The sequence below is a fragment of the Scyliorhinus torazame genome, chromosome 8, assembly GCF_047496885.1.
Source record: "Scyliorhinus torazame isolate Kashiwa2021f chromosome 8, sScyTor2.1, whole genome shotgun sequence".
NCBI classification, from domain to species: domain Eukaryota; kingdom Metazoa; phylum Chordata; class Chondrichthyes; order Carcharhiniformes; family Scyliorhinidae; genus Scyliorhinus; species Scyliorhinus torazame.
In genome coordinates this window covers 71,285,917-71,407,812 of record NC_092714.1, presented here as the reverse complement: position 1 = coordinate 71,407,812, position 121,896 = coordinate 71,285,917, and the positions used below count along the sequence as shown (strand labels likewise).

Genomic DNA, 121,896 nt, shown 5'->3' with positions numbered 1-121,896 from the left:
CGCTTTCCGGATCACGCCCAAATATAGCAAGCATATCATGAATCCTCATTTGCATGAATTTTCATCTAATTAACGAGATTAAAGTAGAAGAAATCACGCAGACGTCGTTTAGTTCTCCTTTTCAAAAACGTGAAGCTGGTGCAATGGCTGCTGAGGGGAACTCAGAAGGTGAGTAGCTATTTCCATTTTCCGTCTCGCAGTTCAAGGGCACTGGAGCTGCTGCTTTCCCCGTGGTGGGAGGAACCCCCTCAAGGGGGGGGGGGCTGGAGAATTCCAGGTCAGGGGTCGCCCCTGGGACGGAGTGGAGGGGGGGGGGGGCGGGGGGGAAGAGGTGAGGAGCTTTTTGTCTGCGAGAGCACTCACATTCTCCCCGTGTTTGTGTGGGTTTCGCCCCCACAACCCAAAGATGTGCAGGGTAGATGGAGTGGCCACACTAAATTGCCCCTTAATTGGAAAAAATGAATTGAGTACTCTAAATTTATTTTTTTTAAAGTTGTGAGAGCACTTCCAAGATGCAGGTTCTTTTTGCTGCTGCTCCTGCTGGGGGCTGCAATGCCTAGAGGCTGCTGTAGCTGAGAGTTTGCTTGCTGCTAGCTGCTGCCTCTTCCCCTTGGACTTACTTGCTGCTTTCAGGATGAAGGGAAGGAAGAGAGAAAGTAGTTGCCTTTTGGTCTCTTTTTCCTGGAGTGCGAAGAGACTGGGATTTGGGCGGGCCTACTACCAGGCTGAGGATGCAGGATGACTTGCTCGAGCAGTCAGGATGTTTTTAAAGGTCTGTTTTGCATGGTGGCACAGTGGTTAGCATTGCTGTCTCACGGCACCAAAGTCCCAGGTTCGATCCCGGCTCTGGGTCACTGTCCGTGTGGGGTTTGCACATTCTCCCCGTGTTTGCGTGGGTTCCACTCCCACAACCCTAAGATGTGCAGGGTAGGTGGATTGGCTACGCTAAATTGCCCTTAATTAGAAAAATGAATTGGGTACTCTGAATTTATAAAATAAAACATCTCAGGTGATTCAAAATGTTGTTTTTTGACGTAGCTACTAAAGGCACCATAAAGAATGCCTTTAGGTGAGAATGTTTTAATATCACAAACAATTTTATATCACATTAGTTGACATTGTATATAGGAATCACAGCTTTATTGTAACAAAAATACGTGCATTATTCCTGAATATCAAACATTTGTCGGATCCTTGGAGAACATTTGCATGCTCACATGGTATACACTTTGCTTTTATAGTCATGAAATGTATCCACAATACTAATTTATAATTTTATTTAGACACAGCAGCAGTGCTATAACAGGGATATATAATTAACCTTGACCAAACATCATTAATTCCCTCTCTAAAAGAAACTTTCTAAATGAACACTCAAATTCCATGGTTGTTATATTCTTTTTGTACAGCTTTCAGTAACACTACAAAGGTGTACAATTAAATTATAGTGGGAATCATTCCTTGTAATAATGCGCCTTCTGCTGTTAAAAGTTTATTTACTTAGAATCGGACTGCATCATGGTACAATGGAATCAATTATAATCCACAATACATAAATTTGAAGAATCCTACAACATGCAAGAACGTAGAGTAATTGGCAAATAGATCTGAAAACAGGTATTGCGAGGAAAAATACTGTTGCTAGGAACTTCCTCAGGGCTTTTCCACTCCACTGGTATAACGTTGGCAGAAATAATGCTTCATTCAAAATTACACCAGAGCTGCAGAAGCCTCAAGGAACTATACACAGCTGGAGAAGTTAGTAACACACTGGTATGTATGTTCATGGATTGGATTCCACAAAGTAAAGTCATGATTTTAGGCCGGTTATTAAGGGAAGAACCAAGCAGATGTTAGGCAATTTCTAAATGAAAGCATCAAATCAACAGGGTACTCCCAATCAGAGCATTCTTTGTCATCCAGCAGCTCCTTACACTGGCATTGCTGAGAACAAGGAGCAAGGCATCTGTCCCTTTTCAGCTAAACAGGGTAAAAATAATGCAAAAAGTTTGAAACGTTAAGAGTGGGGGGGTGCATCATACACTTCACTGTGAAAAGAACTGCAGGTACAACAAACTGCTACTTATTGACAATAAAACAGTGCATCAGAGTTTAAAAGATTTAGTTCAGATGAGTATGTTAATGTATTGCTTACACATACAGAATTACACCATCACTTGCACAAACAAAAATACTTTGTTTATTTTTTGATAACTGTCAATGACTTCTTGTGGAAAGTGCAAATGCAACTTTAACACTGGTCTACTTTCATCTTTTAAAATAAAACTTAAAAGTTTAAAAGGATCTTTTCATTGACATAGAAAAAAAACATTAACAACTTACAGACTGTGCAGATAATTTATTCCAACCTAATCATGTGTTGTGGAATGCTCAGCAGATTTGGAAATATTAGTGCTGCTGTACAAGCATGTTAATTAAATACGGCATTGTTGAGATCTCCTTCAATGTGCTCATGCTACTGAAAGTCCGCTCTGCAAACCATTGGGAGGGTTCTGTTTATTTGAATTCTGCAATGAGGCATTCGAAACATGAAGAGAAATAACATGACCAGAGGTTCCTAGAACCTGTAACCATAATTGTCAAACTGAAATGATTTGGATTCACTAAGGGTGCACAATAGTGTCTGCATTCGTTTTACTCTTCTAGCCTCCATCAGAAACTTCCTGCATCGCTCCTTGGCAGCCAACTGCTCTGCCCGTTTCTCAGCTTTCTTTCTTTTCAGCCACCTGCAAAGATTTATAAGTGAGAAAGAAAATCTACTGAATTAAAGTCTTACTGAGTTAAGCAGAAAAAAAGTACATATGCTCCTATCTTTTCTATTAATGCATCAATTATTTTTGATATTTAAAAATAGGACTGGATTCTCCTGTCCCCCAGTCGTGTGTTTCTTGGCAGTTCGCCGTTTGCTGGCAACATTTAAAAATGCCATGAATTGATACTGGTCATTCAAATGCAAATCAAACACCTACAACTGTAGCTATAAGTTGGTGTCCCATTTCTTTACAAGCTTATGTACAATTAGCAGTTTGAGCCACCAATCCAGATTTGTGCAAAGTAGAATTAAAAATAGTATGAAAATTAATTAAACTTTCCTTACTGCTTAAAAGCTTTTTCAGAATCTTCTCTTGTGTACACTTTTGAGTTGTAATCTTGTTCTCTTTTCCTCATGGCTTCCATTTGCTGCTCTTTAATTTGCTGTTCCCGTTTCTTCTTCAGCCAGAGATTGAAGGCTTCGTTTGGATCCCGATATTCCTAAGAAAACAAAAGTAGGCCGTTTTCACAAAGCTACAATTATCCCAGCATATATTTTTAAAAACTCAATTTTAGTGTGCTAATTCAAGTAAAATAATTACACACTATTATGTAGTTCTAAGTGGTGTGTTTCTTCCCATTCTGAGCTTTAATTCTTCACTAGGGAACTCTCACTAAACCTTTTTTCCCTGGCCTCAGCTGCGCTAAGGCAACAAAGAATTGCATGAAACTAACTATGGCTGACAGCACCTTGATGTTCCATCCCATATGATGCTGTGCCTCACTTCAATCTGATTTTTAAAAATCATTCGAGGGATGTGTACATTGCTGGCTAGGCCAGCATTTATTGCCCATTCCTAATTACCCCTGAGAATGTAATGGTTAGCTGCATTCTTGAATTGCTGCAGTCCATGTGGTGCAGCACACCCACAATTAGGGAGGGAGTGCCAGGATTTTAACCCAGTGATAGTGAAGGCCTTATATTTCCAAGTCAGAATGATGAGTGGCTTGGAGGAGAACTTCCAAGTGATGGTGTTCCCATTTGTCTGCTGCCATTGTCTTTCGAGATGGTAGCGTTGTGGATTTGGAAGATGCTGGACGTTTGAGTAGCCTTGGTGAGTTCCTGAAATGCCAAGGCGGGGGCAACGGGCTGCGAAGCCGGGGTGACACCCCCATGGGATTGGGACGGTATCCAGGCACGGATCACCATTAGCGCGGCTGAAATAGAGCCATCTTATTGCACACTCCACTGACCAACCACTTTGGCCCCTGGTTCTACAGACTGACACCAGCTGTATGGGTGCTTCCACACCACCCTCCGCCATCCCCCCCCACCCCCACCCAGGGAAACTCACCAACAGGACATTAGGTGGCCCAACCAAGGGCAGCGGCCACTATAGCGGCACCAGGCGGGGGCCACGGAGTTTAACGATGGGAAGGGCAGTGCCTCCCAATGGTACCCATGGCAGCAGGGACAGGCGCCAGGGCCAGAGGCCTCTGCGGTGCTGGGCACCGATGGAGCCGGGGATGCGGGGGGGACAAGTGGGGGCAGAGCCCGCAGTACCAACCAAGGCTTCAGTGTAGCCCATTGGACCTAGCTGGGCACGGGGTACACACCATGCTATCATTTCAGCCTTTCACCACCTGCAGACAATGCATATTGGAATTCAACCAGCAATGGTGGCCTTCCTGCTCGTCATCGCAGCCTTATGGGATGCCCTGCGGCAGCACAAGCTGGCGCTGTTTGAGAATGAGGAAGCTGCAGCAGCGGATCCTCCCCAGAGGAACAGGAAGCAGCCACCCAAGTTGGAGAGCTGGCCCCCAACAGGCCGAGAAGGAGGATAATGTGCCAAGATGGCGCCGCATGAGGCCTCGCATGTACCGGCAGCGCCTGTCATTTGAGGGCCTGCCGGACCGGGCATGCTATCGAAGATTGTGGCTCAGCAGGGAGAGAGTGCAACATATCTGCCAGGTAATGGCGCACCCAAGTGTCTCTGGGATGGTGAATAGGGCAGTGTCAGTGTGGAAGATGGATGCAACACCCTGCCTCTCAGATGGGTAAGATGGATGCCATCCACCAATGGTGAACAGGGACACCCAGACATACCTCACTATGACAACAAGCGGCCTGTCATCTGTGGGCTCCTCTCACAGCACCCCGGACGAGGGCGGCAGTTCCTCCGCCTCTTTACGAATCACTGCGCCATCCTGAGAGTCTGCAACGACTGGGGAGTGCCCAGCCATATCACTGAGCACACCCTTTCAGGCAGAGCCTGCTCAGGCCCCACCAGCCAGAGGATGACCGCCAAGGTCATCGGGGCCAATAAGACAGCAGAGTCAGCAACTCGCCTCTTATGCCCCTGTCAGCGAGGGATAAGACGTAACACCCTGGAAACTTAGGTGTGAGGCACAGTTGCGGTATCTATGTAGAGGACGCGCAGGGACGCGCTCTAGATGAAATTTCCTTGAAGTTGCCAGGACACTTAGGCTCGCAGGCAGCAGAGCTGGCAGCGATTGCATATATTGTAGACCATCCAGACTTGTTCCCGACCCCAGCAGACATCTATTCGGACAGCTTGTATGTCTGTAATAGTTTGACAGAATTCCTACCACTCTGGGAAACAAGAGGATTTGTTTCCGCGGATGGTAAGCCCCTACCCTCAACCCCATTACTCCGCCATATCTTAGAGACAGCGAAGGATAGGAAATATGGAATAATTAAGGTTTGCAGTCATCACCGTTCTTCCCCCCCTGGTAATGTTAAAACAGACGCCTTAGCGAAGGCAGGCTCCAGGCATGGTTATTTTTGGAACCCCCCCGAAAGCACCCCAGTACACGCAGTTCAGGTCTCACAGACCAATATTCAGGATTTAGCGAAGGCCCAGAAAGAGGACGAGTAACTAAGGGAAGTTTTAAAGGGAACCTTCCCAGCCCCGTACAACAAGTTTAAACACTCAATAACCACACATGACGGTGTGATTTTAAAGGATGGCATTTATATAGTTCCCAGCCAGGACAGGAACCAGATCATTTGTCAGTTCCATGACAATCATGGACACCAAGGAATTGAACCCACCCTAGCCCACCTCAGACCGCTCTGCTGGTGGCCTGATTTAAAAATCGATGTCACACACTACATTGAGAATTGCTTAATCTGTGCCCAGAACAATCCGGACAGATATGCTAAAAAGGCTCAACTTAGCCATACCTGCCCCGTTAATGGACCCTGGACAAATCTCCAGATAGATTATATAGGACTCCTACCCCCGTGCAGAAATGGTTACAAGTATGTGTTGGTTGTCATAGACAACATCACAAAATGGGTGGAAGCATTTCCATCACAAACTAATACGGCCAAGACAACGGCTAAAATATTAACACACCATATCTTTACAAGATGGGGACTCCCACGCAGTAGAGAGTCCGATCAAGGCTCCCATTTCACCGGACGTGTAATGAAAAACGTCCTCACGATTTTCGGCATTAGACAAATGTTCCATATTGCATACCACCCCCAGTCAAGTGGTATTGTAGAACAAATGAATAATCGGGTTCCAAGCCACCCTCAGGAAAATGGTACAGCAGAATAATAGTACCTGGGATTCAGTACTCCCATTTGCTTTAATGTTTTTAAGAAACACGGTATCCACATCCACAGGATACACCCCCCACACCCTCATGACCGGACGCCCCATGAAAGGCACTGAGTATTTATTAGGACTGGATTTGGCCAGCCCCGCAGTCACAGCCCTCACGCATGAAAATAAGGTTCAACAACTGATACAGAACATAAAGGCAGCCCAACTTGCAGCAGCAGTGAAACTTGGAACCAGGAAGAAACAGAGCAAGGTTTGTTTCGACAAAACAGTACACGCCACTGAGTTTACAGTGGGGCAACAAATTATGCTTTCCCTTTACAACCCCAGTTCATTCCTCTCCCCAGAATTTTCAGAACCGTACTCCATTTCGGACAAAGTCAGCCCCTCAGTATACAAAATAACCTATCCAAATGGTAAGTCTGCGTGGTTTCATATAAACCAGCTCAAGGCTTTCGGCTCGCAGAATAACCACACACATCACATCCTGCTCGCAGCAGCAGACGATCACGCCCCGCCCACAGATGACGTATTCCTCCCCTCCCCCAACCACTCCAGCCTGCCCTCAGATACTACTTCAACTTCGCCCCCAGAGGCACGACCCCGCCTCTCCCTTCCCTCAACCAGCAGCGACAATGATAGCGATCACAATGACGACAGCCACAGCACACCACGTTACGACTACACCCCTGCACCAGGCCCCACTCCCAGCGAATCCGAGCATGATTCTACTAAACCATTCGAGATCACTTATATCACAGCTCCTGACCCAGACCCACCGCCTGACGATTACGGATTGAAGCATAGTAGCTCCAACCTCGACACACGATTCTGGCACCGAGGCAATTCGTTCAGGCTCATCCGGAATGATGAGATGGACCCCAATTCGCCTCAAGCAGCTTTAGCACGGTTACTACAGACAAGAGTTTGGCAGCCGGTGACAGGATGATGACATAGAGTTTGACTCCCACCACACGAATCCCTTTGCGACCCTGTTCGCTATTGAGCAGTGAGGTGTCCAGATGATGGAGAAAAAAGGAACCGATGAAGAGATACGGTGTCCTTTCTGATGGAACCTGCACCATGTTTGTTGAATGTTTGTTTGTTAGTGTTAACGTTAAGTGTTGTTCGTAAACCCGAAAGTTTTCACGGCCCCACGTCACCACTCCTTTAACGCCCCCTGGCTGTTAATGGAACAAGTTTGTCCCCAGACAATAGTTCAGAAGAACTAGTTTGTCACCAGAAACCAGTTTAAAGGTACAAGTTTGTCGCTAGACAATAGTTCAGAGGAACTAGTTTGTCGACAGAACACGACTCATAGATGCTCTCCTAATTCGAGAGGAAGCCCCCCACGACGACCACATTCTTACCTGTTCTTGCCGGTTGCTCAGGCAGTCGAGAAACGGCATTGGTCCCCGCCCTGCCTGAGGACCCCCCTCTGGTCAACTACGCTCAGGTAGAGCACAAATGGCATTGTTCACTGTCCTACCCGGGGATCCTACCCATTTCTTACCCGCCATGGCCCCTACGCACCTCATTTTGGCTCGTTACGTTCGAAATTCTTTTGCTTGGTTTTGGCAACCCTTAGGTTGCTTCCCTATGCTATTTACATCCTCAAACACTGGGATGGTAAATCACACAGGCTGCGAGACGGCTCGCAGCATGGCAGTATTTTTCTTAGATGTCTTGTCCCAAATATTTGGTTCACAAAAAAAAAAAATGAGGGAGTCACAGATGGTGACCACTTACAAAGGGAAATTGGCAATAGAGGACAGACAGACAGACACACGCGATCTTAAGCAAGATAATAACAGAAATTATGCTCGTGTTCACAGAACTCCAGGAACCCCGGAGGAAGACAAAGAAGAAGTCCGACAAAGATGAAGACAGCCTTCGTGTTCACAAGGATCTTAGCGGGATCCCTTCAGTTGCGCGCGGACACTACCCCCCTGACCTCTACCACACAAACCGTAAATGATTCCCACCCCTGCAATACACGGAACCCCGAGATAACTAGCCCAGCGACAGCTAGCAATACCCCGACCTGGTGTGATAAGTTTATCACCTGGTACTCACTCTCATATGTAGTCGAAGCACTCTTAGTGCTGGCGATACTTTGCAGTGTCGTGCAAACATTTAGAGTTAGGAAATGGCGAAAGAGAGCATATCGCTCTCGCACTTCGATATACAGTTTTAGGTCCCCCATTTTCGGATTTCACCAGACCCGCGAACCCATTGGGACGGATTAAAGAACATCCATTTGTTTAATGTATTCTGTGGAATAAAACAACGTAAACCTCTGTGTCTGACTGCCAGGCCAGAGAAATGTGTGTGCTGCTATTTTGTACAGTTTAAGATGTATAGATTATTTTTGGATTGTTTGTATTTTTGGATTGTTTGAATGAGGATAGTTTATTGAGAATAGTTAGAGGTTCCAGTTTTTTTGTTTTTCTGTAATGCATATATTAATATCATAGCGCCCCGTAGAGTTTTATGATAATGAATATATTTAAAATGGTTTAGGTAAAATTGTGTTGCATAGGATAGGACAGTGTAGAGCCTAAGTATGGGTGCCCCGGTTGGTCAGAGGATGAAGACAACATAGTAGTTGTCTTCATCAACGCTTCGCATTGAGGATCACAAGGAGGGAGTGTAGCCATCTGGGATGGCCACGTCCCGATTACAAAATGGACACTTGCAAAGAATGCAGGGTAAATTGGACAATGCTAAGAAACAAGCAGGTGCAAGCTCTGTCTATTGATTAGAACCGTAAACTCTCAGACAGGACAGAAACTACCGAGCAATCTACATACTAATGAGCCTTCTCCGGGGACAAAAGGGAAACATTTAGATACACAATGTTAAGGCAGACTCCCCGGCACCAGAAGAGGCTAAGACAAAGCAGACTAACAGTCACCAGGACACGCCCAGCGATCAGGGAACCACCCCTCTATTGGAGGAAGATCGATACGACTGATTGGGAAAGACCCAATTAGTTGAGGCCAAGTTCAAGACCCGCCCAAAAGCACGCAAAGCCCTTTTTAGTATAAAAGATATTCCCCAAGGGAGAATCTTCCTTCTTTGGCGTTGGCTCTCAGTGGAGAGAGAGACCTGCCTAGCAGCTACAGCAGACCAAGTAAGTTCCAAGTCAACGCACGCTACGAGATAGACGCTCCTAGTTGCTATCCTGCAAACAGCTCAACCCTGCAGCCTCAGAACCGAGCAACGGCCATTGTTCCTCTGACTGAGTGGGCACCCGTAGCTAAGTATAGGCTTTAGTAATAGTGGTAGTTTAGTTTGTAGAGTTTATGCATGAGTAGATTTGACTGTGTAAATAAATGAGCATTGCTTTTGAACTTACTAACTGGTGTATCGAGTCATTGATCAGTATTCGGTTCTGAACCTAGTGGCGGTGTCGAAAGATACCTGGTGACTCTTGAGCAAACGTGATTAAACAGAGCCAAATTAAGAACCAACCAAACGTTTAGCAATACCAGGCACTGTGGGAAGCAAATCTCAGAGGGAAGTTACAAGACGGAAATGACCGGAAAAGTTGGAATCATTTGCACAACCTTCAAAGGGATGCAGTACACGCATTCATTTAAAAAAAAAATTGTTTTTTTTTTGTTTTGTTTTTTAAAAAAAGAGTACCCAATTAATGTTTTCCAATTAAGGGGCAATTTTAACGTGGCCGATCCACCTATTCTGCACATCTTTGTGTTGTGGGGGTGAAACCCACCCAAACATGGGGAGAATTGGCAAACTCCACACGTAGTGACCCAGGGCCGGGAGCGAATCTGGGCCCTCGGCGCTGTGATGCAGTAGTGCTATCCACTGTGTCGCCGTGCAGCCCCAGTAGACGCATTCATAATACTCAGGGCAACATGGTGGCGCAGTGGTTAACTGCTGCCTCACGGCGCTGTGGTCCCAGGTTCGATCCTGGCTTTGGATCCCTGTCCATGTCGAGTTTGCACATTCTCCCCCTGTTTGCGTGGGTTTCGCCCCCACAACCCAAAGATGTGCAGGTTAGGTGGATTAGCCAGGCTAAATTGCCCTTAATTGGAAAAAATGAATTGTGTACTCTAAATTTTAAAAAAATAAATTCATAACTCTAGTCTATGCCCACACCAAAGTCTCAATAACTCCCATCAACTCAGCCTGCCCTGCCTTTACTCCTGCCACCTTATACGCTTGTAAAAACAGATCGGCTGCTTCCTTGTGCGCCAACCTAAAAATCTCACTCTTTCATCTCCTGGCTCTGCTCTCAGCCTAACTCTTTCTCACGCTCTTTTATCTCCCTGCCCCCACCCTCAGCCTCACTTTTTCTTTTACTCTTTTATATTCCCGGCTCCGCTCTCAGTCTCTCTGTCTCCTCCCAGCTCAAGACTTTGCATTCATATAAATGTAATTAGGATTAAAGGGTCTTTGTTTAGCCAACTATATTAAAAGCTTGAATAGCTACAACATTTTAAGATAACTCCTATAAAGTTGATTGCTACAACACGCTTATTTACCAACCTTTAATTAATATTCCAAAAGGTTTTGTGGCAGTGGTAGCATCCCTACCTCTCGGCCAGGAGCTCGGGTCTGACTCTGGGACTTAATGGCCACGGGTTAATATCCTTCCAATATGCCTGTGGCAGGCGGTAAGAACGGGAGAGTCTCCTCATCAGCCAAAACCTGCACAAATCAAGAAGGTACCTTGCCAAGTATAACCATGGACTAACAAATGGAAGTCCATGATCACCACCGCACTCTTAGGGCAGGTACCCCAAGGGAAAGAGAGAATTTATAGACCAGAATGATTTGAGTGACTTGATTTAATTTGATCACGGTATCTTAAATTATACAGTACATCTTTTCCTCTCACAGATGTTTGATACTGCATGGCAAGTCATGCTATGAAATTACCTCAACTATTTAGTTTTTGTCATAAGCATTCAGATATGTTGATCACTTTTACTATACTGGTTACACAGTAATCGTCAAATTAAACTAAATAAAAATGTAAATATTGCTACAGTCCCAGAGGACCACGGGTTTCTTTCCGTCTTGAGATCTGATTGGTCGTGATTTAACGTCAGACGAGGGGAAAGGTTTCTATGTGTCATTTCAGGCGGGTCTGGCTGGGAGTTTCTCCCTGGCTCTTTCGGCGAGTTCCCCATCCCCATTTAACCACACTTCGTCAATTTTGTGAGCCCTGGTGATTTTCTCTCTGGACTAGCCCACACTTCGAATTATTTTCATCACTTGGGAGCTGAACTTGCTGGCCATACCGGCTCCTCAGAAATCAGGATACCATTTCGAAAGGGTACCCGGATCTCTAAGTGAGCTTGAGGGTTCCCACACACGGGCAATGTCACCTCCCACACACAAGGGCATTAATCCCCCCCCGAAGTGAGGACACCCCACTATGGGATCGCTGAGGACCCCCCCTTTTCAGGCCATCCTTTGCCCCCATTTAGGGCCACCCTCTGTTCAGGACCCCTACCCTTCACCCCACCCCAACCGTCTCGGGCCCCTTCATACACACCCTTCACCTCACCCCTCATACACACTCATCCTTACCTTCATAGGCATGGCCCCAACCCTTAGCAGTGCCACCCTCGTACCTGGGAACCATGCTACTGGCATCCTGGCAGTGCCACCTGGACACCTTTGCATTGCCAGGGCTGCAGTGCCAAGATGCCAGCCTGGCAGTGCCAAGGTGCCTGAGTGCCAGTGGGAGAGCCTGGGTGCCACCCTGTCCTGTCCCTGACAACATAGGGGTCTCCAATGACCTGGGAGATCCCCCAGGTGCTCTGATGTCTGGTCCACGTTTGTGTGGACCAGTACAAATCAGTGCCCACGTGACCTCTCACAAGGGAGCCTGTTAGGTCCCAGGCGGCCATTATATAGATCTTCTACCTCATTAGTGAGATGGAGATTGCCCTTAATTGGCAGCACGGTGGCACAGTGGTTAGCACTGCTGCCTCGTGGCGCCGAGGTCCCAGGTTCCATCCCGGCTCTGAGTCACTGTCCATGTGGAGTTTGCACATTCTCCCCGTGTTTGCGTGGGTTTCGCCCCCACAACCCAAAATTTGTGCAAGGTAGGTGGATTGGCCACGCTAAATTGCCCCTTAATTGGAAAAAATGAATTGGGTTCTCTAAATTTATTTATTTTTAATTGGCCTCAATTAGCTTCGCGCCGCATCAATGGGAGCGGGCAGTTAAATCGCAAACTGCTCGGAGCCCGGCGCAGTTCCTCTCTTGCGATCTAACCGGCCTGCACAGATCCTGTGGGGCGTAACGCAGACATTAAATCCCGCCCCTAGTATACACCAAATGACAACTCTGATCTTAGAAGTTTGGGCAGATGATTAAATTAATAGTTCCAATCTTGGGGAAATTACTTTGTTACATTTCCTACAACAGGCAGTTTTACTTTTAGATTTTACATATTTATATATTTTACCTTTAGCGTAGTAAAGTGGCCCAAGGTACTTCACAGGAGAAACATTTGACACTGAGCCACATGTGGAGATATTAGGACAGGTGAGCAAAGGCTTGGTCAATGAGATAGGTTTTAAAGAGTACTTAAAAGAGAGAATTAGCGAACCAGAATGTATGGCTGGGTTTTCATCCTCGAGATGTTTTCTTAGCTACCTGGATATTTTACTGAATACTGCTACTATTAATGAAATTATCTTGGCCAATCTCACTTATCTGGAGCTAAGTAAGAGTCAGATATTATATGCACTTTATGTTCTTCCAACTCTAGCCTCTTGAGTAGCCCCAATTTCCTTTCTACCTCCATTCTCAGCTATGTCTTCAATGTCTAGACTCCAGGCTCTAGAATTTCCTCTCTAACTCTCTGGCTTGCTAACTCTTTCTCATTTTTTAAGACATTCCTGAAGATCACCTTGGCCTTCTGCTCTCTTCTAACAAAGCTGAATGGAATCTTAACAAACAGCACCTCATCGTCCATTAAATTTCTGGGGTGGCGCAGTGGTTAGCACTGCTGCCTCACATGCCGAGGACCCAGGTTTGATCCTGGCCCCAGGTCACTACCCATGTGGAATTTGCATTCTTCCCATCTCAACGTAGGTCTCACCCCCACAACCCAAAGATGTGCCTGGTAGGTGAATTGACCACGGTAAATTGCCCCTTAATTGGGAAAAAAATAATAAGGTACTCTATAAATTTATTTAAAAAAAGAAAACAAAAACATTTCTCATCTGAAAAAAAGCAGAATTTTAATCCATTTCTGCTGTAGTAGAAAACAAAGAATGAGGCTTCTGTTCACTTTGCTTCTTGTTTGAAGCACTGTAAATTCGTATTGGTGACATACATTGGTGTGACAGCATTGATAACATTGTCTATTTTTTGTGTCATAGTGGGGACAGAAATATTTCCACATTTCCAAAGAGATTGGCCCATTTCACTCTCAGCAGGGTCTTTGACTATCTCTCTTAATGGAGAATGAGTGCCTTTATCCAAATTACAGATATCTTGGCTACGCGGTTTACTATGTTGCGAGTTTATTTTACTCTGTCTTTTCTGTGGCTCTGTTCCAATTATGGCAATCAGTGAGTTTGCCCTTCTTTTTATGTCATCTATGTCCGAATGCTTAGAGTCGCCAGGTATCGAATGATACCACCACAAGTGTTAACCGGCTAGCGATCAAAGAGCCAAACACCAGTTAGTTAGTTCAAGGTCAAGAGTACTTTATTTACACACAATTAGTCATGCAACATAAACACTACTAATTAACTCACCTATCAACTAAGAGAACCTGTACTTAACTTCGGGCACCCTGCTTCGGTCAGAAAACAGTGGCCGCTGTTTAATTCTGGATCTCTCGGGTTCGAAGGAGTAACTGCTGCTCAGCTGGGCTCATCCGTCTGGTAGCGGCCGTTGAACTTGGACCCGCTTCTGGTGTTGCTGCAATTGGCGATGGCCGTGACTGGGGTACCAAGGCCAAGAGAGAGCGAACATATGGCAAACTCTTCTTATACTCGGGGGGTTTTCGCGCTCTTTTGGGCGGTCCTTCGATTTGGGCCTTACTCCGTTCGATTCCTTAGCCAATAAGTGGGCGGGGATCTGGATGGCTGGGCGTGTCCCAAGCGGTCACCGACACCGTTGTTTGTGTTTCCCTTGAACAGGGAGTGGCGCCGAAATTTCTGGGACTGTCCCTGTTGCTTGAGTACCAGTCCTTTGTTTTGGTGAAGATGGGCCATCAAATGTTAATCGGCCCCATTAAAATGCTAATTGGACGGAGTTTCGATACCATCTGGATTTTTTTGTTGACAAATATGCATTTCAGGCTCTGAGCCTGCCTGAGTCTTGGCTTGTCCATTTTTCCCACCAGGCTTTGCGAGTTTCTCTGTACCTAGTTGGAAGTGGCCATCCCAGATGGCTACACTCCGTCCTCTTGATCCTCAACGCGAAGCGTGAAGGATCACAATACTGGGTCTTCTTTGTTCTCTGAAATGCCGGGCACCCTTAACCAAGGACAGGTTCTACTCTACTCTGTCCTATGGGTCCAAAAACATTCACCTAATTTTCCCTAAACAACACATGTCTAGGGGGCCATTTAACATTCAGTAAAAAGGGGAACCTCTAACTGTCTCTAACTAGACTACACTCATGCTGCTATTTAACAATCAAAGAACTTGTCTTACAATACAAAAAAAATCCGATAGCAGCATCACATTTCTTCCCAACACTAACATTCACATATAGAGAAGTCACTTTATTAACGAAAACAACAACTGCGGAATTTATTAAGGAGAATGGTTCAGAAAGAGTGTGGGGTTTGCTGGAGTCCGAGGAAAGGGGCTCTAAATGTGTATACTGGAGGGCGGGAGGCTCTTCTTCTCCATTATCGCAATCTAATTGTCTGAATGACACCGTACAATATGGCTATCACTAGTAAGTCTTCCACTGTGTAGGACAGTGAATACCACTTGACGAGATTCTCACACCATGTGGGGGTATCGGTGGCTGAGTGTGTGTGTGTGTGGTGTAGTGTCCGGGCTGGGGGTGTTGTGTTGGGTAGTCGTGTTCGGGGCCTGTGTGGTCAGGGGGGGGGGGGGGTAGAGGTGGGTAACGCACGCAAATGGACTGTTCCAGCGACTATCATGATGCCGAACATCAGGCTCATCTTCATCTTATTCGGGCTTTCCATCACCGTCGAGAATCTTCACATCTTCCTGGGGGAACAAGCATAGTATCTGTTATAATCGTGTTGTTTAACATCTCGTATGTCCGTCTGTTTCTCCTTAACGTCAATTTCCCATTATAATCGTCACCATATGTGACTCCCTCATTTTTTTGTTTTTAACAACCATTTGTGGAGACAAGACACCCGGAAAAGAAATTCTGTGTCACAGTGAGAGCAGTCTCGGAGCCTGTAGTCGATGGGCTGAATGGGCGGACAATTTCACCGCCCACTGCAGACTTGTTTTTCCAACCAAGTGTTTCTGACATGTAAATAGTATGTGGGGGATAGCAACCGAAGGGTTGCCGGAAAGGGCAAAAGTTGTGGCAAAAAGCATTCTTTAAACCACAGGACTAGAAAAGAACAACAAAAGAGTTTTGAAAACAAGTATCCGAATGGGGTGGTGCATATGATCAGGGCAAGAATGGGTGGGATCCCCGGGTACGGCGGTGATCAGTGCCGTTGCTCCACTACTCGAGCTTGGCTGACCAAATGTATAGGGGGTCCTCAGGCAGGGCGGGGATAAGTGCCGTTACTCCACTGACTGAGTGACCTTCCAAGAGCGGCAAGAATTTATAACTACACGGGCTCTAGACAAACTTGTTTCACTAACTGCCATGTGGTGTTGGAAGAGTAATTATGAGTGCTTCAAGAAATTTGGTGAGAGACCAAAATAATAAACTATCAAAAATTTTAGTGAGATCGACAGAAATAGTCGCACAAATAACAAACATTCAACATTTAAAAAATAACAAATTAAAGAAAGAAAAGCGGGCAGGCTCCATCAGAGTACAGGACACCGTAAATCTCAATCAGTTCCTGACTCTCATCATCTGGACACCTCAAGATTCCATTTGAAAAAGATTTGCAAAGGGGTTACCATGGTGGGAGTCAGACTCGGAGTTGTCACCATCTCTCGGGAGCCATACACGTTCATGGAGTTTGCGTGCTAACGCGGCGTGTGTCGATGTGGGGTTATTTTCATCATTCCTCGTCAGGTGACAGGAATTGTCACGGTGCCAGTGCTTCATGTGCGGTAGGGAGGTTGCAAGGGGGCCGTCGCTATTGTCGGGTGACAGGTCAGATTCCGGTGTGGGCAAATAAATCATTTCAAAGAGGCTGAGTGTATCGTGGTCGGGGTCTCTGGGCCTGTAGTGCCTGGGGCCTGGTTTGTGGGATCTTCGTTCGGGTCTCTCAGGGGCTTCAGTAGTGCTGTCGCTAGCAGCCGAATCAAGCGTCAGGGTGAAATTTGATTCTGGGGGCGTGGTCAAGGTTGTGTCTGTGGACGTGCTGCTGGGGAGGGGAAATTGGGTTGTCAATGGGCGAGTCCTCATTGTCTGCTACCGCCAGAGGTGGTGCGAATGGCTGCACTGCGTTCCATAAATCTTAAGCTGGTTTACATGGAACCATCCTGATTTTCCGTTTGGATACGTGATTTTATAAACTGAGGGGCTTACTTTGTCCGAGATTGAATAGGGTCCTGCAAATTTAGGGGAGAGGAATGAGCTAGGGTTGTAGAAGGTGATCATTACCTGCTGTCCGACTGTATACTCCGTCAGGTGTACTGTTCTATCAAAGCAGGCCTTACTCTGCTTTCATTTAGCGCCTAGTCGAACAGCTGCAGCGAGCTGTGCTGCTTTAATATTCTCTACCATGTGCTGGACTGCTTTCTCATGGGTCAGGGCGGTGACTGCGGGGCTGGGCAAATCAAGTCCGAATAAGTATTCGGTACCCTTCATGGATTGTCCGGTCATGAGGGTATGGGGGGTATATCCTGTTGAGCTCGACACTGTGTTCCTAATAAACATCAGTGCGAATGGGAGCACTGTGTCCCATGTTGTGTTGTGCTGCTGCACCATTTTCCTAAGTGTGGCCTTTAGCGTCCGATTCATGCGCTCCACAATGCCGCTGGACTGCGGGAGATAGGCAACGTGGAACTTTTGTTTAATCCCAAAAATCGTCATCACATTTTTCATGACCCTTCCCGTAAAGTGGGAACCTTGGTCCGACTCAATACTATAGGGGAGTCCCCATCTCGTAAAAATTTGCTCTGTTAAGATCTTCGCCGTGGACTTGGCTGTGTTTGTTCTCGAGGGAAACGCTTCGAACCATTCCGTAAATGTGTCTATCACCACTAACACATACTTGTATCTATTTCTGCAGGTGGGGGGGGGGGGGGGGGGAAAGAGGACCAATATAATCCAATGGAAGGTTTGTCCACAGGCCATTTGCAGGGCGGGTGTGGCATAGCTGGACTTTTTTCGCATACCTATCGGGGTTGTTTTGAGCACAAATTAAATAGTTTTCGACGTAATGGGACACGTCGGTTTTCAAATCAGGCCACCAGCAAAGGGGTCTGAGGTGGGCAGGGGTGGATTCAATTCCTTGGTGTCCATGTCAGTCATGGAACTTAGAAATGATCTCATTCCTGTCCTCGGTGGGGACTACATAAATTCCATCTTTTAAAATGATTCCATCATGGACCGTCAAAGAATTCCTAAACGTTTCATAGGGAGCTGGGAAGTTCCCTTTTAAAATGTCTTTTAATGCTCCGTCTTCTTTCTGTGCCTAGGGTAGGTCTTGGATGTTGGTCTGTGAGACCAGAACTGTGTGTACTGGGGCACTCTCGGGGGGGTTGCCAAAAGTGGCCATGTCGTGAGCCTGCCTTCGCTAGGGCGGCAGCTTTCACATTACCGGGTGGGGAGGAACGATGGTGACTTACTTTGACGATGCCATATTTCCTGCCTTTAGCTGTCTGAAGGACATGTTTGAGCAGTGGGGCTGATGGTAGAGGTTTTCCGTCGGCGGAAATAAATCCTCTCGATTCCCACAGGGGTAGGAATTCCGTTAGGCTGTTGCAGACGTACAAATTGTCCGAATATATGTCTGCAGGGGTCGGGAATGAATTGGGGTGCTGGACAATGTAAGCAATGGCCGCTAACTCGGCTGCCTGCGAACCTAAGTGTCCAGGCAACTTTAAAGCTATCTCTTCTAAAGCACGTCCCTGTGCGTCTTCTACATAAATACCACAGCCTGTTATCCTTTTTCCCTCAAGCACTGTGGAGGAGCCATCTACATAAATTCTCAGTGCTTTGTCCGAGGGCTGGGGTCTGATACCTGTCTTTCTTGGTACCGACTTGGGAACAAAGGGGCCTGTGCTGTGCGTTGGGGCTATGATCTCGCACTCATTTGGGGTTCCTGCATGATGCAAATTATCGGCCAGAAACCTGTGCGTTTTTGTCCTTTTTACAGTGATATCGCGTCCCTGTAGGAGTAGGGTCCATCGCGCTGCTCGAATTTGGCTTACTGTGATGTTTTTTAGTCTGCCGTCCAATAAAAGCTGTGTCGGGGTGTGTTCCGTCAAAATGGTTACTGGGTTGAGTCGGTTATGTACGAGAAGTACTGTACCGCCCAGAAAACTGCTAACAGGTGCCTTTCGCAGGCTGAAAATCCTTGTTCCACCGGATCTAAGACTCGTGAGGCATAGGCTACGGGTCCTAGACGATCGTGCCTTTCCTGCAGGAGTACGGCCGAAAGGGTTCGGTCTGTGGTCTCTATGGCGTATGGGGAGTGGGGATCTGGGGCTTGCAAAGCGGGGGCTGTGCTCCGGGCGCGTTTCAATGCATCCACGGTATCAGTGTGCTGTGGAAGCCATTTCCATGGGCCTGTTTCTTTAGTACCTCGGAAAGTGGGGCTGCTTTTGTGGCGAATCCGTCTATATGGTTCCGACAATATCCAACCAGTCCTAAAAATGACTGGAGTGCTCTAACGTTTTGGGGCAAGAGCAAATTTACAATGGAATCAATGCATTTGAGTTCTATTCCACGCTTCCCATGCGTGATGACCGTACCTAAATATGTGACTTTTCCCTGAAGGATTTGGGCTTTCTTGGGGTTAATTTTGCATCCAATCATTGTAAGGAGTTCTAGTAATTCAGAAAGAAGCGAGATGTGCTCTTCCTTGGTGTCAGTCTGCAGGAGCGAATCGTCCACGTACTGAACAAGGCATTCAGGGCGGGAAAATTTAGATAATCTGTTTGCCAATTGTCTATGAAAAATGGAGGGGGAGTTGTGGAAGGCACGTCCACGTGTACTGCTGTCCCTGGAAGGTAAATGCAAATTTATACTGGCATGCTTTTCCAGTGGTATGGACCAAAAGCCATTACTGATATCTAATACCGAAAATATTTTTGACTGGAGTCCCTGTCTCAACATGGTCTCGGGACTTGTGGCAACGGTGGGGGCTGCTAGGGGAGTTACTTTATTCAATTCTCTGTAGTCGATGGTCAGTCGCCATGATCCATCGGGTTTTCTTACTGGCCAAATCAGGGCATAATTTGTCGATGCAACGGGTCGAATCACGCCTTGATTCAATAAACTTTGAATTACCTTGGCTATCTCTCCCTCAGCTTGCTGGGGCTTAGGATCGGGACCTGTAATGTTTACTACACCTGGGATTTTGCCGCAGTCGTGCTTGTGCTGGGCAAATGCTGTTTTATGTCTTTTCAAGATCTCTCTAACCACTTTGTCTGTGATAATGGTTTGTGGTTCAAACCAGTACTCTCCTCCTGAGCTGATTCTATGGGCATAATCTACTGTGAGCGTGGCGGGGCTCGCGCTGCTCTAGCCATTTTCCATATGCATCGGTTGACTGGGTCGAATGAAAGGTTGTGTGCGCTCATGAAATCGATGCCTAGGATGTGTTCTGCTGCCTGGGGCAAGTCTACTAAAACAACAGAATGTTTTGTCCTAATATTACCAAGCTGTACGTCCACAGGGGCTGTGATGTGTCCCTGCTGGAGGTGACCTGGAAAGCCACTGAGGGTAATGGTATCCGTAGTGGGCCATATCTCCTTCTGGTACGTGGTGGAGGAGTTTAACGTGGTTCGGGACCCTCCTGTGTCGCAAAGGAACTCTACGGGGTGTCCCCGGACTGTGCCTGCAACAACCGATCTTCCGGACTTATCCCAAATGGTATCGCAGACCCAAGTTGGGAAGCCCAAACACCGTCAATCGGTGCCACTCATGGCCGAATTATCTGGTTGGGCGTTAACGCTGTGAATGTGTTGGGTATTGTTTCTGGGGGGGGGGGGGTTTGGGTGCTGATTCTTTTGCTGCTTCGGGGGGGCATTGCATTCTCGGGCATAATGTCCTTCTTGTCCGCAATTATAGCATTCCTGTGTCTTGGGGTGCTGCGCTGTACCTCTGCCTTCATTTACCCATGCGGGGTCTAGGTGTGCCCTTACTGGATTCATTGTGGCGTCTACTCTCTCATGCTCTGTCTTTTTCTGTACAGGCTATTCCCAAGCTCTGGACAATCGTTTCAGAACCCGCACTTCATTGTGTGTTGGGTCTGAGGGGTCGTAACTGGCACATGCCTTCTGTCCTGCCTCTGTGGCACTGGATATCAACGTACGGGTCCATTTGGCCATATTGTCTGCTGATAAATGGGCGCGGGCTAACTCACCAAATACAGCAGTAAAATGGATCCAAAGGCGTCCAGCAAACGCTGTTGGATGCTCACCCTTTTTCTGCCTGCACCGGTTGAGTCCGTCTACCGGTTCTCCTCTGTTATATCCTATGGCGTCTAAAATGGCCGTTTTCAGTTCTTGGAGGCTACCTCCCTCCTACATTTTGTGGGTCGGGAAGGGCTGAACTAACTGAGGGGTCTAAGCACATAACTATGAACTTAACCTGTTCCTGCTCGTCTAAACCATACATGAGGGTTTGTTGTTTCACTAACTCAAAAAAGTGATGTGGGTCCGACGTGGGGTGGAAAGTATCTATCTTCTCGCGGGAATCTCGTAACTGGGTGATAGATAATGGGGTGGTGTACACAAAATCGGGTTGGCCTTCCATGGTAACCCTGCGCTGTGTGGTAATGGGGTTCATTGGGTTGGGTGCTGCCTGTGCAGTCGATGGTGCAGGTATTTTTCTTTTCGGGGCCTGGGGGGCTCTATTTTGATTCTCGGTCTCGCTTACATGCCGTTGGGCCGTTTCACTGAGTTCCTGCCAATCGGGGCCGTCTTCCTGGTCTAGCTGTGGGCCAAAGGTGGCTCTAAACCCATTTTGAACTGATAGCAGGGATTGCAACCTTGCAATCTGTTGCCTGCATTTGGCATGGTCCACCGAACTCTGTCTCTGTTCCGTGGTGGAACTGTGGAGTGCTCGGAGGGCTGCTTTTAGATCATCGCACTGTTTCTTTAACTGCTGTACCTGATTCTCTGTCTCTTCTCTTACCATTACAGCACGTTGTGTGTCCTGGTAGGCCTTATTGTATTGGATTTGGAAGCTGCTAAGGTGGGTGAGACAGGATTGAAATGCCCTCTTGACATCATCCATTTCCTTGTCCTTCGCTGCTAACTGCTCCCGGAGCTGTACATTTAATCTCTCGCTTTCACTTAAATCTCCCTCTCTACTTTTCTCCTTCTCCTCTAGCTGCTTGCGGAGCGTCCTCACGACCTCCTCTGTACCTCGCAATCATGCCAGACAGGACACAATTGCCATCGGCTTACGAACCTTAGTCAAACTCTTTTTATGGATCTCGGTCAGGCTGTCCCACCAGGTCTGTCCTATGCTGCCAGGAACTGTCTCTTCATTTGCGCAAAACTCACACCGGGCCATCCTTACCCCTTTAGTTATCTCCTAATCTCTTCTTCCCATACGGGACACTGTTCTGATCTATTGGTCGCTGCGACCTCTGGCTCTTATGGATGCATAAGGCGTTCCATTGCCTTCATGGCCATCCCTACAAATACTTCTGACTTCCGGAAATTTGGAACAAGGGGGAATAAAGTGGTGGTGCAAACACGGGTATGGCTCAAGCTATTTCCCGGTTTACGCAACTCCCGAAAGTTTCACGCAACAAAATCTATCGAGTTTACCTTGTATCCCTTTGTTAGTACGCATGCAAATCACACACTTCCGAATTCTGGAGGTTTGATCGATACTGGTTTCGCTTGTGGTTTCTTTTACTTTGCCAATTTGGATTCTAATTCAAATGCTTTTGTGGGTTCTCTCGGAGTGACACGGTCACTTCTGGGTCGAGTCCTGTCAGATGTCACCAATAACATTGCGAGTTTCTTTTACTCTGTCTTTTCTGTGGCTCTGTTCCAATTATGGCAATCAGTGAGTTTGCCCTTCTTTTTATGTCATCGATGTCCGAATGCTTAGAGTCACCAGGTATCGAATGATACCACCACAAGTTTCAACTGGATATCGATCGAAGAGCCAAACACCAGTTAGTTAGTTCAAGGTCAAGGGTACTTAATTTACACACAATTAGTCATGCAACATAAACACTACTAGTTAACTACACCTATCAATTAAGACAACCTGTACTTAACTTCGGGCACCCGGCTTAGGTCAGAAAACAGTGGCCGCTGTTCAGTTCTGGATCTCTCGGGTTCAAAGGAGTAACTGCTGCTCAGCTGGGCTCATCCGTCTGGTAGCGGGCGTTGAACTTGGACTCACTTCTGGTGTTGCTGCAATTGGTGATCGCCGTAACCGGGGTACCAAGGCCAAGAGAGAGCGAACATATGGCAAACTCTTCTTCTTATACTCGGGGAGGGGGGGGTCCTTTGATTTGGGCCTTACTAATTGGGTGACCTCTGATCACTCCGTTCGATTCCTTAGCCAATAGGTGGGCGGGGATCTGGATGGCTGGGCGTGACCCAAGCGGTCACCGACCCCATTGTTTGCATTTCCCGTGAACAGGGAGTGGCGCCGAAATGTCTGGGACTGCACCGATTGCTCGAGTACCAGTCCTTTGTTTTGTTGAAGATGGGACATCAAATGTTAATCGGACCCATTAAAATGCTAATTGGACGGAGTTTCGATACCGTCTGGACTTTTTGCTGACAAATATGCATTTCAGGCTCTGAGCCTGCCTGAGTCTTGGCTTGTCCATTTTACCCGCCAGGCTTTGCGAGTTTCTCTGTACCTAGTTGGAAGTGGCCATCCCAGATGGCTACAACTATATCACAAAATATATCCACTGTATATTACTGCTGTTTCGTAAAACCATTGTGGCCATGTATTAGAATGGGCTGTTACTGTGATTTTGTTTAATTACATTGCAATGTTTTATACTGGAGTACAGCTACTTTGCAAATTATTAAGGATATGAAATCAAAAGGTAGACAATTTTTTAAAAGAAATAAAAATGGAGGTAAACAATATGGATACCATCCCCTTCACAAGTAAATATTAAGGTTCTTGCAGTTACAATTGTAATCAGGGTCAGATTTTCCTGCAGTTTAACTTGGACTTGGGTTTCAGAATAAGTAAATCATTTCTTTTTTTTACTAAGACATACACACACATCAAACACAACCAAAACCAAAAAGAGAACAAACAGGAAATCTCAAAACAAATAAATAACCCTCACACTCCACCCTCCCTGCTGTTGCCTTTCACCCACTCTGCTCTTTCCCCCTCCCCCGCCCGACTTAACTATCGTGGAAGAAATCGATAAATGATTTCCATCTCTGGGCAATGCCTCTCAAGGCGAACTTGATTTTTTTTACACCCCCGTGTTCGGCGGCCCAGAGTCCCTCCATCCCAACAAGATCCGTCTCCAGGCTACCAAAGAGGCAAAGGCCAAAATTACGGCCTCTATCCACTCCTGCACTCCCGGTTCTTCCGACACTCCAAAAATTGCCACTTCTGGATTTGGGATCACCTTCACCCACAGCTGGAGGGATTCTCAGCCATCATGTCAGTGAAACCCCACCAGAATCCCTCCAGCTTCGGACAGACCAAAAACATGTGGACATGGTTCGCTCCCCCCCCCCCCCCCCCCCACCCCCCACCCCCCTTCCCCAACCGCCCACCGCTATCCTCCCCCACCCCCCCCCTCAAAAACCTGTTCTTTCTGGTCACCATCATATGCGCCCTGTGAACTACTTTAAATTGAATGAGGCTGAGCCTAGCACATGAAGAGGATGCACTCACTCTTCTCAGAGCCTCCTCCCATAACCCAGCCTCCAACACCCTCCCCAGCTCGTCCTCCTAATTTTGCTCAACTTCTCCTAACGGGGCGCCCTCCCAGTCCCTTAATTTGTTGTAAATCTCTGACACCCTGCCCTCACCAATCTCTGCTTTCGACACCACTTTGTCCTGCAACCCTGGGGGCGGCAGGTCAGGAAAGGACGGCACCGGTTTCCTCACATAGTCCTGAACCTGTAAGTACCGGAACCCATTACTGCTGGGCAGCTCATATTCCTCTACCAACCCCTCTAATCTCGAAAAGCTTCCCCCCATAAACAGACTCCAAACCTCTCAATCCCCACCCACCACGGAACCCTGCGTCCAGCCCCCCAGGAACAAACCTGTGATTCCTACAAATTGGAGCACAAACGAGGCCTCCTCCAGTCTCAGGTGCTGCCGCCATTGTCCCCACTCCCTCAGGGCCACCACCACTATCGGACTTGTGGAGTACCTGGCCAGCAAGAACAGCAGAGCGCGCCGTCAACAGTGCTCCCAAGCTAGTGCCCTTACACGAGGCTGCCTCCATCCGTTCCCATACCGACTCCACCACCCCCCCCCAACCCACTTCCTTACCATGGCTATATTTGCTGCCCAGTAATAGATTACGTTTGGCAAGGCCAGCCTGTTTCCCCCTCCCCCCCGCCATGCCCCCACTCCAACAGCACCTTCTTCACCCGAGGGGTTTTCCCACCCACACAAACCCTGAGATCAATGTATTGATCGTCCTAAAGAAAGCCTTTGAAATAAAAATCGGAAGGTTCTGGAACACAAATAAAAGCCTTGGGGGTACGGTCATCTTCACAGACTGCACCCGCCCCGCCAATGACAACGGGAGCATGTCCCACCTGTTAAAATCCCCCTTCATTTGCTCCACCAACCAGGCCAAATTCAATTTATGTAATTGCTCCCATCCCCACGCCACCTGGATGCCCTGTTATGAGCCAGGGTTTAGAAACTCCAAAGTATATTATGAAGTTCACCTGACCTACAATCTTTATGTTGAATTTGGCTAGGATGAGCACAAGAGCCTTCCCTTCAGGTGTGCTTCATCAGTCTTCCCAGACAGTAATCAAAACAAGCTTTATTCTAATAACTTAGTTGACATTTATATAGTACGAAGTCTTACAACACCAGGTTAAAGTCCAACAGGTTTGTTTCGATGTCACTAGCTTTCGGAGCGCTGCTCCTTCCTCAGGTGAATGAAGAGGTATGTTCCAGAAACACACATATAGACAAATTCAAAGATGCCAAACAATGCTTGGAATGCGACCATTAGCAGGTGATTAAATCTTTACAGATCCAGAGATGGGGTAACCCCAGGTTAAAGAGGTGTGAATTACATCAAGCCAGGACAGTTGGTAGGATTTCACAGGCCAGATGGTGGGGGATGAATGTAATGCGACATGAATCCCAGGTCCCGGTTGAGGCCGCACTCATGTGTGCGGAACTTGGCTATACGTTTCTGCTCGGCGATTCTGCGTTGTTGCGCGTCCTGAAGGCCGCCTTGGAGAACGCTTACCCGGAGATCAGAGGCTGAATGCCCTTGACTGCTGAAGTGTTCTCCGACTGGAAGGGAACATTCCTGCCTGGTGATTGTTGCAGACCAACAACGCAGAATCGCCGAGCAGAAACTTATAGCCAAGTTCCGCACACATGAGTGCGGCCTCAACCGGGACCTGGGATTCATGTCACATTACATTCATCCCCCACCATCTGGCCTGCAAAATCCTACCAACTGTCCTGGCTTGATGTAATTCACACCTCTTTAACCTGGGGTTACCCCATCTCTGGATCTGTAAAGATTTAATCACCTGCTAATGGTCGCATTCCAAGCATTGTTTGGCATCTTTGAATTTGTCTATATATGTGTTTCTGGAACAGACCTCTTCATTCACCTGAGGAAGGAGCAGCGCTCCGAAAGCCAGTGACATCGAAACAAACCTGTTGGACTTTAACCTGGTGTTGTAAGACTTCGTACTGTGCTCACCCCAGTCCAACGCCGGCATCTCCACATCATGACATTTATATAAGCACACTGCAAGAAGTTTTATCAATTACAAACTTAAAGACACCACACAGCTACAGTAATTTATGAACACTTGATGAATTCCCCCTTAACAGTCTCCTCTTCGCCATGTCTGCGCCCAGTTCCTGGTACATCCGAAGCTCGCTCCCCTCCCAGTGCATCTCCGCATCTTCCTCGCCCATCTCAGTATCTTCTCCTTGTCCAGGAACCGGTGAAGACGCATCACTATCGCCCTCGGTGGCTCATTCACCTGCAGCTTCCTTATCAGTGCCCTATGACTTCCAGGGGCCTGTCAAAGGTCCCCTCCCCCAACAACTTCTCCAACATCTTGGCCACATATGTGCCAGCGTCCATTCCCTCGATGCCTTCAGGCATCCCCATGATTCTTAGGTTCTGCCTCCGGGTTTGGTTCTTCAAGTCCTCCACCTTCTCCTTTAACCGCTGCAGAGTCTCCCGCATCATGCCTATCTCGGCTGCCATCGAAGCTCCTCTTGCTCCCTCACCGCCTCCTCCACTTTCCGAATAGCCTGGCCCTGGCACTCCAGCCTCTGCTCCATACGATAAATTCCCACTTTTTAAAAAATATATATTTTATTGAACATTTTGTCCCATACAACAATTTTTCCCCTCTTACACAGCAAACGTAACAATACAGAAATTTTTAACAATACATAAGTAACAAAACCCCATTATCGTTTGACTTAAACTAAACTAAGACCCCCCTCCCCCCTCCCCCCTGGGTTGCTGCTGCTGGTCATCTGTCTTCCCTCTAACGTTCCCCTAGGTAGTCGAGAAATGGCTGCCACCGTCTGGTGAACCCTTGAGCCGATCCTCTCAGGGCAAACTTTATCTGCTCCAGTTTAATGAACCCCGCCATATCATTTACCCAGGCCTCCAGTCCGGGGGGTTTCGCCTCCTTCCGCATGAGTAGGATCCTGCGCCGGGCTACTAGGGACGCAAAGGTCACAACGTCGGCCTCTTTCGCCTCCTGCACTCCCGGCTCATCCGCAACTCCAAATAGAGCTAACCCCCAGCCTGGTTTGATCCGGGCCTTCACCACCTTCGAAATCACTCCCGTCACTCCCGTCCAATACCCTTCCAGTGCCGGGCACGCCCAAAACACATGTGCGTGGTTTGCCGGGCTCCCGCCACACCTCCCACATTTGTCCTCCACTCCAAAGAACCTGCTCAATCTTGCTCCCGTTATGTGTGCTCTATGTAGCACCTTAAATTGAATCAGGCTAAGCCTGGCGCATGAGGAAGAGGAATTTACCCTGCTTAGGGCATCAGCCCACATACCCTCCTCTATCTCCTCCCCTAGTTCTTCTTCCCACTTTCCTTTTAGTTCGCCCACCGACTCCTCCCCCTCTTCCCTCATCTCTCGGTAAATCTCTGACACCTTGCCCTCTCCGACCCACACCCCTGAAAGCACTCTGTCCTGTATCCCCTGTGTCGGGAGCAACGGAAATTCCCTCACCTGTTGTCTAGTAAACGCCCTCACCTGCATATATCTCAAGAAATTTCCCCGGGGCAACTTATACTTTTCCTCCAATGCTCCCAAGCTCGCAAAAGTCCCATCTATAAATAAATCTCCCACCCTCCTAATTCCCAACTGGTACCAGCTCTGAAATCCTCCATCCATTCTTCCTGGGGCGAACCTATGGTTGTTCCTGATTGGGGACCCCACCAGGGCTCCCCGCACCCCTCTCTGTCGCCTCCACTGTCCCCAGATATTCAATGTTGCCGCCACCACCGGGTTCGTGGTAAACTTTTTAGGTGAGAACGGTAGCGGCGCCGTCACCAGCGCCTCTAAACTCGTCCCTTTACAGGACTTTCTCTCCAGTCTTTTCCACGCCGCTCCCTCACCCTCCATCATCCATTTACGTATCATTGCCACACTGGCGGCCCAATAGTAATTCGCCCAGGTTCGGTAGTGCCAATCCTCCTCTGTCCCTACTACGCTGAAGGAACCCCCTCCTTACTCTCGGAACTTTCCCTGCCCACACGAAGCTCGTGATGCTCCTGTCTATTTTATTAAAAAAGGTCTTGGTGATTAGTATAGGGAGACATTGAAATACAAATAAGAACCTCGGGAGGACCATCATCTTAATTGCTTGCACCCTGCCCGCCAGCGACAGAGGCTGCATGTCCCACCTCTTGAAGTCCTCCTCCATTTGTTCTACCAGCCGTGTCAGATTAAGTCTGTGCAAGATTCCCCAACTCCTAGCAATCTGAATGCCCAGGTATCGGAAGTTTCTTTCCACTTTCCTTAGAGGCAAGCCTTCTATCTCTCTACTCTGGTCCCCTGGATGTATCACAAATAATTCACTCTTCCCCATGTTTAGCCTATACCCCGAGAAATCCCCGAACCCCCTCAAAATTCGCATAACCTCTATCATCCCCCCCGCTGGGTCCGACACGTATAACAATAGGTCATCTGCGTATAACGAGACTCGGTGTTCTTCTCCCCCTCTAATCACCCCTCTCTATTTCCTGGAGTCTCTCAACGCCCAATTGCCAACGCGAACAACAATGGAGACAGCGGGCATCCCTGTCTTGTTCCCCTATATAGTCGGAAATACTCCGATCTATGTCGACCTGTAACTACGCTTGCCGTTGGAGCCCCATACAGAAGTCTAACCCAGCTAATAAACCCGTTCCCGAACCCAAACCTCCTTAACACCCTATCAAATGTCTTCTCTGCGTCCATTGCCGCCACTATCTCTGCCTCCCCCTCCACTGGGGGCACCATTATCACCCCTAATAGTCGTCGCACGTTAACATTCAGTTGTCTCCCTTTTACGAACCCTGTCTGGTCTTCGTGCACCACAGTCCTCTATCCTCGATGCCAGTACCGTTGCCAACAATTTGGCATCCACGTTCAATAGTGAAATAGGTCTATAGGACCCGCACTGCAACGGATCTTTATCCCTCTTCAAAATTAACGATATCGTCGCCTCCGACATCGTCGGGGGTAGAGTCCCCCCTTCCCTGGCCTCATTGAACGTCCTCACCATCAACGGGGCCAACAAGTCCACATATTTTCTGTAATATTCCACTGGGAACCCGTCTGGTCCCGGGGCCTTCCCTGCTTGCATGCTTCCCAGTCCCTTAATAACCTCGTCCACCCCAATCGGCGCCCCCAGGCCTACCACCTCCTGCTCCTCCACTTTCGGGAACCTCAATTGGTCCAGGAACTGCCGCATCCCCTCCTCTCCCTCTGGGGGTTGAGACCTATACAGTTCCTCATAGAAGGTCTTGAACACCTCATTTATCTTTCCTGCCTTTCGCACCGTGTCTCCCCTTTCGTCTCTAATTCCTCCCATCTCCCTCGCTGCTGCCCTCTTTCGCAATTGATGAGCCAACAGGCGACTAGCCTTTTCCCCATATTCATACCTCCTCCCCTGTGCCTTCCTCCACAGTACCTCCGCCTTTCTGGTGGTCAGAAGGTCAAACACCGTCTGGAGTCTTCTCCTCTCCCTGTACAATTCCTCCTCCGGGGTCTCTGCAAATTCCCTATCCACCCTTAAAATCTCCCCCAGTAATCTTTCCCTTCCCTTGGCCTCTGTTTTCCTTTTGTGGGCCCCAATGGAGATCAGCTCTCCTCTGACCACCGCTTTTAGTGCTTCCCATACCACTCCCACAGGGACCTCGCCGTCGTCATTGACCTCCAGGTATCTCTCAATACACCCCCGCACTCTTGCACACACTCCCTCATCCGCCATCAGTCCCACATCTAATCGCCAGAGTGTTCTCTGCTCCCTTTCCTCTCCTAATTCCAGGTCCACCCAATATGGGGCATGATCCGAAACCGCTATGGCTGAGTACTCAGCTTCTTCCACCCTAGAGATCAACGACCTTCCCAAAACAAAAAAATCTATCCGGGAGTACACTTTATGGACATGGGAGAAGGAGAACTCCCTCGCCCTAGGTCTAAGAAATCGCCATGGATCCACTCCCCCCATTTGGTCCATAAACCCCTTAAGTACCTTGGCCGCTGCCGGCCTTCTTCCGGTCCTTGAGCTGGATCTATCTAGCCCCGGGTCCAGCACCGTATTAAAGTCCCCTCCTAAAATCAAGTTTCCTACCTCCAGGTCCGGTATACGCCCCAGCATCCGTCTCATAAATCCCGCATCGTCCCAGTTTGGGGCATACACATTAACCAACACGACCTCCATTCCCTCCAGCCTGCCACTCACCATTACATATCTACCTCCGCTATCTGCTACGATGTTCTTTGCTTCAAATGCTACCCGTTTCCCCACCAAAATGGCCACCCCTCTATTCTTTGCGTCCAGTCCTGAGTGGAACACCTGTCCCACCCATCCTTTCCTTAACCTAACTTGGTCCGCCACCTTTAGGTGCGTCTCTTGGAGCATAACCACGTCTGCCCTTAGTCCTTTCAAATGCGCGAGCACTCGGGCCCTTTTTATCGGTCCGTTCAGGCCTCTCACGTTCCACGTGATCAGCCTCACTAGGGGGCTACCTGCCCCCCTCCCGTGTCGACTAGCCATTACCTTCTCTAGGCCAGTCCCATATCCCGCCTCCGCGCTCCCGCTCGCTCCCCCAGCGTCACACACCATCCCCGCCCACCCACTCTTTAGCCATTTCCTTTTGGATTTCCGCAGCAGCAACCCAGTTGTGTCCCCCCCCCCCCCCCCCCCCCCCCCCCGGCTAGGTCTCTTTCTAGCATGATTGCTCCCCCATATTACTTCCGTAAGTCAGCTGACTTCAACTGACCCCGGCTACTCCTGCTCACTCCTTGACCCCCCGTGTGGGGAACTCCCATCCGCCTTGCGCCTGTCTTCCCGCCTTATTCTTTCTGGCGCGGGAACATCCCTTTACCTGACCCGCCTCTTATGGCGCAGCACCCTTTCCCCTCCCCCTCCCCTTCCCCATTCTCCAACTTTGTCCCGTCTTTCCCCCCTCACCGGCGCCCACATTTCCCCAATGTCTCCCCCCTTCCCAATTTACTTCTCATTTAACTTCAACCATAACATTAACAATAACATTTCCTGCAGCATCAGTCCCTCAGTTCCGATCCAATTTCTCTTCTTTGATAAAGGTCCATGCTTCCTCCGCCGTCTCGAAATAATGGTGTCTCTCCTGATACGTGACCCATAGACTTGCCGGCTGCAGCATCCCGAACTTCACCTTCCTTTTATGCAACACCTCTTTGGCTCGGTTAAAGCTCGCCCTCCTTCTCGCCACCTCCGCACTCCAATCCTGGTGCACCCGTACCACTGCATTCTCCCATCTGCTACTCCGCACCTTTTTAGCCCATCTCAGGACCTCTTCTCTATCCTTAAGGCGGTAAAAATCGCACGATTATCGCCCTGGGTGGTTCTCCCGCTTTTGGTCTTCTCGCCGGAATCCGATTTGCCCACTCCACCTGCCAAATGCGCAACCATCACACCATGGCTCCCACCGGAAGTCCCAAGTAAAACATTTCGAAGTACAAGTTATACCCCAATGGAGAACCCGGGATCAGGACCATAACGATTTCCCACGATCTCCCTGGAATATGAACTGACCCTTTAAGGGGACGGGACTTCCCCTTAACAGCGAGAGCCCCACTCACATAAAAAACCCAGCCAGGGTGCAGATTAGGGAATTGTTTATTTTTAAATTTAGAGTAGCCAATTCTTTTTTTTTTCCAATTAAGGGACAATTTAGCATGGCCAATCCACCTACCCTTCACATCTTTTTGGGGGTGAGACCTATGCAGACAAGGGGAGAATGTGGAAACTCCACATGGACAGTGACCCGGGCCGGGATCGAACCTGGGTGCTGTGAAGGAGTTTGGATTTGTATCGTAATAAACCTTGTTAGTTGATTTCTACCTATCGTCAATGTGTCCTGCTTACCGCAGATTCAACATTGGCGATGAGGATTCAGTGGAGCTGCCATTGCCACTGGTTACCACATGCCCGGTCCACCTCGTTTAGGCCTCGGGAGGCCCCTCTACAGACCACCGAAATGCCAAACATAGGGAAGCTGGAGCTGTTTAACGCAGGTACAGATGATTGGGGACAATACGTCGAACGTATGAAACATTTTAAAAAGATGAATGTGATTAGCGGCAATGAGAGACAAACTGGTATTGCTAGTGGATTGCAGAGAGCTTACCTACAGTATGATAAAAAGCTTGATTCACCCGGACCCCAGATACCCGGCTGTTCGCTGCTCTGGTGGCCTTAGTGGGGGAGCATTTCTAGCCGAAAATGTCGCTCATTGTTCGGCACTTTCGGTTCCACACGACTACTCAGGCCCAAGACAAGTCGGTGACTGACTTGCTGGCCCGCCTCTGAAAACTGGCAGAGGCATGCGAATTCGGAGCAACATTAAATGAGATGCTCCTGTGCCGCTTAGTGTGTGGACTCCGTGACGCAACCATGCAGAACAAATTACTAGGTGAGGCCCACTTGGACTTAAACGCATGGTGGAGATAGCCATCTCCAAAGAAAGCGCTGAACAAGCAGTCCAGGAACTACAGGGAATGGTGGTGGTCAGTTTGGGATGCAAAGGCGAGCGCCAATCACACTCTACTGGAACTGAAGAAGCTGGCCCCAGCAGTGGGACACCTACAGGAGAAACAGGGGATGCCTTAACAGAGGCTGTGAGCGCTGCCGGGAGTTCTCTCCTGGCCTTGAGGAACAGGAATACAATTGCCAACCAGCAGGGACTGCAATAGGCCACAGGGACCAGGGTAACAGGAGGCCCTGCGAGGATCTACCCGCCCACCGACTCACCAGGCACCACCGCCCCCCCCACATGACAAGCCTTACTATGCGGAAGACGACAACAGCACCTACCAGCAGTTGCACTGCTGCGCCAAGAGTGCTGCTCATCCAGATCTCTCTGCAAATTAATGGACGCTCCATGCATGGAGCTCGACGCTAGGGCAGCAGTGTCTATAGTCAGTCGCCATACTTTTGACCGCATTCAATTTGGCCTTCAATCATTGACCCTGTTGGACATCAACACGCGTTTGGCCACCTATATGGGGGAACCGCTGGCAATAGCGGGCACTTCAACTGTTCTAGTAGAGCATGATCAGCAATGCGCAAGTCTTCCTCTGGTGGCGATCCACGGGATCAGTCTGAGCTTGCTGGAGCATGACTTGTAACAGCATCTACTATTGGACTGACAACGGGTGTGCTGCCTGCACCCACATGGCCCGTTAAGGGATTTTGGCCAGAGTTCCGTCGGTATTCCAGGGTGGCTTGGGCAATATCAAAGGGTCAGTGGCCCAACTAAGCAGGGACCTGACAGCTCAACCGTGCTACCTCCGTGCCTGACCTGTTCCGTATGCCCCATGAGCTAAGGTAGACTCAGAACTGGACTGGATTGAGAGTTTGGGCATCATACGCCCGCTGCAGTTTTCCGACTGGGTGGCATCGGTCATCCCAGTCATGAAACCCGACGGATCAGTAAGTTTACACGGGGACTATAAGATGACGGTCAACCGTGTGTCTTGGTGATTCTGCACGTTTATGAAACTCAACATTAGTCAAGCTTACCTCCAGTTGGTCCTGGCCTGCAAGTCCAGGCGCTTCATAACCGTGAACACGCACTGGGGCTATATGAATACACCTGCCTGTCCTTTGGGGTTTCCTCCACATGCGCAATATTCCAGCACGTAATGGAGAATGTCCTGCGAGGTCTACCTCGCGTGGTGGTCTATCTGGACGACATCCTAATCACGGGCTCATCCGACCAGGAGCATTTGCGAAACCTGGCCAAGATGCTGAAGCGTCTTGAGGAGGCCGGCGTCCACCTCTGGTGGGAGAAGTGCGACTTCAATGCCGCCGACGTAATGTACCTTTTTTACCCAGTGGAAGAAAAGTACAGGCAATTCGGCAAGCCCCCATGCCGGGAGGCCCAACGGAACGCCGATCATTCCTCGGCCTAGTCAATTACTATGGCAAGTTCCTTCCGAACCTGGCCACCCCATAAGCCCCCCTCCACCGTCTTTTGACCCATGACCACTCCTTTTGACCTGCGACGCTTCTCCGTACGGTGTCGGGGCCGTGCTGGCCCACACCATGGACGATGGATCTGAATGTCCCATCGCTCCACGAACATTGGCAGACATGGAGAAATGATACATGCAGACTGAGAAGGAGGGTTGTCCATCGTGCTTGGAGTCAAGAAATTTCATCAGTATGTCTATGGGCATTGCTTCACCAATCTCAAGGACAACAAGCCCCTCCTCTGACTCTTCAAGGAGAATTGGACGATTCCCTCCATTGCTTCCGCCCACATCCAACAATGGGCATTACTGCTGGCGGCATATGATTATGTTCTGGAACACTGCTCCGGGACAAAGATTCCCCATGTTGACGCATTAAGCCGTCTGCCCATGCCAACCAAGCCAGCAACACCAATGGCGGCCGGCGAGTCATTGCCGCCCTCCATTTCATGGACTCATTACTTGTCACGGTGTCCTGTATTTGGTGGTGGATCCAGATTGATCCTCAGCTATCACGTGTCCACCACATGGTACAGTATGGGGCTCAGCACCGAGCTTTACCGCAGAACCTGAAGACTTACAGCACGAAGATGCAGGAGCTGGGAATAAAGGACGGAGTAGTCCTTTGGGGCACCTGCATGGTGGTCCCCGAATGTGGGCAGGCTGCTCCTGTTGGACCTCCACACTGCACACCCATGAAAACGTTCGCTCGAAGCTACGTTTGGTGGCCCGGCATCGATGCGGACATTGACTGCATCCAGTGTCAGGTGCACCAGAGGTTGCCCCCTGCAGCCCCACTCCACCCATGGGAATGGCCAGGTTGTCCATGGTCTTGGCTCCATATCGACTTTGTGGGACCCTTTCAGGGCAATATGTCCCTCCTCCTTGATGCCCACTCCAAGTGGATGGAGGCCCTCAGGACACAGGCAGCGACGGCCCAGGCTACCATAGAGAAACTCCGGCACATTTTTAGCATGTACGGCATACCGGATGTGCTGGTGTGAGAAGATGGTATGGCTTTCACAAGTGCAGAATTTGCGGCGTTTGTATCCGCCATCAGGATCCGTCACTTAAGGACCGCCCCATACCACCCGGCTTCCAATGGGTTGGCCGATCAGGCAGAACAAACTTTCAAGCTTGGAATGAAGAAGCAGACGTCAGGTTCCTGGGAGACAGGTTCTTATTCTGCTATCGGATGACCTCGCATGCCACGACAGGCATTGCGCCGGCCGCAATGTTGATGGGTTGTCGCCTCTGCACCTGATTAAGTCTCGTCTTTCCGGATATTGATCAGAAAGTCCGCCGCACTCAGGACCAAACCGAGATGGTCGCAGGCCACTGCAAGCTGTTGCGTGAGTACGCCCCTGGAGACATGGTACACGTCTGGAATTTCGGCGATGGAACTACTTAGATCCCGGTGGTCATGTTGGCGAAAACGGGACCCGTTTCCGACAGCATATGGGCACAACGCCGTGAGTCTAATCGCCACGTGGACCATCTCCAAAGCTGCGTAGCGGATACTCTGGTCTTACCGGCCGTTGATTCAGACATCCCAGTGCTATAGTCTTCGCCCCTGCCCCTGCTGACGCTGCCACCCACCCATTGCTCTGCCAGCTGTCGAGAATCCAGGGGTCGATTATGAGGATGCCGAGATACCAGACGAGGAACCGCCTAGCTCCAACTCTGAAACCGAGATGGACGTTTCACCACCGTCAGAGGCACCCGTGCCGGCTCTCGTGGCTGCACTCTCAACGGCACCACTGCCCAGACACTCATCAGTCCGATATTCACCTCCTGACGCCGCACGGTCTGCACCTGAACACCGTCCACAGGTGAAATGGTCAAAAGGCCTGGTGCACTTACCCATGGATATGGACTGTGCTCCTGACTTTAGTGGGGAGGGGGGCTGGAGAGAAAGGAGAGTTATAACCCCAATGGAGGTCCCAGGATCTGAACCATACGATTTCCCATGACCTCCCCCAGAAGATGAACTGCCCCTTTAAGGGTGTGTGGCTTCCGCTTAACAGGAAGAGCTCCAACTCGCTTAAAAACTTGGGTGCAGGTCGGGGAAGGAGACCTTGGGGCAGTGGAGGAGTTTGTATTTGTGTCGTAATAAACCTGGTTTGTTTATTTCTACCTAGCGTCTATGCGTCCTGCTTACCACAGATTCAACAGTACAGTACCTTACTATTCTTTCTTTCTAGCTCCTTTGCACATTGAATTCTCCTTTCTTCTTGGTGCTGCTGTTTCTTCTTCTGAAGCCAGACCCCAAAAGCTATCTTGTTCTCCTCTTTCTTCCGCATCTCTTCTTCAGTTTTTTTTGCCCCTACCTACACAACAAATCATATTTTTTTTTTTTTAAAGAATATTTATTAAAGGTTTTCAATTTTACATTTTACCACAAGATGGAAAAAATCCCCCAAATCTAGTACAGTACAGTGTAATCATTATTCCACATGTACAGAAAAGACCAGCAAATACTCATACAAATGGTTCAAATGTCATTGTAGTCAGTGTCTCTTTATGTATGGATAATGAAAGGATACCAGAAAGATGAGGGAATCTCAGGATAACAGGATAAAGCCATGAGCACATAGCACCTTGTGACCCTCCTCCACAAGACAAGGACAACAAAAACAGAGCTACACAATATACAGGATCCCTTATGGGGTGAAATACAACCAAAACAGGACCTAACACCGTATCTCAAGACCTCCAAGCAATGAAAGGCCACTCAAGAAAAAGGGGAACATCAGGATACTGCTATCGGCACAAAACATAGCTTGGTAGTGCAGACTTTTGCATGCAGGAGTCAGTAAGCTAAGGATTCTTACACCATGCCAAGATTCACAATACAACTCCACTCCAGACAAATCAGGGGCACCAATCAGACCCCACCATCACCGGAGGATGTACATCATTTTCTACGAAGGAAACCCCACCGATAATGAGAATAATAATAGTCAAGACACCCATGGTGCCTCTGATTTGTCTGGAGTGGAGTAAGGTATGTTGTATTGTGAATCTTGGCTTGGTGTAAGAATCTTTGGCTTACTGACTCCTGCATGCAAAAGTGTGCACTACCGAGCCATGTCTTGTGCCGATGGCGGTATCCTGCTGTTCCCCTTTTTCTCGAGTGTCCTTTCAACAGGCTCTCTTGGGGAGCGATAAGCGAAAGTCTCCAGAATTAAATATAACAAATCAGAGCCTGTATCAGCAGCTCACCTACCCGGATAGAGAAAGGAAACCCCAAAAGAGATGCGCACCAGGATCAACCAATAGATGCCAGACATGGTCCAGCAATGTACATTCACAAAAAGGATAGAGCATAACCTCATAAGAAGCAGGATACTGCACTCTTCTTTCTTCCCTTCCCCCCCACACCAATGCGGAGACCAAGCCTCAAGAGGAGGACAGTCTGGGAGTGCCCATATAAGACCACTTGGAAGGGGTTGACCTACTCCATCTGGCCTAACCAACCAAAGGAAGACTCTTGACAATGCTGAGCTAAAGCACTCAGGCCCAGCAGCTAACAGGATAATAATTCCCATGTGAACTAAATCTCAAGAAGAGTAGCCCAGAGGCATGGGGGCAGTTTGTTGGCCTTTTCCAGAACATGTTCGAGGCCAGCAACAATGAGCAAGATGGGGAAATAGGAAAGATAGAAAGAAAAGGGAGAGGAAAAAGAAAAATAAAGGCGGGGGGGAAACCATAGGAACGTGCAATGTGCACCCCCCCCCCTCCAAATGCAGGGGAAACACAGCCAAAGTTGACGGGGAAGAAAAGAAAGGGTGGGCGAGGGACGGGAGAGAAACAGGGGCAACACCCCCCCCCCCCGCAAAAAAAAACGACTAGGGGGACATAAAGGGGGGGGCGGGGAGGCAGGGGGAGGTGGGAGGGACCACACGCCGAGCCAAAGGGCGGCAGAATGTAAATAGGGTAAATTAAGGGAAGGACAAGACAAACCTGTCTGTATAATACAGTAAATAAACACGGCCAACAATGTACATAACTGTTGATAAATTTTGAAAATGCCAATAAAAACATTTTTTTAAAAAAGAGTAGCCCAGAAGCCCCCAGAAGGAGACATCTCGGGGAAGGGTGATCCATTCCATACCGGACCCAGAAAACACAGTTACCTACTCGACCAAACTAAACTAGACCTATATATTGAACAAAGTGAACTACTCCCATCTCTAGGCACTGCAGAGGCATCACTTAAGCCCTGTTACCAATGAGATTCCATCCATTTCCGCTCCTCAAAGAAACCTTAACAACAGAAATGTACGGCCACTGTACATTCCATGACCCAAGTTACCATTGTCACTCCCTGCACAGCCAAGTGAATGTAGAAGACCAACCCAAGAAAGGCCAGATATTCAAGGAACAACCGACCATGCCCAAGCATGCACCAGTACACATTTCCTCCCACTCCAACAACAGCAGACTCCAATGACAGAAAAAAAGTTCCAGAATACATGATCTATCTGTACCTTCATAGGAGACAAACAAGGATCCCTTTATCTCAAAATAATTAAAGTACAAAAGAAAAACATGGCACCTAAAGTTCGAACAAGGGTTTTCCTCACATACAATGAGGACGTTTAAGACTATATCAGCCGCCTCTATACCAAACGACCTACCACCTTGCTGTGGCACTACTCATCTTATTGTTATGGGCCAGGGTTGAGAGAACCCCAAAGTGTATCATGGAGTTCACCTTATCCACAACTTTTAATAGATTGTGGTATGGGGAGCACACGGCCCACTCTACAGGTGTGGTACAGCAGAAATGGAAAAGTATTTGTAAAGCAAAACAATGTTTATTCTATGAACTCAAGTTAACCTTTTTAAAACAAACAGTGAACATCTTAGCAACCATTAATTCAAATACAACCCTCAAAGAATACAACACTAAGTAATCCTTTAAGCTTTCTTTTTAAAATCCATAAGATTTAAAACACCTTTTCCCAGAAGCATATCAGGTTAAAGTCACTACTGTTATTAGTTTTAAATCACCAGGATCAATTTACAGTCTTTAGATTACAGAGAGAGATTCATACACCTTCTGGCTGTGACTGCAGCTATCCAGCTCTGAAAACGAAACTAAAACACACCCTGCAGCAAACAGCCTAAAATGAAAGTAAAAGGCTGACAGACAACCCAGCACCACCCACGCTCTAACATCACTGATAAACACCCATTTCTTAAAGGTACTGTCACATGACACCTCCCCCCAAGGAAAAAAAACCCCATCAACTGCAAGATGGTTTAATTTTTCACCTTTTCACTATCCTTTAAGAAATGCATACAGTGAATATGCTTTTTCGTTTAAAAAAAACCACACGCAAACAGATATAATAACATAGTTCATTTTTTTTTTGTTCTTCTTCCTCCAACTGAAATCCGTCTCGATTGACAGTCTCTTTGAACAAGAAGGTCTCTGCACGATCCGTCCATTTCTGTACGCCTCGGCATTTTTCTTTAAAGTCAGATACTTTAGTTCAATCTGAACACAGAGTCCCTTGCAATTCTCCAACACAGGAGCATTGGTTATCACAGCTTTCAGGCAGTCAAATGCCTGTTGAAACTCCGCTGTCCAATGAAATTTCCGACGTTTCTTCTGCAAGTCCATCAGTGGAGCAATCATGCTACAAAACCTTTGCACAAATGTTCGATCAAATCCACTCATGCCAAGAAATTGCATTATTTCCCTTTGTCTTGAGGGTATCGGAAACTCCTCAATAACTGTTGGTTTCACATCCCCAGTGACCATTCGACCCTGTCCGATTGTATGGCCAAGGAAAGTGACTTGGGCTTTTCCAAATTCACTTTTGGCTAGGTTTATCACCAAACCCGTCTCCTGAAGTTGATCGATTAACTCCATCAGATGTTTTAAATGTTCTTTCCATGTCTGGCTAAAAATTACCAGATCGTCAATGTATACCGCACAATTGGGTAATCCTGAAACAACTTTGTTAGTAAACCGTTGAAATGTGGCTGGGGCGTTTTTCATGCCAAATGGCATAATTTTGAATTGGTATATACCATCTAGAGTCACAAAAGCTGAAATCTCCTTTGCTCTTTCAGATAAAGGTACCTGCCAGTAACTTTTAAGTAAATCCAGTTTGAAATGAAAGCTGACTGTCCCACTTTCTCAATGCAATCCTCCAAACGTGGGACAGGATAAGAGTCCGTTCTTCTAACTGCATTAACCGTTCTATAGTCCACACACAACCGTTGGGTACCATCTGATTTTGGTACCATCACTATGGGTGAGCTCCATTGGCTGCAACCCACTTCAATTATGCCATTTTTAAGCATACTCTTAATCTCTTTGTTAACCTGTGCCAATTTTAAATGGTTAAGTCTATATGGATGTTGTTTGATTGGAACAGCATTTCCCACATCTACATCATGTATAGCCATTTTAGTACTTCCCTATTTATCTCTACAAACTTGCCCATGTGAAATCAATAACTCTTTCAGGTCAGTCTGTTTTTCCTCTGGAAGGTAACTCAACAATTTATCCCAATTTTTAAGAACATCCTCGTTTTCCAATTTAATTTGAGGTGTGTCAAATTCACAGTCATCTGGATTTGGTTTGTCACTTTGAGTTAGAATCATTAAAACCTCCTCCTTTTTCTCTCCTTCCCTTTCAAAGTACCTTTTAAGCATATTCACATGACACACTCGGTGAGTCTTCCTTCTATCTGGTGTTTTTACCACGTAATTCACCTCACTTAATTTCCTGTCAATCTGACAAGGTCCACAAAATCTAGCTTTTAAAGGTTCACTTCCACTGGTAACAACACGGAAACCTTATCTCCACTGGTAAAACTATGAACTGCGGATTTCTTGTCCGCGACCCGTTTCATCACATTTTGTGCAACTTTTAAATGGTGGCTACCAATTCATCTGCTCTATTTAATCGTTCCCTAAAATTTGACACATTATCCAATAATGTAATTTCCAATTTCTCACCCACCAATTTTTCCTTAATCAATTTAAGTGGGCCTCTTACCTCATGACCAATAATTAGTTCAAAAGGACTAAATTTGGTAGACTCATTAGGTGCATCCCTAATTGCAAACAATACGAATGGAATTCCTTTATCCGAATCCCCTGGATAATCGTGACAATAAGCCCTCAACATTGTCTTTAGTGTCTGATGCCACCTTTCTAACGCTCCCTGCGATTCTGGATGGTACGCAGTTGATTTAAATTGTTTTATTCCTAAGCTATCCATAACTTCTTTGAATAACCTTGAGGTAAAATTTGATCCTTGATCCGATTGTATTTCTGTGGGTAGTCCATATCTAGTAAAGAATTTAAGTAACTCCTCCACAATCTTTTTAGCTGTAAGATTACGTACTGGAATGGCCTCTGGAAACCTAGTAGACACATCCATTATAGTCAAAAGATATTGATTCCCACTTTTCGTTTTAGGAAACGGTCTTATGCAATCAATTAGGACCCTTGTAAAAGGCTCCTCAAATGCTGGAATGGGTATTAAGGGCACCAGTTTTATCACTGCTTGAGGTTTCCCTATCACTTGACATGTGTGACATGATTGACAAAATTTAACTACATCTTTATGTAGTCCAGGCCAATAAAAATGTTTTTGGATTTTAGCTTGAGTTTTCCTTATTCCCAAATGACCTCCCACTGGTACCTCATGTGCAACTCGCAACACCTCCTTTCTATACCCTACCGTCAATACTACTAGATGAACTTCTGGCCACTTTTCATCTGCCTGCATATGTAAAGGTCTCCATTTTCTCATCAAGACATCACTTTTACGGTAATAACACTCTGGTATACACTCAGATTCCTCTTCCGTGTATGCTTTCTGATACATCCGTTTTATTTCTACATCTTTCTGTTATAACTCCGCCAATTTTCCTGAACTAAAAATATCCGCCTCATCCTCCACGTGTTCTTGTTCTTTTTCAACCATCTGATCAAAAATCGTTTCTGATAATTGCACTTCAACTCATCTTCACTCTTTGATTTCTCCTCTTGTCTTAACCTGTGACTTTGCGACCTTGTTACTACACAATCTGGAAAAATCCCAGGATATTTGTCCTTCAACACTTCAGTTGTCTGATTTTCCACTGGCTTATCAACCACAGTAGGCATCACTCCCACTTGTGACCCAGCTATATCATTACCCAAGATAAACTGTATTCCTGGACAAGATAGTTTCTCTATTACTCCTACTACCACTTCACCACTCTTCACTGGACTTTCCAACCTTACCTTATAAAATGGAACACTACTCCTCTCACCCGGAATTCCACATATTACCTCCTTTTCTGGCAACATTCTTCCCAAACTACATACCTCCTCATCTCTTACCATTAAAGATTGACTAGCTCCCATACCGCTTAAATTTGTGACTTCTTTACCTGCTCCTCCTGATACACATGAGTAAACTTTACCCACATAAGTAAATTCTTTAAAGAGATCTGGCACCTTCTTATCAATCACCTCTTGATCAGGCTGTACAATCTTTTGTACCTCCTTCGCTTCACTTGGGCTTTCCTTTACCACTTTCACAAACCCCACTGTCCTATCCTGTTTTACCACATCAGCCTTCCCAGTGCTTTTCTTCAACAACCAACACTGTGACTTTACATGGCCTAGTTTATTACAGTGAAAACATTTGAAACTTTTCATGCCTCTTCCACCCTCCTGGATTTCTTTTTTAATCTGAGGTACACTCTCCTTATTATCTCCCATCAGATCACCTTTACTTTTACCACTTGAGTATTTCTCATGTCCCCAGTTTCTATCCCTCACCGGCTGAAACTGATGTCGGAAACCAAGCTTTGATTTATGAACCAATTCATAATTATCTGCCATTTCTGCTGCTAATCTCGCCGTTTTAACCCTCTGCTCTTCCACATGAGTTCTCACTACATCAGGAATTGAATTTTTTAACTCCTCCAAAATTGGTCTATTTTAAAAGCCCTTATCAAAGTTACTCTGTTTGATCCTTTCAAACTCCATGCCCCAAATTCTTTCCTTAAATTTCTAAACCTTTGTCTGTAGGCTTCAGGCACTAGTTCATATGCACCGAAGATGGATTTTTTCACCTCCTCATATGTCCCAGATAGCTCTTCTGGTAGTGATGCAAACACTTCACTAGCCCTACCTATCAGCTTTGTTTGAATCAGTACTACCCACATGTCCTGTGGCCATTTCATTTGTTTAGCTACCTTCTCAAATGAAATGAAAAAGGCTTCCACTTCCTTCTCATCAAACCTTAGCAATGCTTGGACATATTTAAATAGATCCCCACCAAGCCTGCGACTGTGACGCTCTTTCTGACTATCCTCGTCACTATCATCCAACTGTACGTTTCCCTTTATGTCTGTCAATTTTAACTGACTGTCATGTTTCATGGCCATTTTCTGAAGTTCAAACTCTCTCTCTTTATCTTTTTCCCTGATCTGTATCTCCCTTTTTCTTTCTTTTTGTTCTGCTAGGGCTATTCTTTCTTCTCTCTCCTTTTCTTTTTCCTCTCTCTCTCTTTTGTATTCAAGCTGCTTTAATTCTTTCTCATGTTCCATTTGTTTAAGTTGTAACTGAATTTTTGCCATTTCCAATGAGTCAAACTGTATCTCAGGCAACTTTAAATGCTTAGCCACCGCCACAATTACTTCAGCTTTTTGCATTTTGTCAGGTAATGTTAACTGCAATGTTTTTGCCAAATCCAACGGTCTCTGTCCGTAAGGTACTGCGTGTGACCGTCTCCACCCCCAAAAACTTCAGAGCCTCTGAAAAAGCCATTGTCCATAACACACTCCCTACTTAAACTAAAATACCACACCTGAAAAGCACCCACAATGTGCTCACCCCTCACTGTCTTTAGGTTCACTAAGCCAATCCAATAGATAGACTTTTATCCCGGACGAGCCCCCAATTTGTTAGGTGCCAGGGTTCAGAGAACCCCAAAGTGTATCATGGAGTTCACCTGACCCACCATTTTTAATAGATTGTGGTATGGGGAGCACACGGCCCACTCTACAGGTGTGGTACTGCAGAAATGGAAAAGTATTTTTTAAAGCAAAACAATGTTTATTCTGTGAACGCAAGTTAACCTTTTTAAAAACAAACAGTGAACATCTTAGCAACCATTAATTCAAATACAACCTCCAAAGAATACAACACTAAGTAATCCTTTAAGCTTTCCTTTTGACATCCATACTTAAAACATCTTTTACCAGAAGCACATCAGGTTAAAGTCACTACTGTTATTAGTTTTAAATCACCAGGACCGATTTACAGTCTTTAGATTACAGAGAGTGACTCTAATAGATCTTCTGGATGTGACTGCAGGTATCCAGCTCTGAAAACGAAACTAAAACACACCCTGCAGCAAACAGTCTAAAACAAAAATAAAAAGCTGACAGACAGCCCAGCTCCACCCACTCTCTGACATCACTGCAGTAATAAACACCCATTTCCTAAAGGTACTCTCACTACAGATACTTATATACACACCCATTTCTTAAAGGTACTCTCACATGACATTATAAATAAAGTGAAGGGTACAAAAAGGTACTCCCTCAGCATCAACGCAAGGATTAAAGTTCATTTTTTAAAAATCAGTTAAATACCACACAACCATCACTTTTTTGCAGAATAACAGGCGACAAATGCCTCCATGCTCCCATATCATACATACACCCTTGTCAGGAGAAAAGGAAATAACTCAGGATAACCGGCAACAAACACCTCGTACTCCCATATCATACACCCTTGTCAGGAGGAAAGAAAATAACACAAAATCAGGAGTATAATCATAAGGGTTCAGGATTAATGACAAACTTCAGGATAATATAACCATCCAAGGAGCTTGAAATGGCCATGCCATTACAGGAACATAAGATTAACATCCAGGATCCATACAGAGTTTCAACAAAGCCTTTGCATCTCCACCATGTTATTGTCATTTAGCCCCAGTAAACAGAAACCTAGACTCCGGAGACTGGAGAAGACCCTTCATTCCGGCCGCATCCAACCCTTCTTGATGAACACAGAGGGCAAGACAATGCAAGACCAGTGGTTGGAATCCTTGACCGACCCCTGGCCTCGAAGACCGGATACAATCTACTCCACGAATTCAAAAAACCCAGTCCTCAATTTGAGATTGTGAAAGCATGGCAGTCAATTCTCAAATTTGGCTGGGAATTCATCCCTCAGGAGATCAGGAGCATGGATACGCCTTCTCCGGCCCCATCTCCCAGAATCAACCAAAATGTTCAAATTCCATGCTGTAGGATTTCCAAGAAGTGAAGGTGAGCCCCCACTGAGGAAGCTGCCCTATGGACTGACAGGATTCTCAGCTCCACTTCATCCATTCTGTTTAGGATATCTCGCAGTTCACCAATAATCTGTGCCTGTGAGCCGAGATAGTCATCCACAACTTCACTCACAATGGTATCATCTCAACACCAATGTTATCACTGAAGCACAGGCCTAAACCACCACTGCGAACTAGGCCCCACCCCAGTTATCTTGAGCACCTCAATCAAACAAGGATTTTCTTGACTTACTTCGGTTTCCCCTTCGCCATGATCTTCCAGGCACACAAGGTTATGCACAAATGGGTTGTGCATCAGGATTAAAAAAAGATTAAAAAGATGAGTAGCTCCAGAGCTCGCGAAAAAGCAGCCATTCCTGCATTTACATCACGTGACCCCAACAATTCATACTTAGCTAAGATATAGGACATTTTGTTGTTTCATAGTACAGAACTTGAGTATTACTGAATCATAGAATCCATACAATGCAGAAGGAGCCATTTGGCCCATCAAATCTTGACTGACTAAGCACTCTATTCATGTCCACTCCCCCGTCCACCCTGCCCTATTTACGTAACATAACCTGCGCATCCCTTGACACTAAGTGCCAATTTAGCTTTGCCAATCCATCTAACCTGCACAACTTTGGACTATGGGAAGAAACTGGGGCACCTGGAACAAACCCACATAGACACAGGGAGAGCGTACAAAATCCACACAGGCTCAAAGCTGGAATTGAACCCGGGTTCCTGATACTGAGGCAGCAATGGGTTTTTTGTAGAAGCTTTTTAAACTTGCATTCATCAGGACATTCACAAGAATATAATGTAACGGAAATCAACAAAGGTAATTGAGCTAATGTTTTTAATAAATGAAATGCTTCAACAAAAAATTGCTATTTTTTCAGTAATATAGGATATTCATTCATTGTCAACTCCCGCAGAACTGCCTTATCAAATCCACCCTCGTGTTTATACAACTAATTTTTCCTCTCTCAGATACAGTAGTTTCTGTAGCATAACATTATTTTTAGAGATTATTGAATATTCAGTCACCTCACTACACACTTTAAAATTATAGTATTTTCAGAATTTATTAAAAATATTAACTCAGTGACCTTTGTTTAAACTAACAACTTAATGAAAGGTCACAGCACACAGTAAAGGCCAATATAAAAAACATTAAGAGATATAAATTAAAAGAGAGTGTTGAAAGAAAAACTTTGGATTGAAAAGCCTAGATTGTGGAACAAAAGGAACTCTGAGGGAGGTAAGGAGTTCCAAGGTCGTTTCCATGGTTTTGAAGTCCATGGAAAGAATATGTTTGAATGTTGAGTCTTGAAATACCATTAAACTGTAGATACGAGACACAGATGGATTTGCATTTCATTCTGCTGAGCAGCAAAGGCACATTTGAATCTTCATGTACAAAGATATTTCTTGTTATACCCTATCTAGAAAGCACTGGCTACTGAAATGAGTAATCCATATTTGGAGTGCCTTTCTGAAAGGGAGGCAAAATTCCTTAAATTATTCAAGAAACAGTGGACAATGTAGGCTTATTTGAATATATGATCCAAGATTGGTTGAATGGGCTTTTTCATGCTTACCCATTTTGTGGTTCAATGGGCTTCTTCACGCTTACCTATTTTGTGATTTTAAATGGGAGTATCTAAATTGGTGTTAAATGTGATTTTCAAATAATCCAGTGCAGTGTTTTTCAAACTTTTTTTCCGGGGATCCATTTTTACCAACTGGCCAACTTTCGTGGCCCACGCCGGCCGACCTTCGTGGCCCACGCCGGCCGACGTGCGCGACCCACCATTTTCTCTTACCTGGTTTGTTGCTGACAAAAATGAAGGAAATGGTTTTGGATCCCTTCGGCCCCCCCGAACTTGTAAATGAAAAGGTTGCAACTCTATAAAACAAAATTCGGCCGCACTGCGCATGCGTGCCCGATCATCGGTGCGCATGCGCATAGTTTTACACATGCGCACCGATGATCAGGCACGCATGCGCAGTTCGGCTGAATTGTTTTTATATGTTTGTGGCCATTTTGAAGGCCGCTTGCAGCCGGCATATTTTAAAGCCGGCTGCTGCGGCTGTTGCGCGATCGGAACGCCGCGACGGACGAATCTGCGACCCACCGCGGGTCGCGCCTCCGGGTTTGACAATGCCTGATCTAGTGTAAACCTTTTTGAATGTTCAATTTTAGTATTAACAGTGTAGTGCAACTTGCTTCAATATGTCGATATATATTGCATTTCATTGTAGTTGATGAGTTTTGCTTTATCCCCAAATAAAAATCTAACTTGCCTTTGTGGATTACAAGAGTAAAATGCACAATCCTTATTATTTATACGTATAATCTGTCTGCCTAACTCCTTCATATTGGTACTAATTTTCAAGATATACTTTCCTATTTTTTCAGGTGGTTGTTACAGCATGTAATACTTTGTCACAGAGATGAGACAGACCTTTTTCTTGCACAGAAAAATATTTGCAGCAGAGAAAGATACAAGGCAAGATGCTCAAAACAAGTAGTGAGATAGTTTTGGATTTATCTTGCACAAATAAGGTAGACCGATTAGCCAATGTCCTTCTATGCTGTGTAGCCATCTGGGATGGCCACGTCCCGATTACAAAATGGACACTTGCAAAGAATGCAGGGAAAATTGGACAATACCGAAAAAGCAAGCAGGTGCAAGGTCTGTCTGTTGATTAGAGCTGTAGCTCTCCGACAGGACCGGTACTGCAGAACCATCTACATACTAATGAGCCATCCCCGGGAACAAAAGGCAACATTTAGGTAAACAATGCTAAGACAGACATCCCGGCGCCAGAGGAGACTAAAACAAAGCAGACCAACGGCCACCTAGGACACGCCCAGCAACCAGGGAACCCACCCCTCTATTGGAGGAAAATCGATAAGGACAATTAGGAAATGGCCCAATTAATTGGGGCCAAGTTCAAGGCCCGCCCAAAAGCGCGCGAAGCCCTTTTGGGATATAAAAAGGACTCCCCAAAAGAGAATCGCTCTCTTGGCCTTGGCTCTCAGCGAGGAGAGACCCACCAAAGCTGCTCCAGACCAAGTAAGTTCCAAGTCAACGCACGCTACGAGATAGATGTTCCTAGTTGCTATCCTGTAAACAGCTCAACCCAGCAGCCTCAGAACCGAGCAACGGCCATTGTTCCTCTGACTGAGTGGGCACCCGAAGCCAAGCATATGCTTTTAGTAATAGTGATAGTTTAGGTTGTAGAGTTTTATGCATGAGTAGATTTGACTGTGTGTAAATAAATGAGCATTGCTTTTGAACTTACTAACTGGTGTATCGAGTCTTTGATCAGTATTCGGTTTTGAACCTTGTGGCGGTATCGAAAGATATCTGGCGACTCCTGAGCAAACGTAATTAAACAGAGCCAAATTGAGAGACAACAGCAAGTTAGCAACATTTACTGGCGACATCTGCCGGGACTCGACTTAGAAGTGGCCTAACCACTCCGAGAGAACCCAAATTTGAATTGAGAGTCCAATTGGAAACAGAAAACCACAAGTGTAAGAACAGTACTGATCAAGCCTCCGAGATTCGGAAGTGTGTTAATGCATGCGCACTAACAGGGATATAAGGTAAACCTGAGAGATTTTGTTGCGTAAAACTGTCGGGAGTTTTGTAGGCCGGAAAGTAGTGTAAGCCGTACCCGTGTTTACATCACCACTTTATCACCCCCTGCTCCAAATTCAGTAGAGAACTTAGATAGAGAAAATGGCAATGAAGGCAATGGAACGCCTTATGAACCCCCAGGAATTCGAGGTCGCAGCGACCAGTAGAGTAGGATAGTGTCCCGTTTGGGAAGATGAGATCAGGAAATATCTCAAAGGGAATGGATGGCCCCTTTGGAGTGAATTCTGCACCAATGACGAAACAGGTCCCGGGAGTATAGGACATACTTGGTGGGAGAACCTGTCAAGAGATACACAAGAAGAGCTTAGGGAAAGCTCGCAAGCCAATGGCAATCGTGTCCTGTTTGGCACAATTGCGAGGCACATAGGAGGTCGTTAGGACGCTCCTTAGAGATAGAGGAGAGAGACAGAAGTAGTGAGGTAGACGTGAGCAAAGTAGAGAAAGCAAGTAGAGATTTGAGAGGGCAGTTAGCAGCAAGGGACAGAGAGGTGGATGATGCCAAGGGGGCACACCAGTCTTGTCTCGCGCATTTGAGTAGCTTCCAAACGCAATACGATAAGGCCTACCAGGACATGCAACGTGCGGTCTTGGTAAGACAAGAGACCGAGCAACAAGTTGAGAAATTGCAGAAACAGTGCAATGATTTGAAAGCAGCCCTACGAGCACTCCACACTTCCATGACGGAACAAAGGCAGAGCTCCGTAGATCACGCAAAGTGCCAGAAGCAAATTGCAGAATTGCAATCTCTGCTTTCCGTTCAAAATGGGTTTCAAAGCACATTTGGACCGCAGTTAGATCAGGAAAACGGCCCCGATTGGCAGGAATTGAACGAGACTGCCCATAGATACGTACATGGGACATGTACGCAGGAAAACCCCCAGAAAAGGAGAGCGCCCCAACCCCCAACCGAACAGGCAGAACACACCCCCATGAATCCTGTAACCACACACCGCAGGGCCACAGCAGAAGGAGACGCAGATTTCCTTTATACAACCCCGTTAACTGTGACCCAATTACGGGATGCAGACATGAACGGAACCGAATGACGTTGTTCGGGCTCCCCAACTTGGGTCTGCGACACCCTTTGGGACACGTCCGGTAGACCGGTAGCAGCAGGCAAAGTCTGGGGGCACCCCGTAGAATTCCTTTGGGACATAGGAGGGTCCCGCACCACACTCAATTCCTCCACGATGTTTCAGCGAGACACGTGGCCCACAACAGACACCATCACACTCAGCGGCTTTACAGGCCATTTACAACAGGGAACACCACAGCCCCTGTAGCAATACAAATAGGGAACATCACAACTAAGCACCCCGTAGTTTTGTTTGATCTGCCCCAGACAGCAGAACATATTCTTGGGATCGATTTCATGAGCTCCCATAACCTTTCTTTTGACCTGTGAACAAGTGTGTATGGAAAATGGCAAAGGCAGCACGAGCCTCCGCCATGCTCACAGTAGGAGAGGATGTAAACAGGATTAGCTCAGTAGGAGACTTCTGGTTTGACCCTCGTGCCATTAGTGCAGACAAACAGGTTAGGGCAGTCCTGCAGGAACATAAAGCAGCATTTGCACAGCACAAGCACAACTGTGGCAAATTGGCTGGCTTTGTGAACATTACAGGTCCCGACCCTAAACCCCAGAAGCAGTACGGATTTCCCCAGGAAGCAGAGGGAGAAATCTCCAAAGTAATAGAGAGTTTGTTGGATCAAGGCGTACTCATATCAGTAGCCTCCACAAACAACACACCGATTTGGCCCGTAAGGAAACCGGATGGATCATGGCGACTGCCCATTGATTACCGGGAACTGAACAAAGTAACCCCAGCAGCAGCCCCCACCGTAGCCACGAGTCCCGAGGCCATGCTCAAACAGGGACTCCAGTCAAAAGAAATTTTGGTTTTGGACATTAGTAACGGCTTTTGGTCCATTCCATTGGCTAAAGCATGCCAGTACAAATTCGCCTTTACATTCCAGGGACAACAGTATACGTGGCCGTGCCTTCCACAAGGCTTCCACAACTCCCCCTCCATTTTCCACCAACAGCTGGCAAATGGATTAGCAAAATGTTCCCGCCCAGATTGTCTGGTCCAGTACGTAAATGACTTGTTACTACAGACAGACACAAAGGTAGAGCACATTTCGCTTCTCGCCGAACTCCTAGGACTCCTCAAAGATATTGGTTGTAAAGTCACCCCCAAGAAGGCCCAGATTTTGAAAGAGAAAGTGATTTACTTGGGAACAGTGATCACACATGGTAAACGCGAGATCGAGCAAAAGAGAATTGACCCGATCGTCAAATTGCCCCTTCCCCACAATGTCTCAGTCCTCCGGTCATTTTTAGGACTGGTTGGCTACTGCCGAAACCATATTGACGGTTTCGCCACTAAAGCAGCGCCCCTATCCGAACTACTCAAGAAAAAGGCACCTTGGGAATGGCTTCCACAGCATACGGATGCCGTGGTTGCTTTGAAAAGAGCACTCAGCACAGCCCCCGCATTACAGGTCCCAGATCCACTTGCCCCATACGCAATCGAAGTTGCAAGCACCTACCGAACCCTTTCGGCCGTGCTCCTCCAGGAACGCCATGACCGATTATGCCCCGTAGCATATGCCTCACGCGTGTTAGACCTCGTAGAGCAAGGCTTTTCTGCCTGTGAAAGGCACCTGCTCGCAATTTTTTGGACAGTACAATACTTTGCCTACATTACAGGACTCAATCCCATCATCATCCTCACAGAACACACCCCAACACAGTTATTGTTAGACGGCCGACTTAAGGATGGCACAGTCAGCCAAATCCGCGCAGCCCGTTGGACCCTTCTTTTACAGGGACGGGACATCACAGTAAAAAGAACCAAGACCCACACGTTCCTTGCCGATAATTTGCAGTATGCAGGCACCCCTCAGGAGTGTGAGATCATCACCACAAAACACAACACAGGCCCATTTATTCCTAAAACACCTCCCAGGAAAGCAGGTAATACACCCCAGCCCACAGACCCATGTGCACCCCTGAAGATTTATGTGGATGGCTCCTCCACAGTGTTAAATGGAAAGAGAATTACCGGTTGTGGTATTTACATAGAGGACGCGCAGGGACGCGCCCTAGATGAGATTGCATTAAAGTTGCCAGGACACTTAGGCTCGCAGGCAGCAGAACTGGCAGCGATTGCATACATTATAGACCACCCCAACTCGTCCCGACCTCAGCAGACATCTATTTGGACAGCTTGTATGTCTGTAATAGTTTGACAGAATTCCTACCCCTGTGGGAAATGAGACGATTTGTTTCCGCAGACGGAAAGCCCCTACCCTCAGCCCCATTACTCCACCATATCTTAGAGACAGCGAAGGATAGAAAATATGCAATAATTTAAGGTTTGCAGTCATCACTGTTTTTCCCCCTCCCCCGCGGTAACGTTAAAGCAGACGCCCTAGCGAAGGCAGGCTCCAGGCATGGTTATTTTTGGAACCCCCCACCCCCCGATAGCACCCCAGTACACGCAGTTCAGGTCTCACAGACCAATATTCAGGATTTAACGAAGGCACAGAAAGAGGACGAGAAACTAAGGGAAGTTTTAAAGGGTACCTTCCCAGCCCAGTATGATAAATTCAAGAATGCAATAACCACACATGAAGGTGTGATTTTAAAGGATGGCATTTATATAGTTCCCAGCCAGGACAGGAACCAGATCATTTGGCAGTTCCATGACAATCATGGACACCAAGGTATTGAACCCACTCTAGCCCACCTCAGACCGCTCTGCTGGTGGCCTGATTTAAAAGCCGATGTTACCCACTACATAGAGAATTGCTTGATCTGTGCCCAGAGCAATCCGGACAGATATGCAAAAAAGGCTCAACTTAGTCACACCCACCCCGTTAAATGGACCCTGGACAAATCTACAGATAGATTATATAGGACCCCTAACCCCCTTGCAAAAATGGTTATAAGTATATGTTGGTGGTCATAGACACCTTCACAAAATGGGTGGAAGCTTTTCCATCGCGAACTAATACGGCCAAGACAACGGCTAAAATATTAACACATCACATCTTTACAAGATGGGGACTCCCCCGCGGTATAGAATCCGATCAAGGCTCCCATTTCACAGGACGTGTAATGAAAAACGTCCTCATGATTTTCGGCATTCGACAAAAGTTTCATATCGCATACCACCCCCAGTCAAGTGGTATTGTAGAGAGGATGAATAGGACATTAAAAGCCACCCTCAGGAAAATGGTTCAGCAGAATAACAGTACCTGGAATTCAGTTCTCCCATTTGCTTTAATGTTTATAAGGAACACGGTATCCACGTCCACAGGATACACCCCCCACACTCTCATGACCAGACGCCCCATGAAAGGGACAGAGTATTTATTAGGACTGGATTTGGCCAGCCCCGCAGTCACAGCCCTCACGCATGAAAATGCGGTTCAACAATTGTTAGAGAACATAAAGGCAGCCCAACTCGCAGCAGCTGTGAGACTTGGGACCAGGAAGAAACAGAGCAAGGCTTGTTTCGACAAAACAGTACACGCCACTGAGTTTGCAGTAGGGCAGCAAGTGATGCTTTCCATATACAAACCCAGTTCATTCCTTTTCCCTAAATTCTCCGGACCGTACTCCATTTCGGACAAAGTCAGCCCCTCGGTATACAAAATTACATATCCCAATGGTAAGTCTGCGTGGTTTCACATAAACCAGCTCAAGGCTTATGGCTCACAGAATAACCACACACATCACAACCTGCTCGCAGCAGCAGACGATCACGCCCCGCCCACAAATGACGTTTTCCTCCCCTCCCCCAACCAGTCCAGCCCGTCCTCGACTCCACCCCCAGGGGCATGACTCCGCCTCTCCCTTCCTTCAACCAGCAGCGAAAGTGATAGCGATCACAATGACGATAGCCACAGCACACCACGTTACGATTATTCCCCTGTACCAGGCCCCACTCCCAGCGAATCCGAGCATGATTCCTCTGACCTCTTCGAGATTACATATATCAAAGCCCCTGACCCAGACCCACCTCCCGACGATTACGGATTGAAACCTGGTAGCTCCAACCTCGACACACGATTCTGGCACCGAGACAATTCGTTCAGGCTCATCCGGAATGATGAGATGGACCCCAATTCGCCCCAAGCAGCTTTAGCACGGTTACTACAGACAAGAGTTTGGCAGCCGGTGACAGGATGATGACATAGAGTCTGACTCCCACCACACAAATCCCTTTGCGACCCTGTTCGCTTTTGAGCAGTGAGGTGTCCAGATGATGGGGAAAAAAAGGAACCGATGGAGCAATACGGTGTCCTTTCTGATGGAACCTGCACCATGTTTGTTGTATGTTTGTTCATTAGTGTTAATGTTAAGTGTTGTTCGTAAACTCGAAAGTTTTTCACAGCCCCACGTCACCACTCCTTTGACACCCAATGCCTGTTAGAGGAACAGGTTTGTCCCCAGACAACCGTTCAGAGGAACGTGTTTGTCGATAGACACTACTCATAGCTACTCTCCTGATTGAATCGATCACGAGAGACAGCCCCCCACGATGACCACATTCTTGCCGGTTGCTCAGGCAGTGGAGAAACGGCACTGGTCCTCGCCCTGCCTGAGGACTCCCCTCTTGTCAGCTACGCTCAGGTAGAGCACAAACGGCATTGATCACCGTCCTAACCGGGGTTTCCACCCATTTCTTACCCGCCGCGGCCCATACGCACCCCATTTTGGCACTTTCAGTTCGAAATTCTTTTGTTTGGTTTTGGCAACCCTTAGGTTGCTTCCGTAAGCTAGTTACATCCTAAAATACTAGGATGGTAGATCGCACAGACAGCTCGCACTATGTCAGTATTTTTCTCGGATGTTTTGTCCCAAATATTTGGTTTAAAAAAAAATGAGGGAGTCACAGATGGTGACCAATTATAAAGGGAAATTGGCAACAAAGGACAGACAGACAGGCATACGAGATCTTAAGCAAGATAATAACAGATATTATGCTTGCGTTCACAGAACTCCGGAACCTCAGGAACCCCCAAGGAAGATAAAGAAGACAGAAAGACGGAAAGATGAAGACGACCTCCATCTTGTTCACCTGGATCTTAGCGGGATCCCTTCAGTTGCGCGTGGACGCTACCCCCCTGACCCCTACCACACAAGCAGTGAATGATTCCCACCCCTGCAATACACAGAACCCTGAGACAGCTAACTATACCTCGACCTGGTGTGATATGTTTATCACCTGGTACTCACTATCGTATGTAGTAGTAGCCCTCTTAGTACTGGCGATACTTTGCAGTGTCGTGCAGACACTTATAGAGTCAGGAAATGCCGAAAGAGAGCCTATCGCTCTCGCACCCCGGTATACAGGATTAGGTCCCCTATTTTCGGATTTCACCGAACCCCATGACATGAATTAAAGTGCATCCGTTTTTCTTTCTGTATTCGGTTAAATAAAGAAATATAAATCTCTGTGTCTGACTGCCAGGCCAAAGAAATTTGTGTGCTGCTATTTTGTACATTTAAAATGTTGTAGATTATTTTTGATTGAGGATAGTTTATTGAGGATAGTTAGCGGTTCCAGTTTTTTAATTCTTCTGTAATGCATACATTAATGTCATAGCGCCCGTAGAGTTTTATGATAATGTATGTATTTAAAATGATTTAGGTAAAATAGTGTTTCATAGGATAGAGCAGAGTAGAGCCTGATTATGGGTGCCCCGTTTGGTCAGAGGACAAAGACGACGCAGTAATGTGATCCTTCACGCTTCGCGTTGAGGAAGTGTAGCCATCTGGGATGGCTACGTCTCGATTACAAAATGGACACTTGCAAAGAATGCAAGGAAAATTGGACAATACCGAAAAAGCAAGCAGGTGCAAGGTCTGTCTGTTGATTAGAGCTGTAGCTCTCAGACAGGACCGGTACTGCAGAACCATCTACATACTAATGAGCCATCCCCGGGAACAAAAGGCAACATTTAGGTAAACAATGCTAAGACAGACATCCCGGCGCCAGAGGAGACTAAAACAAAGCAGACCAAAGGCCACCTAGGACACGCCCAGCAACCAGGGAATCCACCCCTCTATTGGAGGAAAATCGATAAGGACAATTAGGAAATGGCCCAATTAATTGGGGCCAAGTTAAAGGCCCTCCCAAAAGCGCGCGAAGCCCTTTTGGGGTATAAAAAGGACTCCCCAAGAGAGAATCGCTCTCTTGGCCTTGGCTCTCAGCGAGGAGAGACCCACCAAAGCTGCTCCAGACCAAGTAAGTTCCAAGTCAATGCACGCTACGAGATATACGCTCCTAGTTGCTATCCTGTAAACAGCTCAAGTCAGCAGCCTCAGAACCGAGCAACGGCCATTGTTTCTCTGACTGAGTGGGCACCCGAAGCTAAGTATAGGCTTTTAGTAATAGTGATAGTTTAGGTTGTAGAGTTTAATGCATGAGTAGATTTGACTGTGTGTAAATAAATGAGCATTGCTTTTGAACTTACTAACTGGTGTATCGAGTCTTTGATCAGTATTCGGTTTTGAACCATGTGGCGGTATCGAAAGATACCTGGCGACTCCTGAGCAAACATATTTAAACAGACCCAAATTAAGAGACAACAGCAAGTTAGCAACAGCTGCAAACTTTTACAGCTCTGTGGATAGCAAATACAACATCACCAGCCACAAAGAAAGAAAATAAAATCTCACATTCTCAAAATACTATTCTCACTGAACATGATTCAACTATTCTCACTGAACATGATTCAATTATAAGCATCAAAAAACAACTTGCTCTAAAAGGGCTTTATTAACATAGTTTTACTACCGCAAATTTACCTCAGTCTTATGTTGCTCCTTCTTTTGAATTCGCCAATTAAGCTCCTTTTGTTCGGAGCTATTCAGGTGGGTAAGTTTTGGGGACATTATTGCAGATTGGACCCTTCGAGGTAATATCTTTTGGGCTGCATTCTTTTGTGTATTAGCCGCAGAAGTTGCTCGATCCTTTGGTTCATCTGGTGGTTTTGGGACATGAAGCATTTCTGTTAGCGATGAAGACAAATTGTTCTGTCTGCTTGAAAGGTTGTTTCCTTTAGGATTATCTGAATTTAATTCATTGGAGCAGTGAGATTGTTTACACTCATTTTCACTGAATGCAACAGCGATCTGAGGTAATAAACCTTGACTTTCAAAATCCTCTAAACTCACCAGTTCAAATTTTCCATCCTTTTCCATCAACACTTTTTTGTCTTTGTTTTTTTCATCATCGACTTTACCTTCTGCATGATTGTTTTCCTTTTCAGCATCATTTGAAATGCACATTTCAGACATCTGACCTGTGACCTCTCCTCTATCCTTTTCTATCTCAGACAATTTCACAGGCGGGACCTCCAAATCCACTAAATTGTCTTTGAACTTCAATCTGCGTTCTCTATTTTGATCTATGGGGTCTTCATCAAGCAGCTTTTTGTTAGCTTGCTCAATCTTTTCCATTATATAACGTTTTACTTCCTCAGTCAGCTCTTCTGCATCCTGCTGATCTTCCTGCTTTAATTCCTGGAATGAACTCTCACTATCTGAATCTGATATGGGATCAGGTTGATTGACAATAACCTTTCCCTTTCCATTGCTGATCCCTGTGGTTTTTTTAAAATCCTCATTCAGTTCACATGATTTTTCTGCAGGACTTCGAGATTGTTTCTCATCTACTGCACTTTTCTTTTCTTCTCTTTCCTTATGATCTAGATCTTTATCAATTTTGGGTTCAATGGCTTTATCTTCTTCATAATCCTGTGCAGAACCAGAGCATTAATCTGAGTAAACCGTAATGTTATTTTCTTTATACAATGATCGTGATGGTGTGGGGAAAATTAAAATTTATTGACTATTTGGAAACAGACCTTATGTTTTAATGTGTAGATGATACAAATTAGAGGTGGGAAAACTATATAAGTAGTTTGTGCAGAATTTTTCAATTATTCATTATCACTGGCAGAAGATCTAGCACAGGTTACATCCTATGAATGGCTAAAGTAGCAAAGAGGAAACGTAAAGAAAGGCATATCAGATAACTTCAGTCGAGTGGGAGGGTAGGCAGATGGAGCAAGATGGTGGGTGACGAGGGGGTGTAGGTATCAAGATGCAGGGAGGTTACAGAAAGAAGGTGAATATGGAGAGAGGTCAAATAGGGAAGTTAGGGATTGGTGGAGGACGAAGGGGGAGTGAGAACTGGGGGCGGGCGGGATCGAGAGGGAGAGAGGAAAGGCGATGGGTGGGGAGGGGGGGGAAAGAGATATAGAGTGCCAAAATGAGGTAAAATAATTCCATATTTTGAAGATCTGACAAAGAATGTATTACAGTAGTGATGCATGTTCATTTCAACAATGATGATTCAGAACCTATGTTTGCATATTTGAAGTTTAGAAGCAGGACATTTCAGGAAATGATTCATGATAATAACATTGATTTTTAAAAATAAGTTAAAGTAAATGTAATTATGACATACACAAAGGATTTAGGTGCAGTACTTTCAATGAAAACAAGAGTAATTTTGAATTGAAAAATTATCACCAAATTTAAGGGAAAACAATGATCGTGAAATGTACCTTCAAACAACATCTTAAACTGATCATAATTAAACTGGTTCGGGATGTTTGCCTGCATTAGTTTCTATTTTGTTTAACACTTTTGCAAATACTTAATTTTTGAATAAAATATATTTTACAAAGTTTTCCACAGCGTATGTCAATTCTATCTTGCTGAATTAAAACACTTTAGACGAAAAACATCCCGATACCAAGGTTAACATCTACACTCCTATGAAAGTTTTTGTAGCTCACTAATATCATGCATGCATCTGGCTTAGCGTACTCAACTGTTTTGACTTCTTACCTCTGGATTTTCATCACTATTTTTTGTTTCTTCATTGATCAGCCAATCAAGGTCTTTCTCAAAGTCATCTTCATATTCTTCAACTTGTGAAGAAACACTATTGTCTTCACTCATTTTTGTTCAGCAATTCCTTTGAGATTGGAAAATGTATAATGAGTGTAAGGTTTACCACTTAGACATTGTTATTTTTTGTTCTAGGAGCGATGCAGGATTTCATCACATATGTCCATCAATATAGGCCAACTGATTAGAACTATGGAGATCTCACACAAATGATGACATGCTGCATATCACACTCTCAATTTCAAGAGAGTACATATACAGCATATGTAGCATATGGTCTGCACAAACACCTCCTCGGGATGCAATGGGTGTCAGAATATTATAGGGTTATAAGACTGACTTCAACTCTTCAGCCAAAAGGCTATTGCGGCTAAGGGAGGAAATTAAAGGCTGGTGCAGCCACAAGGATCATAGAATCACTACAGTGCAGAAGGAGGTCATTCAGCCCATCGAGTCAGCACTGACCCTTGGAAAGAGTACCCCACCTGGGCCCACGCCCCACCTTATCTCCATAACCCAGTAACCCCACCTAACCTTTCAGACACAAAGTGGCAATTTAGCATGGCTAACCCACCTGCACATCTTTGGACTGTGAGCAGAGCATCCAAAGGAAATTCACGCAGACACAGGGAGAATGTGCAAACTCCACACAGACAGTCACTCGAGGCTGGAATTGAACCCGAGTCCCTGGTGCTGTGAGGCAACAATACTAACCGCTGTGCCAACTTGTTGCCCCTTGCTAATAGAAACCCAAGCACGATCTGAGCTCACACATTCACACTATTATTTCTTCACAATGTGAAAACAGCCCGACCTGCCCTCGAGTGGTGACAAGCCCATAAATATGCACTTGTACACCCTGTAGTGTATTGAAAATTCCATTGTACATTTTATCCACTTAAGGTTACAATACACATGTACCAGCAGAGGGAATCTAGAAGGAAATAAAAGGAATTCATGCTTTAACAGCATGTGCAGTTCTGATTCAGAAAGCTTCTTACTGAATATTACTGTTCCTTCCCAAGACCTTAACAGGCATCATCAAGATCATCATCAGGCAGCAGCACATTTGGTATTGTCTGAGGGCTGGATGGATGCAGAGGAAGAAAGAGAGGGGTGGGACAGAGAACTCAGGCAACATCTGTAGAAAAAGTATATGCAAAAGGAGATAAAAATCTGGAAATCTTTCACTCTAAAAATAGTGCTCCTTTGAATATTTATAGCCTCAGTTTAAGAGACAAAACATTTGCACTTCCTATATCGCCATTATGTATGACATACCACATGGTGATTTTGAGAGAGAGAGAACTTAGCACAATGCAACCCTCATAGCAAGATAGTAGGAATCTTACAAGTAATCAAAGAACAAATGAAATCCCAAACAGAATACTGGAAAAAATGTTGTCAAATACTCAGAAATCTTCAGATGCAGTGAAGTACCATGCCTTTAGTGTAAACTATGCAGAGTGCAGATCACGCACGGCACGGTAGCACAATGGTTAGCACTGTTCCTTCACAGCATTAGGGACCCAGGTTTGATTCCTAGCTTGGGTCACTGTCTGTGTGGAGTGTGCATGTTCTCCCCGTGTCTGCGTGGGTTTCCTCTGGGTGCTCCGGTTTCCTCCCACAAGTCCCAAAAGATGTGCTTGTTAGGTGAATTGGATGTTCTGAATTCTCCCTTAGTGTACCCGAACAGGCGCCGGAGTGTGGCGACTAGGGGATTTTCACAGTAACTTCATTGCAGTATAATGTAAGCCTACTTGTGACACTAATAAAGATTAAAAATCAAGAAGTAACAAAATTAAGTTTACACTAGCTTTATAGTGAAAACATAAAATTAAAAACCTACAAAAGTAGCTGAAAGGCAAACCTGTAGAGTGTCAACAGATAAAGGCTGTAACTGGCATCATATAAAATAGCCTTGGATAATTTTAATCTACTCAAGGTTACATCTATACATTTATTCTTTTCCGTACATGAAAATAGATAAGATAATTTATGTTATGTCCTGAAATCTTGCAGTGGAGTGCTATGATGAGCTAATAATACCAAACGTAAAACCAAAAGTAATGGTGAGACATAGAAACATACATGCCATTTGGCCCTTCGAGTTTACTCCACCATTCATTATGATCATGGCTGATCATCAAATTCAAATCCCTGATCCCGCCTTCCCTCCATATCCCTTGTTCCCTGTCTAGCTCTATCTCGTTCCTTCTTGAAATCACACATTTGGGCCTCAACTACTTTCCACAGTTTCACCACTCTCTGGCTGAAGAAATTTCTCACCTCAGTCCTAAAAGGTTTACCCTTTATCCTCAAACTATGACCCCTAATTCTGGGCTCTGCCACCATCGGGAACATTGTTTCTGAATCTACCCTGCCTAATCCTGTTAGAATTTTATAAGGTTCTTTCAGACCCCGTCTCACTCTCCTAAACTCCAATGAATATAATCCTAACCAGTTTAGTCTCTCCTCATATGACAGTCCTGCTGTCCCAGGAATCAGCCTGGTAAACTTTCACTGCATTCCGTCCATAGCAAGAACATCCTTCCTCAGATAAGGACACAAAAACTGCACACAATACCCCAGGGTTGGCCTCACCAATGCTTTATACAATTGCAGTAAAACATCCCTATTCCTGTACTCAAATCCTCTTGTTATGAAGACCAACATACCATATGCCTTCTTTACTGTCTGCTGTACCTGCACGTTTACTATCAGCGACTGATGCACAAGGACTCGCTGAGTACAACCTCTCTCAATTTAAACACATTCAAATAATAATCTTCCTTCCTATTTTTTGACACCGAAGTGGATAACCTCACATTTATCCACATTATACTGCATCTGCCATGCACATGCCCACTCACTCACCCTGTCCAAATCACGCTGACGCATCTCTGCATCCTTCCCATAGCTCACCCTCCCACCCAACTTTGTATCATCTGCAAATTTGGAGATAATACATCAAGTTCCCTCATCCAAATCATTAATATATAATGTGAACAGTCCCTGTGGTACCCCACTGGTCACTGCCTGCCAATCGGAAAAAGATCCATTTGTTCCGACTCTGCTTCCTGTCTGCTAACTGTCTTTCTATCCATCTGAAAACACTACCAACAATCCCGTGCACTTTAACTTTATGTAATCTGCTATGCGGGACCTTGTTGAAAGCTTTCTGAAAGTCTAAATAAACCACATCCACTGGTTCTCCCTGGCCAACTCTACTGGTTATATCTTCAAAGAATTCAAGTAGATTTGTCAAGCATGATTTCCCTTTCGTAAATCCATGCTGACTTTGTCTGGTTATACCACTGGTTTCTAAATGCTGTGCTATGAAACCCTTGATAATGGACTATAGCAACTTCCCTACTACTGAAATTAGGCTCATTGGTCTCTACCTCCCATTTTGAATAACGGGCTTATATTAGTTACCCTCCAATCTGGAGGAACTATTCCAGAGTGCAAAGGATTTTTGAAAATGACCACCAATGGATCTACTATTCCCATGGCCACTTCCTTAAATACTCTGGGGTGAAGATTATCAGGCCCTGGAGATTTATCCGCCTTCAATCTCATTAATTTTCCCAAAACCATTTCTCTACTAATACTAATTTCCTTCAGCTCTTCACTAAAACTTGTTACTCAGAACTTCTGGTACATTATTTGTGTCTTCCTTTGTGAAGACAGAAGCAAAGTACGAATTTAGTTCCGCAGGCATTTCATTGTTCCCTTTTATGATTTCCCCCATTTCTGACTGCAAGGGACGTACATTCGTTTTTGTTAATCTTTTTCTCTTTACATACCTATAGAAAGTTTTACGTCAGTTTTTATGTTCCCCACTTCCTTACTTTCATATTGTATTTTCCCCATCTTAATCAATCCCTTAGTCCGCCTTTGCTGTATTTTAAACTGTTCCCAATCCTCAGGTCTATTGCTTTTTATTGAGCTAATGGTCTTCTACTTAAATTTAAAAGTGAAACAACTGTGATGTCAGGTTGGATGAAATTGGGATTAGGAGGGAGGAGAGAGAAAGAGAAAGAGAGGGGGAGAGAGAGAGAGAGAGAGAGAGAGGAGAGCTTTGAGTTGAACTGCATATGTTCTGCTGTAGCAAACGTCTTTTCTAATCTCAGTGTCCTTTATTCAAAGAAACAGAAAGCAGGAAGCTACATGCCAGCTAGTCTAACATCTGTCATATGGAAAATGTTAGAAGCCATTATTAAAGATGTAACAGCAGGGCACTTGGAAAAATACAAGGTAACCAGACAGAGTCAACATAGTATTATGAAAGAGAAATCATGTTCATCCATTTTATTGAAGTTATTTGAAGGAGTTACATGTACTGTGATAACGGGGAACCAGTGGATGTACAGTACTTACATTTCCAGAATTTGATAATCAGATCAAAGGTTATGGCGGAAAATAAAAGCTCACGGTGTAGGGTGTAACATATTGGCATGGATTGAAGATTGGCTAGCTAACAGGAAACAGTTAGTATAAATGGGTCTTTTTCGAGTAGGCAAGATGTGACGAGTGGTGTGATACAGACATCAGCGGTGGGGCCTCAACTTTTTATAATTTATATAAATGACTTGGATGAAAGGACTGAAGGTATGGTTGCTAAATTTGCTGATGACAAAAAGATGGGTCAGAAAATAAATTGTGAAGAGGACAGAAGGGGGCTACGAAGGGACATAGGTTAAGTGAGTGGGCAAATATCTGGAAAATGGAGTATTACATGAGCAAATCGGAAATTGATCTTTTAGCAGGAAGAATAAAAAATAAGATTATCTAATTGGTGAGAGATTGCAGAGCTCGGAGGTGGAGGGATCTGGGTGTACTTGTGCATGAATCACAAAGGGGTGGTATACAGATACAACAAGTAATTTGGAAAGCTAATAGAATGTTGTTGTTTATTGTCAGGGGAATTGATCACAAAAGTAGGGAAGCTATACTTCAGTTGTACAGGTTATTGGTGAGACCACATCTGGAGTACTGTTTACCTTATTTAAGGAAAGATGGAAATGGTGTTAGATGCAATTCAGAGAAGGTTTACTAGACTAATATCAAGAATGGGCATGTTGCTTTAGGAAAAGCTGGTGTGGTTAGATTTGTGTCCACTAGAGTTCAGGGGAGTAAGAGGCGACTTGATTAAAACTTTTAAGATCCTGAGAGTGGACCAGATATTTTGTCTTGTCAGAGAATCTAGAGCTAGGGATCACTGTTTAAGATAGAGATGAGGAGACTATTTTTCTGAGGGTCGTGAATCTTTGGCACTCTTCCTCAAAAGGCAATGGAAGCAGTCTTTTAATATTTTGAAGGCAAAGCTAGATAGATTCTTGATTAACAAAGGGGTGAAAGGTCATCAGGAGTAGGCGGGAATGTGGGTTTGAGATCAGCCACAATCTTTTTAAAATAAATTTAGAGTAACCCAATTCTTTGTTTCCAACGAAAGGGCAATTTTAACATTGCCAATTCACCTACCCTGCACATATTTTTGGGTTTGTGTGGGTGAGACCCACGCAGACTAGTAAACCTTGCATCTAACACATTTCCGTCTTTCCTTAAATAAGGTAAACAGTACTCCAGAATGTGCAAATTCCACACAGACAGTGACCTGGAGCCAGGAATGAACCCGGGTCCTTGGTGCCATGAGGCAGCAGTGCTAACCACATCCTGCTGTGAGCCACTATCTTATTGAATGACTCAGCAGGCTCAAGGGGGTGAATAGCCTGCATCTGCTCCCAAATCATATGGTTGTATGTTTCAACCTCATCCTTGATACATAGAGAGAACCAAGCCTTTGTCCAGATTTTTATAAAATATATATGTCCAGCTTTACCTGCATCTCTGCTGCATCATGTGGATACCAAAGTGTTCATAGCCAGGTGAATATCTTGGTGTAGCTACTGGGCTACACTGCTCACATCACTGTAGTGAGAATTAGTTAACTACTTATGTGTCTTTTGTTTGCGCGTAAAGAAAAAGAGTTAGAATTATAAAATGTAATGGTTGTGGCAATTCTAAAGAGCCAAACAATAGTTGAAGTAAGTGTGGATTTCCCTCCAGGTTTGGTAGTAAGAAATAATACAATTCCAGAATCATTACTAGTAAACTTTGGACACTGCAAAGCATTAGGGAAGGGAAAAGGTAGCTGGACACTTTGTTCCAGGAGGCAGTCATACCCCTGAGGTTAGTACTTCAAATTTGGTCCATGGTCAGGGACAGGATGATGTGAATGTGGGTGAGGCAGTTAGGGATCCAGAGAGTATTGGAAGAGCCTCAGCTCAACAAGTTCAACATTCCTGTAGCTTGTGTAAATGAGAGCAGGGACTGCAGGGAGGATGAGCAACCTGACCAAGCAATGCAAGGCAGAATTAAAATGAATGCAGTTGTACTAGAGGGCAGTATAGTTATGGGGCTAGATCCAGTTCTCCACAGCCAAGAGAGTGGCTGAAGGCTGTGATGCCTCTGGTGCTCGGGTTAAGATGCTGGTTTATGAGGCATGTGTTCTCAGCAGTTTTCAGTAACAATTCTAAAAAGTTCAATAATTTTCATCTTTGTTGTTTACATTGCATTCTCATCATCACATGGAAAGACAAAAGCACGAACATAACAGTCTTCTCAAAGACATACCCTACCTAAGTACACCAACACTCATCAAGCAGAGATGAATAAGCTGGCTCAAGCAACCAGGATGGAAGACAGATGCATTCCCAAGGATTTTCTGTACAGCGACACAGCAGGAGCCAGAACATTCTACTTCAAGGATGCTTGGGAGCATGACATGAGGGTGCTAAAAACAATTTTTACACCTGGGAGACATTTGCAATGACAGAGGGAAATGGCGATACGGTCAACATCACTATGTCGATCATGTGCCTACCGTGACTTGACGTTCGGAACCAACACTAGGGGAGAAAAAAATAACCAACAGTGACTGCTGATAACCACCTCATATGCGACACTAGTATCAGAACGTGTCTCTCATAGACTGGTCTCTTCAGCCAAAAGAGAAAATTCACTATTATGAAACTATCTCCTTCCCAATGGATTTGCAATATGTTCATCATCATTGTAGATAGAAATGTGCTGACGGGGACTTCCGGGTGCGGCTATGCAGAGCTAGGTCGCATATTCGGTAGCTCCCGCTTGGAATGGACTTTTGGGCTCTGTTACAGGGTCCCCACGGCATTTGTTTGACATTTCCCGGTGTGGGAAGAAGACTGCAACATTCCCCTGACAGTGTCCCCCAGGAATGGTATGTCTTTTGGTTACCAGACCCGGCAGAAACAGTAAAAGATTTGGCTGTAACTGCAGGGGAGAGAGGGGCCTCTTCCAGCATGCAGGCAGGGGAAGGGCAAGCTTAAAGCTGCAAGCTGACTTGAGGATCTCTATGAAAGGTGAATTCTAGCAGCAGAGGGAACAACTGTGAAAAGATCTACCAAGGCCATTGAAGAAGCGGGGACGAGGCTTCCGGTGGCGGCCATGGAGGAGTAGGTCGCGCATTCGGCAGCTCCCGTCCAGAACGGACTCTCAGACCTTTTTCAGGAGTTTCCATAGACCTTTGGGGGCAGATTGGTGAAGTGAACACTGCCAAAAGGATTCCCTCTCGAGACTTCCGGTTGCGGCTATGCAGAGCTAAGTCGCACATTCGGCGGCTCCCGCAAAAACGGACTTTTGGGCTCTTTTCAGGGCCCCCAAGGGCACTTTTCCGACGTTTCCCGGTGTGGGAAGGAGTTAATAATAGCTCCCTGTCAGTATATGGCTTTAACTAGGAGCGGGGCGACAAAGAAGGTGGTGGTGGACCAGAAGAAGGGAGAGAAGAAGGTCAAAATGGCAGCGGGCGGAGACCAGGCAGCGTGGAGGCAGTGGGCGGAAGAGCAACAGGAGGGTATCCAGCGCTGCCTCAGAGAGATTAAAACGACCCTGCTAGAGCCGATGAAGGTTTCTATTGATAAGCTGCTGGAGACACAGACGGCCCAGGGGGTGGCGATCCGAGAGGCTCGACAAAAGATCTCTGACAATGAGGACGAGATCTTAGGCCTGGCGGTAAAGGTGGAGGTGCAAGAGGCGCTCCACAAGAAATGGCAGGAGCGGTTCGAGGAGATGGAGAATCGGTCGAGGCGGAAGAATCTGCGGATTCTGGGCCTCCCGGAGGGGCTGGTGGGGCCGGACGTGGGGGCCTATGTGGTCACCATGTTGAACTCGCTGATGGGAGCGGGGTCCTTCCAGGGGCCCCTGGAGATGGAAGGGGCCCATAGAGTGTTGGCGAGGAGGCCCAAGGCTAACGAGCCTCCCCGGGCGGTGCTGGTGCGGTTCCATCGGTTCGTCGATTGGGAGTGTGTGCTCAGGTGGGCCAAGAAGGAGAGGAGCAGCAGGTGGGAGAGGGCGGAGGTTCGGATATATCAGGACTGGAGTGCGGAGGTGGCGAAGAGGAGGGCCGGGTACAATCGAGCAAAGGCGGTGCTGCACAGGAAGGGGGTGAAGTTTGGCACGTTGCAGCCGGTGCGACTGTGGGTTACCTACAAGGAACGGCACCATTATTTTGAGTCTCCGGAGGAGGCGTGGGCCTTTGTTCAGGCCGAGAAGCTAGACACAGACTGAGGGTCGGGATGGGCGATTGGGGACTGCGGTGCATATGTTATGCCTATTTTTGGTTCCGGGGGGGGGGGGGGGGGGGGGGGGGGGGGGGGGGTCTTTGCATTGTTTTGGGTTTCTTTTTCTCTGTGTTTTTCTCTTTCGGGTTGCGGAGGGTGGATGGGGCAGGTTGGGCACTGTTTTGGTTGGTGGCGGGGCCTGGTAGGTGGAGAGTGCGGGCTTTTTTCCCGCGCCAAAGACTGCAAGGTGGGGGGGGGGAAGCGAGGATTGTTTCCCGCGCTTAGAACGGAGGGGGGGGGGGGGAAGAGCCTGTTGATGGGGAGCGGGAGGGGAGGGTGTGCCACACAATGGGAGGAGTCAAAGGGGAGGAGGGAGTGGCCGGGTCAGCAGGAGTCAGCTGACTTGCGGAAGTGCAATGGGGGGAGTAAACCAGCTAGGATAAGTCCTAGCCGGGGGGGGGGGGGGGGGGGGGGGGGGGAATCGAGTTGCTGCTGCTATGGTCAAGGAGGAGCTGGAGCGAGTGGGGGGGGGGGGGGGGGGGTCGAGACGGGGGTATGCCGCTGTGGGGAACGGGCCAGGTGTGAGGTGCGGGCACGTGGCTGGCCGAGGAGGGGTCATGGCTAGTCGGCGGGGGAGGGGGGCGGGTAGCTCCCTGATCCGGCTGATAACCTGGAATGCAAGGGGACCGAATGGGCCGGTTAAGCGGGCCCGCATGTTCGCTCACCTGAAGGGGCTCAAGGCAGATGTGGTTATGCTCCAGGAAACACATCTGAAGGTGGCAGACCAGGTAAGACTAAGGAAAGCGTGGGTAGGTCAGGTGTTTCGCTCGGGGCTAGATGCCAAGAATCGAGGGGTGGCGATCTTGGTGGGAAAGCAGGTGTCATTCGAGGCGTCGAACATTGTGGCAGATAATGGCGGTAGGTACATAATGGTAAGTTGCAGGGAGAGAGGGTGGTACTGGTCAATGTGTATGCTCCGAACTGGGACGATGCAGGTTTTATGCGGCGTATGTTGGGTCGGATCCCAGACTTGGAAGTGGGGGGCCTGATAATGGGGGGAGACTTTAAAACGGTGTTGGATCCGGCACTGGATCGCTCCAGGTCTAGGACGGGTAGGAAGCCGGCGGCGGCTAGAGTGTTGAGAGGATTTATGGACCAAATGGGAGGGGTGGACCCTTGGAGATTTGCAAGGCCGGGGGCTAGGGAATTTTCATTCTTCTCACATGTCCATAAAGCTTATTCTCGAATGGACTTTTTCATTTTGAGTAGGGCGCTGATAGAGGATACCGAGTATTCGGCAATTGCCATTTCGGACCACGCCTCGAATTGGGTGGACTTGGAGATGGGGGAAGAGAGGGACCAGCGCCTGCTGTGGCACTTGGAGGTGGGGCTGTTGGCGGACGAGGTGAGCGAGCGGGTCCGAGGAAGTATAGAGAGGTACTTGGAGACCAACGACAACGGGGAGGCCCGAGTGGGGATGGTATGGGAGGCATTGAAGGCGGTGGTAAGGCGAGAGCTGATCTCCATTAGGGCCCACAAGGAGCGGAGGGAGAGGGAGGGGCTGGTGGGGGAGATGGTGAGGGTAGACAGGAGGTATGCGGAAGAGCCTGAGGAAGGATTGTTGAGGAAGAGGCGCAGCCTCCAGGCCGTATTCGACCTGGTGACTACCAGGAAGGTGGAGGTGCAGTGGAGGAAGGTCCAGGGGGCAGTCTACGAGTATGAGGAAAAGGCAAGCCGGATGCTGGCGCATCAGCTTCGGAAGCGGGACGCAGTTAGGGAGATCGGGGGAGTTAAGGACAGGGAAGGGAGCGTGGTGCGGAGTGGGGTTGGCATCAATGGGGTCTTCAGGGACTTCTACGAGGAATTGTACCGATCCGAGCCCTCACGGGAGGAGGGAGGGATGGGCCGTTTCCTGGACCAATTGAGGTTTCCAAAGGTGGAAGAGGTACTGGTGGTGGGACTGGGGGCCCCGATTGGGCCGAATGGAGCTGATCAAAGGGATAGGAAGCATGCAGGCGGGGGAGGCACCGGGGCCGGACGGTTTCCCGGACGAGTTCTATAAAATATATATGGACCTGTTGGGCCCGCTGTTAGTTAGGACCTTTAATGAGGCAAGGGATGGGGGGGCTTTGCCCCCGACGATGTCCCAGGCACTGATCTCCTTGATCCTGAAGCGGGGCAAGGATCCCCTGCAATGTGGGTCTTACAGACCAATTTCCTTGTTAAATGTAGATGCCAAGGTGCTGGCGAAGGTCTTAGCCACGAGGATTGAGGATTGTGTGCCGCAGATCATCCATGAAGGCCAGACGGGGTTTGTGAAGGGGAGACAGTTGAACGCGAATGTGCGGAGACATTCGAACGTTATCATGATGCTGGCGAGGGAGGGGGAGGCGGAGATAGTGGTGCCGATGGACGCTGAGAAAGCCTTCGATAGGGTAGAGTGGGGGTACCTGTGGGAGGTGCGGGTTTGGGGAGGGGTTTGTCAGGTGGGTTAGGCTGTTGTATGAGGTCCCGATGGTGAGTGTGGCCACAAATAGGAGGAGGTCAGAGTACTTTTGGTTGCACCGAGGGATGAGACAGGGGTGTCCCCTGTCCCCCCTGCTCTTCGCACTGGTGATTGAACCCCTGGCTATGGCACGGAGAGAGTCGAGGAACTGGAGGTGGTTGGTGCAGGGTGGGGAGGAGCATAGGGTGTCGCTTTATGCGGACGACCTGCTGCTGTTTGTGGCGGACCCGGTGGGAGGAATGCCAGAGGTAATGAGGATCCTTAGGGAATTCGGGGACTTTTCGGGGTACAAGCTCAATATGGGGAAGAGCAAGCTGTTCGTAGTTCAGCTAGGGGACCAGGAGAGGGGGATTGGCGAGCTCCCACTAAAAAGGGCGGAGAGGAGCTTCAGATATTTGGGGGTCCAGGTGGCCAGGAGCTGGGGGGCCGTGCATAGGCATAACTTTGCAAGGCTGGTGGAGCAAATGGAGGAGGAGTTCAAGAGGTGGGATGCGTTGCCGCTGTCCTTGGCGGGTAGGGTGCAGTCAATCAAAATGACGGTGCTCCCCCGAGGTTTTTGTTCCTGTTCCAGTGCCTCCCCATGTTTATCCCGAAGGCTTTTTTCAAGCGGGTTAACAGGAGTATAATGGGGTTTGTGTGGGCGCGAGGGACTCCGAGGGTGAGAAGAGTGTTCCTGGAGCGGAGTGGAGATAGGGGGGGCTGGCGCTGCCCAACCTCTGGGGGTACTACTGGGCCACCAATGCGACAATGGTGCACAAGTGGGTGATGGAGGGGGAGGGGGCTGCATGGAAGAGGCTGGAGACGGCGTCCTGTGTGGGTACGAATCTGGGGGCGCTGGCAACGGCGCCGTCGCCGCTCCCTCCAAGGAGGTATACCACGAGCCCTGTGGTGGTGGCGGCCCTCATAATTTGGGGGCAGTGGAGGCGGCATAGGGGGGGGGGGGGGGGAAGTTGGGGCCTCGGCGTGGACCCTATTACGGGGGAACCACCGGTTCGCCCCAGAAAGAACAGGTTGAGGGTTTTCGGGGTGGCACAGGGCAGGGTTACGAAAGTTGGGGGACCTGTTTGTGGACGGGAAGTTCACGAGCTTGGGTGAGCTGGAGGAGAAGTACGGGCTCCCCCTGGGGAACACCTTCAGGTACTTACAGGTAAGGGCGTTTGCCAGACGGCAGGTGGTGGAATTCCCGCGGCTACTGCCACACACAGTACAGGACAGGGTGCTCTCGGGGGGGGGGGGGGGGGGTTGGGAGTGGGGAAGATCTCGGAAACTTACCAGGTGATGCAGGAGGAGGAGGGGGCCTCGGTGGTGGAGTTGAAAGGTAAGTGGGAGGAGTTGGGAGAGGAGATCGAAGAGGGGGCGTGGGCAGATGCCCTAGGGAGGGAGAATTCTTCCTCTTCGTGTGAGAGGGTCAGCCTCATAAAGTTTAAGGTGCTGCACAGGGCACACATGACCGGGACAAGGATGAGCCGGTTCTTTGGGGGTGAGGACAGGTGTGTTAGGTGCTCAGGGAGCCCAGCCAATCACACCCATATGTTCTGGGCATGCCCAGCGCTGGAGGAGTTTTGGAAGGGCGTAGCGAGGACGGTGTCGAGGGTGGTAGGATCCAGGGTCAGACCGGGCTGGGGGCTCGCAATATTTGGGGTGGCAGAGGAGCCGGGAGTGCAGGAGGCGAAAGAGGCCGGAATTCTGGCCTTTGCGTCCCTGGTAGCCCGGCGAAGGATTCTCCTTCAGTGGAAAGATGCGAGGCCCCCAAGCGTGGAATCCTGGATCAGCAATATGGCAGGGTTCATTAAATTGGAGAGGGTGAAATTCGCCTCGAGAGGGTCGGTACAAGGGTTCTTTAGGCGGTGGCAACCGTTCTTAGACTTTCTGGCAGAACGACAGACATTGCTCAATGGCAGCAGCAGCTCGGCCGGGGGGGGGGGGGTTTACATTATTTTTGTTTATGTTATTTACACTGGAGGGTCTGAGAGGGTGTATACACCTGTTGTCTTAAGTCGGGGTGTTAATGTTAATTTATTATTTATGTACGGGGGGGCGGGGGGGGGGGGTTTAAGATTGTGTTTTGTACTTAACCCTTTTGGGTTCTTTTTTCTTTCTCATTTTGTTATTGATATTTTATGAAAACATTTAATAAAAATTATTTATTTAAAAAAAGAAATATGCTGACGGCAATATTTTCTTAACATGACTGTGTCCCATGTAGAAGTTTTAGATTTCTTTACAAGGTGCATTTGGCTGTTTTATGAGATCCACGAAGAATCCAGCACGAGTTTGTTGAGTTAAGCAGAAAGTAACTTTACTTACAAGAATATGTACACAGGACCAGTAGTTCACCACTGGTTCCCTCTCCAGCTGGTACCGCACTAGCTAGCTCTATTTCTACAGCTGTGCTGCTAATGATTGCCCCACCCCCACCCCCCTCTCATTTGGGGGGGGGGGGGGGGGGGGGTCGTGCTCATAATTCCTCAAGTAAAATGGGGTAACCAATTGTCCCCAGCCAATAGGATCTGGGCAGGTTATAACATTTCCCCCCCCCCCCCCCAAAGTCCGAAGGCCCTGGCAAAGGAGGGCGTCGGGCTCTTTTGACATCAGGATGGGCGTCATGCGCACAAGGCGCCGGATCGGATGGCGTGTAACAACAAAGCAAACTTTACTTCCAGTATGAACGCTGTAACTGCTGCAAGTCCGTGGGCTGTGGAACTGAGGGCACCCGCTCGAGGCATCCTGCGTGTCCATGTTGGAGCCAAGAACCTCCGTCATCTCTGCGTCCCTATTTTCATGGTGATCCGAACAGGCCTTGAGCATGGTGCCAGAGGGAGATCTCGAGGATGAGCATCTACTGTATTTGGATCCTGTAGCTGCTGCGGCTGGCGGAGTGATTTCCGAGGATGCGGAAGAGGCGGCAGATCTAACGTGGTCCAAATGCTTATGTTTAGCACAGCCCAGGGCTTCCTGGTAGGAGATTGGCCCCATTCATCAAAGGATAATGCCGGAGACCCACTGAGTGGCGCTGGCAAAATTGCGAACATCAAGTCCCCGGGTGCAAACTGCCGGACCGGCCGGTGTCGAGAAGGGCAATGCTCCTGCTGTTCCTGATTTCAGTGTATTTTCGTTACAATGTCCGAAAAATTCACGCTGAGGCGGGTACGAAGTCTGCGGCCCATTAGAAGTTCCGCGGGAGCTACTCCAGTCACCACGTGAGAAGTTGTCCTATAACAAAACAAAAAAAATATGAGCTAGTGTCCATGGACTTGGAAGATTGTTTCCTGAGGCCCCGATTTAACGTCTGCACTGCGTGCTCTGCCAACTCATTGGAAGCTGGGTGGCATGGGGCAGTGCGTACATGCCCTATACCGTTCATCTTCACAAAACCCGCGAACTCCTCACTCGTGAAAGGAGTGCCACTGCATGCGAAAAGATAAATGCATCTTCACTATGATTGCACGGGACGTTGTTCCCGCTGTCCTATGTACCTCAAAAGCAACTTCGAATGGGCAATCAATAAGAAGAATATGGATCCTTGAAAAGGGCTGAAGTAATCAGCACGTATTCGCACCCAAGGTCGGCCTGGCCATTCCCAGTGATGCACGGGAGTGGCTGGCGGAAGCTTCTGATGCTCCTGGCAAATGGAGCAGCGTTGGGTCATCTTCTCAATGTCGGTGTCAAGGCCTGACCACCAGATGTAACTCCACGCCAACATTTTCATTTTGGTCATGCCTAGATGACCATTGTGGTGGTCCTTTAGGATCAGCTCCTGTCCTTTATCTGGATGACCACATGTGTCCCCCACAACAGGATATCATCTTCAACACTGAATTCGGACAGCTTGTAGGAAAATGCCCGCAACGCGCCCGTGAGCTGTCTATGCTCCCACCATATAAGACTATGTGACGAATCTTGGATAGGACTGAGTCCACTCATGGATCTACGATGCCGTGACAGGTCCATAAAATTCAAGTTCGTGACCACCTCGCATGTCGTGGGGGTCGACAAAGGGCCGGTCGACAAAGGCAACTGGCTCAGAGCATTGGCATTAGCAATTTGCATCTCTGGCTTATGCTCCAAAGAATACCTGAAGGCAGCGAGCAGCAAAGCCCAACGCTGGATCCGTGCGGAAGCAATAGGCAGAATTGACTTTTCCTCTCTAAAACGTCCAAGCAGAGGCTTATGATCAGTCACGATAGTGAAGTTGTGGCTAGAAAAATATTGATGGAAGTGTTTCACTGCAAAGACAACCCACAGGCCCTCCTTTGCAATCTGCATGTACTTCTTTTCCACTGCAGTTAATGTGCGAGAGGCAAAACCATTCTCCTCTGTTCTGCATCTTGTGGGACAGGACGGTCCCGATACCATTGGGAGAGGCACCACATGTAATGAGCAAAGGCTTTTCAGGATCATAGTGGGTTAGTAACCCGGACAACGACAACTGCTTTACCTGCTGATAAGCAGCTTCTTGCAACCGACCCCAAACACAAAGGTGATTCTTCTTCAACAGAAGGGGTAATGGGGCCAGCGTGGTCGCCAGATTTGGGAGAAACTTCGTGTAGTAATTTACGAGGCCAAAAAAGAACGAAGACCCCCCGTGGGGAGGGGGCCTGTTGGATTGCGCGCATCTTCTCAATGGGGTGAAAACCTTTATGGTCCATCCTTGATAACCAAGGTAGATCACTTCCTTCGCCTGAAAGACTTTGTGCGAGGTAAATGGATTTGGACCTCTGAGAAGTGCTTAATAACAGCCTCCAAATGATCTAAATGCTCTCGCTCCAAAACCCCCGTTATCAAGATATCCAAATAAACAGCGACATGTGGCAACCTTTGCAAGATGTTCCCCATTACACATTGAAAAATAGCACTGGCAGAGGAAACTCCAAAAGACAACCATTTATACTCATACAGACTCCTCTGTGTATTTATAGTAATGTACTGTCGGGAGGCAGCATCCAACTCCAGCTGCAGATAGATGCGACTCATATCCAATTTTGTGAACGAATCCACCTGTGGGTTTGGCATAAAGATCCTCTATGTGGGGCATGCAGTATCGGTCTGGATGGGAAGCTGTGTTTACCATTCGTTTTTAGTCGCTGCACAAGCGAACAATGTTATCTGGCTTCATTACTAGTATGACCGGTGTTGCCCAGTCGGCGAAACAGACAGGCCTGATAATACCCAGGGACTCCAAACAAGTGAGCTCTGCTTTCACTTTCTCCAGCAAGGTGTAAAGGAACTGGGCGCACCCGGAAATAGCATGGCGTGGCTTCTGGGTCAACCTGAATACGGGCTACGGCCCCCTTTATCTTCCCCAAACCGGGCTGAAACACTTCTGGGTATCTTCCCAGTACCTCAGTCAAACCACCAGAACCCATTTGAAGAATGTGCTCCCATTGCAGCCGCAAATGACGCAACCAGTCCCGACCCAACAGGCTGGGTCCATGACCTCGCACCATGATGAACGGGAGGCATCCCAACTGCCGTTCGAAAGCAACGGGGGTCATCATAGTCCCAGCAATGTCTAACGGATCCCCCATATAGATGACCAACCAGGCCTGTGTATCCGTCAATGCAAGGGTCTGTACACCCCACTGATGCGGTCAAATGTCTACTGTCTGACCACGGAGACCGCTGCACCGTGTATACTCATACAGGCTCCTCTGCGTATTTATAATAACGTACTGTCAGGAGGCAGCATCCAACTCCATTTCAAGTGGGTGGCCATTTACACGTACCATCACCTTAATGGGGGCTAGCCATGCAATGTAGTTGCAGGCAGTCATCCTCCCTCTCCTCATCCTTGGGTGCGTCATACTCGTGTTCATCCAAATGAAAAGTACGGGCCCTGGGTTGGTCTCAGCTTCTGCCGGAATGACTGGCCACGACTGGTATTCGCGCCGGGGTCGAAGCCCACAAGTCCTACACTTACACGGCTCCACATCTATGGGCTCTGGAGAAGGCTCTCTTCGGGAAGGAACTTCCGATGGTGACCGGTGTTGCCCCTTAAGGTGCCCCATCCAAGGCACAGCGGAGATATGGGGAGGCGCTTTCGGATGGAAGGGGACGCGCCCCAGGGCATACACCTCCATTCCCTGTAACAGCTGCATTTCCCGTTATGCGCTTTCTCAGGACAACACTATCTGGATGGCCTATTGAAAAGTCAATGTCGGCTCAGGTAACTGTTTCCTTTGGGTGGTTGCGTAGTTGATGCCACAAACCAGCCGGTTTCGTAACATCTCTGACAAAGTGTCACCATAGATTATCATAGAATTTACAGTGCAGAAGGAGGCCATTCGGCCCGTCGAGTCTGCACCGGCTCTTGGAAAGAGCACCCTACCCAAGGTCAACACCTCCACCCTATCCCCATAACCCAGTAACCCCACCCAACACTAAGGGCAATTTTGGACACCAAGGGCAATTTATCATGGCCAATCCACCTAACCTGAACATCTTTGGACTGTGGGAGGGAACCGGAGCACCCGGAGGAAACCCACGCACACACGGGGAGGATGTGCAGACTCTGCGCAGACAGTGACCCAGCGGGGAATTGAACCTGGGACCCTGGAGCTGTGAAGCAATTGTGCTATCCACAATGCTACCGTGTAGCATTACCAGTACTCTGCAATCCTGCGCAACCTCAGCAAGGGATTCCCCAGGGGTCCTCTGTGTGATGTGAATGTTGGACTATTACAGACGGAGTTGGATTAAAATGTTGTCCCACTAAAGTCACAAGCTCATCAAATGTTTTACCGTTGAGTGCAGCTGGGTACGCAAGGCTTCTTACCACCCTGAACCTATGCACGCCACAGGTGGTTAGCAAAATGACCACCTGCCATTCGTTTTCAGTGATGTTATTCACCCGGAAGTAGTAACGCATTCTTTGTGCGTACAGGTTCCAATTCTCCAGCGCTGCGTCAAATACACCCAAACATCCGTAAAGAGGCATGGTGCAACAGAAAGAAAACTTAAAAACTGTATCCAACAAAAAGTCCAAGGAGGTGGCTTCAGCAACGTAGACAGCTATCCAATTTTAACCCTCGTTGCCAGTTTTGTGAGGGTCACGAAGAATCCAGCTCGAGTTTGTAGAGTCAAGCAGAAAGTAACTTTATTTACAAGAATATGTACACGGACAGTAGTTCACTACTGGTTCCCACTCTAGTTGGTACCACACTAGCCAGCTCTATTTATATAGCTGCGCTGCTAATGATTTCCCTACCCCCCTCTCATTGGGGGAGCTCATATTCCTCAAGTAACATGGGGGAAGTAATTGTCCCCAATAGGATCTGGGTAGGTTATAACAGGCTGTAAATTTAAATAAATCTAAATATAGTACAATTAAACTCAGCTGTAAATGTTTTTGTTAAATTGAACTAGGTATTTATTATACTTAATTTGTTGAAAATATTAATGAAACTTGTGCCACTTTTAAATTATATTTTAAGGTGCCAAATATTCATATTAAAACCTGACTGGATGTTTCGTTTTTAAACCATAGTGAGAATACGTAAACTACAAGCAGCTTTCATTCCAAAGAAATGTCAATTAGGTCATTTCATTATAGGATTTTGAATCCTCTTATATTTCTACATCCATTTGCTAGCATTTAATCTTTCAGTTCCAGCAGCCAACAGTTGTAAAATTAATAAGAATGAAAGTTTACCTCAGGGTTTTTTAAACCTCTATATCATTGCTGCTAGAAAAATACAATCCAAGTTCAGTCATTATTTACTGACCAAACCAGGGTCTTATTTGAATGTGAAGTTTAATTTAGATAAACAAGAATACAATGTCCACATTCTGTAATAGCACAGGTTAGCCTGAATAGTTTACTCATGGTTTGGGAGTTAAGACATAGTATAAAATTGATTACCGTGTTTTTGCTAATAAAACTTGGTATTCAACACAATTGCACAGAGCTAAATCACTCCTAATTCAAAATAATCATCAAATCAAAATCACTCACCCGACACAGACTAGTTTTCCATACCTAAATGAAATTACTAGCAAAGAATACAAAAACGTGTCGGATAAATATTTGAAAATAACATAGAAATCAAATTGTATTTATTCCAGGAATAGAAGTCACATGGTAACAATTACCACTTCATTTCTACCTTCAATCCCATAAAGAAATCTTCCCCGACACTATATTTCACATCTTCACCTAGATTTCTAAATGCCTACTCGATGATGCCCCTCTGATCCATTGATTAGAAATGCCACAGTTTGACCTAAATTCAATCTCCTGATGATTTTTCCTCTTTCTGTTAAACAGGAAGCTTGCATCTGATGATGTCAAGAGGCAAATTTAACAAAGTTAAATGGAAAAGTTACGTTTAAGTACCAGATAAAACTGAAATTCTAACACCAGACATAACGAGTCCATGTGCAATATATGAATCTATTTTATATATCAAACAAAGTGTATAGCGCCACAGCAAGTCTCCTTGGGAGGCCAGTGGGCTCAGCTGGCTGGCCGGCCATGTGGATGAGATTGGTGTTAGCACCATAGGGTTCGATCTCCGTTCTATCTGCAGGGTGAATTTAGGACCTGCCCCCCTGTTCTACCTGTGGTGGAGGTTGTAGCGCCATGGGTTGCACACGCCTTCAAGCAATAAACTCAAGAAGACGACATTAAATATATGTGAAATTTACATGTTACGCAGTACTGTACCAAAATTAAAAATTAAGCAAGAGCTATCTTTGAAATCAGAAAGAAAGTAGGTCCCTTTTCCCTTATTCTAACGTCTGCAGCAATCCTAAAAATAATTAATGGCCCAGATTTTTCTGTCACAGGGTATCTAATGCCATTTGGCATTACTTAGGTTTATTTGTGCATATTTTTATTTGTGCTTTTGTTTAAAAAAATGTTGTGCACAGAAGGAGACCATTCGGCCCATTGTGTCTGCACTGTCCCTCTGAAGGGGCACCTACCTAGACCCACTCCCCAGTCCTATATCCTGTAGCCTCACCTAACTGGCACATCCTTGAACACAAAATGGGCAATTTTAGCATGGCCAATTCACTTAACCCACACATCTTTGGACTGTGGAGGAAACCGAGCATCAGGAGGGAACCCACACAGACACTGGGAGAATGTGTAAACTCCATACAGACAGTCACCCAAGGCTGGAACTGAACCCGGGCCCCTGGCACTGTGAAGCATCAGCACTAACCACTGTGCCGCCCTATTTCGCATAGAATTTACAGAGCAGAAGGAGGCCATTCAGCCCATCGAGTCTGCACCAGCTCTTGGAAAGAGCACCCTACCCAAGGTCAACACCGCCACCCTATCCCCATAACCCAGTAACCCCACCCAACACTAAGGGCAATTTTGGACACTAAGGGCAATTTATCATGGCCAATCCACCTAGCCCGCACATCTTTGGACTGTGGGAGGAAACCGGAGCACCCGGAGGAAACCCACGCACACACGGGGAGGATGTGCAGACTCCGCACAGACAGTGACCCAAGCCCGAATCGAACCTGGGACCCTGGAGCTGTGAAGCAATTGTGCTATCCACAAGGCTACCGTGCTGCCCCTAACTGCCCCTGCTGCATCTACATGTTGTCTCTTGGGAACATCATCCAAAAACACAGTGCCAGTTTCTGCATGCATGCTGATGACACACAGCTTGATCAAATCTTATCTTCACCTCTCGATCCCTCGACTGCCTCTAAACTGTCAGACAACTTAAAGTTGCACTCACCTAGCTTGGGCACAAAGGAAGAAAACTCATCAATACCAAAGGCTGAACAAAAGTTCAGAAAAGGAGCATTGAATTCCCACATGGACCAAATTCCCAACTACGCATTCTGTCTACGTCTCATTCCAGCACAGTCTCCTGTGTGCATCCCCTTACTCTGTACAGTTTGAAAAACCTGTCTATATAGAGCCTCTGATGAGACACTAGTCAGTTTTGTCTCTGTGCATCCCCTAACCCTATACGGTTTGAAAAACCTGTCTGTTTCTGTAGAGCCTATGTTGAGTCACTAATTAGTTTAGCTTCCTGCTACGGTAATCAAGACCTATTGGCCAACTACTTTCAGCTAATTGACACACAACTGCCGCTGCCAGGCAGTTCCCTGCTTAACAAGGCTATTTAACTCACTTGAAGGTTGAAATTTCTATGTCCGAGCATGACTCGATTTAAATTTAAAGTCGAGAATTGTTTTTACTAGAACTTACATTTTGAACCAGATTTCCAATAACATACCCCATCTATATCTCACTCTGGCATAGTCTCCTCTTCATAATCCAGGTGATGAGCATCATGAACCACTAAACATGCTCCAGCGAGCAATGGAGGGTTTCGCCAGCCCCCACTTACCCCAGAGCGTTCCAGGGACCAAAACTGATCTTTCAGGACAGCGATGGTCTGCTCCACGATGATTCGTATGGCAGTATGGCTCTTATGGTAGGAGCACTATCCAAATGTGGTCAGGTGGTGGTCAGTCAGTAGCCCTGTGTACAATGGGTAGCACTCATCATAGTGCCCTTTGGTTAGATATGGTGGCTCAAAGATGGCAGAAATGGACTAACATGGGATGAAAGCATTGTGACAGAATAGCAGTAATTTATCGACATGATGGTCAGTACATGGTTGCATAGCAATTACATGTTTAAGGCATGGAATCCTTTGCAGCTACAGAACATTTACACACTGAGTTGTGGTGAGCTACATGCATGCAATCAGTGGGCTCCAATGGGAAACCCACTACCTGGGAAAAGCCACCTGCCCACTCCTGCCCAGCACGAAGCCAATGAGGTTCCTTTTCTATGCTTAAGGGACCTCCCAGTGCAGTGATGCATGGCGAATTGAGAAATGTCAGCAATGACACTGGCCCTAACTTGGAAAGATCCACTGGTTTAGAATGAGGGTCATGGTAAGCTTGACAGCAAATGGCAGCACCGTTCTCACCCTGCTCTGCAGCTGCAGGTCCAGTTCCTGAAGATGGTACAGTTCTGTTCTTATTTCAGTAAACACCTTGTGATTTGGTTCCAAATTAAAATAACTATGTAAATTCAAGTTATTGTGAATTGCAGAAAGCTCCAGTAATGGGATAAAGGAAAGTCAATAGTACCAAATTGTCATTTGAAAGAAAGTACTTCAATGAATGTCATTATTTACAAAGTAAAGACAATTACCAATCTGAATTGTGAGAGTTCTTGATTTATAATCCACTGAAGTTATCTAGTCTACAAGCACTAATTATTAACACAGGGGCAGAAAACATGATCCAAATGTAAATTACATTTGATACTTTTTTTTATACATTCTTGGATATTGGTGTCGCAGGCAAAGCCAACATTTATTGGCCGTCCCTAATTGCCCTCGAACTGAATGGCCTTTTAAGAGTCAACCACATTGCTGTGGATTTGGAGTCACATGTAGGCCAGACCAGGTAAGGACAGCAGATCTCATTCCCTGAAGGACATTAACGAACCAGATGGGTTTTTACGACAATCGCCAATAGTTTCATGGTCATCATTGGACAAATCTAGAATTTTTTTAAAAGTCTAATTAATTAAGTACAAAACAAGAGTCAGAACTAGGACCTTGAAATCTAAACAATTATTTTTACTGTATTTCTATATCTAAGGGAAATCATGTAATTCTTCACAGCTATCCATGTTCACGTACTTGCTAATTATTACTATTAGCAAAACTCCCATCACAATTCTGAGAAAAGCTGGAGGTATATACAGAACACATCTACATCCAACAGTTTAATACATAGTAGGTTATCTTCCTCTTCGAGGACCAGATACTTGGAATTCATCATTGAAAATTCACTATCCTGCCTTAAAGCTGATTTGCCTCGTTTGTCTTACCTTGGTTGTCTATGTGCCTGGCAGCAACACTGTTTCAAAGTATATGGCAAATATTGAACAAGATACAAATGGAGTGTATACAACTTGTATAAAGAAAATTTTCAGCACAAAGCTGGAGTAATCAAAACAATGCACTGAGGTTGCTATGACCAGAGTAAACAATACTTTATAATGTTGCATGTCTATACTTGAGCTCTTAGTATATAATGCATCATATAAATGACTTTAACATGCATGAATACAATAATAGTTGTAGCTGCAGTTGCAGAGGCAAAAAGTTTAAAGCCTTTACACAACACAAGATCTGAAACTTTATATTGCCAGTACTTTCTGTCATCTAGAAGTAGAAGCTTATAACAAAGTGTAGACAACATAAAAGCTCAATAAAAGTAAAACCAATAAAATGTATTTACTCATACACTGAGAATTTGGCTCAGTTAACAAAAAGGATATTAAAATATCTTAAAGGGTACAATAAATGTTCCTTGGTGGGGAGCTAGTTTTATTGACTTTGTGCCCTTTATTCATCGGCATTGAAAAATGTTGAATGTACAGAGATCAAATGACTACCTAAGCTGATGTTCTTTCTAAGTCAATGTTCGCATGGTCTAAATGACTAGCAATCAGGATGTGCTGTTAGACAAAAAATTGTACTTAACAGTAACTGATTTGGTACTTGTCCCATTCAAAAATGTAACAGTAACTGATTTCTACTTGCCCCATTTTGAACTTCATCTACTGTAAAAATACTAGAGTTCTACTATATCTTCCAATTTTAATAATAATAATCTTTATTATTGTCACAAGTAGGCTTACATTAACATTACAATGAAGTTACTGTGAAAGGCCCCTAGTCGCCACACTCCGGCGCCTGTTCGGGTACACAGAGGGAGAATTCAGAATGTCCAATTCACCTAACAAGCACGTCTTTCGGGACTTGTGGAAACCGGAATACCCGGAGGAAACCCACACAGACACGGGTAGAACGTGCAGGCTCCACCCAGACAGTGACCCAAGTCGGAATCAAACTTGGGATCCTGGCGCTGTGAAGCAACAGTGCTAACCACTGTACTACCGTGCCGCCATAATTTTAGAGGGCATATGATGGGGGGGGGAAAACTACATTCATTGAAGCACAGGTCCATTTTATTACCCAGTTAAGCAGCAAAATAAAGCAGAAGTAACATTACATTTATCTGGCATCTTTCATAACCTCTGGGCCTTACAAAAATGCTTTATAGCTAATTAATATTGTCGAAGTGCAATCACTTGTAGTGTACACAAGCCAATCAATCTGCACAAAGAAAGTTCCCACAAACAGCAATAAAATCAATAGCCAGATAATTGGTTTTAATGATCTTGATTAAGGGACAAATACTGGCCAGAACGAGGAAATCTCTCCGCTCTTCTCCAAACAGTGCCCTGGGACTTTATGTCCACCTGGTAATACAGTCATCTATTCAATGTTTCACCTGACAGTCATTATCTCTGGCAATACAGAACTCCCTCAGTATTGTACTGATACACCATAAATGTTTTGTTCAACATCTGGGGTTGAATTTGAACCCACAACTTTCAGCAGGCAGAATATTTCAATAATTGCAAGTACTTTATTAACAATGTTTGCCATGGAGGATATGAAATTAAACAAAAACTAATGTTAGTCCTCATCTCAGCAAAAAAGACACGTTAACATCAGAATTTGCAAAGTCGTTATAGATATAACTTGTATTTTTTTTATTTGTTGATGGGACCAGGTATCGCTGGCTAGGCCAGAATTTATTGCCCATTTCCAATTGCCCTTAAAAACAGAGTAGTGAGCTGCCTTCTTGAACTGCTGCAGTCCATATAGGAATATCCACAGTGTTGTTAGGGAGAGCCAGGATTTCACTCCAGTGACAGAGAAGGGATGTTTCAAGTCAGGATGGTATGTGGTTTGGAGGGCAACTTCAGGTGGTGGTGTTCCCAGATATCTGCTGCCCTTGTCCTCCTGGACGATAGAGATCACAGACTTGGAAGGTGCTGTTGAAGGAGCCTTGCTGAATTCCTGCAGTGCATCTTGTAGACAATACACACTGCTGTCACTGTGCGTTTGTGGTGGAGGGAGTGAATGTTAAAGGTGCGCCAATCAAGAGGAATGCATGCCTCCTGGATGAAGTACAGATTAAGGGGTGCCAATCAAGAGGGCTGCTTTCTCTTGGAGGAGTACAGATTATGGAGTGCTGCTGGAGCTGCACTCATCCAGGCAAGTGGAGAGTATTCAGATTTTCGGCGGGAGCAGTGGCCAGGGGTCTTTCGGGAAGCTAAGTTTAACCTTTAAAAACTTACCTTGCAGGAGAAGCGGCCTTCAGATTTTCGGCGGGAGCAGTGGCCAGGGGTCTGTCGGGAAGGTAAGTTTACGTCTTTAAAAACTTACCTTCAGAACTGCAGGAAGTCGGCCGTGGGGATTTATGGGAAGATTTGTTAGTACCTGTATATAAGTTGGGCGGTTGCTAAACCCGAGACACTACACTTGTAGTGTCCCCCACCCTTCCACCTCCTCTAACCTAAGGGGTTGAGTGAATATCAGGTAAGCTCTTCCTTTCTTTTTCTTGTTTTATCTAGAGGGGATGGCAGGGAAGGTAGTGCAATGTTCCTCCTGCAGAATGTTTGAGGTGAGGGACGCGTCAGTGTCCCTGCTGATTTCACCTGTGGGAAGTGCACCCATCTCCAGCTCCTCAGAAACCATGTTAAGGAACTGGAGCTGGAGCTGGATGAACTTCGGATCATTCGGGAGGCAGAGGTGGTCATAGATAGAAGCTTCAGGGATGTAGTTACTCCGAAGACTAAAGATAGATGGGTGACGGTGAGAGGGGCTGGGAGGAAGCAGTCAGTACACGGATCCCCTGTGGTCGTTCCCCTTATACCGCTTTGGATACTGTTGGGGGGGGGGGGGGGGGGGAAACTTACCAGGGGTAAGCCATGGGGTACAGGTCTCTGGCACAGAGTCTGTCCCTGTTCCTCAGAAGGGAAGGAGGGAGAGGAGTAGAGCATTAGTCATTGGAGACCCCATTGTTAGGGGGATAGATAGGAGATTCTGTGGGAACGAGAGAGACCCGCGGTTGGTGTGTTGCCTCCCAGGTGCCAAGGTCCGCGATGTCTCGGATAGTGTTTTCGGGATCCTTAAGGGGGAGAGGGAGCAGCCCCAAGTTGTGGTCCACATAGGCACCAATGACATAGGTAGGAAAAGGGATAGGGATGTCAGGCAGGAATTCAGGGAGCGAGGGTGGAAACTTAGATCTAGAACAAACAGAGTTATTATCTCTGGGTTGTTACCCATGCCACGTGCTAGCGAGACGAGGAATAGGGAGAGAGAGCAGTTGAACACGTGGCTACAGGGATGGTGCAGGAGGGATGGTTTCAGATACCTGGATAATTGGGGCTCATTCTGGGGTAGGTGGGACCTCTACAAATGAGATTGTCTACACCTGGACCAGAGGGGTACAAATATCCTGGGGGGGAAATTTGTAATGCTCTTCGGGAGGGTTTAAACTAGTTCAGCAGGGGGTTGGGAACCTGAATTGTAGCACCAGTACACAGGAGGTTGACAGTAGTGAGGTCATGAGTAAGGTTTCAAAGTTGCAGGAGTGTACTGGCAGGCAGGAAGGTGGTTTAAAACGTGTCTACTTCAATGCCAGGAGCAGCCGGAATAAGGTGGGTGAACTTGCGGCATGGGTTGGTACCTGGGACTTCGATGTTGTGGCCATTTCGGAGACATGGATAGAGCAGGGACAGGAATGGTCGTTGCAGGTGCCGGGGTTTAGATATTTCAGTAAGCTCAGGGAAGGTGTTAAAAGAGGGGGAGGGGTGGCATTGTTAGTCAAGGACAGTATTACAGTGGCAGAAAGGACGTTTGATGAGGACTCGTCTACTGAGGTAGTATGGGCTGAGGTTAGAAACAGGAAAGGAGAGGTCACCCTGTTGGGTGTTTTCTATAGACCTCTGAAAGGTTCCAGAGATGTAGAGGAAAGGATTGCAAAGATGATTCTGGATAGGAGCAAAAGTAACAGGGTAGTTGTTATGGGGGACTTTAACTTTCCAGATATTGACTGGAAACACTACAGTTCGAGTACTTTAGAAGGGTCCGTTTTTGTCCAATGTGTGCAGGAGGGTTTCGTGACACAGTATGTAGATAGGCCAACGAGAGGCGAGGCCATGTTGGATTTGGTACTGGGTAATCAACCAGGACAGGTGTTAGATTTGGAGGTAGGTGAGCACTTTGGTGATAGTGACCACAATTCGATTACGTTTACTTTAGCGATGGAAAGGGATAGGTGTATAGCACAGGGCAAGAGTTATATCTGGGGGAAAGGCAATTACGATGCGATGAGGCAAGACATAGGATGCATCGGATGGGGAGGGAAACTGCAGGGGATGGGCACAATTGAAATGTGGAGCTTGTTCAAGGAACAGCTACTGCGTGTCCTTGATAAGTATGTACCTGTCAGGCAGGGAGGAAGTGGTCGAGCGAGGGAACCGTGGTTTACTAAAGTAGTTGAATCACTTGTCAAGAGGAAGAAGGAGGCTTATGTAAAGATGAGACGTGAAGGTTCAGTTAGGACGCTCGAGAGTTACAAGTTAGCTCGGAAGGACCTAAAGAGAGAGGTAAGAAGAGCCAGGAGAAGTCTTTGGCAGGTAGGATCAAGGATAACCCTAAAGCTTTCTATAGATATGCCAGGAATAAAAGAATGACTAGGATAAGAGTAGGGCCAGTCAAGGACAGTAGTGGGAAGTTGTGCTTGGAGTCCGAAGAGATAGGAGAGTTGCTAAATGCATATTCTTCGTCAGTATTCACACAGGAAAAAGACAATGTTGTCAAGGAGAATACAGAGATAAGGCTACTAGACTAGACGGGCTGGAGGTTCATAAGGAGGAAGTGTTAGCAATTCTGGAAAGTGTGAAAATAGATAAGTTCCCTGGGCCAGATGGGATTTATCCTAGGATTCTCTGGGAAGCTAGGGAGGAGATTGCTGAGCCTTTGGCTTTGATCTTTATGTCATCATTGTCTACAGGAATAGTGCCAGAAGACTGGAGGATAGCAAATGTTGTCCCCTTGTTCAAGAAGGGGCGTAGAGACAACACCGGTAACTATAGACCAGTAGACCTGTGAGCCTTACTTCTGTTGTGGGCAAAGTCTTGGAAAGGTTTATAAGAGATAGGATGTATAATCATCTGGAAAGGAATAATTTGATTAGAGATAGTCAACACGGTTTTGTGAAGGGTAGGTCGTGCCTCACAAACCTTACTGTGTTCTTTGAGAAGGTGACCAAACAGGTAGACGAGGGTAAAGCAGTTGATGTGGTGTACATGGATTTTAGTAAAGCGTTTGATAAGGTTCCCCACGGTAGGCTATTGCAGAAAATACGGAGGCATGGGATTTAGGGTGATTTAGCAGTTTGGATCAGAAATTGGCTAGCTGGAAGAAGATAAAGGGTGGTGGTTGATGGGAAATGTTCAGCCTGGAGTCCAGTTACTAGTGGTGTACCCCAAGGATCTGTTTTGGGGCCACTGCTGTTTGTCATTTTTATAAATGACCTGGAGGAGGGCGTAGAAGGATGGGTAAGTAAATTTGCAGATGACGTTGAAGTCGGTGGAGTTGTGGACAGTGCGGAAGGATGTTCCAAGTTACAGAGGGACATAGATAAGCTGCAGAGCTGGGCTGAGAGGTGGCAAACGGAGATTAATGCAGAAAAGTGTGAGGTGATTCATTTTGGAAGGAAAAACAGGAATACAGAGTACTGGGCTAATGGTAAGATTCTTGGTAGTGTGGATGAGCAGAGAGATCTCGGTGTCCATGTACATATATCCCTGAAAGTTGCTACCCAGGTTGAGAGGGTTGTTAAGAAGGCGTACGGTGTGTTCGCTTTTATTGGTAGAGGGATTGAGTTTCGGAGCCATGAGGTCATGTTGCAGCTGTACAAAACTCTGGTGCGGCCGCATTTGGGGTATTGTGTGCAATTCTGGTCGCCGCATTATAGGAAGGACGTGGAAGCATTGGAAAGGGTGCAGAGGAGATTTACCAGGATGTGCCTGGTATGGAGGGAAGATCTTATGAGGGAAGGCTGAGGGACTTGAGGCTGTTTTCGTTAGAGAGAAGGTTAAGAGGTGACTTAATTGAGGCATACAAGATGATCATAGGATTAGATAGGGTGGACAGTGAGAGCCTTTTTCCTCTAGCACGAGGGGACATTGCTTTAAATTGAGGGGAGATAGATATAGGACAGATGTCAGAGGTAGGTTCTTTACTCAGAGAGTAGTAAGGGCGTGGAATGCCCTGCCTGCAACAGTAGTGGACTCGCCATCATTAAGGGCATTTAAATGATCATTGGATAAACATATGGATGATAAGGGAATAGTGTAGATGGGCTTTAGAGTGGTTACACAGGTCGGCGCAACATCAGGGGCCGAAGGGCCTGTACTGCGCTGTAATGTTCTGTGTTCTATTCCATTACACTCCTGACTTGAGCCTTGTAGATGGTGGGCAGACTTTGGGGAGTCAGAAGGAGAGTTACCCGCCATAGAATTCCCAGCCTCTGAACAGTTCTTCTAGTCACAGTATTTATATGGATAATCTAGTTACATTTCTGGTCAAAGATAATCAACCCCCAGAATGTTGATGGGGGCAGGGACGGATTTAAGGATTTAGAGATGGTAGTGCCATTGGATGTCAAAGGGAATAGTTAAGCTCTCCCTTGCTGGAGATGGTCATTGCCTGGCACTTGTGCGACATGAATGTTATTTGCAACTTATCAGCCGAAGCCTGAATATGATCCAGAATTTGCTACATATGGACATGTATTGCTTCAGTATGAGGAGTGCAGCTTTGTGCAATTATCAGCAAACATCTCCAATTCCGACCTTGTGATGGAGAGAAGGCCATTGATGAAGTAACTGAAGATGTTTGGGGCCTAGGACATTACCCTGAAGAACTTCTGCAGTGATGTCCCCGGACTGAGATAATTGACATCCAACAACTGCAACCATCTTCCTTTGTGCTAGGTATAACTCCAATGAGCGGAGACATTTCCCCCTGATTTCCATTGACTTGTGTATGGCTGGGGCTCCTTGATCCCATATTCGGTCAAATGCAGTTTTGATATCAAGGGCAGTCACTCTTACCTAACCTCGAGTTCAGCTGTTTTGTCGACGATTGGGCCAAGGCTGTAAAGAGGTCGTGAGCCGAGTAACTTTCGTAGTACCCAAACTGAGCTTCGGTGAGCAGGTTGTTGCTGTGCAAATACCACTAGACAGCACTACTGATGACAACTTCCATCACTTTGCTGTTGATCGAGAATAGACTGATGGGTGGTAATTGTACGGATTGGATATGTCCTGCTTTCTATGGACAGGAAACACCAGGGCAATTTTCTACATTGCCAGATAGATTTGTTTTGTAGCTGTACCAGAACAGCTTGCCAGGAGAGCTGCTAGTTCTGGAGACAAATCTTCAGTACCTTTGCCAGAGGTTTGTCAGGACCCACAGATTTTGCAGTATCCAGTGCCTTCCGCCATTTCTTGATATCACATGGCATGAATCGAATTAGCTAACAACTGGCATTTGTTTTGCCAGATACCTCAGGAAGAGGGTGAGATAATCATCCACTCAGCACTGCTGGCTGAAGATGGTTGCAAATGTTTCAGCCTTATCTTTTGCACTGATATGCTAGGCTCCCTCATCACAGAGGACAGGGATATTTTTGAAGCCTCCTCCTTTTAGTTGTTTAATTGCCCACCAAGTACAGTGGTAGTGCCACACAACACAATGGAAGATATCCTCAACGTGAAGATGGCATTTCACCTCCAGAAGGACTGTGCAGTGGTACTCCTACTAATGCTGTCATGAACAGTTCCATCAGTGGCAGGTAGATTGGCAAGGACAAGTTTGAGTAGGTTTTTTTCCCTTTTGTTAGTTCCCTTATCGCCTACCGCAGACCCAGTCTAGCAGCTATGTACTTTAGGACTCGGCCACCTTGCTCAGTAGTGGTCCTACCGAGCCACTCTTGGTGTAGACATCAATGTACTTGTGGGAGGCAGTGGCATAATGGTATTGTCATTGGACAATCCAGAGACCCAGAGTCATACTCTGGGGACCAGGGTTTGAATCCCACCACTGCAGATGGTGAAATTTGAATTTGATAAAATTAAAAGTCTAAAGGTGACCATGAAACCACTGTTGATTGTCGTAAAAACCCATCTGGTTCACTAATGCTCTTTAGGGAAAGAAATCTGTCATCCTTACCTAGTCTGGCCTACATGCAACTCTAGATCCACAGCAATGTGGTTGACTCTTAAATGCGATCAGGGATGGGCAATAAATGCTGGCCCAGCCAGCGACACCCACATCCCATGAACCGAAAAAAAAAATGAAGTCCCCCACCCAGAGTATATTCTGTGCCCTTGCCACCTCAGTGCTTTTTCCAGGTGGCGTACAACATGGAGGAGTACTGATTCAGCAGTCGGTTTCCATGCCCACATTTCACTTGATCACATGAGACTTCATGGGGCCAAAGTCAATATTGAAGGCTCCCAGCACAACTCTCTCCAGACTGTATACCACTGTGTTGTCACCTCTTCTGGGTCTGTGCTACCTATGGTACAGACATCTGGTACAGATATTGGGCTGACTAAGACAGGGCATCCCAAATTTGACAATGAAAGGTAGAGAAATCAACAGTGATTTCAAACATGCTAACCACTTCCACATGGAGGGGTGGGGGGGTGGGGGGGTGGGGGGGTGGGGGGGTGGGGGGGGGGGGGTGGATGTTGCTGCCAACATACTCGAGAAAATATAATTTATGTTGAACAAAAGTTTTATCAGTTAAGTTAGGTACTTAGTCAGTCATCGGAAGGCCAAAATAATTTGAATAATTAAAATATAAAAAAGGGAGGAAAAATCTCATAATGGCTATTCTATGAATCAGAAGGCTGAATTAAAAATTAAATTCATACCTACAAACAGAAGAGATGTGTCCAACAAAGTGGCAGTTCCACCTACATTTAGTTTCCTAAATGTTGAAGTGATTGATACAATATAGAATTTACAATGCAGAAGGAGGCCATTCAGCCCATCGAGTCTGCATCGGCTCTTGGAAAGAGCACCCTACTTAAACCCAGCCCTCAACCCTATTCCCGTAACCCAACCTAACCTTTTGGACACTGAGGGCAATTTATCATGGGCAATCCACCTAACCTGCAAATCTTTGGATTGTGGGAGGAAACCGGAGCACCCGGAGGAAACCCACGCAGACATGGGGAGAACGTGCAGACTCCGACACAGACAGTGACCCAAGCCGGGAATCGAAACTGGGATCCTGGAACTGTGAAGCAACTGTGTTAACCACTGTGCTACCGTGCTGCCCCTAAAGCTGTGAGTGAGTTAGATCACACTAGAGGAGATACCTGCAAACATGTTCCACCTTCAAATGGCCTGGTCAGCAAAACTGAGACGCCAACTATCTAAACTTATTCGGTGCAATTGTTTTTTTTTAAAATGAGTGGTCACATTCAAATGTTAAGTAATTAATACATGGAAACCACATGTTAATTTTTAAAGCTTTGTAGAATTTCAATTATAGGTCAATAGCACAATTAGATACGAGAGGGCACAGCAATTCCCCTTACCAACGTTTTGACAGTAATTGTCGCTTATTTTCCCATTAAGAAATACAGCATTAAATCAAAGATCGGTGGAGAGGGGGGGGGGGGGGGGGGGGAAACCAATTAATGAATACTAACCCCTTAATACTTTAACTTAAAACCAATGCCTATTTATCATAAGCCAGGGCCATTTGCTAGTTCATGCTCCAAATGGAATTTTTTTTTAAAAATTCAATAATTTGAAATACTCAACAATTAAACAAAGGTATTGCTGCTGTGTGTTTAATGTTTTGGAATCACAAAGAGGACCGCAGTTTCGGCCATTAAGCAGTGGATTGTGCTGAACGCTCTCTGGTCCAGGCTGAGGGCCGCTGCTGCCGCCGCTTTTGTCACCCACCTGTTCATGGCGAGCTGGCTGTACCGTGCGCTGCCCCTCTCGCTCCCAGCAACCGCGCGGCTCCCGCTGTCGCTCGAATGCTGCGTTCAAAATCCGTTCTCTTCCCAACAGCTGCCGGGCGCGAGCCCCCCTCCCCGGCTGCGTTAGCGTAGCAACAACCCCTAGGCAACAGAGACTACTGTCAGCTCATATGACGCGCGTTGGTTGCTAGGTTTTTTTTTGCCGGCGGCCGAGGTGCGCTTGCGCTGTGGTCGACCCTGTGAGTTGGGGGAGGGGGAGGGAGCGCGAAAAAAAGCGGGGCGTCGCCGCGTGTTTGATCGCTGGCTGCCATCAGAGTGATGTGGACTTTGGCGGAAACTTCACTCGACAGATTTGACCAGAATCGTGTTTTTTTTCTCGTGGTATGTTGTGAGGAAAGACGTGGGCAATTCAGAAACTCTCCAATTATATCAAATTGTTGTCGAGCTGCTGTGGCGTTATGGGGGGTATGAGAGGAGAAGGCAAGGATATTTCAAGGTCTAGCTGGGTGAATGTGTGGATAATGGAACCAAGAATTGAGAAGAAGCCGGGTAGGACAATGCAAATGATAGGGGATGAGCAGTGTGAAACTTGGGGACATCATGAGGTCGTTGAGCCTTTCAAGCCTGTTCTGCCATTCCATTAGCTAAGGACTCCAACTCGATTCGCATACTTTTGATACCAGACCCCATGATACTCAAATCCCTCCAGAACCCACCCCCACCCTATTTCTGGAAACTCCTGCAGTCCTGCAGCTTTCTGACCTCTTGCACTCCTCTAATTCTGACCTCTTGCACATCCTCAATTTTAATGGCTCCACCATTGGTGGGTGTGCCTTCAGTTTCCAAGATTTTAAAATTTGCAATTCCCCTCCTAAACATGACCACCTCTCTCCCTCTCCTCATCTTTAAGATGCTCCTTAAAATTTACTTCTGCCCTATTATCTCCTTATGTGGATTATTGTTTACGTTTGATAATATTCCTGTGAAGTGCATTGGGACCTTTTATTATGTTAAAGGTGCTATATAATTACAAATTGTTGCTGTTGTCTTTTGATATGCTTCCCTAACCAAAATCTATTGACCTCACAGTATTGAAAAATTCAATTTGCCCAACATCTACATGTTTTTGGGCAGGTAATCCCAAATTTTCATTACCCTTTATGTTGAAAGTACTTCCTGACTGCTCTCCCAAATGGACTAGATCATCATGCTTCCTTGCTCAGAATCCCTCTGTATCTACCCTATTGATTGTCTTTTAAATAGCTCAATTAATGTTACAGATGGAAGTCTAGAATGATTGAACACAGAGTGAATGGAAATCCTATCAAAAATTAGCTGAAATGCTTGCACAGCAATGCACACAGTGTCCATAATAAAACAGAACAGCTAGAGCTAATCATGGGTAGGGAAGAACCGGACAGATTAGGGATTGCTGAGGTGAGGCGTGGAAAATCAGGACGGGAAGGCTAGTATGCCAGTACAGCAAGTATTTAGGAAAGCGAATAGACTGTTATCATTTATTGTGAGGGGAATTTAATTAGGAGGTTATGCTTCAGTTATACAGAGCACTAGTGAGATCATGTCCAGAGTACTGTATAATATTGGTCACCTTACATAAGAAATGATGGAAACGAATTAGAAGCAGTTCAGAGAAGGGTTCCCAGGCTAATACCTGAATGGATGGATTGTCTTGTGAGGAAAGGTTGGACCGACTCGGCTTGTATCCATTGGAGTTTAGAAGAGTAAGAGGGGACCTAGATGAAACATATAATATCCTGTGGGGCATTGACAGGATGCTTCCCCTTGTGGGAGAATCTAGAACTAGGGGTCACTTTAAAAATAAGGGGTTGTCTATTTAAAACAGAGATGAGAATGTTTTTCTCTCAGAGGAACTGTCTTCCTGAAAAGGTGGTGGAAACAGGTTTTAAATATTTTTAAGGCAGAGGTGGATAGATTCTTGGTAAGCAAGGGAGTGATAGGTTATCGGGGGTAGGCGGGATGCAGATTTGAGGTTAATATCAGTTAATCTTATTAAATGGCGGAGCAGGCTTCAGAAGCCGAATGGCCTACTCCTACTCTTTGTATGTTCATATGAAATTTAAAAATGCCAGGTGTAACATATTTAGAAAAGATAGAGAGGGAAAATGGGGAGGGGGAATAATTGTACTTATCTGGGATAATATTACTTGCTGCAGAAAAAAAGGAATACAGTTATTAGCAAAACAAAAATAGAATCCAAAGAAATTAAAGATAATAAGGGATCAATCACATTAACAGGTGAAGTCTACACACCAACTAATAGTGGAAGGGAAGTGGAGGAAGAAATATATAGATAAATTAATCACTGGGGATTTAACTACCCTAATATAAATTGGCTACAATAGGATAAAGGGGATGAGGAAATTGAATTTCTTCAGTGTGTACAGGATGCCTTTCAAACCCAATTTGTGAAAGTACAAGTCATTGACATATATGGTGCAAACCTGGGGCTCTAGTACAGGTCCAGGGAACGCTATTAGTACACAGTCAATCAAAATTCATTCCTTTTATCTCTGCTCTTTGTCTCTTACATCCCAAACAATTAAAAACCCATGTCAAAAGGATCCAGCCAATTCCACACACTCTCATTTTTGCCAGTGACCTTTTGTCCAGAACCTCATTGCTTGTAACTCCCTCATAGTGGCAATCTGTGGCGGATTGTCACTCTCGACAGACTTGCCCACATTGGTATTCCAAAGTCCTATCTCGCCCAGCCCTCCTCACTTAGGCTGGATGAGACAGGAGCAGCAAAACGTGGCCCTGGCTGCATCGTCATGGAGTAACTTGGGTGCAGGGAGGTAAGAAACACCCCGCTTTTTATGGCGGGGGGGGGGGGGGAATCAGTCTGGGGGGAAGGGTCGGACCGGATGGGGGTGTCGGTTGAGGGTTGGGGAAGTCGGACTAGAGGCAGGAGGTTCAGTCCAGAAGACGGGGAGAGTCGGACCGGAGGAGGGAAGGGAGGGGGGGCAAGGCCAGGAGGGATGTGGTCAATCTGGGAGGGAGGTCAGACCGGGGAAGGGGACAACCAGGAAGGCTGTGATCAGTCTGGGGAGAGGCCTGTCAGTTCAGGAGAGGTGAGAAGTCAGTCCGAAATGGTGGGAGGGGAGGTCCAGGAGGGGGTTCAACCTGGGAGGGACGGGATCGCACCGGGTCACATCAGGAGGGGGCCTGCCTCGGTCGCAGTGGGGGGGAGGAGGGGTGCGGTGGGTCGGAATGGGTCACAATGCAGGGGGGTCGTGCTGGGGAGGAATCAAGATGGTGGGGGGGGTGAGGCGGTTGAGTCAGGTTTGGGGCGGGGTGGTGGACCCTCTGCGGGGTGGGGGGGGGGGGGTCGTGTGTGCTGGGCATGTCCCATGAGAGGCTGAGTCTGGGTTTTATTAGATAGTTGCTCTGGAGTTAGAAGTTATTTTTTCTCTAACTTTCAGAGTAACCACCAGGGTAAAACTGGCAGAACCATCCAAAGTTAGTGATTTCAATCGCTTCTGTTGGATGGTTCACAGCCCAGCGCAGTTGTGCAGAGAAAGTGAGCACTTCTGTGCAATTGCCGGGTAAAGCCTCATGTGGGAACCTCTTAGTGGGGCTCACAAGTGCATCATTGATGTATCCCCAGATGCGATGCTGAGAACCAGAAAGTTATGGCCATTAAATCACTTCTAGATGTCCATAACTTTATTTATACTCTCAAGGTTGTCACATTCTACTCCTTAGGCTAGAGATTTCCAGACTGGGTTCTGGAGAACCCCAGGCATCTGCCATACCCATGCAGGGGTTCCACAGTTGGATAGGCTGTGGGTGCCAAGAAGAGACGTGGGTCCTGAGGAAAACCAAGGCTGGGCCCCCCCAAAAATGTGCCAAGGCCTGGGGGCCGGAGAAGAGTTGAGGCCGGCGGGACTCAAGAAGAGCTCAAGATGGGGAGGGGAGACGAGAGGGGGGTGCGGCGCAAGAAGTTTCAAGGCCGTAGAGGAGGAGCTGAGGCTGAGGGGGCCCTGAGACTCTTTAAAGCTGCAGGCGCACAAGAAGAGCTGAGGACGGGCGGGGTGTGGGTCGCCCAAGAAGATCCATGGGAGTACTCAATAAGCTCCGAGGTCGAGGGTCCAGAGAGAGGCAAAGCTGAGGGGGCCTGAGAAAACGAGGCTAAGGAGCCCCGAGAAGGGTTGGCGTCAACATGGCCTGAAAAATGTAGGCCGGGAGTCCAGGAAAGAACCAGGGGCAAGTGGGCTTGATAATAGAGACCGAGGGGACCCGAGAAGAGCCAAGGACACAGAAGAGCTGAGGATGGGGAAGATGCAAGAAGAGCCAAGGTTTAGGGAGCCTGCGATGCACTGAGGCTGAGGGGCCTTGAGAGTATAGGAGCTCAGCAGGGTCCTGAGAAGAGCTGGGGCCAAGGGGACACGAGAAGAGTCAAGACTGAGGCAGCCTGGCAGAAAAAACTGAGCCGCAATTCCCAAGAAAGGTCGAGGCCAAGAGGAGCTGAGGCCGGAGTGGTGTGAGAAGAGCCAAGGACAAGGATTTCGAGAAGAGACAAGGCTGAGGGCCTATGGAGGCCTTGGAGTCCCAAGAACAGCTGAGGCCAAGGGGGCACAAAAAGAGTGGAGACCGGGGGTGCCAAAATGAGCCGGGGCGAGTGGGCCCAAGAAGCCGAGGCTGGAGTGGCTTGAGAAAAACTGAGGATGGGGGGGGGGGGGGTGAGGTGAGGCCGAAGGGGCCTGAGAAGAACCGAGGACACGGGCACGGAAAGCGCCGGGGGCGCGCAAGATAAAACAAGATCAAATGGGCCCAAGAAGAGCCGGGGCCATGGGTCCCAATAAGAGCCGAGGTCGGAGGGGCCTCAGAAGAGCTCAGGCCCTGGGTCCCAAGAAGAATCAATGCCGAGAAGAGCAAAGGTTGAGGGTGACCCGAGAAGATTAGAGGCCGAGTGAGGCCCAAGAAGAGCAGAGGCCGAGGTGGGCCCGAGAAGAGCCCAGGCCGAAAAGAGCAGAAGCCGAGGGGACCCGGAAAGAGTGGAGGCCTGAGGGGACCCGAGAAGAGTTGAGGCCAAAGGAACTCGAAAGAGCTGATGAGGAGGAGGCCTGAAAAGAGCCGATGCCAAGGAGGCCAGAGAAGAGACGAGGTGGAGGGGGCCCAAGAAGATCCAAGGCTTGGGGAAGAAGAACTGAGGCCGCCGCTCCCAAGGAGAACTGATTTAGAGCCAAAACCAGAGGGGTCAAAGAAGAGCTGAGGCTGCGGATCTGCGAAGAACTGAGGCCTGAAAAGAGCTGGCGCCATGGGTCCTGTGCTGACACTGCAGGTTCTGAGAAGAGTAGATACTTAGAAGATAAGAGCAGCAGGAGGCCTTTTGACCCTTCGAGCCAGCTCCGCCATTCATCACGATCATGGCTGATCATCCAACTCAATAGCCTAATCCTGCTTTCTCGTATCCTTTGATCCGATTCTCCCCAAGTGCTATATCCAGTCGCCTGTTGAATATATTCAAGGTTTTAGCATCAACTACTTCCTGTGGTAATGAGTTCCACAGGCTCAACACTCTTTGTATGAAGAAATGTCTCCTTATCTATGTCCAAAATGGTTTACCCTGAATCCTCAGACTGTGACCCTCTGGTTCTGGACACACCCGTGGGTCCCGAGAAGAGCCAATGCTGAAGGGGCCCCAGAAGAGCCGAGGCTGAGGGGGCCAGAACAGAGCTGAGTCTGAGGGGGCTGGAGAAGAGCTGAGGCTGAGGGGTCAAAGAAGGGCCAAGGCCAGGTGCTGTGAGACCGTGCCACGTGTTCTGAGAAGTGATAGGGCCAAGGGTCCTAACAAGGTTAGAGGCCGAGCCTGGGCCGAGGGCATCCAAGAAGAGGTTGGTAAGGGGGTGTGTGCGAGAAGCATTGAGGCCACTGGTCCCGAGAAGAGCAGAGGCTGGAAGATACCGAGAAGAAGTAAGGCCAAGGGGGCTTGAGATGAGCCGAGGTCGGGGGCCTGGCGAAGAGCCGAGGAGGCCCGAGATGAGCCAAGGCTGAGGGGCCCTGAGAAGTGCTGATGCTGAGGGGATCTCAAGAACAGCCAAGGCTGAAGGAATCCGAAAAAGATAGGGCCGGGAGGGCCAGGAAGTAGGTCAGAAATCCGAGGTTGATCGTTTTGAGAAGATCCATGTCTGAGAGGTTTGCAGAAAGAGCCAAGGCTGCAGGAGACAGTACGTGAGAAGGGCCAGTATTGCGCAAAGGGCTGTGGCTTTGGACGCCTGAGAAGAGAGGAGACTAGGGTGCCCGAGAAGACCTGCGGCAGGAGGTACGCAGAGGCGAGAGGAATCGAGGCCTCAGGTCCTGAGAAAAGCTGAGGTCAAAGGGGCCCAAGAAGAGCCAAGGCCACGGGGTCTGAGTGGAACTGATGCCGCGGGAGGCCGAGGACAAGAGACCCCATGAAGTGCCGAGGGCGTCCAAGAGGAGCCGAGGGCGGATGGATGAGGCCTGAGAAGAGCCAAGGCTAAGTGGACCGAGAAGAGCCAACATGGCAGGTCCTCAGCCAAGACTGACTGTACCTGAGAAGCGCTGAGGATCCCGAAAAAAAACGGGGCCGCAGCAGCGCGAGAAGAGACAAGGCCAGGGGAGGTGCGAGAAGATCCAAGGGGAGACACCATAAGTGCTGAGGCTGCTTGTCCCAAGAAGAGCCGGGACTGAGGGGACGCAAGAAGGGCCGTTACTGGGGGAAGGGGGTGAGGGGGTGGGAGGGGACACATGAGAAGTGCTAAGGCCTCGGATCTCGATGAGAGGAAACTGAGGGGGCACAAGAGGAGCCGCTGCTGGGGGGGGGGGGGGGGGACAAAGAAGAAGTGCTAAGGCCTCCCGATGAGAGCCAAAACCAAAGTGACGCGAGAAGAACCACGGCTGGGGATTGGCACGACAGAGCCAGTTTTGGGGGGGGGGGGTGCAAGAGCTGACGCTGTGGGTCCTAAGAATACACAAGACCGCGAGAAGAGTCGATGCTGAGGAGGCCCAAGAAGAGCCAGGGACGCCAGGGTGGGCGCGAGAAGAGTCTAAGCTGGAATCCTGAGAAGAGCCGAGGCCTGGGCTCTGGAGAAGAGCTGTGGCTGTGGAGGCCTGAGAAGAGAGGAGACTAGGGGGCCTAGAAGAGCCCGGGCAGGGGGACCCAAAAGGAGCAGGTGCCACAGGTCTCAAGAGCCATGGCTGAGCAGGTCCCAAAAAGAGCTGAGTCCAAGGGTAGGATTGTGAGTATGTCCGGGTGAGACGAGCAAGGGGGCCCAAGAAGAGCCTGTGCCAAGGGATGGAAAGGAATGCGAGAGGAGCTAGGCTGCTGCTCTTGGGAAAAGCCGAGGCTGAGGGGGCCCATGAAGACCCCGTGCCAGGAGGCGGTAGAGAACGCGAGACAAGCTAGGCTGTGGCCTTCGGCAATAGCCAAGGTCGAGGGGGCCCAAGAAGAACCAAATCAGCGCGTCCTGAGGACATGCCCGAGAAGCGCCTTGGCCAGAAAGGGCCAAGAGGAGCAGAGGGAGCCCGGGACGAGCTTCGGCCAAGGGTGCCTGAGAAGAGCCAAGACTTGGACCCCGAGATGAGCCGAGGGCCCTGGAACAGCTGAGGCTGCGAGTCCTGAGGGGTGCCGAGGTCAGAGGGGCTGCGAGTGGAAGGGGCAGCCCTGAGAAGCGCCACGGCTTGGGGGGGGTGGGTTGTGTGGGGACGAGAGGAGCTGGTGCCGTAGATCTTAAGAAGAGCCAAAGTCGAATGGGCCAGAGGAGAACTGAGGGCCTCAGAAGTATCGAGGCCAAGGGGGCCTGAGAAGAGCCATGGTGGGGGAAACTGTGAGAGGAGCTGGGCCGTGGGTCCCAAGGAAAGTCAAGACCGAGGGGGCAGGTCTTGAGCAGTGCCAAAGCTGAGAGGGCCCTGAGAAGAGTCGAAGCTGCAGGGATTGAGAAGAGCTCAGGATGCGGGTTGGTGGACGCAAGAAGAGCTGAGGCTGAGGTTGCCGAAGAAGAACCAAAGCTCCAGGGTCATGAGAATTATGGATCCCCGAGGAGATCTGGGGCCGGGATGGGGACTTAAGAAAGGCCATGGGGAGGGTCTCGATAAGGGCTGTGTTGCAGTTCCTGAGAAAAGTCAAGGCCAAGAGGGGCGGAGAAGAGCAACGGTTGGAGAGGCGTAAAAAGACTCTGTCAGCATGTCCCGAGATGAGCCGAGACTGAAGCGGTCAGAGAATATTGGACACGGGTGCCCCAAGAAGAGCTGGGGCCGGAAAAGAGCTGGGAGGAAGTGGTCCCATGAAGAGTGCAGACCGAGGGGGCTCAGGAGCGTGGAGGCTGGAGGGGCTGAAAAAGAGCTGAGGCCGGAGGAGCCCGAGATGTGCCGAGGCCAGAGGGGCGCCAAAGGAATCGAGCTACGGTTCCTATGAAATGCTAAGGCCCAGGGGACCTGAGAGGAGCTGCGGCTAGTGCGGCACGAGAAGAGCCAAGGGTCCTGAGAAGCACCGAGGCTGAGGGAGCTAGACAATACTGGAGGCGGGGGAGGAGCCTGAGCTAAGGGGGGCCGAGAAGAGCCGAGGCCAGAGGGGCCTAAGAAGAGTTGAAGAAGGGGGGGGGTGCTCGAGAAAAGCCAAGGTGAACGGGGCCCGAGAAGAGCCGAGGATGAGGGAACCTGAGAATAGTGGAAACCGGGAGGATCCCGAGAAGAGCCTCGCCTGACGGGGCCTGAGAAGAACTAAGGCTGAGGAGACCCGAGAGTAGTTGGTGCCGCAAGTCTTGAGAAGAACTGTGGCCCGGGGACCTGAGTGAAGCTAAGGCATGTGGAGTGCGAGAAGAGCAGAGGCCGAAGGTCCCGAGAAGAGCCGAGCTCAGAAGGCCTAAGAATACGGGAGACAGTGGTGTCCCAAGAAGAGCTGGGGTCAAGGGGGCCCTAGAGGAGCAGAGGCCAGACTAGCCTAAGAAAAGTTGAGGTGGTGGGGGGGGGGGGTGCTCGAGAGGAGCCAAGGCTGACAATTCCCAAGGAGAGCCGGTGCTGAGGGGACCCAAAAGGAGCCTGGGGCAAGTTGGCTGGAGAAGAAAGGACCCGAGAAGGGTTGAGGCTTGATTTCCGAGAAGAGCAGAGGCTGAGGGGGCCTTGGATGAGCCATGGTTTGAAGGGCCCCAGAGGAGCCAAGGCTTGAGTATCCCCAGAAGAGCCGCAGTTGAGGGGGCTCTAGAAGGGCCGAGGCTTGGAACAAGAAGAACTCTTCTTGAGGGAGCCAAAGAAGAGCCAAGGCTTGAGGGAGGCCAGAAGAGCCAAGGCTTGAGGGGGCCCAGAAGAGCCACGGCTGAGGGGGCCAGGGAAGAGCCTGAAGCCGAGGAAGCCTAAGAAGAGCCGAGGCTAGAGGTGCCTGGGAAGAGCTGAGATTACGGGGGGTATGAGATGAGCCAAGGCCAAGTGAGTCCAAGAAGAGCTGAAGCTGGGAAGATGGCACGATAAGGGCTGAGGCAGAAGCCGCGGGTCCTCTGAAAGGCCGATTAAGCCCAGGAAGAGCCACAGCCACAGAGATACAAGAAGAGCTGAGGCTGGGGGACGCAGAAGAGCCAGGTAGGCGCAAGAAGAACCTAGGGCAAGGAGGCCCAAGAAGAGCTGAGGCCAAGGAGGATTGAGAAGAACCGAGGCTGATGCAGCCCAGAAAGAGGCCTGAGGGGCCAGAGAATAACAAGGCTTTAGGGGCCCCAGTAGAGCCACGGCTGAGAGAGCCCTAAAAGAGCCAATGCTGAGGGAGCCAGAGTAGATTCAAGGACGAGGGAAACTGAGAACAGCTAAGGCCAGAAAGGCCCAAGAAGAGACAAGACCAAGTGAGCGCGAGATGGGCCATGAGTCCTGAGAAAAGACAAGGCTGCAGTAGCGATGAAACCGAGGGCGCCTGAGAAGAGCCGTGGGTGCAGGTGCCCTGAGAGGATACGGGGCTCCAGATCCCGAAAGGAGCAAAGGCCAACAGTCCCAAGAAGACCCAAGTCCGAGGCGGCCGAGCTGGGACCGAGGAGGGTCCAGAGGAGACATAGCCACCTGTCCCAACCAGAGCAGGTGTCAGGGGTCCCAGGAAAAGCCGTGGCCATGTGTCCTGAGTAGAGATAAGGCCAAGGGGTCCGAGAGGTTCTGACTGTGCGTCCTGGCAAGTACTGAGGCACAGTGGGCCTGAGCACAGCCAAGGCTGATGGGGGCCCAGAAAATACAAAACCACGGGTCCCAAGCAGTGCCACGGCCGAGTGGGACCAAGAGGAACTGAGGCAAGGGGCCCGGGAATGACAGGTTAAGGGGGCCCAAGAAGAGCCGAGGCCAAGGGGGACCAGAGAAGCCAAAAGCACATGTCCCGAAAAGAGCCGGGTTCAGGGACCCCAAGAAAATCCTCGGCCGCGTGTCCCAAATAGAGATGGGTCAGGGGTCCCAAGAAAAGCCTCGGTCCCATGTCCCGAGTAGAGATGAGGCCGAGGAGCCAATAAGAGCAGAGGCCATGGGTCCTGACAAGAACCGAGGCCGAGGGATCCCGAGACGAGCCAGTGCCGAGGGTGTCCAAGAAGAGCCAAGGCTGTGGGAGAGGGAGAGAAGGTCTGGCTGAGTGGACCCGATAAGCGCTGAGGCTGTGGATCTTGACAAGAACCGGGGCCATGGCACCGGATGAAGAGACAAGGCCAAGGGAGGTACGAAGTGGCCCGGTGGGCGGGGGGCACGAGAAGTGCTGTGGTCGTTGGGCCCAAGAAGAACTGAGACTGAGTGGGTGCAAGAAGAGGCCCAGCTGGGAGGCGAACACAAAAAGTGCCAAGTTTATTGATCCTGCGAAGAGTCGATATTGAAGGGGGCGCGAGAAGAAACACAGTTGTGAGGGTGACACGATTAGGGCCCGGGAACTGCAAGAAGAGTCGAGGCTGTGGGTCCTGAGAATAGCTGAGGCTGTGGACCCAGAAAGAGCCGGGGCCACAATTCCCAAGGAGAGATGATGCCTAATGGTCCTAATGATGCCACGGAGGTCCAAGAGGAAGAGTGGCTGTGAGGGGCGGGGGGGGGGGGGGGGGGCGCCTGGATGGGCATTAGATGAGCCAGGAGGGGCTGAGGCCAGTGGGGCACAAGAAGAACTGAGTCTCAGGGGCCTGAGAATACTAGAGGCTGGGGAGTCAGAGAAGTGTCGGGACCAAGGGAGCCCGAGAAGCGCCAAAGCAGGAGGGACCTGTGAATACTGGAGATCAGAAACCCCGAGAAGACCTGGGGTACAAAAAGAGTTGTGGACAAGTGGGCTTGAGAAGAGTGGAGGCTGACAGGGCGTGAAAGGGTTCTGAGGCCAAAGGGGCCTGAGAAGATTTGAGGAAGTAGGGGGGTGCTCGAGAAGATCTAAGACCGGGGAGTAGAATCAGTGCAGAGAGTTCCCAAAAAGAGCCCATGCGAATGGACCCGAGAAGAGTGCAGGCCGGGGAGTTCCGAAAGTGCTGGGGTGACTGGGTCCGAGAAGAGTGGTGGCTGAGGGAGCCCAAGAAGATCAGTCTTGAGGGGCCTGAGATCAATGAGGTTTTGGGGGTGCGAGAAGAACCGAGGCTTGACGGGCCCAAGAAGAGTTGTGGCTGCAGGTCCCAAGATGAGCGGAGGCCGAGGGGTCCTTGAAAAGAACCGAGGCCGAGTGGGCCCAAGAAGATCCAGGCTGGAGGGTCCAAGGTCGAGGAAGGGCCAAGGAGGTCCAGGAACATAGGAAGTGGGAGCAGAAGTAGGCAATTCAGCCCTTCAAACCTGCTCCGCCATCCAATCAGATCATGGCTGATCCCTTCCTGGTCTCAAAGCCACTTCTATACCTGTTCCCCATATCCCTTTAGCCCATTTTTTATCAGAAATATATCTATCTCCCTCTTGAAACCATTTAATGATTCGACTCCATCATGCTATGGGACAGCGAGTTCCACAAATTCACCACCCTCTGCGAGGAGTAGTACCTCCTCATCTCAGTTTTAAATCTACTGACTCTCAACCTATATATGTGACCTTTTGTTCTAGATTGTCCCACAAGTCTACATTTACTTTATCATTCCCTTCTAGTATTTTATATATCTCGATCAGATCCCCTCTCATCCTTCTAAACTCCAGCGAGTATAAGGCCAAACTATTTAGTCCCTCCTCATACGTCAACCCCTTCATCCCCAAAATCAATCTGAACTGCTTTCAATGCCCCAACATCCTTCCTCAAATAAGGAGACCAAAACTGGACACAATTCTCCAAATGCGGTTTCACCAACACCTTATACAGTTGCAACAACACTCTACTTTTATACTCCAGACCTTTGGCAATAAATGCTAACATTCCACTTGCCTTTCTTATTACATATTTTACCTGCATGCAGACTTTCTGCGATTCATGAACAAAGGCACCCAGATCCCTCTGCCCAGATGCATTTTGAATCTGCTTTCCGTTTAGATAATAATTTGCCTATTTATTCGGCCATAATGGATAACCTCACACTTATCCACGTTAAACTCCATCTGCCAAATTTTGGTCCAATGTTCTAGCCTATCTATATCCATCTGTAAAATCTGTAATTCCTCTTCTCTGCCTGCTTTCCCATCTATTTTAGTATCATCCACAAATGTTGCTACTTTACACTCTGTCCCTGCTTGCAGATCATTTATACAGATTGTAAACAGTTGAGGTCCGAGGACTGAACGCTGCGGCACCCACTAGTTACAGTTCGCCACCCAGAAATGGACCCATTTAACCTGACCCTGTCAGTCAGCCAATCCTCAATACAATCTAGTATTCTACCCCCAACCCCCTATGATTTCACCTTCTGGATCAATCTTTTCTACGGCACCTTCTCAAACGCCTTCTGGAAGTTGTTATGGGTCCAGGTTTACAGAACCCCAAAGTGTTTCATGGAGTTCAACCGACCCACAACTTTTAATAGATTGTGGTGTGGGAAGCACACGGCGTACTCTCCAGGTGTGATACAGCAGAAAAGGGACAAATGTTTTTTAAAACAAAACAATGTTTATTCTATGAACTCAAGTTAACCTTTTAAAAACAAACATTGAATATCTTAACACCCATTACTTCAAAGATAACCCCAAAAGACTACAACACTAAATAATCCTTCAAACTGTTCCTTTAAACATCCAAAAGACTTCAAACCTTCAAAAATAAGAACACACCAGGTTACATTCAATATATTTATAGTCCTTGGATTGCAGATATCAACAGACCAACTCTGTGTTTCTTCCTGCAGCTCTCAGCAAAACACACAGACACTCCCAGCTGCCTTCTCAAACTGAAACTCAAAAAAGCAGAAGTGAGCTCAGCTCCCCCCACCCTCTGACATCACTTCAGTAATATGATCAGCTCCATTTCTTAAAGGTACATTGCTTAAACATCCATTTCTTAAAGGTACTCTCACATGACACCTCCCCCAAGAAAATAAAATAAACCATCAACTTCAAGATGGTTTCATTTTTCACCTTTGCACCATCAATTAAGAAATGCATACAGTAAAAACACATTACCGGTTAAAAAAACAACACACGCAAACAGGTATAATAATATAGTCCATTTTTTTTTTCCCGTTCTTCTTCCTCCAACCAAAATCATTCTCGATTGACAGTCTCTTTGAACAAGAAAGTCTTTGCACGATCCATCCATTCCTCTATGCCTCAGCATTTCTCTTTAAAGTTAGATACTTCAGCTCAATCTGATCACAGAGTCCCTTGCAATTCTCCAATACAGGAGCATCAGTTACCACAGCTTTCAGGCAGTCAAATGCATGTTGAAACTCCGCTGTCCATTGAAATGTTTGACGTTTCATCAACAAGTCCATCAGTGGAGCAACCACACTACAAATCTTTTGCACAAAGGTTCGATCAAATCCACTCATGCCAAGAAATCGCATTATTTCCCTTCGTCTTGAGGGTATCGGAAACTCCTCAAGAAAAGTGATTTGGGCTTTTCCAAATTCACTTCTGGCTAGGTTTATCACCAAACACGCCACCTGAAGTCGATCGAATAACTCCACCAGATGATGTAAATGTTCTTTCCATGTCTGGCTGAAAACTACCAGATCATCGATATACACCGCACAATTGGGTAATCCTGAAACAACTGTATTAGTTAACCGTTGAAATGTGGCTGGGGCGTTTTTCATGCCAAATGGCATAACTTTGAATTGGTATATACCATCTGGAGTCACAAAAGCTGAAATCTCCTTTGCCGTTTCGGATAAAGGTACCTGCCAGTAACCTTTTAAGTAAATCCAATTTGGAAATAAAAGCGGATTGTCCCACTTTCTCAATGCAATCCTCCAAACGTGGGATAGGATAAGAGTCCGTTCTTGTAACTGCATTCACCTTTCTATAGTCCACACACAACCGTTGGGTACCGTCCGGTTAAGGTACCAGCACTATGGGTGAACTCCATTGGCTGCAACCTACTTCAATTATGCCATTTTTAAGCATACTCTCAATCTCTTTGTTAACCTGTGCCAATTTTAAAGGATTAAGTCTATATGGATGTTGTTTGATAGGAACAGCATTTCCCACATCTACATCATGTATAGCCAATTTAGTATTTCCCAATTTATCTCTACAAACTTGCCCATGTGATATCAATAACTCTTTCAGGTCAATTTGTTTTTCCTCTGGAAGGTAACAACAATTCATCCCAATTTTTAAGAACATCCTCATTTTCCAATTTAATTTGAGGTATGTCAAATTCACAGTCATCTGGATTTGGTTCATCATTTTGAGTTAGAATCATTAAAACCTTTTTCTCTCCTTCCCTTTCAAAGTACCTTTTAAGCATATTCACATGACACACTCGGTGAGTCTTCCTTCTATCTGGTGTTTTTACCACATGATTCACCTCACTTAACTTCCTTTCAATCTGATACGGTCCACAAAACCTAGCTTTTAAAGGTTCACCTACCAGTGGTAACAACACTAAAACTGGCAAAACTACGAACTTTGGAGTTCTTGTCCGCTACCCGTTTCATCACATTTTGTGAAACTTTCAAATGTCTAGCCAATTCACCTGCTCTATTTAATCTTTCCCTCAAATTTGACACGAAATCCAATAGTGTAAGTTCCGATTTCTCAACCACCAATTTTTCTTCAATCAATTTAAGTGGTCCTCTTACCTCTTGACCAAAAGTTAGTTCAAAAGGACTAAATTTGGTTGACTCATTAGGTGTATCCCTAATTTCTAAGAGTATGAATGGAATTCCTTTATCCTAATCCTCTGGATAATCTTGAGAATAAGCCCTTAACATTGTCTTTAATGTCTGATGCCACCTTTCTAACGCTCCCTGCGATTCTGGATGGTACGCAGTTGATTTAAATTGTTTTATTCCTAAGCTATCCATAACTTCTTTGAATAACTTTGAGGTAAAATTTGATCCTTGATCTGATTGAATTTCTGTGGGTAGTCCATATCTAGTAAAGAATTTAAGTAACTCCTCCACAATCTATTTAGCTGTAATATTACATACTGGAATGGCCTCTGGAAACCGAGTAGACACATCCATTATAGTCAAAAGATATTGATTCCCACTTTTTGTTTTAGGAAGCAGTCCTACACAATCAATTCGCACCCTTGTAAAAGGTTCCTCAAATGCTGGAATGGGTATTAAGGCTGCTGGTTTTATCACTGCTTGAGGTTTCCCTATCACTTGACATGTGTGACATGATTGACAAAATTTAACTATTCTTTATGTAGTCCAGGCCAATAAATATGTTTTTGGATTTTAGCTTGAGTTTTCCTTATTCCCAAATGACCTCCCACTGGTACCTCATGTGCAACTCGCAACACCTCCTTTCTATACCCTACCGGCAATACTACTTGATGAACTTCTACATCTTTTCATCCGCCTGCATATGTACAGGTCTCCATTTTCTCATCAAGACATCACTTTTACGGTAATAATACTCTGATATACTCTCAGATTCCTCTTCCGTATATGATTTCTGATATATCCGTTTTATTTCTACATCTTTCTGTTGTAACTCCGCCAATTTTCCTGAACTAAAAATATTGGCCTCATCCTCCACGTGTTCTTGTTCTTTTTCAACCATCTGATCAAAAATCGTTTCTGATAATTGCACTTCAACTCATCTTCACTCTTTGATTTCTCCTCTTGTCTTAACCTGTGACTTTGCGACCTTGTTACTACACAATCTGGAAAAATCCCAGGATATTTGTCCTTCAAAACTTCAGTTGTCTGATTTTCCACTGGCTTATCAACCACAGTAGGCATCACTCCCACTTGTGACCCAGCTATATCATTACCCAAGATAAACTGTATTCCTGGACAAGATAGTTTCTCTATTACTCCTACTACCACTTCACCACTCTTCACTGGACTTTCCAACCTTACCTTATATAATGGAACGCTTCTCCTCTCACCCTGAATTCCACATATTACCACCTTTTCTGGCAACATTCTTCCCAAACTACATAATTCCTCATCTCTTACCATTAAAGATTGACTAGCTCCTGTATCTCTTAAAATTGTGACTTCTTTACCTGCTCCTCCTGATACACATGAGTAAACTTTACCCACACAAGCAAATGCTTTAAAGACATCTGGCACCTTCTTATCAATTACTTCTTGAACAGGCTGTACAATCGTTTGCACCTCCTTCGCTTCCCTTGGCCTTTACCACTCTAACAAACCCCACTGTCTTATCCTGTTTTACCACATCAGCCTTCCCAGTGCTTTTCTTCAACAACCAACACTGTGACTTTACATGGCCTAGTTTATTACAGTGAAAACATTTGAAACTTTTCATTTCTCTTCCACCCTCCTGGATTTCGTTTTTAATCTGAGGTACACTCTCCTTATTATCTCCCATCAGATCACCTTTACCTTTACCACTTGAGTATTTCTCATGTCCCCAGTTTCTATCCCTCACCGGCTGAAACTGATGTCGGAAACCAAGCCTTGATTTATGAACTAATTCATAATCATCTACCATTTCGGCTGCTAATCTCGCAGTTTTAACCCTCTGCTCTTCCACATGAGTTCTCACTACATCAGGAATTGAATTTTTAAACTCCTCCAAAAGTATAATTTCTCGGAGAGCTTCATAAGTTTGGTCTATTTTCAAAGCCCTTATCCACCTATCAAAATTACTCTGAGCCTTTCAAACTCCTTGCATGTTTGACCAAATTCTTTCCTTAAATTTCTAAACCTTTGTCTGTAAGCTTCAGGCACTAGCTCATATGCACAAAAGATGGATTTTTTCACCTCCTCATACGTTTCAGATACCTCCTCCGGTAGTGATGCAAACACTTCACTAGCTTTACCTATCAGCTTTGTTTGAATCAGTAATACCCACATGTCCTGTGGCCATTTCATTTGTTGAGCTACCTTCTCAGATGAAATGAAAAAGGCTTCTACGTCCTTCTCGTCAAACCTTGGCACTGCTTGGACTTATTTAAATAGATCCCCACCACGTCTTCGGCTATGACGCTCTGTCTCACTATCCTCACCAATCTCATCCAACTGTATGTTTCCCTTTGCGTCTGCCAATTTTAACTGATTTTCATGTTTCATAGCCATTTTATGAAGTTCAAACTCGCTCTCTTTTTCCCCTTCCTCTCTATCTCTTTCTTGTTCTTTGTTTCTTTCTTCTCCTTTTCTTTTTCGTCTCTATCTCTATCTCTTTCTATGTTTCTTTCTTCTCCTTTTCTTTTTCTCTCATTGCATATTCAAGCTGCTTTAATTCTTTTTCATATTCAAATTGCATAATCTGCAACTGGAGCTTTGCCATTTCTAATGAGTCAGAATGTATCTCAGGCAATTGTAGATGCTCAGCTACCGCTGTAAGTACCTCATCTTTTCGCATTTTGCCAGACAATGTTAACTGCAATGCTTTTGCCAAACCTAACAGTCTGCTTTTAGTCTCTGTCAGTAAGGTATTGCGTGTTACCGTGTCCACCCCCAAAAACTCCTGAGCCTCTGAAAGAGCCATTGTCCACAACACACTCCCCACTTAAACTAAAATACCACACCTGAAAAGCAACCACAACATGCTCGCCCCTCACTGTCTTTAAGTTCGTTACGCCAATCCAATCGATAGACTTTTATCCCCCTCAAGTCCCCAATTGTTATGGGTCTGGGTCTACAGAACCCCAAAGCGTTTCATGGAGTTCAACCGACCCACAACTTTTAATAGATTGTGGTGTGGGATGCACACGGCGTACTCTCCAGGTGTGATACAGCAGAAAAGGGACAAATGGTTTTTAAAACAAAACAATGTTTATTCTATGAACTCAAGTTAACCTTTTAAAAACAACCATTGAATATCGTAACACCCGTTACTTCAAAGATAACCCCAAAAGACTACAACACCAAATAATCCTTCAAACTGTTCCTTTAAACATCCAAAAAGACTTCAAACCTTCAAAAATAAGAGCACATCAGGTTATTTATAGTATATTTATCGTCGTTGGATTGCAGACATCAACAGACCAGCTCTGTGTTTCTTCCTGCAGCTCTCAGCAAAACACACAGACACTCCCAGCTGCCTTCTCAAACTGAAACTCAAAAAAGCAGAAGTGAGCTCAGCTCCCCCCACCCTCTGACATCACTTCAGTAATATTATCAGCTCCATTTCTTAAAGGTACATTGCTTAAACATCCATTTCTTAAAGGTACTCTCACATGACAAAGTCTACATATACCACATCCACAGGTTTCCCATTATCCAACTTGCTAGTTTTGTCCTCAAAGAACTCAAGCAAGTTTGTCAAGCATGACTTATCCTTCATAAAACCATGCTGACAATGGTGGATTGAGCTTTGTCTTTCCAAATGTTCAGTCAGCTCCTCCTTAACGATTGATTCCAGCAACTACCCCACCACAGAGCTCAAGCTAACCTCTCTCCCTTTTTGAATAGGGGAATTACATTAGCGTGTTTTCGCACTGCTGCCTCATGGCGCCGAGATCCCAGGTTCAATCCCGGCTCTGGGTCACTGACTGTGTGGAGTTTGCACATTCTCCTCGTGTTTGTGTGAGTTTCATTCCCGCAACCCAAAGATGTGCAGGTTAGGTGGATTGGCCACGCTAAATTGCCCCTTAATTGGAAAAAATTAATTGAGTACTCTAAATTTAAAAAAAAAGATTTTAAAAAACATTAGCGTGTTTTCAATCCACCGGGAACTTTACAGAATCCAGGGAATTTTGAAATACCATAACCAGTGCATTCACTATCTCTGCTGCCACCTCCTTTAATACCCCAGGGTGCAGGCCATCAGATCCTGGAGACTTATCTGCTTTTAGTCCTATTAGTTTATTAGCGCTGCCATCTAGCACGGATTTTCGATATTTCATACGGAAAATCTGCTTGAATACGGCAATACAATTTCTCGCTTTGAAATACATAATCCACTGCAGCCTCCGTCAAATCCAACCCGACACCGCACTGAAGGAGAGTATTTAATCGAGAGGGGTTTTTTGGGGAGGACAGAAAGAAAATTAAGAGGCAACTCCTTGTAAAGGACTGGCTGGCTTTGTGGAGGGAGGAGCGGCGGGGGGAGGTGGGGGGGAGGTGGGAAGAGGAGTTGATTGGCAATCCACAGTTAATGCATTCCTCAGGAAACGCTTCAGAGAGGTCCCGCCCCCTCTCATCTCTGTCCGCACACCATACAGCGCATGCATGTCATGTGATCCTTCAAGCAATCTCTCATGAGGTGCCTGTACATGTATGTAAAAGTATTGGATTTGCATTTTCCATTTGTATTTTAGATTTGTGCAATAAAGGTGTAAAGCTGTACTTCAGTTTGGTGGCCATTTTTTCTTTGAAATGAAAATACCGATTTTATAGCCAAAATATTGATTTTTGGTATCTGGAATACTGATTTCGGTTCGCAAAGGTTGGCAGTTCTGGTTTATTCAATACCTTCTACCTAATGATGGTTATTGCACTAAGTTCCTCTGCATTAACTGCAGTTCTTGGAAAATGTTTATTATCGTCTACCGTGAAGACAGAGGCAAAATCTTGGTTCAGTGCCTCCACCATTCCCCATTATTACCTCACCAGTATCGTCCTCTAAAGGGCGAACATTTACTTTAGCTATTCTCTTCCTCTTTATATACTTATGGATGCTCTTGGTATCTTGTTTATGTTATCTGCTAGTTTCCTTTCGTAGTTCATCTTAGCTTTTTTGATTCATTATTTAACAGCTTTTTGCTGACCCCTAAAGTTCTCCCTATCCTCCGGCTTACCACTAGCTTTTGCAGTGTGGTATGCCCTAGTTTTTGCCTTTATGTCTTCCTTGTTTAACCATGGAACGTTTTTCTCCCTTTTACAATATACTTTAATTGAGAGATGTTTAATATCTCCCTGAACATCCACCATTGTTCCGCAACTGTCCTACCCTGAATTATTTGTGTCCAGTCTACTTGAACCAACTCTTTTCCTCAGGCCTGTATAATTACCTTTGCACAATGCTAAAGTTCTAGTATGGCACTCTGTCCTTTCTCATTCAATCTGAATTTGAAATTCTAGCATGCTGTCATCACTCCTTCCAAGACGATCCTTAACGACAAGACTATGTATCAACCCTTCTTCAATTTGTAATAATCTAAAATAGCCTGCTCCCTGGTTGGCTCCATAACATATTGCTCTAAGAAACAATCCCTCATGCACTCTATGACATCTCCCTTGAGACTACCCTTGATTTGATTAATCCAGTCAATATGCATGTTGAAATCACCCATGATTACTGTGGTGCACTTCTCACACGCTCTCATTATTTCTTGGTTCATACTATGCCTCACTTTGGACATATTGCTCGGGGGCCTGTAAATTGCTTCTACCAAGAAGTTTTTTCCCTTGTTTTTTATTTCCACCAATATCGATTCAACATCTTGGCCCTTAATGCCAGTATCATTTATTAATACACCTTGAGTCAGCTTTCACCAATAAAGCAACTCCATCTCCTGTTCCATCCTGTCTATCCTTTCGGAACAAGAAGAGCTGGGCCGTGAGGGGGTGCCGCTGTGGGTGCGAAAAGAGCCAAGGCCAGGGGTACCAAGAAGAGCCAGGTCTGTGGGGCCCGAGGCTAGCTGATGCCGCGGGTCTAAATAAAGGCCGATAGTGAGAAGAGCCGTCGGCGGAGCCTGAGAAGTGCCAAGACCAAGAGGGCCGAGTAGAACAGAGAAAGAGGGGACCCGAGAAGGGCCGAGGCCGAGGGGGTCCCATGAAGAACCGAGTTTTGAAGGACCCAAGACGAGTTGTGGCTGTGTGTCTTAAGATGAACGGACGCCAAGGGGGCCCTGAGAAGAGCTGAGGCTGAGCGGGCCCAAAAAGATCCAAGGCTGGAGGAGCCCGAAAAGTGTCAAAGCTAGAGAGGACGAGGAGGAGCTGAGGTTGCTGGTCCTGAGAAGGTCGGTCAAACACTGAGGGAAGAGGGTCCTGAGAAAGGCCAAGGCTCAGGGGATCAGAGAAGAGCCGACACCTAGAAGAGTCGAGGCTTTGGGTCCCGAGAAGAGCTGCCAATAAGGATGCCCAAAAAGAGCCAGGTCCGGAGGTCCTGAAAGAGCCGAGGCCGAAGGGTCTGGAGAAGGTTGAGGCCGAGGGGGCCCGAGAGGGGGTGGCTGGTGTGGATATGAGAAGAGCTGCGGCCCTGAGAAGAGCCAAGGCCGATGACCCCCGAGAAGTGCCATGGCCAAGGGCCGCCTGAGAAGTGTAAAGGCCAAGGGGGAATGGAGAAGAGCTGAGGGGTCTGAGAAAACCATGGCCGTGGTTCCTGAGAAGAGGCTGAGGGTGCTTGAAAGTAGTCGAGGCCGAGGGGGCCCCGAGTTCAGCTGAGGCCATGGGGGCCCCGAGAAGAACTGGCTGGGGAGGTATAAGAGCCACAGCTGGGGAAGCACGAGAAATGCAGAGGACGTTGATCCCGAGACCGAGGGGGCTCAACAAGAGCGGGGGGTCACGGGTCACAAATAGAGATGATGTCTTATGGTCCCGGGAAGAGCCAGCGTCGAGGGTACCCAAGAGTACCCGAGTCAGAAACATCCCCGAGAAGAGCCGAGGATGAGGATGCCTGGAGAAGGGTCAAGTTCCAGGGGATCCAGAGAAGAGCTGACACCGAGGGACCTGAGAAGTGCTGAGTCAGAGTGCCCGAGAAAACCGAGGCAGAGGTTCCCAAGCAGAGCCAAGGCAAGAGCTGAGGGCCACGGGTCCCAAGTAGAGATAATGTCGAATGGTCCCGAGAAGAGCCAATGCCGAGGAGGCCCAATAAGAGTTGGGGCCATGAGGGGGTGGATTGTGTGGACGGGAGGAGCCGCGACCCTGAGAAGAGCCAATGCCAAAGGGCCCCGAGATATGCCAAGGCCGAGAAGAGCTGAAGCCGAGGGGACAGAAGTAGAACCAAGTTCCAGGGACCCGGACAAGAGCTGAGGCTGAAGTGACCCATGAAAACCGAAGCAACGGTCCTGAGAGAGCCAAGGCTGAGGAGGGTGTGAAGAGCTGCATCAAGATGGGCAAGAGGGCCTGAGAAGAGCCAAGGTCAAAGGGACCTGAGAAGTGGAGAGGCAAAGTCGCCCGAGAAGAGACGAGGCTGCAGCGATACTGAGAAGAACCAAGGCTGAGGAGCCCCGAGAACAGACGATGCCGAGGCGGCCCAGAGAAGAGCTGAGGCCAGGGGGGTCCAAGAAAATGGAGGCCGCGATTGCCAAGGAGGGTCGAGGCTGGGGTGCCTGAGAGTATTCGAACCAACGGGCCCAAGAACAGCTGAGATCAAGTGGTCTGCGAGAAGAGCTAAGGCCAATGGAGCCCAAAGAAACCGAGGTTGTTGATCCCGAGACGAGCCAAGGCCAGCGGATCCCACGACGATCTGAGGCTAAACGTGCCTGAGTAGTCAAGGCCAAGGGCGCCCCAAAAAGAGCCAAGGTCAAGAGTGACCAAGAACAGGTTGTGTAAAGAGTGTCCAAGAAGAGGGGGGCATGAGATGGGCTTACGCTGCTGATCCCGTGAAGGACGGAAATTGAGAGAGTGTAAGAATAGCTGCAGCTGCGGAGAGGGGGGGCTGTGACGAGAAGTGCCGAGGACGTTGCTCCCGAGACCGAGAGGGCTCGGCACGAGCTGTGTCCCAAGAACAGTTAATGCCGGATGGCCCTGAGAGGAGCCAAGGCCGAGGATAGACAAGAAGAGCTGGAGAAAACGCAAGGATGAGCGGTCCGGAGAAGGGTCGTGGATCCCGAGAAGAAGCGAGGCAGAGGGGACCAGAACAGCCGAGGCCAAGGGTGCACCAAGAAGAGCTGAGACCAATGGGGCCCCAGAAAAGCGAGGCCGCGAATCCAAAGAGTCAAGGCCGGGGTTGCTTGAGAGTAGTTGAGGCCGACGAGGCCCTAGAAAACTGAGGCTGTGGTTCTGATGGGGGAGGGTGCGAGTCAGGTGAGGGGGAATACGAGAAATGCTGTAACCGCTGGTCCCATGAAGAGGGAGTTTATAGAGTCGCCAAGAAGAAGGCCAAGCGGAGAGAGACCATGATGTGTCACACTCAAGTGGACTGGAGAAGAACCGACACGCTGGGTGCCGAGAGGTGCTAAGGCTGCGGGTCCTGACAAGAACCGGGTGGCGGGATTAGGAAGACCTGAGGTCCGGGGGAGGGGGTGTGGGGCACGAGATGGTCCTAGGTCGCTGGTCCCGAGAAGAACTGAGACTGAGCCAGTGCAAGAAGAGCCGCTGCTGGGGCGGGGTTGGGCATGATAGGTCCCGGGGACATTGATCTCGAGAAGACCCGAGACCGAGTGGTTCAGCCACTGTTCTCAAGTAGAGATGATGCCGAATAGTCCCGAGAAGAGCCAAGGCTGAGGGTACCTGACTGTAGCCGAGACACAGGTGTCCCCGAGTAGAGTCGAGGCCGATGGTGCTTAAGATCCAAGGCCGAGGGGGCCTGAAGAAGAGCTGAGTCAGGAGGCCCGAGAAAACCAAGGATCCCATGAGCCTAGAGAGGGTTTCCAAGAGTAGCCGAGGCCAAGTTGGCCCTGACAAGGGCCGAGACCAATGGAGCCTTGAGAAAAGCCGAAGCTGAGGGGCCCTGAGAAGAGACAAGGCTGTGCCAAAGAAGCCCAGAGAAGCCCACGCGCTGGGTAGAGACTATGTCCTGATCGTGGACTACTTTTCGAATTACCCGGAGGTGATATGGTTGCAAGACATCATCTCGCCTCCCGTCATTCGTGCATGTAAAGAAACATTTGCTAGACACGGCATCCCGCTCACGGTTATGTCGGACAATGGCTCCTGCTTCGCCAGCCAGGAATGGTCCAACATTGCCAGGCGGTACAATTTTGCCCATGTGACATCCAGTCCCCTGAACCCTCAATCCAACGGCAAAGCGGAGAAGGGAGTACATATAGTCAAATGGCTCCTATGCAAGGCTGCCGTGCTGGGACTGATTTCCACCTTGTCTTGCTGGCCTATCGCTCCGCCCCGCTGTCCACTGGCCTGTCGCCAGCCCAGTTACTCATGGATCGTACCCTGAGGACGACGGTGCCGTCCATCTATGTCCCAGACCTCGACCACATTCCGGTCTTTCGCCGGATGCAGCTGTCTCGTGCACAGCACAAGGCGGCTCATGACTCCCGTGCAGCTGATCTCCCTGCTCTGGCTCCAGATGACAACGTCCGCGTCCATCTTCCGAATGGGGGCTGGTCTGCAACCGCTGTTGTCCTTCGGCAGGTGGCCCCCCGCTCATTCCTGGTTCGTCTACCGGATGGCTCTATTCTGCTCCGCAATCGACGCGCCCTTCGTCTCATTCCACGCTCGCCACGTGATCCTCCACTGTCGCCTCACCCTCCTGCTGACCCTGCCATGGACTATGCAGAGCTCCCTGTCACTCTGCCTCCCCCTGACTCTGACGCAGTCCAGCCAGCTCCTGAACCGGCGGCTCTCGACCCACCCTTGAGGCGGTCAACCAGAATTCATCGCCCACCTCAGAGACTTAATTTATGAACTTTGCGGACTTATAGACTCTGAACTGTTTCGTTGCTTTGTTTGATCGTTTCCCTGGTTTGTATATAGGGTTGATCTCATTATTCTTGTTGCATACTGCTTCTCTGCACCAGGCACCTTCCCATGTAAATAGCTTAGTTCTCATGTACGTAGTCCTGTAAATATGTCTTCGCACCGCACACGTAGTTAGGAACATTCTCACCATACATTATTTATTGCCACACACATACATTCTTTTATAAAAGGGGGGATGTCATAATATACACCAGTATATCATGGTGCAGATACACACACACTGATGGACACACAGCAACACCAATCAACACACACAACATTGCAGCCAATCACCAGTTAGAGCACACGCACTATAAAGGCAGGGGGCATCAGAGTTCCCGCTTATTCGGGATGCAGCCTCCTACAAGGACACAGCTTACAGCACAGATCCTCACCATGTGCTGAGTGCATAGACTGGTTCGGACAGGCATAGGTCTTTAGTTTAATCTAACATCGTGTTAACCCACAATGAAAGTATGTTCAACAATTTCTAACTTAATAAAATAGTGTTGCACTATTTTAAGTGTTGGTGGCCTGTATGTGTTCCACGGATCCAGAGCACTCAACACATCAGACCTGGGAAGCGTTGAAGCTGCGGATCCCGACAAGAACTGGGGCAATGGTTGCGGGTAGGACTGAGGCCGGAGGGTGTGAGGAGGCCCAACAGTGGGCATAAGATGTGCTTAAGCCGCTGGTAGACTGAGGGGTTCGAGATCAGCCGCAGCCAGGGGCATGCATGAGAAGTGCCAAGGGGGCTCAGCAAGAGCCTGGGTCCACGGGCCCCAAGTAGATTTAATGCTGAATGGGAGCGGCATGGTGGCACAGTGGTTAGCACTGCTGCCTCACGGCACCGAGGACCCGGGTTCGATCCCAGCCCCGGGTAATTGTCCGTGTGGTGTTTGCACATTTTCCCCGTGTCTGCGTCGGTTTTACCCCACAACCCAAAAGGTATGCTGGATAGGTGGATTGGTCACACTAAATTGCCCCGTTATTTAAAAAAAAGAGATAATGGCGAATGGTCCTGACAAGAGCTAAGGCCAAGGAGGCCCAAGATGAGACGGCTGTGAATGGGGTGGGCAGCCAGTCAGGGCGTGAGTAGTGCCGGGGCCCTGAGAAGAGCAAAGCCGAGGGGATCTGTGAAGAGACAAGGTAAAGCTGTCCCAGAGAAGGGTCCACGGTATCTGGAGAAGAGCTGGCGCCGAGGGGCCTGAGAAGTGCTGAGTGAGAGGGCCTGAGAAAATATAGGCTAAGGTTCCCAAGCAGAGCTAAGGCAAGAGCCGAGGGCCATGGGTCCCAAGTAGAGAGAATGCCGAATGGTCCCGAGAAGAGCCAATGCCGAGGAGGCCCAAGAAGAGTCGGGGCATGAGGGACGCGAAGAGCCGCGGTCCTGAGAAGAGCCAAGGCCGAGGGACCCCGAGAAGTGCCAAGGCCAAGGGTACCCGAGAGTGGAGGGGATAGGAGGAGCCGAATTCCAGGGACCCGGAGGAGCTGAGGCCGAGGGGGCACGTGAAAACTGAAGCTACGGATCCCGAGAGAGCCAAGTCTGAGGAGATGTGAAGAACTGCGTCAAGATGGGCAAGAAGGCCTGAGAAGAGCCAAGGTCAGAGGGACCTGAGAAGTGCAGAGGCAAAAGACACCCGAGAAGAGCAGAGACTGCGGCGACACGGAGAAGAACCAGGCTGAGGAGCCCCGAGAAGAAACGATGTTGAGGCGGCCCAGAGAACAGCTGAGGCCGAGGGGCTCCAAGAAAATGGAGGCTACGAATGCCGGGAAGAGTCGAGGCCAAGGGTGCCTGAGAGTATTCGAGACCAAAGGTGCCCAAGAACAGCTGAGATCAAGGTATCTGCGAGAAGAGCTGAGGCCGACGGAGCCCAAAGAAACCGAGGATGTGGATCCCGAGAAGAGCTAAGGCCAGCGGATCCCACGAAGATCCGAGGCTAACGGTGTCAGAGTAGTCAAGGCCAAGGGGGCCCAAGAAGAGCCGAGGTCAAGGGGGCCGAAGAACAGCTTGTGTAAAGAATGTCCAAGAAGAACCAATGCCAGGCGGAGGGAGCCCAGAAAGAGTCACGGTCGAGTAGACTCGAGAAGAACAGACACGGTGTGTCCCCAAGAAGAGTTGAGGCTGAGAGTCCTGGGACGTGCTGAGGCTGCTGCTCCCAGCAAGAATCGAGACAGCATGAGTGGGAAAAGCTGAGGTCGGGAGGGCTGTGAGAAGGTCATGGGGTGGGGGTGGGGGCACGAGGTGGGCTTAGGCTGCTGTTCCCATGAAGAACTGAGACTGAGAGAGTGTAAGAATAGCTGCAGCTGTGGAAGGGGGGGCACGAGAAGTGCCGAGGACATTACTCCGAAGACCGAGGGGGCTCGGCAAGAGCCGGGTCTCAAGTACAGTAAATGCCAAATGGTCCCGAGAGGAGCCAAGGCCGAGGAGGCACAAGAAGAGTCGGAAAAGAGCCGAGGACGAGCGGTGTGGAGAAGGGTCGCAGACCCCGAGAAGAAACAAGGCAGAGGGGACCTGGAAAACAGCCGAGGCCAAGGGAGACCCAAGAAGAGCCGAGGTTGAGGGGCCCCGAAAAGAGATGAGACTGACGAGGTCCAGTGCCCAGAGAAGAGCTGAGACCAGTGGGGCCCCAGAAAAGCGAGGCCGCAAATCCAGAGTCAAGACTGTGGGTGCCAGAGTAGTTGAGGCCGATGGGGCCCTAGAAAACTGATTTGCGGATCTCAAGAAGAGCCACGACCAAGGGTGCCCAAGAGTAGTCGAGGCTAAGTGAGCCTGTGATGAGCCGAGGCTCAAGTGGTGCAAAAAGAGTCAACGCCGAGGGAACCCAGAAGAGCCAAAACCGAGGGAACACCCGATGAGCCAGTGATAAGGTGTCCTAGATAGCCGAGGAAGGGGGGAGGGTGCGAATCAGATGAGGGGGATGTGAGAAATGCTGAAATCACTGGTCCCAAGAAGATCTGGTGTGTCGGGTCTCAGAGAAGAAGCAAGGCAAGGCGGAGGGAGCCCATGATGTGCCACGGTCAAGTGGATTGGAGAAGAACCAACGCGCTAGGTGCCGAGAAGTAAGGGGACCTGCGAAGTGCTGGGGCTGCATGTCCTTACAAGAACTGCGACAGCAGTCTTGTGAACAGCTGAGGTCAGGGCGGGTATGAAAGGTGCGGGTGGGGGGGTGGGGGGCACAAGATCGTCTTAGGCTGCAGGTCCCGAGAAGAACTGAGACTGAGAGGGTGCAAGAAGAGCTGCAGCTGGGGCACGATCAGTGCCGAGGACACTGATCTCGAGAAGACCCGAGACCAGATGGTTTGGCCATCGGTCCCAAGTAGACATGATGCCGAATAGTCCCGAGAAGAGCTGATGCCGAGGGAGCCTGAAGAAGACTTGAGTCAGGGGGCCTGAAAAAACTGAGGCCGTGGATCCCAAGAGCCGACAGAGGGTTCCCAAGAGTAGCCGAGGCTGAGTTGGCCCTGACAAGTGAAGAGACCGATGGGGGCTTGAGAAAAGCCGAAACCGAGAGGCCCTGAGAAGAAATGAGGCTGTGCCGGGGAAGCCAAGAGAAGAGCTGAGGCCGAGGGACCCCAACAAAACTGAGGCCACGAATCCCGAGAAGAGCCAAGGCCGAGGGAACACAAGATGAGCCAATGCCAAGGGTGTACAAGGAGAGCCAAGGAAGGGGGATGGGTGCGAGAATGTCCGGTGCTGGGGTCACGAGAAATGCTGGTGCTGCTGGTCCTGAGAAGAGCTGATCATAGAAGAAGCAAGGTCTGGTGTACGGAGCAAGAGCCAAGGTCGAGTGGACCTGAGAAAACCAACGTTCTGGGTCCTGAGAACTGCAAAGGCTGAGTGGACCTGCAAAGCGCTGAGGCTGTGGGTCTCAACTAGTACCTGGATGCCCGGAGAAGAGCTGAGGCCTGTGGAGCCCCAAGAAGAGCCGAGGCCGAAGAGGTACAGAGAAGAGCTGAGGCTGTAGATGCCTGAGAGTAGTCGAGGCCAGCGGGACCCGAGAAGAGCTGAGGTCAAGGGAGTTCTGACAGTTGAGGCCGAAGGGACCTGAAAAGAGCCAAGGCCAAGGGGCCCCGAAAAGAGCCAAGGCTGAGTCGGCCGACGGGACCCGGGGAAAAGCTGAGCCCAAGGGGACTCTAGACAAGCCGGTGCCAAGGGTGATCTAACAGAGCCGAGGCTCATTGGCGGGCGGGAGGAGGTCCAGTGAGTGAGTTGCGAGAAATGCCAATGCCACTGGTCCCGGGAAGAGCTGATGTAAATGGTGTCCAAGGCCAGGCAGAGGGAGCCCATGAAGTATCAAGGTCGAGTAGACCCGAGAAGACCCAACGCAATGTGTCCTGAGAAGGGCTGAGGCTGAGGGGACTTGGGAAGTGCTGAGGCTGCAGGTCCCGAACCAGGTTC

The 121,896-nt window shown here is 47.7% G+C and overlaps 1 protein-coding gene across 5 annotated transcripts; it reads right to left on the bottom strand.

The window, feature by feature from the left end:
- Nucleotides 1–1,112: 1,112 nt before the first annotated feature.
- Nucleotides 1,113–92,681, bottom strand: ccdc181 (coiled-coil domain containing 181). 5 transcript variants are annotated; one of them, XM_072513804.1, is made up of 7 exons: nucleotides 92,471–92,681; nucleotides 60,503–60,642; nucleotides 59,439–59,568; nucleotides 57,387–58,337; nucleotides 57,053–57,127; nucleotides 3,119–3,273; nucleotides 1,113–2,777 (listed from the first exon to the last, which is right to left on the bottom strand). In XM_072513804.1, the coding sequence occupies exons 3-7, from the start codon at nucleotides 59,550–59,552 to the stop codon at nucleotides 2,579–2,581; spliced, it is 1,494 nt and encodes a 497-aa protein (XP_072369905.1). In that variant the 5' UTR covers nucleotides 59,553–59,568; nucleotides 60,503–60,642; nucleotides 92,471–92,681; the 3' UTR covers nucleotides 1,113–2,578. The 5 variants fall into 5 exon arrangements, with proteins under 5 accessions (XP_072369905.1, XP_072369902.1, XP_072369904.1 ...); XM_072513801.1 differs by lacking the exon at nucleotides 57,053–57,127 and adding an exon at nucleotides 36,745–36,891 and having other exon boundaries at nucleotides 92,471–92,678; XM_072513803.1 differs by lacking the exon at nucleotides 57,053–57,127 and adding an exon at nucleotides 36,745–36,891 and having other exon boundaries at nucleotides 1,113–2,747; nucleotides 92,471–92,675.
- Nucleotides 92,682–121,896: the final 29,215 nt, after the last annotated feature.

Bases quoted from the DNA above. Each gene is read 5' to 3' on its own strand.
- ccdc181 (XM_072513801.1), bottom strand. From the start codon at position 59,552: ATGAGTGAAGACAATAGTGTTTCTTCACAAGTTGAAGAATATGAAGAT. The intron at 58,338-59,438 runs GTAAGAAGTCAA...GGTTCTGCACAG, and splicing joins ATAGTGATGAAAATCCAGAG to GATTATGAAGAAGATAAAGC. The intron at 2,778-3,118 runs GTAAGGAAAGTT...TTAATTCAGTAG, and splicing joins TCTGAAAAAGCTTTTAAGCA to ATTTTCTTTCTCACTTATAA.